The 140026-nt window shown below is 31.8% G+C and overlaps 1 protein-coding gene across 1 annotated transcript; it reads right to left on the reverse strand.

Annotated features, from left to right (window-relative positions):
* Window positions 1-25468: 25468 nt before the first annotated feature.
* On the reverse strand, window positions 25469-118683 carry LOC133333366 (uncharacterized). The gene is made up of 16 exons (XM_061541677.1): window positions 118603-118683; window positions 90258-90971; window positions 88856-90206; window positions 82548-82695; window positions 75444-75706; window positions 29171-29284; window positions 28961-29098; window positions 28744-28881; window positions 27727-27830; window positions 27527-27654; window positions 27334-27453; window positions 27112-27257; window positions 26869-27043; window positions 26398-26798; window positions 25653-25850; window positions 25469-25584 (listed from the first exon to the last, which is right to left on the reverse strand). Exons 1-16 carry the CDS (start codon window positions 118681-118683, stop codon window positions 25469-25471), a joined length of 4335 nt encoding a protein of 1444 aa, XP_061397661.1.
* Window positions 118684-140026: the final 21343 nt, after the last annotated feature.

A 140026-nucleotide genomic window follows, 5' to 3' on the forward strand; every position in this document is an offset into this window, starting at 1 on the left:
AATTGTGGAAATCAGAAAAAGGTTTAAAATTAGTATTAAACGTATGAAATTTAGATAATATAAATTGCGAAATATTTTTGAAAAGATGATAAAATTTTATTTCAAATTTGCGAAGAAAATCAAAATTATTATTCAATGAAGTATATGAAAGAGTTCAAGCGTTTGGATATTTCAGTAAACATTTGCGATCAAATTGTAGCGTTAATGAAAATACAGAGTGTCACAATCGAAATGAAATTGAAGTTTGGAAATATTACAAAATGAAAAATATAGTTCAAGGTATTTGAGTATGAATGCAATACGAAATTTTTAATATGTTTTTATAAAAGAAGAGAGATTAAATTGCGTTGACAATTGAGAGTGTCACAATTCAAATGAAGAAGTACACAAAAAATCGACGAATAATGAGTAATATGAATGGAAAGCGTAGGAAATATTACAAATTAAACCGATATATAAATTCATCGAATATGTGTAAAATCGTTTTGAGTATGAATGAGTGCAATAACCAATTTTTAATAGGGCCTTTTTTCGGGAATAGAGTATGTGGAAATACTAAAAAATAACGATTTACGAAGTATAATCTATTATATAGATGTGAGTTAAGAAATTGTCAATCAAATTTTCTGCGTCAATTAATTTTTGCAAATTAATATGAAAATTGAATGAGTGTAACAGAAAAGGTTATGTAGAGTACAAACGAATAAGTAATAGTAATAAAACGAAGAGTAATGTGAGTAAAAAAACGTTCAATAATGTAGAAATTACATTTCATGTAAAATATTCGAAAATAATTTTTCAACGACTGGTTCAAGAGATAAATAGTGTTTGGAAATATTTCAAATTGATATTCATGACATATTGCGCAAACTAAAAGCAAGAGATATATATCTTGAAATATTGCGAAGGTGGCTCAATAGATAACTATCGTTAATATGAAATATAATCAAAGCAAGAATAAATGCAAGCGTTGTACTGAAATTTAAAAGCGTATAATTTGGTAAAATCTTCAAAATTATTTAAAAATCAATAAATGGTGATTAAAAAGACAGTTTTCAAAAGCGTTAATTTTTTAACTTATACATACAAATAAGTGTTCGAATTGAGTATTCATATAAAGCGTAGTAACAAAGAACTTCGTAATTCAATTTATATAATATTTAAATTCTTCGAGCTTGTAGAACAAAAATGTATTCTAGAAAAAAACCTAAACAGTTTTTAATTGTATGGAATCCCATCGAAATTTGGTCACTATTGTTTAAAAATTGCCATTGTCAAAGAGCGTGTATTCTATAAAAGAAATGATTGTTGAAATAGCACACACAATGAATTTTATTTGAAAATCTTTGATCTTTGCGTATTTCGTTCCATCTGGCTACTCGTCATTTTCAAAAGTGCACTGAGCGTTGATTTTCTTCTGAAATAAAAGTAATACGCATCGATTTTTTTTAATTGATGAAGAAATGATTTACCAGAGTCATAAACACATATAATTTTTAAAGCGTAATAACAATGATCGTCGTAGTTTAATTCAGATAAAATTGAAATATCTTCGAGTTCATATAGAAAGGTTTATGCCATGAATTATGTCATTTATATCGAAATAGAATTTCCTTTTTATTGATGATTTGAAGAGCGTCGAAAATTGTTATTATGGTTTATTCAATGAAAAAACATGCAACACATTTTTCCGAAATTATACACATTAAAAAATATAATAGAAGCGCATCGAATTAGCATTGCCTATTTTTTGATTTTTCTAAAATTGATTATTACGTCGTCGTAATATTATTTGAAGCCTTATATGTTTTTCAAGAATCTTTATGATTATTTGAAAAAGAGTGTTAATACACAGCGTAATGCACAATGAGCGTCGTAATTCTATTCTGATAAAATTGAAAACATATATCGAGCTTATTTTTTTTAAAAGTGTTTGCTATTAAATGCCGTAATTGTATTTGATTTTATTGAGAAATTGAATATGGTCGAATATTTTGTGATTATGGTTTATAGAGTTAAATTTCATATCTACTAAAAATTAGCATTGCAATATCAATGTATAAAAAGCGTCGCAATATACTAAATATTTGTAAAAGTTATAAATGCTCGACTTTAATATCTCAAATTACAAAAAAAAAACTTTTGGTTAATGTTTAATAATGATTTCAATTAAATGTGAAATTCAGAAGGTTGTAACACTTTCAAAGAATTATTTTCACTGACCATGTTTTTCATTATGCGTTGTAAATTTCAAGAGTATAAATTCCTCATATTCTAAAAAATGTCAAAGTGTCGACCACTATTTAATATTTTAACAAAATTAAAGAAATTTTAGTCTTGATTCAAAGATATATATATTCCACTAAAACATATCGATTACAGTTGTGTCATATACATAATTCCAATGATTGTCGTCGTAATTCAATTGCCGAATATATTATTTGATTATATTTTTAACAAATTGAAGGGTCCAATTCTATAATATTATTTTCTATGTAATTTTTATGCTGTGAAGATGGTCGAATGCCGTAAAATTGTCATACAAGGTTATTATTTAAATTTATTGTGAAGTTTACAAAGTGTCACATTTCTTTGAGAATTGTAATGCGAAGAGATTGTTTTTGATCTATTAAGCATCTCACCTTTCCCCTATGAAATTCCCGCAATGCGTTTAATATAAAACGAATACAAGAGTATCAAATTTCGATATGTCATTGATTTTTTTCATGAAGCGTTGACGAATTTATCACATGCTGGTATATTTATATTATAAAACATCGATATCTAATGAGCGCCGCACATGATTATTTGAATTATAATACAAAATGTTTTAAAAAGAGTTATGCAAAGCGTTAATGTCAAAAATATTTAATAAGTGTCAAATAAAACCAAATTTCTAATAAAAAAAAAGGTTTCATGATTTCATGAAGAGTTGAAATAATAATGAACGTATTTTTTGAATTATTTATAATTTGATAAATAATTTTAATGCGTTGCGTAATTAAAAAATTAAAGACTTTATTTTTTGCCAAAAACGTTATATTAAGTATTCCTATATTTATTCGAATTGTTTTTCCGAAAATCGAATTTTAAAAAGCGTACAAAGTAATATAATCCGTTAATGATTTCTTGTTTACGACAATGCGTTTATTTTCCTATATTTAATAGACATCGAATATCTCCTGGTTTTATCCGAAAGAGTTGTAATTTATATACCCCCTTATGAGCGTCGAATTTCTCAATCTTTATTTAGGTGATTAAAAATATTTAGGCCCCATATCTACTGCGAAAATAAAATGGTTAAATATTTTTATAGAAAGTACAAAGAATACAGGCATTGCGTTTTTGAATTGAAAATATTTAAAGAAAAAAATCAACTTATGCGAATTAATATAAAAATTGAATGAGTACAAAAGCGAAGGTTATATAGAATAAAAACGAATAAGTGTATTTAAAGCGAAGAGTAATGAGAGTAATAATCTTAATATTGTAGAAATTACATTTCATAAAAAGAAATATTCGAAAATAATTTTCAACAACTGGGTTCAAGAGTGTTTGGAAATATTTCAAATCGATATTCATGAGATATTGCGCAAAATGATTTTATTCAAAAGAGTTGCAATTTATTTCTACTGCGTTGTTACATATCAATAAAAATAAAAAGGGTCGAATAATTTTACAAAAATACACTACATAAAAAATTGCGTTTCAATTCAAAATATAATATAAAGAATTATATTAAGTTCAATGCGATTTTTTGAATATAAGAATATAGTTTTATTGCGTTTATTTTTTTTAAATTAATGAGCGTCGAATATATCAGATTTTATTCAAAAGAATCACAATTTTTACTGCGAAAATGAAATGGTTAAATATTTTTAGAAATTACAAAAATACAGATATTGCGTTTTTGAATCCAAAATATAATAGAAAGAAGTCCTCAACGAATAATCAATATACATACTAAGCAAGACATCAAAACAACATTAAATTTAATAAAATATTTCAAAATAAAGAGAAAATAACTTAAATATACGATACATAAAAAGTTTTCTAAATTTAATTTCGAATATCTCAAGTTTTATTTAAAAGAGTTACAATTTCTAGGCCCTTGTCTAAAATGGTCAAATGTTTTTTACCATGTACAAAAAATACAGATATTGCTTTTTTGAATCCAAAATATAATCGAAGGAAACATCTAAAGTTCCTCAACGAATAATACACCAACCCAGATATCAATAAAACATAAAATTTAAACATTTTAAAACTACAGAATTATGCGACATATAAATAATGGATATTTAAATAAATTCAAACCCCCTAAACAAATTCCAAATGAATATATATTATAAAAATAATATTTTTTGCAAATCGCTAAACATATAATTAATATTACAAATCAAATATTAAAGAAAAATATAATCAACAAAAATATAAAACAAATTCTCTAAAATTTTACAAAATGCTATAACGCAATTTTCCAACCAAATATTATTTCGAATAATTTTTGATTTATACAACTAATTTTTCAGCAGCTATGTTTGTTTGCCAATAATGTTATTCTTTGCCATATTGAAAAAGATATTCTTCACAAAAAATAATAACTCGCCAATATACTTTATATGTACAATGCTTATGTTTTATATACCACACAATTGAAATATTTGATTTTCATAATTTACTAACTAAATATACAATGAATAAAACATACATATTGTCATACATACTGCGAAACTTCTGAATTACTTAACAAAATACTTAACTGCAAAACATTGACAAATTAGTTCTCTATAACAAAAATAACCAATATATTGTTGCCCGAATTTTTGTTTATTTATAAGCCATGTTCTGTTTACTGTTTTTTTTTCTTTTTTTGTGTTAAGTAGATTGTTTTTTCGTCTTCTTTTGTTAAAAATGTTTTTTTCTTTATTATATGGGTTTCTTTATACTGCATATTTTCTCAAAAAGGCTCGTAATAATATTGACATATAAATATATTCAATATATATTTTATTTTGTTAACTTTTCATATACATATACTCGTATTTGATCTAATAACAAAACTTCTGTTATATAATATATATGGTATATTTTGTTTATGAAATATTCAATATTTTCCTATACACAAATTTATATTAAACAAGTGAATGCATTTTTATAGATACTACTATTCGTACGTACGTATGTTGTGAAGCCACCGTCGTCGCTTGTTTATTTGATTTAATATTCTTTCCTCGTATTTTTTTTATTTTTTACACAATTTTAGGCAAACAACTAAAAATAATATATACTTTACTCTACCCATTAATATTAGTACATAGTGTCTACGTCTAATATTTTTTATTATATACAAAATAATGTAAAGTTTTATATATTTTGTACAAAAAACCAAACAATAATTCATATATTTTTCAATAAACCTTATATTTGGTAATACGGTCTAGATTTTGTTTCTTACAGTGTCTCCCTCCGATAATGATAACAATTTTACTTAATGCGTATTATTTAGCTTTCCATGATTTGATTAATTTTCAACATTATTTCAGCATTTGATGCTATATATAAATAAAATAAATACTTACTTATACTCTGTAAAATATCAACGCCAAATAAAAAACATTGATTTGTAGTCATCAAATTCTACTTGTATGAATACATATTTTAATATCTAAATTTCATAATGAATATACATATTTATTTCAATTAAATTCTAGATACCACATTGGACAAATGCGAGCTATCAATTTTGAATTCAACAAAATAATATCAACCAAAAGCAACAACATAATATCACCAAAACCACTTCAACATATTTGGTTAATTAATGCAACAATTAAAATTGAATTTTACTATAGGTAATCTTTTAGGGTTCTCCTCAATTTAGCACTTTAATATTTTACTCCAACAACAACATCTATAGAACCACATCTTCAATTATATTTTTTATAATAATTCGAATATCAACATCTAGAAATTCTTCAATGTTTCAGCTGCGACAAAATGCATCAATCTGCACTTTAAAATCTCCAAAAAAGCCTAAATGTCTCTTTACTCGATTTTAAGTATCATCTAAGCCTTTAGAGCTTACGCACAAAAAATCGTTATTTTTAATTGATTATATTCAAAACTGATATCAACACCCTTCACCATTCAGCCTTATTTAAAAACAACATTAGCAAAATGCCCCAAAAACAAAATATCATCGAAGAACAATGCAATTCAAGTTTCAACATTTAACGAACATTGAAATATATTAATTTCATCGCATTATGGCCTCTATCTATACATCGAAATATATAAAGAACAACATACTCAAGTAAACAACATCTACGTTCTTCAAAAAAAAAAAAAAAAAAAAACAAAATGCGTAGGAAACATCCTCTTTAAGAACAACACATACTATACAAACACATCCTCAATTTATGAACTACTACGTCCCATGATGTTCCAATCCCAAGAGATCAACACTACGCCCTTAATTTTTTCAACTTCTATGACTCTTAGCAACGCCGCCAACATTTCTTTGTCCACAGACAATTGCCAACAAGTTTTATTAAGTTAACTAACATACAACTTCTCTATGACATAAACAACATGTTACCAATTCGCCTTTCCTCTGAAAATCTTCAAGAACACCCCAACAAGTTCACACACTGCATTTCATCAACTACTATGTTCGTGAGCATCATCTATTATAAACTAAACTTACTCGACAACAACATTCCTGTCCTTGCCCAACCACTATCGCCAAAAAAATTTTATTATTTAACTGGAAATCGCTCACCGATGATGAACAACATTCTTTTATTTTGCGCCCAACATTCAATTCCACACCCTAACACTCATCTTCAAATGGTATTCTTCAACAATTTGGTTTTGATTTCACTTCCTGATTTTTCTATACATTAGCGCATCACTCACCACTTGACCAACAATCAAAGGAGTTAATAATATAATATTTCTTATAAAAAATGCTACCATGAAACGTCCACATATCCACAACGGAACGCATCGTCACCCATGACACTAACAAATATACATTTCTATATTTTTAGAATACGTAACTCTATTTGAATTTATAACAACAAAATCCTCATTCTATGGATACACCACAAATACTTGCAATAATTTCTCGTATCGTTTTCAACTCTCGTATCTAGTTTAAAACAAATGTCAAGCTTCCGTTGGCCTGAAATATCAAATCCTTGCCCAAATCCTAGAAGAGAACGTACTTCAATTTAATTTAACACCAGCAAAGCCCATCTATTTAAGCGACAACCAGCAATATTTTCTAAAATTACTCGATTTTCAACTCTCCATCTAGCCCTATATAGTTTAAAACAAATGCCAAGCTTCCGTTGGCCTGAAATATGAGATTCTTGCCCAAATCCTAGAAGAGAACGTACTTCAATTGAATTTAATGCCAGCAAAGCCATCTATTTAAGCGACAACCAGCAATATTTTCTACAATTACTCGATTTTCAACTCTCCATCTAGCCCTTAATTTTTTTGCTTCAATTGGCCTAAAATTTTAAACCATTGCAATCAATTAAAAATGAACGTACTTCATTTTGGCAATACTAATTATCACTGAGCCAAGAACGACTTGTATGGATCGCAACATATTAAAGTCGTTGGATAACTTGTTCAAGCTTCCGGCAATTCTTCAGAGCAATAATCTACCATGCAATTAATAAGCTACATAACAGTCAATTCTAAATTCTGGAGGTTTTCCCACAAAGAACAATTTAATTGCAACTATACCCCATCCTAAAATGTATGTGACACATATTTCTAATAAACTCTACATCAATTGAGTTTCAAAGCATTTTTACATAAACTCTTCATCAATTGAGTTTTTCTTCAAATGCCATAGATAAACTCTACATCCATTGAGTTTTAATAACGAATACTTCAAATCACTACCTGCAATAAATCCACATGCAAAATAACATCTATGCTACATCATAACTCTACAAAACTTCATAAAAGCTTGAGTTATAAACAAGGATTTAAATCAACCCACAAATTCGGTCTTGGAGTAAAAGTTATCCCTCATTAAATACAGATTATAATTACAGATTATATTTTGAAAATATTTCAAAAATCATTAATGGCCTCTTTTGACAATGGATTTTCAATGGAAACACGTTATTTTGATAATTTTGAAAAATGTGCTCAAACTAATTAAAAAATCAAAAGGATTTACTAAAGTCTTCAATGGCAACAAAAACGTTTTACCACCCATATTTCAAAACTACAACAATATTCAGCTTTAAAATGGTCTATATCATCACTTGAGAAAATGCAGATAAATTATTATTGCAAAATATATCATAAAACTGCAAAAAAGCTGTAGTAAATTAAAACAACAAACGAATCCATTACATTTTTCGCTTCCATCAAGCCCCAAGTGTATGTAATTTAGAAATTGGTTTACTCTCAATATTCGTCAATGGCATTTTACAATGATTTCCCCTTTTTGGGATATCAAATGATTAACACCCAGCAAAACAATGCATTGACATCCTTACCAACGACAACATTTACCTTCATTTATAAGAAACAATCTCCGATTTTATTTGTGTCCGACTTTACAATTTTTACTGAACAAACAACACCTTCGCGTCTAAAACATGCTGCTTTTATAAGAGTTACAACATTTTATGTTTTATCAACATGCTAAGAGTATTGCACCCTACTATATTATCTCTCAATGCGAGCAAAGAAAACAGATATCAACAAGACGTCGCTTTTTATTTTCAACAACTTATGTTTATCAACGTAATTACACCTTCATCTCAAAATATGTATTTTACAAATGTTAATATTTTTGTTTTACTGCGAATTTCTCGGCGAGCTTATGTGAGTGACCCCTTTACAATCCTTAGACCCCATGATAAGAAACTACACCAATATTCCACACCCATTACAAGTACTACAAAGAAACACAACGGCCTGCCTAACTAATATAAGCTGATTACATGCATTTTTTAAATATATATAAAAATTGTTTGATTTGTAAAAACAAGCAATGGCTACTATTTTAAAACCCATACATTTTTGAAGTATGTGAACCCAATAACGTTTCTTTCAAACAACATGGTATTACTCATTTACCAAATAAAAGATTAGAGCCCACATTTAGGAAACGCCTAAACAACTATGACACAACTCAATTTTTGTCTCTCACCTGGAAGTGAACACAAATTTCAAATATAAAATAAATTGTATACTATAATACGATTATATTATTAATACTTTTAGTTCCAAGATGGAATGTTATTTTCTTCAACATGGCCGATCCTCTAATAAACATCAAGGAAATCAAATACCGCAAATACTCCATTCACTTCAACGTTGATTAAAAAAATCCCCTCTACATCTGCAATCAACAATATTAACAATTATTGGATTATCGACATCGACACACTTCTCAAATTTTACAACAACACCCAAAAGCATAAATAAATGATGCCTTGCCCCCCTGCACCAGAGTGACACCACCCACTACCACCAAATAACATCAAAAGCAGTCATCATTTACTTTGCACCATGCAACGCAACACAGCAACAATTGTCGGCTCCCCTCAAAAATTGAATATTGACTTTAATTTCAACCAAAAACTTTCTTCTTTATGTTACACGAATGTAAAATTTCCTCCCATATAGATGTCCGCACTATATATACAACTGTAAACATCTCAAAACCATTATGTATAAATTTCGATAATTTGGAAAAATGGAAACCACCATATGTACAACATTTCAATTTGTTATTGATGTTATAAGCAAAAATGTTTGTATTTTCATTTCAAAATCTAAAAAACCAAACCCAAAATATTCGTTTTTAGAAAATGATAAATTACTCTATCACAACATTAATGGATTTTCTGCTTCATAAATATGTCGTTTCAAAAAAATAAGTGTTTTATATAAACAAACCTTCCAACACTCGATTTGTACTTCACAACTGTAAACTGCTTCAAAACAAGAAACTATTGAAATATTTCTACCAATATTGTAGTCAATTACAACATGAGGATGATACAAATTCTAAACATATATTGGTACTGTGCCAAAGAACAACATATATTATATATTAATTGATACTAAAACCTCGAATTCAACATTTCTAAACTTATATTTAACCACGATAATTCTCGTCTATTTTTGCCCTACCATCGATCAAGCAACAAACAGCTCATTAAATTTAACGCCACCACCAGTAACCAACGGGGGCCTTTCCTTTTCACATTCCTCCCCACAAGCAACACAACATATATCCACAATAATTATCACCAGAGAGCATCAAAATCACAACAGCATGATTACCACCACCACCATCACTACTACTACAACTACTGCCACCTATATTTAGCACCAAACGAAACATTCACCACAATTCAGCAATTGGATCCAAAAAATATCTAGGCTCCTCAACATTCGCAAAAATATAGATACCCCTCAAAACTACCAGAAAATATGAAAAACAACAATTTTGCTACAACAACTTTATGTCTACAACAAATACCCCTAGCAGCTCATTGTATTCTATACTACAACAACTTCTGTGTACTGACTGACCTCTTTTTGTTTCAAACATTTGTAAACCTTTTTAGAATCATCCTTCTTCACTTTTTTCGTCGTTGTAAATTGGGCGCAGATATTTTGTGTTTGTATATATTATGAAAGTATTGTTTTTATTATATATTTACATTTATTTTTTATATTAAATTGAAATCTAACCACAAATGTAACTTTGAATATTAAAAATATTTTGCTATTATGCCAATACTGTTTAGATGATTATTAACATATTTGTTATTTTAAAAATATTTTTCACATATAATTTAAATATTCTCCTCCCCCATATATACATATGAAATGTTAATCGATTTTTATTCACTTTTGTATTTGGAAAAGCTTCGTTTGTATTTTTCTTTCTTAAAAAAAATAATATTCTGAAAAAAATCTATGTTTCCTTTTTAATATAGTCTCGCATATTTGTATTGATGAAACACACACAAGTGGGGTGGTATAATAATTATAATAAAAATATTTGCAGTGGTTTGAACGATCTTAACAATTCATATTCAACAATTATTACTATTCAAAGCATGTATGTCAGCCAAATTGTTTTGTATTCTTTGTTGGTTACCTTGTATTTTAGTTTAATTGTGTTGATGACAAGTAAAATATATGATATATATGATTAAAATGTAAAAAACAAAACATTCTTGTTAAATTACAAAAAATGGCCTTTCACCATGTGTGCAAAGAAACAAAATATTTAACCTTCCACCACCACCATATATATATAGAGATAAGAAACGCAATATTAGCTGTATTTGAAATAACTCTTGGTGAGATTTTCTCACCTTCTTCTTTTGTATGTCTCTCAACTCTGGCTTGTTATGTGTAAATCTAGCGTTAATATTATATTAGGTCTTATTAGTTATTTTGTTCACCATATAACTCATTTGCTGCTGCTGCACTCCCTGAGATCTCTAAACAAATTATATATGTCGTTTTAAAGATTGTAATAATTATGTCCCCAAAAACAAAATATGAATAAATACGCTTTAATTTTTCACCAAACTAATATTGGTAACATCGAAACATCTATTAACCCAAGAGAAGAGATAAAAGGCCATATTATCCATCCTCGTCATATTCTTGTAAATTTTCTCTTGTACCACTGTAATCTCTGTAACAAATAAGTAAAATTTGTATTTCAAGTCAAGGGAAGATAATGTCCTTCAATGTATGAATGTATGATAATAGCGCTAATTCCAAATAAAATTGTGTAATTGAAATTTAATTATGAAAATAATTTTCTCTCACCCCCATACTTCTTCAAGTAATTGAAATTACGCCGCATCTATAGTTTGTATTGCTTTTTAGGCCCATTGAAAACATTCAACTATGACAATGTTTGGGATATTTAATATAAATGTTATTTAAAAAAATGTAATTCATGTCAACAACAATATATTAATCCTTGTTACCTCTTTTTTTCTGCTGCTACTGCTGCTGGCACAAGTTACTGAACTCTGTTATTGGGTTTTATTTAATTTCTTTGTGGGTTTCTTTATGATAAACATGATGTTGTATTACTATATTTTTTAATGCCAATGTTATTTTTTTTAATAGTGTTTTAAATTAGAATGAATTATGTACGGTGTGTGGTGTCCTCCTATTTTCATGTTTGAAAACATTTAAAAACAAAGCAAATCTTCAACAAAATGATGTTATGCCAATTTATTTACCATATTTTTTTTCTTAATGTAACTTGTGTTTTGTTAATTATTTGGTTAATTTTTTTGTTTATTTTTTATATAAGTTTTTAGTGTATGGTGGAGGCTTCACAAGAACTTTGTTAAAACCAAAAAAGGATTGTATATTAATATGCATATTTGCATTTGGTAAATATGTACTATTTAGTGGTGTGACCAACAAACATGCTCAATTGTATTCAAATATTTGTTAATGCAACCTCTTGAAATGCTGTGCGCCCTCAATATAATTGAAAAAAAAAAGTAAATCCGGCTTATTCTATGATATGGCTGTACTAATAAAAAACAAAATGCAAATTTACATTGTTTTCTCATTATATCCAAACATACAAATATTATTTGTAATAACAAAATTATATACATATATTAATGAATGTTTTATACAAATATTCTCTATAGAAAAATGTATACGAAATTGTTTATGTTGATATTCTGCAATATTATGTTCTTCTATTTGAGTTTTTACTTAATGAAAAACAACAAAAATACAATAATTATCCCCTATATATAAATATTTATATTTCACGATTTAAAATTAGGCAAAATAATATTACTTGCGGTCATTATTAGTTTATGGGTGATTGAGGTTAAGAAGGTTTCTATTCTCCTTATCTCTCTCACATAGAAATTAAAAATTGCAGTAATAACATTTTCCTATTTTTAAAATCAGGAGGATGGTCTATGATTTAAATTAAAAAGCATTTTGAGAATACAATAATTCATGCCTCCATATAACCCACAAACTGTTATTATCTGTAAAAGCATTTATTTATGTGTATCTCGCAATTTATGTTTTTCTTAAAAAAACGTTTTCTTTTAATAATATTTTGTAACTTCACAATTAACAAATAATTACATTTGTATTTCTTCCAAATTATATAAAATTATTGACACCCTTGCGATAATATAATGAATTATGAAAAACTCAATGTCATAACAATAAATCATTCGTGATAATTACATGACCCCACAATGACTCAAAAATGTCAATATTTTCTGACAGATTTCGTAATGTAAGGAGTATTTCCACATATCTTTAATGTAAACATATGGAACAAAAATAAAGTTATACTAATGTATACCATGATCCTTATTCACTCACTTGCCAATAAAATATGTTATTTTTACCCTAAGCGAAATCGATCAAATTATTAAAAGAACAATAATTATTTATAAACATGTATATTATTTTATTTCTATGTGTTTATCATCATTTACTTTGATATTGTAAAATCAATAACTGAACACACAAATTCCTGTCTAATGAGAAAATATCTTATGGAAAAAATTTTATGAATAAGAAAAAAACATTATATGGACCTTCTCCACCTTCCACACAATTTTGTAAATAGCAGTTTGTATTGAAGAAATCTATATTCGAAAAATCTCACAAATGTAGGAAACACAAATCCTAATACTCAACGAGTATAATTTACGTAAAGTAGAACCACCAAAAAAAAAAGTAGGCTTCTCTCATATCAAAACATTTATTTATGTCATAATATTTGTACTTAGCAACAATTGTGTGTTTGGTCTATATATTTTTTATATCGAATCAGTTTTTTCTCATTAAATATTTGTATAATTTAAATATTTATATCATTTTCTTCGTGTCTTTTATTTAAAACTTTTCAAATTTCTCGTCTACACTTTATCACAAACATAGCTGGCTATATCTTTGCAACAACAATATATTCGTTTTTAAAATTATTAATTTAAAACAACGAAATAAAATTAATTTTTTAAAATACGTACCTCTAAACTATAGACAACACATAAAATACGCACAAAATACTTATACAATTTTCAATATTTTTAAACCATTAAATGAACGAAATAAAATCTCTGATAACGAATTTTCAAGAAGGCCTTCTAAAATAATAAAAATTCAAATGCGCTCCGATAAGGGAGAATTAAATAAACCCCCAAATTGAAAAGTATAAAAAATTAATTTCGTATATTTCCAAAATAAATACAAGAAAGCCTTAATGTAATAAAAAGTCTTCAAATAAAAATTCACAAGGAAAAATTGTAAAAATAAATAAATCTACTGGACATAGGAATTTAATTTCGAATATAACAATGCCAATACTTACATAATTTATTTCAAAGAAATCTAAAAGATTTAAAATGAATAAATAAATCAAGCAATGTATTCACATAATTAATATATAATACAATCAAAATCTTCAGTACCCAGATGATTAAAAATATCACAAAATAAAATAAATAGGAAAAAATTGTTTAAAAATTCAGAATAATAAAATCACATTCAGTTATAATAAGCGTTATCTTAAAATAATATCCAAAAATGTCACAAAATAATATATTTCAATAAAATCATACCTAATTTTCAAACCAAACCCAAATCTTCTGAAAGTTATATAACACAACTGACATCTTCTTCAATACCCTGATAAATTAAATATATCGCAAAATAATTAATTTCAAAGAAATCTATAAGTAATTTTCAAATGAAATATAGAAATCAAACGAAAGTCTTCAAAAATATCCACAATAACATAATACATTTTTCAAATAAATCTATGAATAATTTCAAAATGCTATTAATGAAATTAAATTCAGCAGAGCATATGACAAAATAAATGAAAAACAACAATTAAATTGATAATACAAAATCAATCACATTACAACTTCTTAAAGAAAATCAATCTTTAAAATAATATGTACAAATAAAAATACAAATGCATTTCTAAAACAATATATTCTGGTTTTTTCAAATACAAAATTCTAAAAACGTAAAATATCTACAAGGGATTCCAGATATTTTATAAAAAGAAAATAATGTTTTCAAAAATAATATAATAATTTCAATGCATTTTCTCAGAAATGAAACAAATTTCAAGCAAAATTATTATAATAAACATCAAATCGTTTTATAAAACCTTTTTATTTATAAAATTAAATAATCGTTTAACAGAAAATCGTATATTTCAACAAAAATTGATTTTTACTGTCCGTCCAATAGGAAACACAAATTACAGAACATAACAACAACAAACGCAAACACAACTATAAACTAAATTAACATGACGTTGATACAAACAAAAACAACTATATTTTCAATGATTAATAATTTAAAACAAGCAATAAATTAAAAAAATAAATATTAACCAAATTAAAACAATTTATTTAAATATCCATTACAAACTAAGAACAAACAATCGTAATTTATTCGCTTCCACATCGCTTTCTGGAGAAATATATTTCTCTTCGCGCCGCCAATTTGACTAGTCAGATACGATTTTCTCCGCCATAATCCGGATTATGGTGTGTACGCAAAGTCCTTACGTCATGAGGACAGAGCCCTCTCGGTCGGTTGGGGCGGGTTAGTGAGTGGCGGGGTCGTTCGTTAAAAACATGTTTTATTTTTAATACTGGAAAAAAATACCAAGAAAAATCTTAAAAATTACGATGTACAATTACCTCTTTGAGGCTTTAATGCGTATATGTACAACATCAAGATGAAAAAAATCTTTCAAATCGCCGCTTCAAGGGTGTGGCTAAAAACCCACCCACCAAATATTTTTAAAAAGAGATTGAAAATTGTTTCAAACTAAAATGTTCAACTATCAACATACAATAAAGGAGACAGATGAGACTTCAGCACAGCAGACGAATTCCATGGAGAACTGAGGATAAATGAAGAATATATGGATGATGCTTAATGGATTCCAGCTATTCAACAAAAGGTGTATGGTAACTATTATCTCATGGTAAAAATATTGTATTATCTTTTACGTTTTTTAGTTATTCTAAATAAAAGGATGATATTTTAAATATTTCATTCTCTCTAATTAACATATTTCCTTTAATACTATTTTTTTATAAACTATCACATGCTTTAAATAGGGTTGTTTTTTTCAAAGCCCTTTATCGATCCTTGGATATTTGTAGGTATAATTTCATTTCAGATATTAACACATACTAAAAACCTGGTTGGAGTAAAGCTATGATAAGGATGTTACTATATTGCAAGCTCACAATAAAAATTGGAGATATATTTGGAAAAATTTGATTGAGGCGGCCAACCTGTCATGAAGCTGCCAAGTCAAATGGTCACAAATGAAACTTCCAGTATCGCAAACACTTGTTACATACATAATTATTATTAATTGAATATAACATAAGTGTAAATTAAAATTGAACCTATTACAATAATAAAGATATATAATTAAAAATTTTAAATTAAATCGTTTCAATAAGAAAGAAAATAAGAAAAGATTGGAATTAATATTACAATGTGCAAAGTTTTAATTAAATCGGTTAGGCCCTTCGAGATTTATCGTCCGCACCAGACAGGCAGCCAAACAGGCGGGTATTTGTAAATCGACTCGATACAATTTGGATTTGGGTTAACCGACAGAGCTGGAATAAGATTACTACCACATTGTAGAATTGAGTTGTTTTGGCAGTTAGAGAAATTCGTACTTATGTGTACTAAATTATTGGAAGTAGTTTTGGAAATTTATACTTATGGGTACTAAATGGTGCTAAATTTGATACAATTTGGATTTAGCTGATCCGGTAGAGCTGGAATCCTGAAATTTGCAATTAAAATTACTGTTGAAGTGTAGCATTGGGTTATAGGTGTAGTTTTGGAAATTTGCACTTATGGGTCCTAAATTTAATACAATTTGGATTTAGGTGAACCAAGAGAACTGGAATCCTAATCATTGTTGGGGTGTTGGATTGGGGTATATATAAATTTTTGGAAATCACTACAAATGTGTACTAAATGGCACTACATTTGGTATAATTTGGATTTAGAATGAACTGATAGAGCTGGAGTTGTTGAATTTGGAATTATGATTGGGATTTGTTGAAATTTATGGAAATTTATATAACAACTTTCGCCTTAGATTTTGGTGAACCTATATTTGAGATTTGGAGTTTTTTTTTTTTGAAGTAAGTACGATAAGTTATGCTAAATTTGGTATAAGGATAAATTTCTGTTTCCGTCAGAATTTGTGTATTTTGTTAATATATGGAGGTAGTTTTGGAAATACATACTATATGAGAACATATGTACTAAATGATACTAAAATGTTAATTATGGTCGGTATTAGGTAATAGACCTCATGTTGTGTAAAAAATGCATATGAATATCTCTTACACACTCTAATTGAGAAGCTGTAGAAGTTCCTCTGTCCCATATAAAGTGTGAGTAAATTGAAAACTTAAAACGCATTTTCTGCAAAATCGTTTTTTTAGTTATGCTTGTCTTGCAACAAATGAGTGATATGTTTTGCAGAGATGCGATAATCTGTTCAAAAGTTATACGCTTGAAACTTTTTTCGTATTGCTGGTATTCAAATGAAAGTAGTGTCATATAAAAGGTACAATCGAATAGTTTCTTATGAAATAAATAAAATTTCAAAGTTAGTTGAATATTAATCACCCCTATTCCGTATGTCGTCGTCGTTGTCGACGACGTTTCTCTTTCGACATCACTTCGCATCGACATCACTTCGACACTGATTTTTGGTATTCTGTAACACTCATGCGTCGATGCCGACTATTTATCGATAATATCAATAAAAACAAAAAACACATCTCTAAACATGTGGTCAGCTGTTTATTTTGTTGCATATTTTTGGGCAAAAATGTGTTTGTATCCTTCACCGCACTGTGGCACAGGGCATTATGTCATGTTAAATGTGTTTGCAACGACTAAAAAGAAACGAGATAGACCCATAGTTACTTTTTAGTATATATGTACATAGAATTATTTTTCAGTCGATTTATGCATGTCCCTCCATTCATGTATTATTTTAAACAAGTTACATGCCACCATTATGATCCGAACGGGATGAAATTTGGAAAAAATCCATCCAATTGTGATGAAATTTTATTTGCACATAGACGAGTCCTATTGACATTGGTCAAAATCGGTTCAGATTTATATATAGATCCCATATATTGTTCCTGTTCTTGCCCGGTCATGTTTTTTTTAATTTTTAAAAAAAATGTTCAAACGCTTCAGGCGTCAACAAAAACTATGACGAAGAGATCTTCGACATCGTCTTCGTCACACATTGTTACGGAATACCAAAAATGTTTCAATAGCTATCGATAAATGTCGACAACGACATAGGGAATACCAATTTGCAAAAGACGACTCTCTTCGACGTCGTTCCGTGTCGACGACGACATACGGATTGGGGTGAATATGACTTAGGAGTTTCAAGATTAGGTTTATAAAGTATGGTAGGTAACAGAAGGAGTGGACCGAAGGGCCCCTCTTCGAACTTGATTTCATTTCACATTTCATATGATTGTAATTAGATTAAAAACAAATTGAGCCAACATTTAGTATAATTGAACATGAAAGAACGGACAGACTTAAAAAATCGAAATTTGTAAAAAGATGTGATGATGAAATTTCTATCTACTACGTGTGAACGAGTTGTTCTTAATTGTATTGATTTATCCTGAACCTTCGTGTGGGGATCGCTATTAGTGTGTTGATATAAATATATCTATGGTTTTTTGAAAATTCACACCTATGATATAAATGATACTAGATTTAGTATAAAATTTATTCATTTTATATACTTACCTTAATATAACGGAGTAGAATAAAGTTTATACACAATTTGTTTTTTGTTTACATTACACAATTATGCAAATTTATTATTTTTTTATAATCATATTTACACAGGATTTAATTTAAAATAAAAAATTAATCTTAAAAAAAAACGACACACATTTAAAGAAATATTATGCACGGGAGTGATGATGACAATGATTATTCTATTAATAAAATGGGATTACTTATAAAAATGCTTTAGATGACAAAATATTTCTTGGCGATTACATACTTATAGAAATACACAATGAAGGAAGTTGAAATTGAATGTTGCGATATTCTTCCATCAGGTCTTATTTTCAAAATAGTGCGTACATATGGTCTGTTCCGGTACTTTTTTTAAAAGTAAAAGTAAATCGCTATCAAATTACAAAATACTTAGAAAAGTTCGGGAACGCAACTAGACTCACCTTTAAGTATACCGATCGTCATATATCGACTAGCTAGCTTTGTCGATCTAACCATGGGTGTCCGTCCGTCTATCTATACATACAATTTGTAAACACGATACAGACCACAGTTATGGACCAATCGTCACGAAATTGCATGTAGGATGGGTTCTGGCCAAAGAAGACCCCAATTGTTTTTGGTAATGATCCGTTAATATCTAAGGGATGAAATGAAACAAAAACTTAATTTGTATCTGTTTATCTGGTCGATGTAGAGGCCACAATTATGACCCGGACACCACGAAATTGTACATCAGAAAAGGAATTTGGCTAAAGAACATTTAGCGGGTCTAATGGACCCAGACTTTTGTGTGAAAAAATTCAAAATTTGTATTCTATTGCGTATATATGTACTCCTGAAGGACATAGACCCGAGAAGTTGATAATATATTCAAGATGAGTTGCTGACGTTTAAATTAATACCAATTATATCGTTTGTATGTACTCGGATGTTGGAGTTATAATACAATAATTACAGGTGTCTACATATTTGGATTTGGTTAGTATTCGCGTTACCACACTGGAAGGCAAAAATGTCGCGTGGATCGCTATTAAATTTTACATGAGGTTCAAGGACGACACCTAAAAATTTTGGTGATGATTATATGATATTTGAAAGATGGAATGTTTCCAATTTGCTTTAGAGGGCACTATTGTAAGCTGAACATTGCAAATTTTACATGTGGAAAGTATCTGGTCAACTATTTATTTAGGGTCAAGTGAACAAAGACTTTTACATCGTATGACGTAAATGTTTAAAAGGGGAAACATGATTCGAATAATATGCCGGGGTAAGAAAGAGGAACCGTTGACCTCTAATCGATCAAGAAGGGCGAAGTATCGCCCAGGTTCGAAATATAGATCTGCAGAAAATTAGAGTTCGGTGGTAGTTCTTTGAGGCATCTACCTTATAATATTCACCTTGTAGAGAACATACGCCTTTGATGAACTCGAGCTCGTGTATTGGAATCTGCACCCAGTGCAAAGGGAAATTTGTCAATTTGGATGATATTGTTCTTTTGGCAAATATACTTCCCTAAATTTCAGATCGCTTTATGGTTTTAGTTGAAGGCATTCGCGTCAGTCAAATGCTCTGCGAACATCTACACAAATTTCAACATTTCTCGTTGTATTTCTATATCATATGTATTCGACAGAATTTATTATGCGAGAATATGGAATGATAAAGAAAACGATGAAAATTGTAATAATATTTAATAATAGTAAAATCACTTAACCTTATTGTATAGCAAAACCTTTTTCTGTTCATGAACTTATCGACTATATTTTGTTTATGCCACAAAAAAAGAGATTTAAATATTCGTATTTGTTTTGCAATGTTCATTTTTTTGTTTTGTATTTTCATTAATAATAATTATGCATTCATAAGCGTTTTATTTGGGTTTTTTTATTTTTCTCATATATTAAGTATATATAATTTGTTTATCAATTTTTTCGTCTTTCTTTTTTATAGATATTAAATTTTCTTCTTTTTTTTTGGTTTGGGAAAATTTTTATTTAATGGAATTTGTGTTCAAGGATAGATTGGGTAGAAATGGAATTGGGGGAGAGAGGGGATGTTGACTGACTGCATTGATTGTTGATGGCAAGTAGAGTTTGTAGGGTGTGTGGGTGTGCTTTTGGTAGTGGTGTTAGTTTGTGTGTGTGTGTGTGTGACTGAGTGAGTTGTTTGGGTGCATGATGGAGTTTATATTTTAAACAATTTCTAGATCTATATCACCTCTTAATTGCCTTAAACATTCTAAAAACATTTAAATGATTTTGTTTATCTGTCTTTTTCATCGTCGTTTATGTCTTTGCTCTTTTGTTAAATTTATTTGAATTCAGTTTTGTTTTTGCTGTTGTTCTTGTTTTTTTTTCAGTAATGTTATGGCTTCTATGCTTCATGTCAATATTACCAATTGCTGGAGTTAAATACTTGCGATTTTTTTGTTTATAATTGAAAAATTTAGTTTTGTTGTTTTTGTTCTTGGGGTTTCTTTGTAATTTATTTATTTTCTATAGTTAAAAAATTGTTTAAATGATACCTTTTAGTTTATTTTATTTAGTGCTACTTAAATAAGAGTTGTTGTTTATTTTCGTTTTTTATATAGTCATTATTATTATAGTTTATATATATATATTTGTAAATACATTTATTTATAATTAGTTGAATTAAATATAGCTAGTCTAAAGTTATATTATGTCACTTTTCAAGTTACATATTTTTATGTTCGTTTGTTATATCAAAGTAGCTTAATTTTCTCATTATATGTATATGTACTTATTAATGCATTTTATGTATTGATGTGATTTATATTGTTGTTGTTGTTTTTATTTATGAAACCAATGAATGCAATGTCTTTTTTCACTATGCAAAATATTGTGTTTTATGTTTTGTTGTCTAAATTTAAATATGTTCATTTATATGTTGTCTTTTTGTACATTTAAATTTACAAAAAAAGGTTTTTTTTTTAATTTTAGGCGAGAACTTTTTTCTTTTCTTTTATAGCAAATTGAGATGAACATTTTTTGTTGAAAATTTCCTGTGCAATTGCGTCATTTCTTCTTCTTTCATTCCGCTCAATTCAAATAAAGTGCTTTATCTCTTATATACACACACATATTTATAACTTATATTTCGTAGTTTTTTAAAATTATGTTTTAAAAAAAATAAAACCAATTTATAAAAAATATATGATCTATATTTGTGAAATCAAATATTCAATATTTATATTTCGTTTATTTTTAATATTGAAACGTAGTTAATACACATAAACATATATTTTTAAGTTTTGTTTGTTTATTAGAAACTCAATTGTTGTTTATATAGTTAAAGTAACTTTAATGTTCTTATTTTGTTTTCGTTTTTTTACTACTTAGTATTGTCTCCTTATTGGTGAAACTATTTAGGTAAATGAGTATATCTAAAATAAAAAATCAATTAAAACAACATAATTGAATTTAAAGTCAAAATATTGTGTAAAGAATACAACATAATTCAAATTTTTAAATGTTCTTTAATTGAAAAATAATTACATTAATTACTAAAAACTATTTCCCCAAACTGTCAAAGACAGATTTCAAATTTCAAAACACTGTGTAATTATAGTTATTTCAAAAAATACAATTATTTAAAAATCAATATGACAGTCAATCGGAAGTTGGCATTCCTGTTGGCATTTTTCGAGTAAAAAGTTTACAAAGAGAACGCCATGACAAAATTCGTTCGGCGCTCACAACATGATATCCCACTCTATTTTGGGTATATAGGAGATTTGCATTTAGGAATCATACTTGAATTTGGTCGTATATGCAATATGTCTCTTCTATCGAACAGACTAGAGATACGTAGTCGAGAACAAAAAATTGACTTTTCCATTTTTTGCCTCTGACCAAAAAGTCGACTAGTCGAGAACAAAATTCGACTTTTCGATTTTTGCCTCTGACTAAAAAGTTGACTTTTTGATCTTTCGATTTAGTCAAACTTGGTCAAAATCGATTTTCAACTTTTACCGACTATTGCGAAATCAATTAAAAATTTGATTTTTATATGTGAAGTGATGTCAAAAAATAAAATAAAGTTCTGAAATGTTTAAAGGGCTTTTGTTTAATAAATCAAATCGATCTTGAAAAGTCGACTTTGCGATTTCTTCATCAGAAGTCGAATTCGATTAGTCGAAAGTCGATTTATTTATCCCTAAATTTTTTCGTTCTGCACGTGGACTGGACGAACATTACAGGAATCGGGAAAAATTATATATGGCATAAATTATGAATGAGATCGTAACAAATGGTCTGTTCCCGTACTGCAAGAATCTACTCGATTTTACTATTTTCTTTGATAGCATAAAGGAAAATTCGTTATCGTAGTAAAAAGCAGTAGATTCTTGCAGTACGGGAACAGACCAAATCTATACACTCTCCACTTTACACCAACGTTGGGTAAAATACTGTACGTATGCGTCTGATCAGATGGCATATATAAACAGAATAAAATATAATATGAACTGAGGCACCACTTTGTGAATCACGTGAAGATATATATGACAGATATATCCCTATTAGAATTTATAAAAGGGAGTCGTTTATACGGATTGCGTTTCGCCACATTCTGAAGAAATCTTCCTTTGCCCAGTTCTATTATCAGGGCAATAATATGATATCCCCCGAAAGTTTTTAAAGTATTGAAATCGTTCCTCAAGATCTGTTGAATTGTACAAACTTCCCAAAGTTAATATTTAAATCTCTATAAATTGAATGAAAAAAAAAACGATCGCCGGTCTACAAAAATAAATGGAACAATTTTATGTTTTGAAGATTTGTTATTCAGTATTGACCGATATTTCGTAGCCGTCACATTTATCCTTTGACAAGTTTAAACTACAACGTTAGAAGAAACATTTTTATTGGAATACCACACCATTCACCCCTTTTATAAACATTTGGGGAAACATAAAAATCAACTTGCAATAATAACGACATGTGAATTCACATAGATTTTGATTGGAAGAGGGAATTCAGTTTTCCCAAAATTGTTATAATAGAGATGATTGTATTTTTATACCTCAAACTCAAACAGAACAAATACCTTACTGAAGTTTCTTATTGAATATTTACTTTCAATTTGTGACAATGAAACTACACCGAAACTATTTGAAAATAATTTAGTAATTATACAATTAAAATAAAATTGAATAAAAATCATAAATAACAACAAAAATCAAAACACAACCCAAACCTGAATTTCTCTCATGTATTTCCGAAGACATTTAAAGCTTTAAGCTTCATACAAATCGTATAACGTTGCAATTTTTTGTTTTTTATTATTATTTTTTATTAATTTCTTAATTAGTTTTATAAGTGTGAAAAATATATATTAAAACATAAACATTTATAATAGGGAAATTATATAGGCTTAGCATATGTTCTGGTTGTTGTCTAGTTGTTGTTGTTGTATGTTTGTTTGTTTAGCAATTTGATTCAATTATTTTTTGTTTGTTAATTTTATAAAGCTTAGGATACATAATTTTTTATGAAAATGAAGGAAAAAAAAATAACATAAACTTGTTGTGTATTAAAATTACAAAATAAAAATATTATTATTCTTACATAAATCATGAAATAGTTAATGCTTAAAAATGAAATTGGTTGAACGCACAGCAAAAGTCTTTTGTTTTGTCGTATGAAGTTTTTATTTGTTTGCTATAGCGTTGCCATTGTTGTTGTTTATTGAATTGTTTACTAGGTATATATTTTTGTGCAAACCATTTTTTTGTTTGTTTTTTTTTTTTATTTTATGTTTAACGAAAAACCATATATTTATTTTTTATTTACACATTAAAAATAAGAAAGAGGCAAAAGAAAACGTGAAGCAATTTCAATTTTGTTTTCTTTACTTTTATTCTTTGTATTTACAATCACTTTACTTGTTTGCTGCATCAAGTGAGGGAAGAATAGAGCGGCAGAGTATACAACATTTAATATTTATATTTTAATCATTTTACTTATAAAGTTATTATATTTTTCAGTTTTAGTTTATGTGACATTTATATATATAAAAAACACAAAGTAGAAAATTTCAACTTAAATGCAAATATTGTTTAACATTTTCTTTTTAATTCCTATATTCTTGTTTTTATCATAATTATTATTAGCAAATTCTATGCATTATATACATTTTATAATTATGTGAAATTTTAGTTGGTTTTTATTAATTTGTTTTTTTTTGTTATGTTTAAAAATTCTTTTGAATGAAAAGAATAATACATAAAACAAAATACAGTTTTATGTATTGAGGTGCAGTTTATTTTAATTTTTAGTTTGTTCTTGAAAAATGTGTTTTTTTTTCTTAAGAAAAAATCTTTAATTTTGTAGATGCTGTTGTTGTTGTATTGTAACATGTGATATTTGCCTTAGGTTTGAATTCGAATCTAGTCTAACTATATATATAGACAATTTTGTTTTCTTCTTATATCAAATATTATTTTTCGTTTCAGTTGTTGTTGTTGTTGTGTTAATTCTTTAAGGAGTTTTAAAGCAATGTCTCTCGTTTTGTTATATTTTCAAACTGCATATTCTTCCTGGCATTCTTATTAGTTATGAAATCATCTGGTTATTGTGAATTGACTTAATAGTGCGGTTATTACAGCTGCCGACATTAAATGTAACCAACTGAAAATGTGTATGGAGGCTGATGTATTTCCCGTCTCACCACATTTACCTGTAAAACAAATGAATTGAATTATTATAAAAATTTTCCATTATCAACAATTTGTTATGCAAACTTACCAAACACCGATAAATTGGCTTCCAAATGATGTTCTGGTGGTTTCTGGGTCCCTCTATAACAGGCATCGCCCACTACCAGTTTGGCATTGGTGCCATCTGTTGGCCGGTAACTAATACAAACTCCATGTTTCGTTCCCTTGTGTCGAGCGATTATATAAACTGTACCATTTTCAGTCCACGAACCATGACATGAATATTCTGGAATTTGAATAAATAATAAATATAATAATAAACATAATAAATGAAACTCGGGATGATAAGGTCCAAAGTCCATACTGTCTAAATTGTCAGACCATATTGCGTAATTCAATACGTTATGAAAATTTTCATGTAAATTTTTATTGTGTGGGGTTTTCGGTGCACCCTCCAATAAAATCGGACAGGACTTAATCTCAACCGATTTGGATCAAACTTGATGCATGCCATTCTAGATTCAATTCACTACGCTATGCTACATTTCGTGGCAATCGGAAAATTATGGGTTTTTGGTACAGCATTTACATTAAATCAGACGAAGGTATATATTGCATTTTTATGTAATCTGTATTCAATTAAATTCGGTACGTTTTGCAAAATCTAGTCAGCCGAACAAACATAAGGTGTTTGATGCATAATTTACATAAAATCGGAAAACTTTTTTTCAATTTACTTTCTTGGTCTATGAGTTCGTTCCTGATCTTCTTTGATATTTTTAAACACTTTCTCATTTTTAGATTTGGTTTTTCATTTTCTTTTCATCACTCACCTTCATCGCCTTCATCATTACACAATGGTCGAACATCGATGACATTCGGTTCGGTACAACCTATCCACAGCTGACGTGTGGCCTTATAATTTGTTACGCATTCAGGAACATTACGTCTACTTCTTAATCTAGTATCACTATCGGGATCTTGGACAAAACCGACATTGGTGCTATTGCCCACAACCAAAATCTCCTGGGTGGTTACATCTTTGGGTGAGGCGGAAGCAGACGACGAACCCGGCAATGTCTCCTGACTACTATTCAATGTTGAAGAGATAGTCGGTTGGGTTGTGGTACTGGATGCATCACGACGGGAACGACCAGGTAGACCACGTGTATTTGAATGCCAGGCATTACGTTCGTTAGGATTTGAGTTGCGGAAACTTAAGGAGGCGTGTCGGCTGGAAGAAGGTAAAAAACAACATTGTAAGTATGGATATACATAGGAGAAAATTGAATGCCTTAACTAACCTTCTGTGCAAGAACCCCCGTTCGTTACTTTCATACTGATGATGATGATTGTGAATGCCATGTACTTTATTGTTGTGATTGCGTTTATGTCTGGTGGTCATATATGGTGGGCCAATGGCACCTCTTAAGGTGTACAGACCTTCCATGGGACAAATTTGAGGATCAGGATTTGAGGCTGGAATTGGAAAACAATTAATAATATTATACATATTGTATTATGATGTTTAGCAATATGTTACATACCCAATAGAGTTATATAGGGTGTCTTATTAATATCAAAATGATCCGGAGCACAGGCATCTTCCAAACGCGAGGCAGGTTTACCAGTTTGAATTTCAATAATGTGAGTATCACGACGATAGAACATCATACACATAAAACCAGATTGGCTGAAACAAAAAATAATTGTTTGTTCAATTCATATAAAATTCCATTAATGAGATAAAAAATTGTTCAAACACTTACCATCCGGTGGTGTAATGTACCACTGACATCATTTCCGTGGCCGTTTGTTTATTAATTTGTTCACACAATGCCCTTGTATCCATATAGCCGTTGGGTTTAATAATGTGTATGGAACCATCACTGGGAGGGAGAGAGACACACATAAATTTGTTATTAGTATAATTCTATTTACATGCTTCACTTCGGAACTTACTTTGTGTGGTAGTTATAGACCGCATTACCCATTAGAACATGCCAATGTCGTGGCCCTTTAAACCACGCTGGGAAATCACAACGTTCCGTGACAGGGGGTTTGCGTAGCGACATAATTCGTGAACCCACCTATGGTAAAAATAAATGTCGAAATATTATAACTGTGTAAATAATGTTAGATGTGGGGCTAATGACATTTACCTCTGCACTATCCAAACCATTACATGTTGCATCACCCGATTGAGCTAATTTATATTCGGCATCTTTAGATGTTGACATACTTGGTCCGCCAAAGTGACCCATATCTGTTGAAGGGTAAATGAAAAATGTTATTATAAATAATAATTGTTAAAAAAAACTAAATCCATATAGGAGAGCAGACTAAAACTTCTGTGACATGAGGAATAGAATGCATCAAGTCCCAAAATCATTGATATTGGGAATATGTACCTTTTCAAGTTAATATGGTTTTTATGACAAATATAACTGAGCGCCATCTATTGATGGGCATGATTCCAATCATGTAAATCAGTTTTCAAACCCAGCTTACAAATCGTATAACTTTTTTTGAATGGAATATCGTATGTCTACGAAATTGGTGTCATATTAAAGCGTAGAAAATAATTCGCATAACAAAAATATTAATTAAATTGAAGAAGATTTCGACCCTATATTTGAATGGAATATCGTATGTCTACGAAATTGGTGTCATATTAAAGCGTAGAAAATAATTCGCATAACAAAAATATTAATTAAATTGAAGAAGATTTCGACCCTATATTTCATATGAAAATATGTAAAAAATCAAAGTTATCTTGAACTCTTCATAACTTTTTAATGCGTGGCGATACATCAATGCTTCGAATGGAAAATAATAGATTAGAACATCGACTATCCTTTAATATTTTGGACTGTTTGACAAAGTTGTCATATTTCCGGAAAATTATAGTTTTCTGGGATTATTTGATTTTTTTAGCTCATAATATTTTCTTTGTAAATGGGCTAAAAAGGACGTATATTTGTAACCAGGACGTATATTTGTAAATCGACTAAACATTTTCGGAAACGGATTTAGTTCAATATAACATGGGGTTGCTTAAAACCAAATGAATATTTATATTTACGTACGATTCGATCATTCATATTATTACGATGGAACTTTGCTCTTGTATTTAACAATTCAGAATTCAAAATATCTAATTCGAAAATTATTCTTACCCATTAATGATGAAATTTTCTCATAGACAAAACACCTATAACGCTCTTCATTCGATATGGCATGGTGATGTGACACTAGACCCACTAAATAACGGGAATTGCCATCTTTCCATGTGGCCAGACAGGTTAGCTCTTCAACTGAAAATTTCGAAAGATAATATAAATGAAAAGCAATGGAAAAATAATTTCGAATCAATCGTTAAATCGTTCTACATACCTGTACTCTCTGTCCCCACAACATCTGGACAGGCCTGGAAACTTAATAGCAAACGGCTATCTTCGGTACAGCTTTCAATATTTGAAACGGGACTTTTGCATTCACCATTACCACGATTGTAGGTAAACACAAAGGGACCTAGACGACAATTCAAAATAAAATAGTAATGTTAATAAAAATAAAAAAATGATTTTTAATTAATTTCATTACCTTTTAGTGGACATTTAACGGGTTCAGCACTTTCCCTAAACAAGGAATACAGCAAAGCATCACCGGGTATTTGATCGCAGAGATTCTGTAACGTTTCACGACCTTTGCAAAAATCTGGGGGACATAAAGTTTTTAAAGCAAAGACACAAATACAAGAAATAGATTAATGCACAATATTTCTCAGTGGTATAGAACAAAGAACGAACATACAACATATAGAACGAACACAGAATAACTTAAAAATCTGATTATTACAATATAATTGAAAATGATAAATGTTTAAAATACATACATAATAAAAAAAGAATTGGATAAATAAAATATAAAATACTTATTTAAAAAATATTTACAATGTCAATATATTTGTGATAAAAAAAACACATTTTTTCATTTTAAGGATTTGGATCGTCTTTCTGTGTGGATTTTGGTTGTTGTTATTATTTTTGAATCACAAATATACTTGACATCAGTGTTATGAAAATAAATTGTTATTTCAATAAATTAAAACTTAATTAAAAAATATATAGTAATATATATAGAGAGAAAAAATACTTAAAATCAAACAACAATTTCTGTTTTATTTTCGTTTTTGTTTTTTGTCTCATCATCATTATTTTCTCATCATAAATTTAGCTATGGAAAAAATTCAACAGAATAAAACAAAATTCAATTCAACTTGCATTCATCTATGAATATTTTTTTTATTATTTTTTTGCTGATGATGATATACATATAGTAGTTTTTTTATTAATTAATTATGGTAAAATTTATGTTGAAGATGAAAAACATAAGACTCGCAGCAAGAGGTTTATTATTTTATTTATTTTGTTTTTTATTTTTATTATTTCAATGCGATAATGAATGTTTGAATAATAAACATGTATCTGTTTGGTAAATGACATAAATGAATAGTAAATAGTAGAGAGTACGTACTACATACACCAATACACATAAAAACAAACAAACAAATCAATATACATTAACACATACATACATATATATGTATTGAGGGAAAACCATGTTGTAAAAATTGTAAGGAAGAAATTATGATTATCATTATCACGATGTCGGTGACGAACGATGACGACGGCGACGACCACGACCACGACGATGATGATTTGCTGTGGTGTCGTTATGTCGTTCGCATTACAACAATGGTGTTTAAACAAAACAAATGTCTATAATAATTAGAGTAAACAGCGACAACTACTACAACAACACCAATAATAAAATGGAATAATAAAAATAATAAAACCAACATCAAGATTGACAACAATAACAAATAAACAATATATAAATGATTGCTGGGGCTGGGACTGAAGTTTCTGTTAAAAGCAAGAACAACAACCAGTCTAAGTATTGAACAACAACAACAGCAGCAACGCATATTTTCCCCAATGGAAATTATTGTGGCGGTTTAGTTTTCTGTTTTTTTTTTTAACTCTCAACTACAAAAAAAGAATGTAAAACAGAATTTCCTTCCACAATCAATTAACTAACGGACCATTACAGTGGGTGGTCAATAAAATAAACGTGGGGGTATCTTTTGTTTTGAGTTTCAAACTCAAACATTGATTTGAATAACAAAAAACATGTCCATTTTCTAAATAGGAAACAGGTTATTGTCATGATTGACCCAAATCCACAAGGGAAAACTTTTTATAAATTTCTAATTCCAATGGCATGACCAAAGGCTATTTTGGGGGCTTTTGGAAAATTGTCAAACTCACCCGGCCAGTGTATTAAAGCCAAAGATCACATTGATTGAGTCATTAATGATAACAATGTATTAAATTGTTGTTGTTGTTGTTGACTCATTAACATAAAACCGCCATTAAAACTCTCCGGTGGCCATGTTATTTAATTTTTTTTTTTTGAATATTTGAACTCGTCATATTGAATTTATGGCATTTCTTGATGTGAAACTAATAGCGACAAGCCAGTCAAATTTAATGACTTTATTTTTCGTTTGGAGGGGTGGGACAATTTTCATCAAGATGTTTACATTGGTGTCTATTAATGTCCCCTTTTTCTGGATCATCAACGTTTTGTACAACATTTGCATATTCGGTAGCCATGTTTTGATTTCACTTTTTAACATTTATTATCAAAATAACTAAATTTTTGAAAATGGTTAAGAATTATTTTTTTTTTATAATAAGCTACATGACCCAGCATGTCATTATGATAAAATTATCATTAAATATATAACATACTAAATTGGAAACGCTTCATTCGAAATTAGAAAATTTTGATATTAAAAAATATATCTTTCACATGGAAATCGAAATATTTATTTTAAATTTAAAAATATTTATGTTGAGTGTTTTTTCGACCTTTTGATAATTGCGAAATATTGGGAAATCTTTGAATAAATAAACTAATTTTAAAATATTTTAAATTGAATTTCGAAATATATTAAATAAAATTTAAAATATTTTCATTTTTTTTTTAATTTAGATTATACACCAAACGTTTTATTCGAAAAAAATCAAAATACGTACAAAAATATTTTTTATTTTATTTTATATCCACATTAGTCGAAGTTCATATATTTTTTAATTCAAATATAAAAATCGAAATATATTGATTTTTAATTATTAAAATTTCCTAACTTTGATACATAACATTTGAAATTGGTTATAAGAAAATGAGTAAATTTGAAATTATTTCAGGCAAGTATAAAATTGATTGAATCATTTCAACATATTATTTGATATTCCTATTTCCAATTATTGCATTCATAATTCGAAAATAGGGACTTTAGTTTTATTTAATATATTTGATTCGAAGTTGGTCTAATTAGATTTCAATTATTCCATTATTTTTTTTTTATTTCCTAACCACTGTTAGTTTACCTGTTTAGCTAAGCGAACAGGCGGACGGACGATTGGGGTGTTGCCACAATATCACAACCCAACTAATCCATCAACACCTCCAGCAACGCCACTGACGAGAAACCCCAAATGTCAATGGCTTTTTAATTCACACTTTTTTGTTGTTGTGTTCGCTGTTTACATTTGTTGTTGTTGCTGGTCTTGTTGCTTTTAGGGTCTATTTATTGGGATTTTCACAGAGAAATACTCGAAATCAATGACACACAGATTATTCCCTTTTTTCGTTTCGAAAATTAAACAAGGGCGGGGCGGTAATCATTCCCCAAAATCCGACCCGATTGAGTTCATGCGTCGTTGCCTCCAATTTGTTGAGGTGGCGCTGGGTGGTGTTCTCTGTTTTTGATGGGGTGCAACAACTGCCTTCAATTCTTTTGGTTTATTTTCTTTTATTTTTCGATTTACGGTTAAGTAAATAAATAAATTAAACAAATAAATAAACAAACAAAAGATATGAAATGAAACGGAATGAGCCGGACTAAAATAACAAATGGTTGCGACGGGTTGGGTGGTTGGTTGGAACAAACGACAAATTTGTTTGACCATTTTCTTCTAATCGTTTGATTCGATTCCCGCCGCTCTTGTTGTTGGAGTCAATGACTGGTGTTGTGCTTAGATGTTTTGGCTGTTTTTTCTCAATCATGGATTATTTATTTATTGTTTATCTAGACTTATTTGTTGTGTCAATATTGAAAAAATTTGAAAGAAAATTTTTTAAATTATTTAAAAATAAAAATAAATAAAATACTTTCTTTGTAGATGCTACTAAGAAATTACAATTACATTCAAGAGTTTTATAGTTTTTGTTTTTGAAATCAAAAGTAATATTTATTTTCGTAGAGCAAATAAAAAATAATTAAAAAAGTCAATAGTTTGCATATCATGTGGTCAAAATAAATGTTTCTGGAATTTGAGAAATGCATTTCTGGGTCAATAGTAGTAAAAAGGAAGGAGGGAAAAATGTTTGTTGTTATGGCTTCAGTTTTCATATTGAATATTTATATAAATTACAATATATGTTGGTTTTTTTGTTGGCATGTGTGTTGTTTTTTGTTTGTTAACAGTCATGTAAAATATCAAGGTAAGTAATCCAATCACTTTTATGGATATCAATATGTTATTGTATTTCTATTTTCCCATGCTCAATATGCAAAATAGAATAACAAATATTAAAAAAATAAATAAAATAAAAAACACTGAAATGTGAATCACGAATATTATTTGAGATTTTTGGAAACGTGGGCATTACGTTGTTAATGTATTATATGTGTTATTGCCAATGTTTGGAAACATGTGGTCTGAACATTGGAAATAATGAAAACTAAAATGTTTGTTCGAAAAGTCGTCTTCGATGATGTGGAAATGTTGAACCCAATCTACGAAAACTCAGATCTATCCGAAATTGTCATAACGAATGATTTACTTTAAATCGAAACTCAATAATTCCAAATGATCAAACATCGAATAAAATATCTAGGATCGGTCGAATGTTCAAAGAGTCTCAATACCAATATAATACCAACATTCTGCAATATAATCTGCCAGATTTGTTCTGCAGATGGAACACCAGTAGATCGAATAATGATGACCGATTCTCCTCAAATTAAATAATACAGGTCCAATTGATTTTTTTAAAATAAAAATCAAAACTGTACATTTTTATAGTCTGAGAACTTCATGAGATTTTAATGATAATTCATGACGTATAACAAGTCCGTCAGAAAATTTCAAGAGAAATTCAATGCAAACTGAATTTGTTGGCTGCGACGAAGTTCATCAATACCATTCTTGGGAGGAGAATGGAACAACAGTATATCGAATATTGAGTTTTTTCAATGAAGACAGCTTCTGGTAACAGATTCTGCTCAAATTAATAAAAATAGTTCCAATTAATTTTTTTAAAAATAAAATTCAAAACTGTAAATTTTTATAGTCTGGGAACTTCTGGAGATTTTAATGTTAATTCATGACTTTATTGTAAATGGTGCAGCGTTAAAAACATCTACAAGAAATTCCTATGGGATCTGGAAAATATGTTGGGTGATCATTATATTATCATAAACATTATTATTACAATTTTAAATAATTAATACATAAAAATTTTGTATAAAAAATATAACAATACCGTTTTTAATTTTTCTTTCTTAATATTTTTTTGCACTTTCAATTAATATTTTTTTCAAAATTTAATAACACACATTCAATATTTAATTTGTCTCAATTAACAACAAACACTTTCTTCCCTCATTTTTACTTTTTTTGTTATTAAAAAAGGAAAAAAAACAACAATAATAATACAAATATAAAATATTATTTTAATAAGAACTGCAAAACCAAAAGGATATTTTTTATATAATTTAATAAATTTCACACACAAAGGGTCCTCTCTCTTGTCTGAAGATTGTTCATTATTGTCTGCCGATAGTTATCATTTTTATTCGGTTCATTTTTTTCTTCTTCATTTTGTTGTTCATTAGTTTAAATGTAAAATACATAGTTCAAACATATAATTTTTTGTATGTATAGAATTTAGAAATATATATGTATAAAAGCAAAGATCATACATGGAGTTCATAGGTCACACAATGACAAAAAAAAGGCACACACACATACATGCACGCAGGCACGTACATAAAGAAAAATTGCATGTTGCAGTAGTAGTATGTCCTTTTTTTTGGTTTTATCCTTTAAATGAAAACGTTATAAAAATAATTTAATTACATAGAGAAAAGCACATAGGCAAAAAACAGACATGGGCGTACACAAATACACACACACAAAAGACAACAACATACACATAGACATAACATTTATATTAATTATAAAGAGAAGATGCCGAAAGACCGACAAACACAGACAGACAGTTAGGCAAGGCATACGATTCAAATACTACAGACTCACACACACAGACAGACACTCTTCTTTTAGATAAAGCCTTTTCATGTTGGCTGTTCTAATTTGTATCTGTGTGTGTGTGATGTCCTTGTTGTTGCTGTAGTAGTAAACACAAGAAATGAGGAAAATGATAAGAAAAAAATTACAAATAATAAACAATTGAAGTATTTCCTCTGTTTTTCCCATAGTTTTTTTTTTTGCTGATTCTGATTTCGATTCTCTGATGCTGTTGCTCCTCTGTTTAGGACCTACGAAAACAAAATGGGGGAACAACAAATGAACTAAATTAAGAGAAGAAAGCAAAACGAATGGGGGAAATCTCACAAAAACCAAAATAACAGCAGTAAAAAGGAAACAGCTTCGACTTCAAGGTATTCTGCTCATTTGTAAAATTGAAAATATTTCCGTTTTTTTCACTTCGTTTCATTTGCAGTTTAGTTTTGCTATGCGAAAATGAAAGGATTCTGCTGGAATCTGGCAGACAAAACGACAGACAAACAACTACTCTAAATGAAACTGTAAGACAGACAACAGGAGAGGCAAAGGCTTAATGGAGTACATAGGGGCAGGGCTGGGGCGGTAGACGAGGCAATACAAAGTATTGCTGCAGCCGCTACCATAAGTCTGGTCCGCACTCTAAATTAAGCAATGAAAGCTTTACAACATATAAATTGCAAATACCTATACTTTAATATACATACTTTCACACACATACATACAAACACACACACGGGCGCTTTGTAAATTTGTAAGCTGCTGCATAGCCCACAACCCATCTATCTTAAATACCTAACAAACGCACTCTTCCTTTATTAATTTGTGTGTGCGGACGTGTGTGTGTGAATGTGTGTGTGAGTGAATGTGTGTGTGAGTGAATGTGTGTGCCGAGTGGGAGAAAAGGGAGTGGAAATAGTGAATTTGAAAATAGTGTAGTCAAAGCTGTGGGTGTAGTAGTAGCAGTATTTGTGTCCATATACACAGAGAACATGGTACAGCAACAACGGGAGCAGTAATAATAATGGCAGCATTCGCTTGTGCCAATGGAGCACAAACGTTGTTCAAAGGCAAATACGAATACAAAAAACAAATACAAACACAAACAAATAGTGCTGAAATAGTCTAAAAATACAACTAAATGAAAAATGATGGAAAAATGAAGGCAAGAAAAACGAAGAAATAAATGAGAAAAAATTATTACAATGAAAACAAGGTTCCTTTTTTCCCAGCGCGTCCCGTCCTTCTCCAGCGCGCCTCCTTCGTCGTCTTGGCAAATTAATAGCAAACGCTTGAAAGTTATTTGCAAAGGGCACAGACATTATGATATGGCGGGAGGGACGGATGGAGGGGATGATGGGGGTCGTGTCGTTTGGTTGGGGAGTAGCTAGCTACCATTTCATAAGGTTAAAAGCAACAACGACAACACTAACACACACCTTGTTTGTGTTTCAAATGGTAGGTCGGTCGGTTGGAATGTTGTGGCAGCAATTGGTTTCTAGGGTTTCCCTAAGTTCCATTTAATATGGGACACACAAAACAAAAACAACAACAACGACAGTTAACAGAGATGAAGGCAGCATGATAGGGAATGCTTTTATTTTTGTATAAATCTAAATAAATGAGAAACATGTTACCGATATACGCTGATGTTGTTCACGAAATGCCAGCAATAACAACAACATCAACAACAAAAATAGTAATATATCAAACAAAAGGCAAAAAAAAGAAAAAAAAACAGTCCTAAAGGGAGAAAAACGTGGCTATGGGACCTGTGTCGAGACGACAATGATATTGCTGATGTACCGTTTACATCTATCTTACATTTTGTTCTATTAAAGATATATCATTGAATAGTTGTTGTTGTTGCTGTTATTCTTTTGTGATGGATTTGCCAGGGGAGGGGGTGGGATTTCATGTTTTCTATAAATAATTGTTAACTGTTGTTTTTCTTGTGTTAATACACTTTAATCGAAAAGGAGGTGGTAGGGGTGAGAGATGGAAAAACAACATTTCAATCTGTAATCGGAATATAAATAACAACAATAACACGAACAATAATCATCAATACTATATACCCTTTTACAGTGATGATCAATTAAATAGCTACAGTGTAATAAAAAGAGGTAATGGTATGCCCCAACTCGGTGGGGATGGGGTTTAAAACAAATTGCTATCGGAAAGTTTATAAAAATGAAATTTTATAAAAAAGCAGAGTTTTATTGAAATAAAATAAGTTTTCTTTTGATTTTTTTAGTCATATTGTTGAAAACATGACAAGGTCCCATAAAAAATATGTTATAGTTCAGACGGCAGTGTAAAGATATTTGAATTTTTCTCAATATTTACCCCTAAATTTAATTTAAATGTTAAGTATATTTTTTATTATATTCAGATTAAAAAGAACCTATTTTAAATAAATTTGATATATTTTTTATTCGGCACGGCACCAAACAAAGAAGGTCAAAGATATCGAACCGAAAATCAGCTCGATGTTGACTTTTACCCTAAAGGAAAGGTCAATTAATACAAGTAGAACAAATTTAGACTGGTTCTATTATATCGTTGCCACATGTTTTCTGGGAGTATTGAAAATGTATGCTTTTTTAATGATAAACATAATAATTTTTTCATTGGTATTTTTTTTTTCAAAATATATTAAAAATTAAAATTTTAATAATAGAAGGAGTTTTTAAAAAATGGATGAAATTTCATTATTTGATGGCGGGCATGATAACTCCTCACTGGAACATCGGCATCCGAAAATTCCAACGGTGTTAGAAAGAGTACATGACTGGCTCTCGTATGAACTAGGATTATTGACTTCGCTCTAAAAATAACAAAATGGCGGACCTTTGAAAAAATATTTTTTGAAAAAATGTTAAAAAATAAGGAAAATCTTCACCGATTGGCTTTATCCTAGTTCATACGATAGCTATACACTTACGGAGAAACGTGTAAACATTTGGAACCGAATATATAAAAAATTAAAAATGAGATTTCCACTTGAAATTTTGTTTTTTTTTAATTTTCTTAAGTATATAATTGATGGCAATTTTCTTGAAATGTTAATGTTTTCATTGTAATTTTGATTGAAAATATATTAAAAATTAAAAATTTTATCTTTTTTTAATTTTCTTAAATTAAAAAAATTTGAAAATATATTAAAAAATCAAATTTTAATAAAAAAAATCAATCTACAATTAATGAAATTTCTCTTGAAATGCTTAAAAATGTTTTTCCTTTAGCAGATTTTTTTTTTCAATATTAGTTTCGAATGTAAAATTTTTATAAAAAATATGATTTCTTTTATTTTATTCGCGTGTGTTGTTTTCTATTTGAAAAACATCTCTACCTTCATCCCACATTGCTGCCAGTGGCATTAATGTTTTATTTTATATATTTTTTTTTGCGTGCCAAACAAAAAGAACTGCTTGGCAGGCAGCAACCTGAAGCTGATGTAGCAGCAACAAAATCAAATGAAATGTAATACAACAACGGAGAATACACAAATATTTATTTTTTTGTTGTTTTTTATTTTACCCTTCTCTCTACTTGAAATGAAAGTTTTCTCAAGTAGAAAACACTATAGGACAACAATAATCACAGCAGCAGCAACAACAACAACAGCATCAAGAACAGAACGATTTTACCGGAAATAAATAAAAACCAGTTGGAAAAAAGGCATTAACATTAATATCCACAGGAAAAAAATTGAAAAGCGGAAAGGAATAAAAGGGAAAAACATCAGCAGCAACAGCAATAGCAACAACAACATCAACAACGATAACAAATAAGGAAAATGAAACACATTTAGATCGCATAACAACAAACACTCTTCTCAGAGGCGCTCTAAGTATAAATGAAGGGTGGGTGGGGCTGCATAATGGCTGTTTGAATGGATGTTGGATGGTTGGTTGGTTGGATGGATGGACATACTTTGGTTCATATTTTTTTTTTGTTTTCTTCATTAAAAAAAAAACTAAACAGCGAAACAAAATAGTTATAGATGATGAGATATACTAAAACATTCGGTTAGCAAACACACAGACAGACAGAAAGATTCTATATATGTATGTATATATATATGGAAAGGACACACACAAAACAAATAAGAACTACATACCTACAATAATAACAACAAGTAACAAATTAAAACAGAAATTGTTGTTTTGATTTGAGAGTAAAAAAAATCTGAAATAATTTACAAAATAATAAAAAAAAAAACTAAAAAATAAACAATAAATAAATAAAAAAATGTTACCAAACATACACACAAACATAAATATAACAAAAAGTTTTGGTTAATTATACATTTAATAGTTGTTTTCTTTTATTGGGTTAGATTAACAGAAAAAAAGTTTGACAAATAAACAAGTGAATAAGACACATAAATAATATTTCGATTTTGTTTATTAGTTTTGTTGTATTTTTTTTTGGTTTTAAGGTTTATACAATACTAGCGGTCACCGGGCAGCCCATCCCAACATTTCGTGTTTAAACATGTTTTTCGTGCGGCGTTTTAAGCAGAAAACCAAAACGTCACCGAAAGTGCGTTCTTGTTTTCTCGCCATAATATTTTTCATTAATTTTTTTTTCGGAATAGATTTAAAAACAAATTCTGGTTTCTTAACGGCCTTGGATTAGAGAGAAATGAAAAAAAATCTATTGTTGTTTCTTTTTTGGTTAAATATACATAAAAAACATTGTTGAGGTAAATTAAAAAAATATTACATATCGGGAATATTTTTCACAACGAACGAACGAAAAAAAATTACAATTTTGTAGTTACTTGTGTGGCATAACACATCATGTACCATATATATATATGTAAATAAATAAACAAAAAAGCTTTCATTTTTTGTACAAATATATAACATAGGGTTTGGAATTGTTTTTTTTTTTTTTTTGTTTATTTGGATTTGCAGTGTATTTGTCTTTTAATATTTTGTTTTTGTTCAACGGAAAAAAAATTGTAACAGCTATAAGTTTTTGTTTTTCTTATCCATATTTACAAAACTCAATTGAAAATCTTTAATGAAATTCGAAATAAAATTTATAGAAAAAAACGAGAAATTGTAGGACCATACACATAGTTATTTAGTTAAATATTTTACAGGTTGTTGAAACAATGTACAAAAATAAAACTAAAAATAGAAAAAACGGAAAAACATAAAACCAATGAATGAATGTATGAACAATACCAACCAAATAATACTAATAATAATAACAACAATAATAAAAAAAGAGAATTTGAAATGAGTAAATGTGTATTAAATATTCGTTTTATACAAATATATACAAAACATGATGACTATGAAGAGGAGTTTTTTTCTGTGTTGTTGTGTGTTCTATATACATAAGTATTTAGCAGATTAAAACAAATTTTCCATTTAATTTTTTTTTTTTGGTTGAAGATGAATGTATTTACAAAAAATGAAAAAAAGAAAAGAATACAAATTAACAATAGTTTACATTTTTGAAAAATAAATATTGAAAAATAACTAAAATTCTATGGAATCAGCTTAGACTTTGCTGTAAACCATTAACTAAAAAATGTCTTCTATAATCACTTACTAAAGTCACTAATATTATAAATATTATAGATGCGAATTGAAATATTAATGAGAGAATATTGTTTCAAATTTGTATGATTGCCCAAATTATGAATGTTTTAAAATGACAAATTTTATACTCATACAAGTCGCATGTTACATGTGGCGTATAAGTGTTATCACTTTTAGAAGTATGTATACGCCCATGTGAACACAAATATTCCCTGCAAAAGTCGTTGTTTTTGCAGATAATTTGTAGTAATTTTCAAAATTATTTTAAAATAATTCAAAATGAAAAATTGTTTATTAAAAATTATTATGACTTTCGATTTATTCCAGCGTGAATTATAAACAATCGAATGAATAGTTTTAAAACATCAAATTCAATGTATGAAAATATATTAAGAGACCTCACTTCCTAGGTCTTAAGAAAATAGTGTATTATTGAAAATAAGGTATTTTCAGTATGATGAAAATATATTATGAGAAATATATTTTTTGGCAGGTGGCTGTACTGATAGATTTCTCGTAAAGTATCGATCAAACAATTTCAATTGGAAGGTGGGAAGGGTGGCATTTCGCAGTAAAAAATATTTTGCTGTTTTTGTTTGTTTTTGTACGCGGCTAAAATTGTGAATGGTGTTATGGATTCGATGTGTAGCAGTCAATTATGTGCAATTTTGGTTTCGTAGATTTCGTTCGGAAATTTTTGATTTTAAAAATGCATATCGCAGATAGGCCGATTGTCAAAAATGTCGATAAAATCGGAGAAATGATCGAAGTTGACCGGCATGTTAGCAGTCGTAACATCGCCCAGAAGCTAAAAAGCGACCATTAAACTGTTTTAGACCATTTACAATCGACCAGAAACGTCCGGAATTGGCCAACAGGAGAGGTGACGTGTTCCACCAGGATAACTCTAACGCTGCATTGCAAAATTTCTTTAATATTAAAAAAAATGGTGATAGTGTTTTGCAAAGAAGAATTCTTCTTCAATGAGAGAACAAAATAGAACAAAACGATGCATATTTGCCCCAAATCGGATTCTGAAGCATGACCCTTAATTATTAAATAAAGTCCTATAGTTCATGTAAAAATAATGGATTTCTTTTTCCCCAACCTTATAAAATGATTCTGGTATTACTAGAGGAATGCTTTGTATAAATAATTTTTAATCATCACCCATTACAAAATGTATTATAAAGGCTTTAGTCTTTGATGTCGTTCATGTAAAAATAATGGATTTCTTTTTCCCCAACCTTATAAAATAGATTTTTAAAATTTAATTATAAAGGCTATTATTTGAGGAAGATTTTTAAAATTTAATTATAAAGAAGCTATTATTTGCTTAAAATTTCAAATTATTTTGCAATTAATCAGTTTTTTTTAATTAAAATTTATATCATTGCTAGGTTTTTTATTTAATTTCACATATAATTCCCTACACAACAATTAATTAAAATAATGGCCTCCATATACAGTTTTTTATTGGAAAAAAAACTTATTTTGAAAATATTATATATTGCTTCTTTTCAATATCAAGTGGATATAAGATTTCATTTTTTAATATGAAGAAAAAATTCATATAATTATACAAAAATATTAATTTTCACATTTAATTGAAACTGATCTCATACACAAATAAATATATGTATATACGTGTATGTACGTATTCACAAAATGTATATTTTATAGGAGACCTTCAGGAAATTGCCTGGCATAGCAAAAGGAAAATTGTTATAAATATGCACAAAACCTTTGTTTTTTTTTATTCATTTAATTAAGTTTTTATATTTTCCTTCCAATTAATCTAAAAAATGCATAATAAAATAATTTCGATACGCAAGTGTCGAATAAAACTGATTTAATCAATTTACAAACTAATAGTATTTTCAATTTAATGGTCGCCTACCAATCCTTGGGAATATGCTAAAGCAAAGTAATTTGTTTGTCAATTCCCTTTCCCTGGCTACAGAGACAAATTAAAATCGAAATAATTACACATTTACTCACTCATTTGATATTCAATTATGTTTGAATGGTGTTTGAACACAAACACACACTCACACAAAAACCAGAAATTGTTATGGTTTTCCATTATTTGTTGTTATTTTTTATGATTTGGGTTTTCTTTATATTTACATTTATGGCAATAAACCACAAAAGAGACCTACGGGGGAAACCCACATTTCATTATTATTTGAATATAGAAGACAGACAATAAAAAAAGAAAGGAACGGAATGAAAAGAAAACAAATCATAATATAAAAGAAAACATACCAGTCATTGCTCTAGAAAAAATATGAAACGTTAATAATCCATAAGGAATAATAATACAGATGATAATCAGAAGGATAATTACATAATTATGTGTAGCATTTATGTATTGTTTATATACAGAAGAAAAGAAAAAAAACAACACGAGATAGAGAACAATGATAAGAATGGGGGTTTTGTGGTAATGAAAGGCGCAAAAAACAAATGAAACAAATGTAAATGGTATGGAGTAAACAAACGAATGGATGAATGAGTGAGTGAACAAACGAACCAACAAATAAATGCAGGTAATGACAAATGACAATAATCAAAGGCTAAAATTAAAAAAAAAAAAAAAAAAAAAACTGGAAATCAACAACAGACAATACAAAATGAAAAAACATAAAAATTAAATACAAATACTACAAATCACAATTCAAAGATAGAGAGTGGACAAAAAACAATAGCAACTAAAAAAGGAATAATAATTATTTTTTATGAAAACTAATATAAAAAACCTTTGTACAAAAAACAATTGTATTAAAAAAATGTTTAACATTTGTTTTTTTTTTTTTTTCATAAATACCATCCATCTTCACAAAACATGTTTATATATAAATTAAATTTGTTTTATTTACAGAGTAGTTTTGGAATTTTGTTATAACGTAGGCAGCATTAGAAACAAATAACAAAAATATAACTACAAACATTTGTTATGTTATTTACACTATATGCTCTTGTGTGGTGGTTGGTTTGGAGGGCGGGATAGTAACACAAAAATTTGGTCCTTGGAATTCAAAAATTTATTCTTCTTCATCTAAATGTAGATAGCGTTTAACTAAATTTTGCTACATTTAGCATGTGGTGTTTATGTGTTGTGTTTTAAACTAAGGTGTTCCATGGTGTTGGTGTTCTTTGCTAAAAACAATTTTTCTCATTTCAAAATTATTTTGAGTATAGCTTTTCATATCAAAATAAATGTTAAAAAATACCGTAGTTATTTTTTCTAATATTAAAAATATGATATTTATTTGCCATATCCCCCACAGAAAAAAAAATGGAATATAATTTATATTATTATTATTTTTTTTTGTTCAAACTTTGTCAGTAAAAACAATTTTCGAAGAAAACCCAAAAAATAAAATTATATTTTTTTCATTTTTTTTTTTGGTTACGCACCACCATATGACACAATGATGCCACAAAATAACTTTAAATTACAATTTTCCACCGAGAACTTTGGCCATTCGTTGAATTTGTATAAATAAATGATTTAACCCACCCCCGTCCATGACGGAACTTTGCGCTCACTCACTCCTCCTGTGTAACGCCGAACGAAGAAAATATGCGAAAACAAAACCATAAAGAAAATATTAAAATCCAACGCAAAATTTTCATAAATTTTTTGGGAGTTAGAGAGTTATGTTTTTTTTCGTCTGAATATTTTTAGAGTTTGTCTCGGCTTTGCAACGATGATGATAACGACGAAAACAACAACAGCGACAATGATGCTGAAGATGATGATGACAACAGCTTTACCGGCCTGTACTTAAAAAAAAATATTAAGGAGATGGAAATCCCAGGAATATATATGGAGGAAAATATTACTGTATTCTAAATATATAAAAGAAATATGGTGAAATATTAGGGTGGATCTATTAAAAAAAAAGATATTTGTAGAGTGAAGACAAATGTCGAACCCTGACAAATTTGAATTTAAGCGAAACGCGACTCGAAAGAGACAAAAATTACTCAAAAAATAAACTTATTCAAATGACCATCGCCTTACAGGAAAAATTCAAAAAAATAAAAAATAAATTTAATTCGAAAAAAATTAAATTGAATTTACATTGTTGGTATTGGAAACAATATATATTTTAAATAAAATTTCTCTAAAATATCAACAATTTATATCAGGAACCAATGGTGAGATTTCTTTGCATTGACCCCTTTATGATATGCCTTTTTATAATTATTGACATTCGATGTGAATTAAATTTATGGAAAATTCAAAATTTGATTTTGAATCTTGAAAAATGTGTCTATATCAGATTAGATATATGACCTCCATTCAATATATTTTCAAATATTTGGTAATATTTGATTCCTATATTTCAAGTTATTTTTTAGGTCTGTGTTCCCCTCTCCTATTAAGTTTTCCAAACTAATTTTGTCCACCTATTAGACAGAAGTTCAGCAGATGCTCAGAATATCCATTTTCCTGCGGTATGACAGAGATATATGGTTTTTGACGAAATAATACATTCTATGTCCTGAATGTATTATTTCGTCAAACCCTAGATATTTACTTCTGACGACAAGCAGCTAATTTTGGTCATTTATTAACCTACAATGTCATCAATGCATTCGATAAATTGTTTTCCAATTTTAATTTTCTGTGATTCCAATATCACAGCTGATATTTTTAAACCTGGAGGCAAGATTAAACAAAAAAATTCACCCGGCCATTGACAAATTTCCCACCTTTGACATCTCCAACAGAAGCACTCTAATGTGTATGGCCTGCTTTAAGTGAAACAAGCTGTTGTTCCATTATCATTCCAGATGTATTGGTGTGTGTGTGTGTTTGTCCATGTGTCCAAAATCCGTATAACAACCACCATTTGTCTACTTGTGTTTATTCCCTCCTAGCTACATGCCCATTTCCACACATTCCAGGGATTTACAAATAAAACGACCGTTGCTATTCTTAACATGCTCCAACAAACGTCTCACCCTGCTTCTCCACACAAGCTAATACTATTTACTCTATAGCTCTTCGCTCTTGCCAAGCAAAACTGAAAATATCCCTTGGGGGGCTTTGGCTTCAGGAAGCAGGACATTAAAGGAAGTGGGTGGTGGTCGTCGTCAGATTATAGATGTACTAAATCCATTTGCAATACAGACTCCAATACAAGTCTAGTGTTTTTTCTGTTCCTCTATTTGCATTGAGTCAAGGCTAGGAATTTTTTATGAATTTCAGTTTTTTTTGTGGCTTTTCTTGTTTTGTCCTGGAGGGAAAGTTCATCATATTTTTTACTGTTGTCGCTCTATGCAGTTGAATTTAACACTATAAATATGCACGCAAACACACACAAATATCATCGATTTGTTTATTTGCAAAACGATGACACAATACATAGAAATGTACACAAACACTCACACACACAGCCATTGAGAAACACACATAAATAATATTATGAAAGTTTTAGCTTTAACCATTATTTATATTGCGGCTATTTTGTTGGTTTTGCTGTTGCTGTTGTTGTTGTTATCTGCATAGTTTCGAGGAGATCTTCGTTTTTTCTAGCAATGACGAGCGAACAAACAAACAAACAAACCACCCAAACAAATAAAATGAAATGGAAAAGAAAAAAACTGCTAGAGAATGTGTATAGAATTTGCTTTTTTTTGCCTTGTAAAAAGACAACTAAAAATTTCTCCCAGCAGCAGCAGCAGTAGCAAAGGAAGCAACATGAACAACAAAATTATGAATTTATTTTATTGTAATGATTGTTATTTTTATTTGGAGAAATGTAAATGTACATACGTTCATACATACGGCTATGTGTGTGTGTTTGTGTGAATATGTATAACATATATATGAATAAGAATTTTTGTAGAATTTTTCGTTTCGTATGCGTAAGCATGGATATATCTCGTTCCCCGTTGGTGGGTGTGAGTGTGTGTGGAAGTCACTAGGATATCTACATCCGGCTGTAGCTGTTTAGTTTAGTAGTTTATAGAATATATGCGTTCTCTGGCCGTATGTGTGTGTGTGTGCGTCTGCATGGATGTTTGAGTGGGAGTGTTTCAGTTGCCGTTCAAGTGTTTTTTCATTTTTATTTTTATTCTGGGATAACATCAACAAAACAACGAACGACACACCCATGGAAAGTTTCCCACCAGTGTTGCCATTGCTTTCACTTGATAAACAACTTTAATAACTATAATAACAATAGTTATGACATTTTTGAACCTCCATCTATGCCAACAATCAACCCCCTCACCTCCCCAACCCCCGGTTGGAAAATAGAAAAACCCAACCCCCATTTAACACTGTCACAACTTGTAAAGTTTTTAATCCCCATACCCCTGCCCCCGATTTTTTTGTGCCAACTAAGCAATAAACATAAGGCCTTGTAGCTGTTCGTTTGTCTGTCAGTCTGTCGGTCGGTCGGTGTGGTTGAATTTAATGTTTTTGATAAGTTTTGCTCGTTCGTTCGTAGGTTTTTGTTGTTGCTGTTGTTGCCATCTTCCAGTAGATTAAGGTCGCCCATAACACTTTAGTACTTCCCCTCCAAGGAACCTCAATTCAATAATAAAATAGAATATTCACAGGACTTTTATTTTTTCAATTTTTGTTTTTTTTTTTTTTGTCATATTTATTATGGGGACGATAAGAATGAAGTTTTGCGACAAACATGTTGTGGCCTTTGTTTTGCTGATGGCTGATATCATAATTAGGGTGACCATCACTGGGATGATATTGTGTTTATGATAATAGATAAACTTTTGTGTTTTTGTCCGTAACAGACTGGACTGAACTGGACGAATCAGTGTCCAAGCAGTGGCTGGAGTAGGCGAACAGATTAAGTGGTTAGCATGACTGTGGTTTTTATTTACAATTCCAAAAAATAAAAGAACGGGGAGGGTGGAGGATTTTCTAAACAGCCATTGGACAATATGTAGTTTAATCGCCTATTGTATATGGTTCTATAGTGGACACAAATCAATTATGCCATAAACTATGGCAAATTAGTTCCACAATTGTGCCGCACAAAAAATAAATCCCCCTCTTAACACGAAAAAAGGGAGCGTGTGACAAACAGTAGTGGGACATGTGGCACTCGTGCGATTGGTTTTTGTGATGTCGTCATAGTTTTATGAATGGAAGAAATATCGCCTTTGTCATTTAGCTAATTAAAATAGATGACAAAAAGTTTTACTCTTAAACTATAAGTTGGAGGACATCTTCTGGGGCAAAACTTCATAAAAGAATATAAAACAGAAAACTACTTTGTTTTGTGTCTACTCGCATACAACGTGGGATTAAAACGAAGTTCTTTAAAACTTTAAAGTTTGCACAAAACGTATAAATCTAAAGATAAATAGTTTTTTTGTTTTTGTTATTTTCTATTGACCTTCTCTAAAGGTATAATTGTTGGTGATTTAAAGGATATGACTTTGAGAGAGATTTTGTTAAGAGAAGGCCATCTATAACTGTATAAAAGATTCAGTATTTTGTGTTGGAGTTAAGATAAGAAAACAAAAGGTTAAAAATATTGAAAACTTTCAAAATATCCGTCTGGTTTTAAAAACGCACTTAAAATTTTTATGAATATTTTTAAAAACACAAGGATTTTTAAAAACACAAAGATTTAACAATTTGTTTGTAAAGTCCATCATTAAAGTACATCATTTACTTAAAACCAGACGAAAATATATAAAGTTCGTGCGAATCGAAAGATATATAAGGACTTTGGTACACCATTTACATAAAATCGGACAAAAACATATATGGGAGGTATATCTAAATCTGAATAGATTTTCAGGAAAATTAACACGAGTCTTTCTATGCTCAATTCAGAACGCTATGCCTAATTTCGTACAAATCGAATAATATAGAGCGACTGTGGTGCGCCATTTACATTAAATCGGACGAAAATATATATGGGAACTATATCTAAATCTGAACGTATTTTTCTCAATTTCAAGGACGAACCCTACGTCCTTGGGCGAAATAAATGAGCTGTGTCTAATTTCATCCAATTCAGATCAAAAATGTTTACAACTTAAAATGGACATACAGACGGGCGGACATACATAAATCGAAGAAAGTGATTCTATGCATATTCTCAAAAGAAACCATGTGTCTATCTCGTCTCCTTTTGCCTGTAAAAAACATATGCACAAAGACATAATACCCTCATCGCAGTGCTTCAAAAGACTTTTAAAAATCATCCTGGTAAGGCAACGAAGCCAAATCGATTACGAATCTAATTCAATGAAAGCTATTCACTTTTTTAATTGTCTTCGTAACTCAAAATAGACCCCCAGTATTGCTAAGTGGAACATATGAAGAAACAGGCTACCATTTCGGAGAAATTGGAAAAAACGATCCAAAGAAGACGAATAATTGTGCACATATACAATACATTTATTCCCAGGAATCAAGAAATTAAGGGTTCAAATCTCAAATTTTAGACATTTCTCTGTTGGAATGGAAAAAGGCGGGCTTAGCTCAAAAAAGGGGTATAAATCATTGATGCTCAAAACTTCAAAAATCATTCGTTATCCTAAATGGTTAAAATCTTACTCTCATTTGTTCTCTTCTCCTCAGTAATTTTTGGTGATTAATTTTCAGTTACGCTCACCTACATTTACTCTCAATTTAGTCATGGAAAAAAGTTAAACCATTTTTGATATGAAAATTTTACATTTTCACTATTAAACCTAAATTTTGTATGTATATAATAACCCTCGTATATTCCTTCCACGAACAAAAAATTTCCTATCGAAGAAAAATCTAAATTCATCAATATTAATTAAACAACCAATTCTCTATAAAAGAAATCTAAAGCCATTTGCTCTTGTTCTGATAGAAATTTCGTTGAAATCTTGATTGTCAGTCAGAATTTAATAATGGAACTATTATTAATTGTTTTTGAGTGGTTTTACTATAGAATACCGTATATGTCATTCCCATTACTTACGCTATAAACCACCACCGCCACCACTTGTTACTGCCCTCTTCGGCCCCCTGTCGCACTCACTCACACAAACACACACCTCTCATGTGGTGGTGTATTAAAAGTCGAAACAGGAAAAACCAATCGATAAACCATGATTGTTCATTTCATTAGCAGTCAAGTCATTCGTGCAAATTGGCAGGAATTGTTGCGGAGTATCCTTGATTAGCAGCGACTGGACAGACAGACAGAAATATGCAGCCCCTCACACCCTTCCCCCAACAGAAGCTAGAAATATTAGCATTGGGACAAAATACCGCAGGTGTAGAAAACGACAAAGCGCAAAAAACAAATTTGTTTGTTTGTAATACTAATAACGGTGTAATGGAGTGAGGCTGTGTGTAATGGCTGGTAATTAGGCAATAATTTAGCACTTAACATTGCCGAATGCTGGAATGAGAATTCTTTGTTTTCAGCCACCATTATTATGTCCTTCTCATTCCCTGAATTCTTTTTTTAATAAAGAAAAGTTTGCTGCAAAGCCTTGAACTAAATGTCACCTCGACGACATTTAGTTTAGTTAAAACCAACATTTCGTTAAAAAAAATGAAAGCCAGCCAGCCATCCAGCAAATCAGGTATGGGTTGTACCATTTCAAGCTCTCATGGCATAGCATACGGCTGAGATGTTGTAACCTTCTGTTCTAGCATCTAATTTAATTTAAGCCACCTTAACTATATTCTACATACCCTCATCCTTTTTTGACATTTCCTGCTCAAAATAACAATGGAGGCAACAGCATAAAAGCAAAAAACAAATTCCCTTAAAAACTGGATAGGGTAGTGGATGCTAGGTGGGTGGCACGGTTATATGGGTTCAGTACGTTTTTATTAGAGTGGTGTTTATTAAACAAATGTAGGTCGATGAGAGATGTTTTTAATTGGTTTTGAAAGTCACGTACGTAAAGAAGTTGCTGATGTGGTTTGCCATGTTCTATCTACCCCACCACACCCCGCCCTGCCACTATACATACTCGTATCCCAGGCAGGTATGGCAACCTCCCGCATACTGTGTGTGGTGATTGCAAAATAACAACGTTTTGAATGCCAATAAAATCAGAGGTTTTTCTAATTTTCAATATTACCTTTTTTCTTGTTGTTGTTGCCGTACGTTCTATGCACAAAATGTGTTTATGCATTTGTTAGTGTGTGTGTGTATTTCTTTTATGACCAAAGTGTGCTCCGGAATTTGAAAATAATAGCATCGAAACTAAATGACTAAAAACGGAACGGTGTACAAACGACCGAGATGCCATCATAATTATCAAAGCCCCCGCACCTAGGATCTTTAATTAAATTAACAGCAGCATTTTCAGTTTGAAAATTAGACCAATTAAAGTTAAACTTTTGATTGAGTGTGTGGGTGCGTGTGTGTGCGCAAGCGAGTGTGCTAAATGTCAGTAATTGAACTTTATTAGGCGTCAGCAGGTGTGATGGTGTCAAAGCGAATTAGAATTATGAATTATTGAGAAAAAGGGATTTAAATGGCATTTGGATAGGTATTTAGTGGTGGGAGGATATATTGTGTAAACACTGAGATTTGACTTGATCAATAGTTCACCATTAAATGCTTAAATTATTTGAATAGTGAAAGCGGAAGGATGGAAGGATTTTAATTTAGAATGTGAGATTTTTAAAAAGTGTGCCTCCTTTCCACAGTATTTGAACAACATTTTTTTTATAAATTTGTTAGGTAAATGGTAGAACTACATTTTGTAGCACTTAATAATATTCTTATGCTTCAAGATTTAAATATCTTTCTTCCACCTAGTTCGGTAGCAACTTTAGTACATTTTAGTACTTTTCGTACACTTTTAATGAATTTCTGGTTCATTCACCCTACACTACATTTCTTTTACTTCTAATGTCAGCCTTGCGGTACTGGAGTTTTAGCTGAAGATATTGTAATATGGCTTTTCAGGCTCGCTAACAATTTCCATCCTGAAATATTTTAATTATTTACATTTATTTCTAAGTAATGTAATTCTAATGATTCAGATTCAAATTCAGGATTAACATTTTGAGCATTTTTTTTTTATTTTTAGCACCCAATTTAAATAATCTGAAGATCCTAACCGTTTTTTAGACAAAATAATGTAAGATAGGGGTCCATATTTTGATATAGGCCGCATTCAACGCTACCACACCATGTTCAGTATGTTCAATGAAAAAATTATAAACATCAAGGACTTATTGTAAAAAGTGGCGCACGACGTAGGGTCTAAATGCAATAATATACTTATTTATGTTTTTATTCATGATTTTCACGGTTATGACCTACCAACCGAATAAAAAGATACCACACCCAAAAATTTTGGCCACAATTTATGACATTATTTAGGACAACACCAAGTCTTGTAATGTACGGAAGCATCGTTCCGCTACAATTCCACAATATCGGACTTCAAAAAAGTATTAAGACGGAAATATGTTTGAACCTCCATAATATGTACCAATACATCGACTGAGAGTTATTTGAAAAAGTGGCGCCCGACTAAGCACCCATCAGCCATAATAAACAAAAATATTTGTTTCCTATATAATCGTGGTTAGTTGTAGGCGTTATGACCGTTATGACTGTATTTTGGTATTAATGGTGACGATAAAATATTCCATTGCAGAAATGTTTCAATATAGCTTCGTGTCTTTAAATAGTGTCACATAAATGTTCTTTCAATTGGAGTATTTTGAAGATCGTAGGCAGAAAATTAGGTAGTTGGGGTTCTTTAAAGGTGAATGTGTCTTGAAAAATATTTTTAATGAATAACTTAACAGAGTTTGAGTTTGAAAAATACTATTCTCTGGAATTCAATAACTTCCATTAATTACTGTGTCCACCATTTCCTTCAAAGAAGTTTATATCAATGCTTTTTGGCTAATTTTCTTAAATATGGAAGTTCTTCTCACATCTCTTCTTACTTCAATTCCCTGAATTTTCAAGTCTTTTCTCACTTCAAGATGAAATTCCCTTATTAATGATTTCATTCTCTTCATCCAATAATTGACCCATTTTACGAACATCACCACCTCGATAAAAACCAAAATCGATAACACTCAAATACCTTGTTAGATCTTGACGCAAGTTTCCCGTTTCTTATTCCCGCTTTTAACCCCTTTTGCCTGGTGACAAACAATGATGCTTATCCAATTTGTGTCATCTGTTACGCCGTGTGTGCATCACAACAATATTTCCTTGTTGTTGTTATAGATTTTTGTTCTTGCCATTGTCTTGGTGTGTGTGGTTTGACTTGGATATGACAGGGTAGAGAGAGTTTTGTTCTATTGTTTGGCATATTTGCAACAATTAAAAAGACACATGTCCTGTACGTTCTCCATAAAAGGAAGAAAATGAAAACAACAACAACAGCGGCAGCAGCAGCAACGATGATATAAAAACTTAAGACTCCATCAAATTTAATTATTTGTCATAACTCGTGCATGTCATTAAAACAGGAAAAGCAACAACAACAACGATGAAGTCACTTCGAAACAATGAAAGCTGCTGGAGGAATACAATAGGACACACACATACACAGATAAAATGAAACGCTCTCACACGCACACACATAGTTCAGACATATATTGTGAATTAACCTAAATTCAATTTTTTATGACACTTTTGTGTTTCATTAGTTGTTATAGTTTTTGTTGTGAGTGGTGATGGTGGTGTTGGTTGGATATATAGCTAAAGATGGCAGCATCATCTTAGCCCGGAACAAAATAAATTACAAAACATATTTTAAGACAAAAAAATAACAACCAAAATTAGGATAGCTGAAAGCACTCTACTTGAGAGCATGATATAGGTGTTGGCGAAAAATAGTTTCTTAAAACTATCAGAATTTTTCTTTCCCTGTTGTCTGGGGGGAGGGAGATATTGCGCCCTCCTTTTCAGATATACAATGCGTGCAGCAATATCTTTATCAGATTATGCATAACCAGAATTTTGTATTTCACGAACCCAACATTGTCTCTGTGTGTGGATACACAAAATTCGTAGGATACAATGTATGTATGTATATGTGAGCGGCTGTGTGTGTGTACATCTTTTAACATATCTCCATGCACGAGCACACATGTGCCAGGATGTACGTGAGAGTGTATTTGAGTTCTTGTAATAAATGTGTGGGAGCGTGTATCTGTGTGAGTGTGTTTGTGTACACAATATAATTATAAACTATAATTTCTCGAACAAAGTTTGTTTTTATTGATGTTTATTTGTTTCTGCTACAGCTACAACAACAACTTACGAAAATGTTGTTGATGTTGTTCATCATCAGATGTTGGTTTACTTTGGGTGACGTGGCTCTGATATCAGCAGCAACAGTGGAAAAAAGGATGTGTAATAAAATGTGGTAAAAAATAATAGAATATTAAAATGTAACTATGTATGTGTGTAAGAGTGTTGAACTCCATTAGTCAGTGGATTAGAAGTTATATGTGTTACTGGTAAAGCTCTCATCATTACAAATTGACACTGTGGGTCACATCACTAAAATCGCTAAGATGTCTAGAAAGGAAATGTAAATTTCCTCAATTTGTTGCAGAAGGCTTTCTTTCGTACAAGTGGGAATTCCTCGTAAAGCTCAGAGGATCAAAGGGGAAAAATAATTTTTTCAATACACCTAACCATCATGCCAAACTTGTATGGCATTGAATATTATTTTCAATGAAAAAATTATTAACATCAAGGAGTTATTTCAAAAAGTGGCGCCCGACGTAGGGTCTAACAGCAATAATATACTAATTTATTTTTTGATATATGATTTTGAGGTTTATGACCTACCACACGAATAACAAGACACAGCATTCTATAATTTTGACCCCAATTTAGGACACTCTTTTGGACGCCACAAGACTTTGTTTTGGACTTCGAAAACATATTAAGATACATATAAAATAAGTTCGAAAATATTGTTGAACCCCCCATGTTATGCACTAATACATCTAATTAGAGTTATCTAAAAAAGTGGCGCCCGACTTAACATCCATTAGCCATAATAATCAAAAATATTTGTTTCCTATATAATTGTGGTTAATTATAGGCGCTATGACCTACCATATGAATAGGAAGACACAACACCCAATAATTTTAACCGGAATTAATTTTAATCAACATTGGGAAGATACCATGTCTTACTGTATTACTCTTCTTCTAAAGGTCGAAAATGTAAGACATTTAAGATTTAAAGCTGTTCAAGAATGCGGCTCTAAGGCCTTAATATAGGTGGTCGTATCCGATTCGTATTAGGACATAGAACGTGGCAAAAATACATAGAATGCCCCAAAATGATTTATATTAAATGAGCACACGATATGCTAACACCATTCGAAAAAATTTCTAACATTTAAAAGTGTGTATAATACAGTCGACAGTCACATCCATGTAGGGTCACTTATGTATTATTTTTACTGAGAAATGGACACGAATTAATCTTAAATTTTAATTACAATCGTTAAAATATCGACATGGACCATGGACCGATGTGTCGTGCATTAATATCCTAGGAATTGTATAAGAGAATTATGCTATATATTAATAGATTTCCGATTCTTATAGATCTCGATTTCATTCGTTCCCTTGTACCGTCGTTTTTAATTGAATTAGTTCGCTTCAAGGAATATGTCAAATAGGTCAAAATTTTAAACAAGTCGAAAAGCTTGAAAGACCTTTTTTGATTTTGACTTAACAACCGATTTTTTACTTCAACATATTGTATACCACACATATTTTTGTGGATACCTTAATTCATTGGATTGCCCTTAAAGGATCTCAAAAATAACTCCTTGTTTTTTGTTTTTGTTTCATTTCAGAACAACTCGCCAAAATCCCTCATCCCATTGTGGGTTCTAACCAGTGTTGCCAATTTAGCACTTTTAGTGCTAGATTTAGCACTTTTGAAACTCGTTTAGCACCAAAAAAATTGATCTAGCACCTAGCACCTTTTTCAGCATTTTTATTTTTTCTGGAATTAGTTGAAATTTTGGGTATTATTTCGATTTCACATTGACAAATTAGAATGTCCTTATGTTTCACGCTATGATTTTAATTTTCCAATGTTAAAAAAGTGGCAGTACATTAGTAAATAAGTATTAAAGTTCGGACGGTAAGAACTGTTTTTACCCTGAACCATGTGCATTAAATTTTTCTCAAAAAATGGTCGGGTACTCCATATGCTTACTATAGCATCGCCTGCTAGTAAGTTGTTTATTAGGTAAAATGAAAAACCAAATTAAGAGCAATGTAAAAATCATGAACATAAATCAGAGAGGAGAAAGGAGTTATTTATTCATCGGGAATCCCAAATGCCAAATTATACCGATTTCAGAGTACAGAAAATAGGTCGCGTCCCACTTTATAATGATGTTATGTCAAAACCTACACTTCGTCGGTAGTTCTAATTCTACCCTACGAGAACACAGACAATGCGTCTAAAACCTTCCACATAAAGAAGGTAGAGCAGTACTTTAATATGAGTACTATGTGCCTTGACAATTTTCTGCATATATGCCATTCTCCGAAACCCCATAAAAACCGATAAAAATCAAAAGTTTCAAATTATAATCAATTTGATGAAAAACTTACTCGCCGACCCCAAAATGCCGTTCTCCAGGACCTTCCTCGAAACATAGACCCACATCAATAATTATTGGTAGGGACATTTTTACCTAATGAGACATTTTTAAAAACCCCATTCTCGGTTTTAAAAAAATTAATTTTATATTTTGATTTAATTCGATTCTACACTAATTCCTATAAAATTTCAAATGAAAATCTCAACTACTCTTGAAGATATAGACGATTTATTGTTCTAGCATCAAGTGATGGCAAGAGGGCTTCTCAAACTTTAAACGCATTTTTTACCAAACAGCGTTTTTGCGAATGACGGGCACGATAACTCAAAAACTAATAATTCGATCGATTCAAAATTTTGGGACGTTTCTCTGTTAGTGTATAGCTATCGTATGAACTAGGATAAATGTAACGGGGTGGGGGGAGGTGTGGAATGTTCCCTTAAAGTAAATTCTTCTAATTTCTCTTATAACATTTTTAGCACTTTTATTTGGCACTTTTTAAAATTTTTTATCACTTTCTGGCACTTTTTTAAACAAAATCTAGCATTTTTTATCAACAAGGTTTTGGCAACACTGGTTCTAACTAGCAAGGGTAACATTAATAACGACAAACATGGATTGCCGGAATGTTGTTTTTCTTTCAACTTTAGTTTTAGTTTTTTTTTGCAGTTTGTACATGCTTTCCTTCATCTTCCTCTACTTTTTTCGCTACCATATTTCATTTTTTTTTGCTTTGCACTTTAACATCCTTTTCCGTTTCAACTCGATGCTCTGTGTTGATGCCGATGTCATGGTGGGTCGCTGTTGGTCTCGGTAAAATTTAGCGTCGATATTGCCGTTGTTGTTGTCGTCATCATCATCGTGATTGTTACACACACATACATCCATGTATGGGGAATTTTTCGCGTTCCTAAAGCAATCTGGATATGTAAAATTTATTTCAGTGGATGTGTGCGTATGTGTGTGTGTGTCTGTTTTTTTTCTGGTGTAAGATTGATGATATTAGTGCGTGCGTGTGTTTGTATAGAAAACAAAACACTTGCAAAGAGACGTATGCGTTGTACTCTTTGGCTAAAGTGGAGTTCTTTGTATGTGTCTGTGTGTAAAAATGAGAGAGCTTTCTGATGCGTTATTTGTGGCAGTGAAAAAAGAAAAAAAACAACAACAGTTCCCAATTCCTTTTTCCCGATTTTGTGTTTTGTTTTTGCTTATTGTAGACGACGATGAAGAAGAACAAAAAAATATCCAGGAGTTTTTACACAATCACATTTCGTTTCGTTTTTTTTTTGTAGTGTAGAGTATTTTGCCTCTTCTCCCCCTGCCTCCTCCGCAGCCCAACCAACCACTTCCACTTATGGTGTTTTATGTTAAAGTGCGCGCGCGCTTTACCACTTCAGTTGTTTTATACACTTGTTTCTGTGTTTGTGGAGGGGTGGTGGAGAGCGAGTTTTCAACATTTTACCATTCGTGTTTCGCTGATTTGTTTTTTGTTTTGTTGTTTTTGTTTCATAAACTGCAGACATCATAAAATACATAAAAATCATATTTTTGTTCACAAATTTGTTGTCGTTTTGTTTCATTTTTTTGTTTTGTTCTTTGCCAAAAAATATGACGAACATATTAAGCCGCATTTTGTTTTTGTTTTGTTGTTTTTATTTTTTGTGTCTTTGTAATGGAAAAAATCTTTAGCTTGCATTAAGTGAAAAAATGAACTACGTACTCAAGTTGTTATTTTTTGGGAAAGACAAAAAAAAATTGTTTTGCATTTTTTTTTAATACAAGAATTTGGGGGCAGGTTGAATGTATGTGATGTGTGTGCAAGTTTTTTTGCTTAGTTGTTGGTTTTCTTAAATAATTTGTTTGGTATCTTCATGTTTTTTCGATAGGAATTGAGAAAGAGAAAAAAGGAGGGAAGCAAATTTAACCCGTCTCAATTTGTTATATAAATTAAATAAACATAATTTGAAAATAAATCCACTTGATTTTTTTTTCAACAAAAATATCTCTGTTTGCTACATAGTTTTGTATAGCATTACTTGAATTCTTTTTGGGAAATATAAATAGAAATAGTAATAAAAAATTAATAAAGGAATTGAATAACTAAATCTTTAAAGAAACATAAATAAGTTAAACAAATACAAAAAATAAATAGTTATTTTTAAATAAATATTATAAAATATCCTAAAATGTTAATAACTTTAATTCATGGAGAATAGTTTATTTATTTTTTTTTAATAATTTTTTGAAATATTTCCTACCAGATTCTGGTTATTAACTAATGTCCTCCTTAAGGAGTTACACATAAATAAACAACATTATTGAAAATATTGAATTTACAAATTACGAATCTATATTCGAAATTCATAGTCTTTATTAGAATTATATCACCCATGATGCCCTGAAATATTAATATAAAATATTTCCTTCGTTATTACATATTACACATAATATTTCTTAATTTATAACCACACATTCATTACACCATCCTCCTACTCCAATATCTTCCATCCTATGTTGGTTTCCCGAAATAACCACCAAGAAAAATGTATTTTTATAATTTCAAAAATTTCCAAAATTGAAATTGAATTACAAGAAAATATCAAGTATCCTGGCCCATTAACCTTCATCTACTACATCTTCTTCCTCCTCAAGTTCGCCTTTTTCATATCATTCAAAAATGATTGACTGACAAAATAACACACTTTTACATTTGGCTAATTAAGGCTTGTGGCTTTCTGGGGAATTCTCTCTCCAATACCTCCAGGGAATTCAATTTAATTTTTTGTTTTTGTAACTTAACGCTGACACATATCTTGAAATGTCACGTTCCCAGGCGGAGCTGTCAAATGTGTGTGTTTGTTTTTTTTTCTTTCGCTGGGTTACAATAACAAATGTCAAGGGTGAAGAATATGACATATTTTTTTGCAATTTTTTAAAACTTCAAAATGTTGACATCCCTTAAAAATATTTTGTGTGAATCTTTTGTCTCTTTAGCTGCAGCATGACTTGTCAGCTCTTGAAGTCTTCCCGGAAGAAATTTCATAATTCTTTCACATTCATTATTAACAATATAGAATAACCCACATTCCATTTCATTTCTTAAACATTTCCACTTAATAGCTCAAATCCATTCATAATGTCAGAGAGTACCACCCCCAACCCCCACACACACACAAAGGCAAGAAAACAGCCTTCGTGGATTTCTGGAAATCGCTGCACACTTCAATGGTCAGCGGTGGTTTATGGGATCCTTAACATTATTTTTTTGCAATTGTTTATTTTGCTGTTGTTCATGTTCGTGTATACTTTACGTTTGTCATTCATTTTTGCATGTAGCTCAGTGGCCAGTAACCGGTAACAGCAGCAGCAGCAGATTCTGTTGCTCCTTTACGGTCCACATTATTTTCTTGCCTTGAATACATATTTTGCCCAAGCTCCAACATGTTTTATTCATTAGCGTGATTGTTTTTCTTTACTCTACAATGACAGTTATCCTTTCATTTATTCTGTCGCAGATAATGTTCTTTCTTGTTTGTGTCGTTTCGTTATGTTTTTTGTTTTGTTTTCTTGTGAGCATTATTCTTTAATTAATTATTACATTGTTTAACTTTTTGTCCCTTAACAAAAAATAACCCGCTCTCTCTCTTAGGCAAGTCCTTCAGATTGCCTGGTTAAAAAGAAAGAGATAAAGCGATATGGTAAGATAACAAGGAAAGCAAACTCTCCGTTTTTAGATAGCCATCCATCCTTTATGAGGACAAATTTTCTATGGAGCATAGAAATTAATGGGGGAAAAAAGGTTAGCCAGCTACAACAACAGCAACATCATCATCATAACGCCGATGCGGATGACGAGAATGTTGATGATGATGAGTATGATGGTCAATTAAAGTCGTTTACAGACTGCCCTACATTAGAGATATTAAAAAAAGCGAGTAAGCAGATAACTCATCAGCATAGGGATTTGCTTTGTTTGTGTTAAGAATTAATTAAGCGTAATAAAGCTTAGAAAAGTTGTTTTGTTTGTTATAGGAAAATGTAGATTCATGTGTAGTATGGGGACTAATAGTTTTTAGGATTTTTTTTAGAAAAAAAAAATCTCAGGAGATATGATAGGATATGAATTTGAAGTTGTTTATCAATGGCATTGCGATACAGTGTCTATTTTCTGATATGTACGTAGGAAATATAATTCATAATAGTTGTAATTTATTAGAACCTTGGTGCGTATTAGTGATTCACATAGTGTATACGTATACTGGCCGTGAATGCACAGATCACAGATCTAAAATCTGGAATATGAACAACTTTTAAATTATAGTCTGAGAAATGTAATTAAAGACATTTGAGGATTGATAGACCCTTGATCGTATAAGTTCAAATCTAAAGGCGACTCAAAATTAGTCCGATAAATGAAATATATTATATTATTTCATATCAGCTACATTTAAGCAGCTCATCGTGCGTATTAATTCCGATGTAATGTACACGCACTATATTTCTACTTTTTTGTTTTGAAAAATTTTGAGAAATATTCATAACTATGGGATTTTTGATGTATTTTACAAGAAAGGGCTTTTAATCAAGTATCCAAATTCCTGGGAATGAAATGAAATTTGCAATCGTATAATTAAACTCGATCTGAGTCTTGAGTCGAAGTTGCGATGTAAAATAATTATCAGAATGATGTTACGCACTCAATACATTCAGACTTTGTTGGTATTATATTGAAATTACGTTGAAAAAGTTGTATCGAATTTACACCAGCTATACTTTTCAGAACATTACAAAAATTATGTGAATTGGAATTTACATGTTCTAATTCGCAAAATGTTTATATAAGGAAGGAAAATGTTTGCTGATTTGTCTGTCACACTTTGTTGGCCATCGGTGTGTATAACTACGCAAAGTATACGCAACCTATAAGTGATGTACGTATTGTATTTTTTTAACTTAATTCCAATTCCAGAATTGACAATATCTATGATTTTTAATTAATTGTTAACTTTAGACTAAATACGCGAAAAAAACTACTGAAGGTATAATAAATATTATCAAGAAATGAATCAATCTTATTTCATTTACATTCTGAATGTAAAGAACCTATATCGACAACAGGAAATGTGATTTATAAAATTATGACTCTTTAACACATTCCATGACATAAATTCTTTTTGACCATTGAATAAATTATTATTCGAGACACGTATAAATATTATTAAAAGTGTGGCTATCATATAATTAATTACTGTACACTCGTGCGAATAACTATTGGCATCACGTATACGCATACGTATCAATAAAATATTTTTAAAGTTATATTAAATAACCTATGGAATCTATGGAAAATGATTTTATAAAACATATAAAAAAGTCCGAATTATTTTATGGAAATATTCCTAAAGATTTTGATCTACTTCCCATTTTTCAATGGAAAATGAGATCCTTTATCAATTCTTAATTGCTAAGATTCGATCATAGATTGATCAAGTTTTGTCCAAGACTTTTAAAAACCCATTAAGACACAATCTAAACAAAAAATCAGTTCATCACTTTAAATTTTACTTTGCATCGAAGTATTTAACTTCTACAGCAACGCCTTTGCGCCGTGGTTGCCTTCAAAAGGAATAAACAAAAACTCCTCAACACACAAAAGTCCATGGTGTGGTGATGTAGGGTATTAACGCAAAATATGGAGTTTTCTAAGTAGCATATGAAGCCATCAGGCAAGAAGCATCAGCGTTTACATCCTTTGCCATACAAAAGAAGCCGAATGTGTAACAACAACAACTTCATTTCCATTCACTACGGCAATGTGAAGAGGCCTTCACCTACTCTCCAGGTACATTTTTACTCCTCCACTATATATATATATCGTGCTTGCATTACTTCTCTTTTATTTTCTTCTATTTCTAAAGAACAACAACAACGACAAAAAACAACAAAATGTTACTTGTTGTCTTATACACGGTTAAAGTCCTTCATCTTCTGTTGGCTGGCTTGCTGCCTGATGATGATTTGTCTACGGTGTCCTTTATTATTTGTTGCTGCTGCTATGCCATGAATGACATAGCATATAGAAGTGGATTTGGGCACTGGCGCTAGAATAAAGAAGGAGAGAGCTTCGAAGAAGCTTCTGTTTTTCCTCTTCGTCATCATCATCGTATTCTATTCATAAACATTTGAATGGTGGATGGTAGATAGGGGCTAAGACAAACAAGTAAAGGGGTTATCCTGTCACTTGAAAACGTTGACATGTTCAAAAGAAATTAGGGGTAATTGACTTGTTTAAAATTATTTAGATTTTTTCTGTGTTGCACTCTTTCGATATAGTATCGCACATACACATTCATGGTTGTTCTGCTTTCTTACTTGTTGTTGTTGTTAATAATAAGTAATGTATAAAGAAGAATATAACAGCAGCAGCAGTAGTCGAAGTACAAGTAGAACAAAACAAAAAAACGTCCTAAAACAACAAAACAGAAAATCATGATAAGTATACCTATGACCTCAGCAAAGTAGCACAAAATGTCATTACACCAAGAATAAAAGCAGCAACAACAACAAGAACAACCAAACTGGGGAAGAGAAGAAAATTGGCTTGTGTTGTTTGTTGTTGTTGATGGTGTTCTGATATTACAAGGCAAAAATATTGGTGTATCTGTTCGTCCGTCTATCTATCTCACTGTCATTCTATGCAATAAAATGTACGATAAAAAAGCAAACAACAACAGCAAAGCTTATTGTCAAATATAACAGTTCGTGGAAATTGGAATTCGAAAAATCCCATTTTTAGGTATTTCAAAATTCCCCCTTTTCAGGATACAAATTATTTTATAATCCATGGGGTATTAAAAAGTAAATTATCATAGTAGATTATTGTATTAAATTGAATAGGGAACATCACACACCGAATTTGTATTTAAAAAATGTACGATGTGGAATTTATGGCATACATTTTGAATGTAGACTAATGGCTATCATCACACAAAATCCCAGGATCGCTACTTGGAAAATCAATAGCCATCGACATCCCTAATACCAATATTCGGTGGTGTGGAGGACAACAGGAAGTGGGGAAAACATCCAAAGAATGAATATCTACAATATTGTATAGCATATCGTATATAAATCTACTATTTGATATTACAAACACACACACACACACTCAAACACTTACAATCTACATGGCAAACGAAAACCCCAAGAAGTAAATGGCACATTACAACAAGTCTTGTGCCATTCTTGATGTTACTTTGCCACGAGGTTTTATGATGTTTCTTGTTTCTGGTTTTTTTCTTCTTTTTTCCCATCTACTTGGCTTGTTTTCAGAGCGAAAGGCATAAGGGTGAGCGGCAAGGGCGGCATGTTAGCCAACTTGCTTACCATTTTCTTTTTATTACCAAAGTGTTACAACATTGTGTAGTAACATTTTATTTGATAAAGGATATAATAAAAATGATTATATGCTTATCAAAAGGCATTTCCTTTCGTACCTCCCCCTCTGAACCCCAACAATACACACGCACACACAGACAACTACAGCAATGTTGAGCCAAGCATGAATAGAATAGGAGGGGTTTCGTTGCCATTCCTTTTCTTCATTCCTTTTTTGACGGGGACATTAATTTATTAATTAATATTGAGGAAGTCAGTCTCAGCATGAAGTCAAGTGAACGAAAAAAAAAAACGTCAACGTCCAAAATATTCTTCTTCGTCTCCTTTTCTCGAACGAACATTGTCGACTTTGTTGTATTAAATTTATGAAAATGTTGTTTTTGGGGTAGCTTTGGCGTAACTGAAATTTTAATTCTCCATACAAAAAAAATGGGGAATCACAGTATGATTAGTCTTAATCTTTAACCGCCAACAAGAAAATGCAGTTAACCCAAATACCATTTACTCGGTTTTCATGACGGCAGTTAAAAAAAGATTGAAGGGGCCCAGGGAGAAAAAACATAAATATTTTAAGATTTATGGCCCAACAGCAAGAAAAGAAAAAACTTTGCGTAATAATAATTGACATATTATCAGTACTAAATCATTTTAATGGAAGACAATATTGTTGCTGTAGTTGTTGTATCTTTTACAGAAAACATATTTTTGTGCAAACTTATTAGAAACTTTAATAATAATTTTCTTAAAAGGGGGGACAAGAAATAAATATTGACAGTTTTTTTGGTGATACTTAAAATGTCGAGGGATTTTTATTAATATGAAAATGTTTTCTTTTTTATAACCAATTTAATATACATTAAATATGGAACACGATATAAAGTTTATTTGGATTAGCTTCTTTATCCTCTAAGTTCTAGTTTATAGTTACGATTATGACAGTGAAAGTGAAAAATCTCTTCCTACGACGATATACATTTTTAAGAAATGCTCATAAATCATCAAAAAGTTGGAATATTGTATAACAGATTTTTTCAAAATTTTGGAACTACTAAAATATATTTAATAATTCATAATATAACTGGCAATGAAGATAGCCAGCAGTAAAATTGTTTTTATATTCTCAGACTTATGGCTAATAAAGGTATATACTTTGATACGGTGAAATGTGCCAACTCGAAATATTGGTTTGGACCAAATCCGTTTCAGAAAATTTGAAGTCGATTTAGAAATGTCCGTCCTTCTGTCCGGCCGGCTGTTGGCACGATAACTATCGAAGGGAGTAAACGATTTCATCCAAAATTTGCACATCTTAATATTCTTCCAAACTTATTTCATGTTCCAATCGTCAAAATTGCGCTAAAAATTAATTTTATAATATAATGTGAACGGACTATCCGATTTTAACCAAACTTTGTACAGCCTATTATCTTTACCATGCTTATATCAAGTCCGAAGATGGGACCCATTGGTCCACTCCTTCTAATACCTCCACCACAAATGTTCAACATTTTCAATATTTATGAATCCAATATCCGATTTGAACCAAACTTTACACAACCTATTATCTTTACCAAGTCTAGAACAAGTCTGAAGATGAGACCTATTTGTCCACTCCACTTTGTACCTCAACATTTCCAGTATTTGTAAATGCAATATCAGGCGAATTGAATGTCGGATTCGAGGTAATCTTTTAATAACCTATTATCTTTATCCAGCCTAGATCAAGTCCGAAAATGGGACCCAGTTGCCGCCTCCTTCATAAATGTTCCATATCTCCAAAATACACACAATCAATTTTCCCTTCAGAGTATGTGCAGATTACTCGGAAAATAATCGGAAAACAACGTTAGCTAATTCTGAAAGAAATCTTATGTCAGATCCCTCGGCAAAAATTGTTAGCCGGGAAGACACCCCGAGTTAAGGTATTCTGAATATTTTACATGCAATTTCATGCCCAACATTAATGGTTTTCATTCAGGTCCAACTTCTTGCCATAAAATGGATTTCAGCATTTCCTTCTTCCTAGACGCATGTTTCGACAGAAAAGCTGTATCTTGGCAATATATATAAGTGAATTTTTTGACATAGCCCATATTACAGTTCATTCCTTCAACACTTCCTGGTAGATTTACAATGGCATGACTCCGTAAAAATCTAGCGAACTTTCGTAGTTATAAAAAATCGACTTGGTCCAACTACCGATACATTTTTATAATTTTTTATGGCCCTGGTGGAGGGTTCCAAAAATCAGCTTAACGCAATTAACGAAGTTTCAACTTGCTATTTTTCCAAACCATATCGTATTTGTAATTTTTTTATCCAACATAGGGCTTTCATACCAAAAATAAATTCCCTAAACCAAAATATAACTGCCCAGTTTAATTTATGTTTATGACTATTTTACTATTTAACATATCTTAATTCCGAACAATTTCTAGGAAACCTCATTTTATTATTAATACAAATTGTTTTTCATTTTTTTCGTCTTCATTCTAATTCTACAAAGTGCTGTACAATTGTAATAATAAAAGTTCGGTAAAAAAAACTGTTACTACGATTTAAAACTACACGGTGGCAATATAAATTGGTGAGATTTAACTATTCATTGGAACTGAGTAACTAACAAAAAAGTTTAGCATTTACTAAGTGAGTGGAGTGATGAGTTCTAGGAAAGAATAAAAAACAACAACAACATTAAGTGCATAATGGGGGCTACCCCCACCACGTGGTACGAGTATGTGTGCACAAGTTCAAATATTTGTTTAAATACAAAAGGCAAAGGGTAAAAACGAGCGGGTTTAATGGGCACATTTTTTCTCTTCTTTTTTACTTCACCCAACTCCAATTTCAAAAAAAAAAAGGAAAAGAAACAGAAACAGAACTAGATGACATTTAAGGCAAGGGTCTATTGTGAGACTCCATTCCATTGTATTGAAAATGTCATCAAGTCAAGTTGTTTTAAATGAATTGAAAAAAAAGAAAACAGAACTTCAACTGGATTTAGTTTGGGCGGTCATCATTTAATTGAAACATTCATTGCCTCTCAAATTAGTCTCCGACGATGTTGATGCTGCTGCTACTGATGGTGATGGTGATGACTGCTGTGGCATGGTTTGACTTATTTTCAGATGTCTGTGACTCGAAATTTCCAACATAAATACTGGAAAACAGGGTTTAAAATGCAGCATCAAAAAATATTAGCATTAGTCTTACAGAGCTACTGCTAAAAAATATTGACATTATGACTAAATCAGCAAACGGCTAGCTTTTTTAGTTCGTAGCATCCGTGCTAAGCACGTATTGCACATGCGAGCTTTTTTTGTTATGACTAATCGGCAGTACGACTACATATTCATATTTCGCTGCCGACGAATAATCAGCCGAGGGTTGTTTTTATGTTTGTGTGTTGCCAACGCAGAATTAGAAAAACGGCATTTCATTTTGTGCGTTTTTATTTAATTTAAGCTTGTCAAATCGCAATTAAAACTGTCAATAATAGTACTAAAAACTAAATAATATATTAAATTAAACTCTTTAGCAAGTATTACTAATTGTCTTTGTTCGAAAAAATGAAATTATCATAATCGCCATTTTTAATTATCTCATTTAATTTATAAAATTTCAATGGGCAACACTGAACTCGAAAAATGCTCGGGTTTTGTTTGCTAAAAATCTTGCTAAGCAGCCACAGTCAAGGTGCTTAGTCTTCATTGTAAGCTTTGGTTGTTAGTCGCGTTGACAATTATGTTGTAGTTGTTCATTGCTATTTTGTAGCTGCTGACAAGATCAAGAAGCTTTAGTTTTGCTTGCTAAAATTATTCGTAATGTATTGCTATTTGTTGCAGTTGTGCTTGGCTGTGCTGCATAGTTTGAGGATGAATTTAGTTAGCAGTGCGCCAATTTTCTGTGTTTTTGCTATTTTGGCGTTAGCATTTTAAACCCTGCTGGAAAATAATTCCATTCCTTGATTTAGTTTTTTTGCTCGTTCTGTTTCTGTGCAACAACAAGAACATTAGTAAATACAACAACAACAACATTGCTTGGCATTAACTTCACATGTCGTCCAATTATCGTTTCTCATTTCGTGCTGAGAAAAATGAACGAATGAATGAATGCAGGCTTACTGACTGGCTGGCTGACAGGCTGCTGCAGATACCACTGCCATTTGCTAGTGCCACCATACTGATGCGACTGTCTACCGCTGCTGCTACTGCTGCAGCCGTTCCTGCTGTTTGTGTGATTCTGATTTTCTGTCTATATAAATATTTTTATTGGATTTTAAGTACGCATAGAATATTTCCTCCATCATGGAAATTAAAATATGTTTGAGGTTGGATTTTGTGTTGTGTGTGTGTTTGTTTGGTTCGATGTTGCTGTATGTGTTTCTGTGATATTTCGTTGTGTCTTCTCCACAGTTACAATCACAACAAACTGGTAGGTACGGAGTCTCTTCATATCTTTACGAAATACGTACAATATTTTTTTGTATATTTGCCAATTTATTCAGTTTTCATTTCGCTTCGTTTTTTTTGCTTTATTTTGTGATGTGTCTCATTTTCGATGCTGAGATTCTTTTGGATGGTTGCACAAGTAGATGGGTGCCCTAAATTTGAAACCGCTTCAGTCATTCGAGTCAAGTAGTATCTTAAGCTGGTACTCCAGCTTGTTTCTTTCAATACTGTCAGGCAAGGGCGGTGAGTCTGGCTGTTTTGGGTATGTGTGTGTGCCTGTGTTTGTGTTTGGCTCCTGTAATCTTCCTTGTTCCGTGTTTGGTTGTTTTTTTTTCTTGGAGGATAGTACATATCCTGAATCCCTCACAAACACACTCACACACATTTCAATGCAATGTTGTTAGTTTTGTTGAAGTATTCGCTTAGCTTTGGAACATGTGAACGAACGAACATTTAGCATATTCAATTATTTTTCCAGATTTCTTCTTCTTCGTTTTTTCATAATAATTTATTTACAAAACTTTAATTAGAATGGAGGCCATCCATCCAGAGAGAGTGAGTGAGAGAGAGAGGATTGAACTTACAAGGATTTGAGTTCGTCGTTGCCTTCTTCATCTTCTACCACATTAAACTTTTTGTTCCCGAGAATGATTGCCAATAAAAAAACACAAGAACGACAACAACTCAAAATATAAAAATCTTGTTATAATGAATTCAAATTGTTATTGAATTAAGACTCAAGCTATAGATATGTAGTTTTATTATAATAGCAACAACAATGACTATTAAAGTAAACTTGTCGATATAATTGAAGAAGTATTTCCTTTTTTCTATTTTATTTTTATTGGCTTATATTTAAATTTATAATAAAAAATGCAATGCCATTGTATTGTCATCAAAACATGTGGAGCTTTTCTTTTTCATTGATATTTAATTTAAAAAAAAATGGAACAAAACCCATTTTAAGAACGTATTCAGGTTATTAAAATTCAGATGGCAAAACTGGGCTAGGTAATTTAACTTGAAATCAAATGGGACTTTTGAATGGAGTTATACTGACAATATTATTGGTTAGAAGTTTTATTCGGCAAAAATGAAATGAGAAATGAGGCTATCACCTAAAATTGTTCGCAAACATGTTTTTCACGCTCCAGCCACTTTGCCTCATAAATGCGGATAATATCTACAAAAAATATAACGTGACCCTTATATAGGGCAATACCCAAAGATGGGTCGCTAATGAAAAATTTTGGTAGGAACACATACCACATGAGATATTAGAATCAATAATATCTTTTGAAAATATGTTTCTGAGACTCTCACAATATGGAAATTTGGGTGGCCTACCACAAATCGTGGATATGGGTGCCATTGTCAATACCAAACATCCTGGGAGAAATATCGATGATATTGGGTACATTTTTATATAAAGACATAATTAACACACTCATGAAACTTAACACATGAAACATCGTCCTGACTTAACAAACAACAAACAAGCAATATTGTCTCAGCTGCATCATCGGAAAAGCCTCCTCACCCTCAACTATTTTCTTGTTATAAAACAAATGCTCTTTTAGGGAAACGTTTGTTGGCTGTGTTATCTTTTGGGGTGATGATCTCAACTTTCCACCGAGATCTTGTGATTTAACACTTTTCGAAAAAATAAATCTAAGGCCAACAACCCAACTTCTATTCAAGACGTCAAATATAGAATTCGTTAGGCTATCGAAAAGATAGGGTTAGGGTTAGGAAAAATGTCATGAAAAGGATATAGTCCTAAAGGTGAGCTCGTGTTATTCTTTAAATATTTAAATAATATCTCTGTACAAATTTCATTTGTAGTCCATAACTAGTTCCTTGCCCACATGACTACTTTAACATAATTACAAATTGACATTAAATGCCATGCGATTTGTTTGCATTCTATCTAAAAAACACACATACATATACACAAACAAATTCATTTAATATTATTTTAAATATCGAAGAATTTTGTCGTACAAATTGTGGTTTTTTAATTAGAAAGTAAAATATTTTTCCTATGAATAATATTCTAATTGGATTATAAAAATAATTAAAAGATTCCTAGAATAGAAACTGAAAGTATTTTTCAATAAAATTAGATGTTAAGGGAATCCTATTTTAAAGCTATGATAGGGAAAAATATTGAAAAGACATTAAAATAATTGAAGGAATTTAAATTATTGTAGCATACTTTTTATTTCACTTAGGCATAATTTAATATCCGAATCCTTCAGAACCTTGGTTGCCTATCAAATATGTAACAAATTTGTACACCTAATTTATATTATATGGTCTATGTTTCAGTGGTCTATTAATTGTATCTGAAATGTTCCCATTATCTAAATGAAAAATCCTTTTATATCCCTCCCACATTACCATTACCTTAACTAACGAAAGGTTGTAATAATGACCCTAATTGGCAATTAATGCCAGCACGCCATTTAGTGTAATAACGGCTTTATGGTGTAATTTTGTAATTTTGAGCCCATTGTAAAATTCAATTTCAAATTATACAACGAAAACGTGACAAACGTAAATAAACGGACACATTTGTGCACAAATCTAAAAATTAATTATTTAAATTTATAAATAATTACACATGTATACTTATTTTCTTTCTCTCTATTTTCATTATAATGACAATAAATTTAATTTCATTTAACAATTTCGATTTAATCTCAAAATCATAAAAGCGACAAATGAGCAGCTTGCACCACTCACTCTAAGTCAACTAATTAGCCAACTAACTGCACCAACAGCAAAAAAAAAAGAGTTGACAATTTTATATTCAGTTTTTTTTTTTTTTGCATTTCAATTAATCTTTTGATTGTGATTTATTTGATGGAGATTATTCCCAACATTTTTACCCCTCTGGACAAATGGAATGCTAATTAACTTTTAATTAATTACTTTTTATTAGTTATAACCACAAATTAGATTTGCAATTTCAATTTATTCATGTTTGTGGGATCATCTTTTTAAGCAAATGAATAATGAAAAAAATACAACCTCTTTTTTCAAACTTCGTAATTCAAATTCAACACAAGGAGAGAACGGAAAATAAACAACTGAAAAACAAAAACAAATAACCCAAATGAAAATAAATGGACAATTTTTTTGTTTCGTTTCTTGTTTGTTACCAAAATCAAGAGATGGGGTTAAGAAGGGTGGGATTTTTTGTAAGGAGTTGGTATTAGGGTGTTGGTGGTGGTGGTTTTGGTAATAATGTGGGGGACCAGAGACAGGGTTAAACAGCACACACAAGGACACACACATATATATTGGTTGAAGTGAATTGAATCGAATTGAATGAGAATATGTTGTCGGTTTTGCACAAATCGAAATTAAACAACAACAACAACAAAAAAAGACTGTACGCAAAAAACCACACATTTTTTCCAGTTGTTGGTTATTTTTACTGCACAGCATATTTTGCTGTGAAAATTAAAAAACGAAAAAAAATGAAAACTGCCGGAAAAAAGATACGATAATATGTTGTTGAAAAATAATTTATTAAAAAAAAAAATATGTGGAGCGAAGGGATGGTTGCTGGTAGGAGGTCATAAATATATAAACATAAATCAGTTGGTTTTCATGGTTAAAGGTTCGGGGGGCAAAAAACGGAAACAACGCATGAAATGACAAAATTATGAAAAACACTGGGAGATAACTTTCAATTTTTAATTAAAAATTGGCTTTAGGCGTGCACAATGAAATTAACAATAACAAAAAACGATATATAATAATATACGAATCATAAATATTTCGTTTGGCGAGAATTTTTCACATTTTTTGTTTTTGTACACATGAACGCAAAAAATGAACGCTGGAAAGAGAGATAAACACAAGAAGACCGAAAACAAAACCAAATATGAATGAAAATAAAATAATAAAAAAACCAACGACGAACGAACGAATGACTGAATGTATGAAATATTTATATAGATATTATTTTGAACCAGTAAAGAACAAAAAAAAAATATACATAATTTACAATAAATAACACCGTGTATATGTGGGGGCCAGCAGCATAATTTATGGAGATGCCAATTGACAAACGGCGTAAGGTTTTCATATTTTTTATTTTTTACAGTGACATCGAGGAACAAACATTACCAGCTAGAAAAAATATATATATATTTTATTAAATCCGACGGCAGAGAGAGAGAGAGAGAGTGAACAAGTGTGTGTTGTAATAAATGTTATGAGTCTAATTTATGACATATTTCAAAGGTGTAAATTTACTGTTATAAATATTTTACATTGGTATCTTCTTATTCCCTTTTGGAGTTGCGGTGATAATTATGAATTTTAACAGTGGAATTCAAAATGTGTTGAACTAGAACTGGCAAACAATCATCAATATAAAATTTGTAAAGGGGAAATTGAAAAACATTTTTAATAAATGGTAAAGAGATATTATTTTGAATTTCTTGGTATTTTGACAGCTGCCACTTTTAAAGTCTTTATCATTGTAAAAATACAACATTGCTAAAAATGGAACAAATAAAAATAAAACATTAATTTTAATTTTTGTTGTATACCAAAATAATTTTTATTTGTATATACACATGTATATTTATAACAGCAGTTTTTGGAAAACAGCAGTTTTTGGAAAACAATGTAAATTCGTGAGGGCTATATATTGGATATCGAAAATTTTCAAAATATTTGGCATATTAATTATTTTAGTGACGACTGACGGATGATTTAATTTATTCTATTTTAAACGACACTTCTGTATTTTTTCTTGTTCGACATTAAAATTTAGCTTAAAATTTGGTACCTATTTGAAATTTTCGCACCGCCGTAAGTATAGTTAAATTGTACTTGACTTCAAATACGATTTGTAACAAGATAAGAACAAATCAGCTTTTAACGTTACTTGTCACGTCAACGTGTCAACACTGCTGAAGTTTGATGTATACTTTTAGGCGATAATACTATCGTTTCAGTTTTTGAAGAAATCAAATCGTTAGATTATCGATAGATTGTCAGCTCTTTGTTGATCACCTTAATCAGTTGATCGCAGATAACAACTGGTAGAACTTTTAAAGATATGTTTAATTTCACTCTGTTTTACTGAAATAATTTCAGATGAGATTAATGATTCAAATCCAAGAAAATTGCATATTGCATGCATTGAAATGAATCAAAAGATTTTTTCTCTAAAATAATCTTTTTTACCAGGGAAGAAATTATATGTAGTTATCTATCTCTGTTAAACATTTAAGTCAGCTGATCATATCAAACAGCTGATGAATCTGGTACTCAAGCAAACATATTTAAAATAGTGTATGTACACTATTGCATTGTTTTATTCGGCCTTATAAATCAAAATGACGTATATTCTAATTATGTTCCAAACATCACAACGGAGGAGGAAATTTTTACTCCAACATATTTAAAAAATGTCATCCTAACATTATATACATATATAACTTGAAATGCTGTTTTAAAATGTGAAACCTTGAAATATTTCAAAATTATTTATAATTCTGTATAACCAAGAGATGATAATAATTGTCGCTTCCAATAGAAGGAATAACGAAGGAAATGGGAAATATCATACATATATTTTTAGCTAGAAAATTATTTCTCAATGTCACTGAAAACCTTTTTCATGTTCAAAGGTCACGCACAGTCAAGTTACACCAATGAAAAGGTCAGTTTTCAGGATAAAGAGACACGAGGAAAGTTTGACATTTACCCCATTTGTTACCATTTTGTCCAAAAAAAACTAACCCTTCAAAATTTTACAACTTTCTGTATCGGACCTTTGCCTTAAAAATTGCTATTAATTGTAGTTGTTTTTGTCTTTTAAAGAAATCAGGTGCTTTTAGATGATTATTTACAGATGAGTTAGATTTGAACGTAACGTAACGCAATGTAAGACAAAACTCATACGCTTGCTTTACAAGCCTCACTAATTCGTCAACATTTCCTCTAATATTTCAGAGAATTGTAACAGAAAAACATTATTTTTTTATATTTGAAAATGAAAATTAAGTAAAAAATATTAGATTAGGAAAAGGTAAATTTGTTTGCTTTAAAATATTCGAAAAAAAAATACCAAAATTTAGAATTTGCAAAATATATATGTTGTTGTTTTTTTGGGGTTTTAAATATATTTATATTATATGGAAAAGAATTTACAAAATATTTATATAGATATATTTATATAAAGAATATATGTTGAGAAACAAACAAATTTTTTGTTATTTGTTAATTCGTTTTAGTTTTTTTGTTTTTTTTTTTAATAAATATTTACAGAAAAAACCAAAACAAAAAACGTTAATTATTTACAGTTAATCAACCAAAAAGGGTATACGAAATTAACAAATAAAATTGTAACTAAAAAAGAACAAAAACAAATAAAACTAAACTATACAGTTTGTTTTTTAATGTTTTTTTTGTTATTTTTTGTTTAAAAAAATGAAAATTTATACCTTTGTTTAAAGTCCTAAAAACGTGGTATAAGAAATTCTATGGTTTCTTTTTTGCTTAACTTGTTTGACAGAGAAAACAAAAATCATACAATTTAAATGACAAAAGTTGGGACGGGTTAATCTGCTATTCCGCTAATACGTTTCAGTTTTCTTTTTTGGTTTTTTGTTCAGGTATTTTCAAATTGTATTCTTTTTTTTTTTTTGTAAAAGCTTCAATTGAATTCAAACCCCTTGGGAAATAATAAAATCTCCGTAAGGTTTGTTTTCCTTGGCCAGAAGTTGGTTAGAATTTCATAGTTCAATTTCCAAACTCAAGGAAAGAGGACCCTTACATGCGAAATTATACAAAAAATAGGCATTTGTTGTATATTTTCGAATTGGTAATTGTTTCACAAAACCGTTTTATTGATTTTAAAGAGAGAAAGAGAAGAAAGCTATTTACAAAGATTGTGGATTAACCAAAGAAAAATCGAACGAAGGAACGAATAAAGAAAATTAATTTAAGAAAAACAATCTTAAATTAAAAACAAAACAAAATTAAACACCATGAATTAAATAAATTTACAAGTGTTTGTTGTTGTCAAATTTTATGTAAAGAAAATGAAATGAAAATTAAAATTATTTGACAATTAACAGCCTAATCAACGTGTCTTATGTATTTCATTTTGATGAGTATCTTTAATTAGAAAGAAGAAAAAAACGAAAACTTAACAGAAATTATTGTAATGAATAAAAAACAAACAGGATTCTAATCGAAAAACGAACTTAACCTAACCAAAGTCAAATAACTCAAAATAGACAAATAATTTCATTTTTTTGTTTTAAATGGAATTTTGGGTTATTTTTCTTTGGGTATTGATTTTTTTTTTAAATTTCTTTTGTACGTTAAATAAATAACTAATAAAAATAAAATAACGATAATAATTACAATAATCGAATAACAGTTACGTTTTTTGTATACTTTTTAAGTTTTTTTTTAGAATAATTTTAGTTTAGAAGGAATAGAAAAAACACAAAAAATGCTTACAATCATTCATATCATCATTGGATCGCATTATATATTGATCCGATGAGGATAGTCTTGAATGCCCGTTCAAATTGGGATGAGCTCCCCCCCTATGATCACCACCATTGCCCAAGCTGGGCTTTTGATTTAAAACGCTACGCATCGCCATGGCTGATGGATTTGTTTGATGCATATACATACTATCACCTTCGCACTCACTTTCTTTATACTGCAGAACATTTTTATGTTTCTCGTATATGACCAGGCACCGATGACATCCTTTCCTAGAATATTGTAATATATAGTCACAATTGTAGGGTTTTAAAAAAATGTGTTTCATTTCCGGGGGTGTTTTTTTTTTAAATATTTTTTACGAGATATGACACAAAAAAAATATATTTTTTTGGTTTAAAAATAATTTTTAAGGTAGTTGTTTAAGAAAAAAATATGTATTTTAAAAAGAAATGATAGATAAGAAAATAATATTTTTAGTTGTTATTTTTTTTTTAATAAAATAGAAAATATAACAGTTATTTGGGTTTTTGTTTTGTAATTTTAATGTTAGTTTTTTTTCTATCGCATTAGGTTTGGCGGGCGAAAGGGTTAGTAAAAATAGTCTTGAAATTTTTTTAAAAGGGCATTTCTATTGATTCGGATGAAAATGATGAGTTATATTTGTAACTAAGAGAAAAGGCATGGTATAGTAAAATATTTCATTATAATTTAATTTGTTTTAAAAAAATATTATTTATATTATCTTTATGACAAAATATCACCGATAATATTTTTCTATAAGGGAAAATATCACTGATGTTATTTTTTATATGGAAATATTACTGATGGTATATTTTTTATATGAAAAAATTTCACTAATGATATTTTTCTATATAAAATAGTTGTGATGTTTGTTTTTATACAAAAATATATCACTCATGACATTTTTCTCTCCTAAATAATATTACTCATGACATTTTTTCTACATGAAACAATATCACTTATGGTATTTATTCCATAAACAAATATATCACTCGTGATATTTTTTCTATATGAATAAACATTTTTCTGTATTGCAAAAATATCACCAGTGATATTTTTCTGTACTGCAAAACTATAACCAGCAATATACATCTGTATATAGAAAAATATCACCAGTGATATTTTTGCAATACAGAAAAATATTAATTCATATATAATTCATATTCATATAGAAAAAATTAAGACGAGTGATATATTTTTTATAGAGAAAATATCATGAGTGATACTGTTTCATATAGAAAAAATGTCATGAATAATATTGTTTCGTAGAGAAAAAAATGTCATGAATGATATAATTTTTATATATAAAAATATCACCACAGCTATTTTTAAATTGAAAAATACCATCACTGATATTTCCTTATAAAAAATAACATCAGTCATAGAAAAATTTTCCATTATAGAAAAATATCATCGGTGATATTTTGTCATAAAGATAATATTAATACATAGAAAAATATCGCTGGTGAAATTTTCAATATATAGAAAATTATCACTGGTGGTATTTTTACAATACAGAAAAATATCACTGATAATTTATTTTTTAATACAGACAGGTATTTTTATATATATGTACTTATTTTTATACCGAATAATGTTGTTGGTGATACTTTTTATACATCATAGAATATTGTAGATAGATTTCTCTATATGAACACATCACTAGTAATATTTCTTATAACGAATTAATGAAATATTTCCCATTGCAGTGTCACAATGCCTTTCTCTTTTACCCTTTATTGGCTAAATGAATGAAGTAGTTCTTGCGCCTAATATTAAATTTAAATAAAAGAAATATTTAATTAAATATTTAAAAGTAAAATTCGTTTAAAGCCATCAACTTAATAATAAAATACTTCCAACAAAACAAATATGTTTACTGTAATTCTAACAGTAAATAATACAAAATGTAATAAAAACTAAACAACATGAATATTGTTAAAGTATTAAAAAACAAAAATTAATGTGTTTTTTAGGTTCATATTCTGTTGTAATAATAACTTAGAATTTATTATTTAACTTTACAACAAATAAGAAACATTGAAAGAAATTCAATATGTATTAGAATAAATAGAGATAATCGTATATTTAATTGGATTTTTTTTAGATTTTTTTGTTTTTTTATTTTCAAACAGAAAAACACATTTCAGCTACAAATAATAATAAAAATTCATACTCATATTTGTTTGTTCTCAAAGTTTCGAAACCATAAAATAATAATAATAACAATAATTCTAAAGAACACGGTATTTTACGGGAGAAGAAGCTTAAAAAGTTTTCATAAAAAAGAGAGAGATTTAAAAATGTAGAAAAAGAGATAAAAGACGGGGGATCAACTCAAAAGTATATAAGCACATTCATTCTTGTTTTGTTTTGTTTTAAAGAAAATCAAACTAAAAAAATTTTTTAAATGAAAACTAAACATTTCCATAAGATAATGGGAGGTGATCAGAAAAATCATTGTTTTTGTTTTTAATACTAGAATTCATAAAATTGTATAATTTAATTTTTTTTCAATAAAAAGAAAATTTAAAGCTTTTATGTAAAAATGAAAAAATCAAAATGAATAAAGTGTACATACGTACACTTTATAGTATATATGTATAAGTAGTTTATGTTATTTGCTTAATTACCATCAAGTAATTCATCAAAATCATTGAAAGAATGAACACAAATATGAAAATAAAACGAAAAATGAAGGCTTGGAGTTTTCTCTTCTTTCTTTGGCCAAGCCAACTACTCTACTCTGTAAGCGAGTGGCCGACCAAGCCAAAAAATGAAAATATGTAAAGACGACCATGGTAAAAGTAATACAAAAACAAAGATGGAAAATTAAATATGTATTTCTTTTGAGGGGGGGTTCATTTTAGTGCTCGTCAGACTATGGGTAGGTTGGTTGGTTGATGTTGGGTACTTAATTTGTAGATAGGTAAGCACTTCGAAACACGCAAACGTTTCAAGAATCGCTTCATCGTCTTCTGCTTCTTCTTTTACATGTTTTGCAGGTTAATGTGAAAACGTTTCTGTTACGTTCATAATTTGCCGTTCTCGTTTCTTTTTTTTCGTTCTTTCGAAAAACGAAATTATTCGCAGTTTGCTGAATTAATTTTATACAAATATACTGAGACAAACAAACTTACATACATATGTACATATATATCACTCATATGACTTTGATAATAATCATCATCATCATGCTTGATGATGAAATGTTATTAAATGCAAATATAATGTATAAAAAATAAAATATCAAATACACACACCCTTGCCAAAGGATTCCACACACACACTCATACACATATTTCATTATGAATGAATGTGGTCATACACCTTCATCATTAAGATTACAAACTTCCATAGTTGTTTGTAGTGTTTTTAGTGTATGTGTGTGTCATGTTGTTGTTAGAAGGTATTAAAGAGTCATCATCATTAAAATTAAAACGAATTGAAATAAAGTAGATGAACACAAGAGAAAAAAAACGCTAAAATAAAACTCCATATAAGAGTCGTCGACTTGCATAAAGGAAATGAATTCTGGTGAACGAAAAAAAACATTTCTACTTCAAATTGTGTAGTTCCGATTAAGGTTGAACGACATGAAACCGAAATTAAATTTTTGTTTTTGTAATGCAACATACATTTAGCAGTAATGGAAAATAGGAAAATTGCATATACTATATTTAAATTGTAATAAACAATAAATATGAGCAAAAATTGAATTTAAGAAAACTATCACCAGTGACATATGTATAATAGAAGGTGTTCAAGGAATCACAGTCAAAATGATAGGGAGTCATTTTTTGACACTATGCAAGAAAAATAAAGTTTCATGTTACTTACATACAATTTGTTAAAAAAAAAGTACTGGGAAATTTTTATGAACAAAATTAATATTTTTTTTTAATTTTTTGTCCTAAATTGATGTTTATATATTCGGTACACATATTATATATATACATCGATTTTTGTTTTTTTGTTCAGTGACTTAAACTAAAATTGTATGGAGTATATTTCTGTCCTCCTTGTACAACGACATCTAGTGGGAAATAATGACACAAAATGTGAATAACATCAACAGATAATAATTCAGATCAACAGATAATAAGATTCATTGATAATAATTTTCTATAAAGAATATATCACTGGTTTTTTGCATGGAAAAAATATTGCCAGTAATTTTTCATAATCACCAAATATCACTCATATATTTGTATAATACTGGTGATATATTTCTTTCTATACAGAAATATTACTGGTAATAATGTTTCTTCAGCGAAAAATCACTATCGTGAATTAAATAAAAAATGTATATCAATGGTATTTTTATACGAAAATATATCACTGGTAGTATGGTTTTTACACAGAAAATATCACTGATGACATTTTTTCTATAAAGCAGTATTACTGAAAACCACTTGGAATAGAAAAATATTATTGGTGATAATTTTCTCAAGAAATTGCTAACTGGTGACAAATCTGTGATTCGAAAATATCACAGGTTTTAATTTTTTCATAGGAATTATTTATTATTGATGATAATTGTTATTGTTATAGAATAAAATATTACTGCAGGAAACCTATAATAAAATACCACTGGTGATATTTCTATATATTTATATAACATCACTCAAATAATAATCTAATTCTGCTGATAATTTTCACATATAAAATATCACTGTTAATAATTTGCCAAAATAATTTTGTATATAATTTTATCATTGAAAAACACCTCTTGCGATAATTTCCACAGTAAAAATATCACTGGCGATAAATTTTGCACACAGAAATACCACTTGTGATAATTTTCATATAATGAAAACTTTTCTTATTCTAAAATGTCACTCGTAATTATTTCCCTTTCGAAACAATAATAATTGTGGTAATGTTCTCCTACAAAATTTCCATTGCTTATTATTTTTCATATAATTATGTAATGTTATGACATTTTCATATTAATTTCTATTTCAATGTGATATGTTCATATGTGTGTACGTATGCAAATCCTTTGTGTGCGTGTATATGATATTCTAATGTTCAAAACAGAACGTAATTAAATAGTTTTTGTTTGGAAAAAAATAGTTGGTCATATTCGTGTATGTACACATGTATGCAACTATTTAGGGTTTATTATATTTTTCTTGTCATACAGATAAACCATAGCTGTTGTCCTTAGGCAATTTTGACGATGATATTTATAAACACTTTTTTGGTATTTATATTTTGGAGGGGCTGTATATTAGATTAGGGACATGATATAATTTATATTACCAAATTTTCAAGAAAAATATTGATTTTTTTTTATTCGAAGAGCCATTTTTGTCGTTACATCCTAAGGTAATGTAATTGTATGCAGTGTTTAGTTCATTTGTGTATTTTTTGTTTTCAAACATATTTAGTATCTGTGTATATTGCCGTCATCTATTGATGTTGATATTGCTCTGGTTGGATGATGACTTGGGAGGTGATATCCTCACACCAACCTACTGCTTCTCAACAGCAACAAAAACAAAATGGAGTGCATGTTAAACAATTCTACATCACATAGGTAAGAGGAAGAACCATCAAACATTGCCATAACAAATACAACAGCAACAACAACAAAAAACTGAAATGAGTTTCGTTCGTTACGTTTTTCTCAACTTCCTTTTCATTTTAGTTCTTGTTGTTGCTATTGTTATCGTCGTGGGTTCTGTTTCATGTTGGAGCAGTAGTACTGCTAGTAGTTCTTCCTCTGTGTCTTGTTTGTTCGGATGGAATAACACCCAAGAGAATTTCGTGTCCATTTCAATTCATTACACCTTGTATTGAAGTCGTCGTAGTAGTAGTGGTGATACTGGTAGTGATAGTGGCAGCTAGGAACTAGAGCCAAACCTCAAGCTCTATTTTTTAGTTGTTTGGCTATGTAACGTCATCATAGTTCGGGCAAGTAGCTGCCAGGCAGTAGTATTGAAGCGATTTTATAGCTTACCTCATTTTATGTCGTATCGTTTCGTTTTCAACAACAACGCCAACAAAAACTACCAACCAAGTCGTTTTTCTTTTCTTTGTTTCATTTCCTTTGCTTCATGATTTCGTTGAGCATCGAAGCATTGAAATGTTTTATGTTCGACTTTGAATGATTTTCAGTTTTTTTAGTTGGTCTCTCTTTATATTTTTTTTACCTTTTTTTTGGGTTTCTGCACGAATGACTCGTTGTATAATTTTTTTAAGATATCTACAGTTTTTTCTGTACTGTACTATTTTTTTCGTTGGCCAAAATTTTCATTATGAATTTTCATGAGTTGTATTTGTTGTTGGTCGTATTTGATTTGATGATGGTTTAAACGTAAAACATTTGAATAGCCTAGTTTAATATTTCATATTTGAGGGTTTTTGTTTAAATATATATTTTTTGCTTTGTAATAGTACAAACATACATACGATACATACAATACACATGGGCGGTTGGATGGATGGATAGGTTTGTTAGGTGGAGGATTTTGTTTTGTGGGAGACTCTTATCAAAAATATTAAAAAATTAAATATTTATAAAGCTAGTTGTAATGCTTATATAACATATTTGTGTATTGTAAATGTTTTTCATGTGAAAAAAAGACTTTTTCGGAAAAAAAAATTAGAACACCACAAATGGGTATAACAAACGAATGGTTCAACTTAATAATAAAAATAAATAAAATATGTTTCAAATATAAAAAAAGAATTACTAAAATAGAGCAGAGAAAGTTATTTTTTGAATATTTCTAATCATAAAAATTACTCATAACAACAATAATAATAAATTTTAATCATTTTCTTCCGAATTTGTTCAATCAAAAACAAAAAAATAATTAGTAAAAGTAATAGAGATGAAATATTGTTATATTGGAAACTATTGATTGGGTGAAGTGTTTTGTTTAGTAACGTTTTCAAATTCCATTGAGTTAGTTTTTGTTTTCTGGTTGGTTTATTGGAATTATTTCGGTGAATATGATTTCCATATAAATTTCATAAAGAAAAGTTCTTTATTATGGTTTGAATATGATAATATTGTGTTATTGTTTTGATATTTCAAAAATGTATATGAGAAAAAAGTAATTGGTAATCACTTACTCGTCAACTATTAAATATTTGTTACCATCCGAAGCTGCACATCGACCACGATAACTAAATTGGGAACCTTTAATGTGTATGGATTGTTGATAGCCCGATAGGAACCATGAGCCCTCCCAGCGGGCAGGAAATGTACAATTTGTGGGCACTGTAAGAAGGTAAAAGAAAAAAATTACAATTAAAATTAATAAAAGGTTATACAAATTGTTTAAAAAATCCACGCCTTAGGCCCTATGAAAAGGCTATACAAATCGTTTAAAAAATCCACGCCTTAGGCCCTATGAAAAGGCTATACAAATTGTTTTAAAAATCCACGCCTTAGGGCCTATGAAAAGGCTATACGAATTCTTTAAAAAATCCACGCCTTAGGCCCTATGAAAAGGCTATACAAATTGTTTAAAAAATCCACGCCTTATTCCCTACTAAGAGGCTATAAAAATTGTTTTAAAAATCCACGCCTTAGGCCCTACCAAGAGGCTATAAAATTATTTAAAAAATCCACGACATAGGCCCTACCATAAAATAACCATGTTTGCCCAATGGTGCCACCGAATCGCACGTTCGCAAATATAATTTTACTTAATTTTTATGGAGAATGGAAAATAAGTCATAATTTCCTCAAACAAATCCATGCCTATTTTATTTAATTTTGTACTTTGACATAAAAATATTTAGAATTTAAAATGAAAAAATCGAAGACATGTTTTTACCACTGACACATTTATTAAGGTATTACAAAAATATTTTGCAAAAAAAGAATTACCTCTACTGACACATTTAACAGAAAACATTTTAAGTTTTCACTTAAAAACTTCAAGATACATATTTCTCAATAATCTCAAACAGACACACACATACATACATCACAACACAAACCATATGCAAAAAAATACTGTTTCTTTCACGTGTTATCTTTTTTGAAACCAAAAAAATCCCGATGACAATCGCAGTGCCATAACTTTCAAAATGTCCTACCTGCCAGAGTATCAGAGTATTCGCATTTGTGAGTGTGAGTATTTTTGCCTCTCTCTCCAGCTAACAAACGTAAAGACAATTGTCCAAGGATAACGTCATCCAGCAGTATGATTTCTGGTTTATCGTTTAACCTCAGACCAGGATTTAAAAACACTGTGGTCAATGGCTATGTGGGTTTCAATAATGGACATTTATATAATGAAGAAGAAATGGAAAATGGCAAATGGAATGAACAACATTCATTCTCCACAGAGATTTGCAGCAAGATATGCCGTTGTTCGACTGTCTGTCGGTTGGTTGGTTGGTCTGTCTGTCTGTCTGTTTGCTCATATATTTACAATTTCCATTAAGAAGAGCTGATGCTGGCTGGTTGGCCATACAATAGTGGGAATGAAGCCAACAATGCTCATGTTCGGTTTTGTATCAAAAGTGAATAGGTGAATAAATGACTGAGTAAAATGAATGAGATGACTGACCGTCGAATGGTGCGAGGGGGGCGTCATTTGCCCGGCCAATCTCTGAAATGAAAGCAAATGCAGGGGGGTTGGGGATATTCGCACATGTCCTATTTAAATTGTCACCACTGTAAGTAATTAAGAATGAAAGTAATTTATGTTGCCCATATCTGTATGTGAATGTATGTATGCTGGGGGAGAGGGGCAAATGTGAATGAGAATATGTGCCGCCACCACCCCACTAAAGTAGCAACAGACCCTCGACTGGCAAACAAACAGCACATGGCCAGCTAGGCTTTTGACCGACTTTAATTTGTGGGCTTCTTTTGTTGTAGTTCTCATGGCCACATGCAAAGCAGGCACCCATTTTCAATAAGCCTGTCCTCCTTGTTTGCTTGCCATCAGTTGCCATTGTATGGCATTTATCCGTGTTGCTCCCTTACCGTTAATTATGTTAAGGGAAGTAGGTAGCCGAATGGGCAGAAAACGAAAACAACAAAAAACAAAATTTAAATAATGACATCACACTAAATTAAATAATTTATGACTATACGAACTGAAGACATGAACATGATCGGGGCATCCCGACATACCCCCGGCCATCAACTAACTACTAAGAGAATCCTTAAGAGCATACGTACATGCCCATACTGCTTTTGGTTGGTTGCTTGGTGATTTGCATTTGCTAGTGATTTGAGGAGAATTGTACACATGGAGGGTTATGCCCTTAACATCTGGACAAGCATTCAGGCAAACAACAATACATGGTTCCTTAATGAACCAATAACAGCAACTTATTAAAAGTTATTGTTTTCTCGCCACACACTCGAACACACAAACCGCCGAGGCGAACATTGCACACTTCAACACTTAAGATACTCGTACGTACAACATAGTTCGGTTGGCTGCTGCTGTTCGATGGCAGGAGGTACAACAAATGTCATCGCCACCATCATCATCGTCGTCGTCGTATCATTGAGACGTAACGTTGCGGAAAAATGGAAACATACGCTTGATGTTGATGTTGCCCTCATAATGTAATAAAAATCCAATAAAAAATCAACGACAACAACAACACAATCGACACTAATAGAAATTCATGCATACGTACATACCTACATACATTGTAGTGAATATGTCGATGACGATTGTTGGTTAGTTTGTTTGTTTCATTCATAGTTGATGATGTGTATGCTAATTCACATATGTGTGCGAGTGTGTGTTGGCACATTCGCACATAAGTGATTGCGTGTGTTGGAACATTTAATAGGTGGTGTTGGTCCTATTTACCCTAAGAACACAACACCAAACCAACCAACTAACCATCAGTCCGTCCATCCAAACAAACAGACGGACATACCACCTTTTTTTCTTTGCTCGTAAATATTCACACATATCTTTGAATCCTATCACACGGACAGTGGTTGCAAATGAAGGAAAAATATCGATAATTATGAGATTAACGAAGTTCAGAGGAAGAAGTATATATATTCCCAGGGGTGTTTTTTGTAGATAGTTTTGAATATTGATGCATATTCCAATGAAAATTCGGAATATGAAAATATTCAGTGACAATGGACAATAAAATTGTAAGTCAAGTATTGTCTCAGGGATGGCAGTCGTACTAACAGTTGCATAGGCTCTTGGGCGTCATCAAAATGTTTCAAAGATCCTAGTTCATACCGGAGTCATAGATGTGCCGTCTCTAATCCCGTTAACAAACCCTCATAACTTTACATTTTGTTAAAAGACCTCTTGGCATATAAGTGATTATAATTTGGCATGTCGGGTTCTTAATGGGTAAAATGTCCGCATATAAACATTTTAATATAGGTCCTTGTCATAAAGGCTCCGCTTAGCAATATTTTTATGAAGCTATCTTCATTTTCCAAACGATGTTGCTGTACGTTGATGACTCAACATATAAGACCCTATATTAAAGTTCAGCTCCATTTCAAATATTTTTATTGTCCTAGGCGAATTTTGCTACCAAAGAGGCTGCAATTTGATATGTCCTACTTTTATAGTCCTAAGCCAAGTTTTCAAGCGTTTTAGCTATGATTAGAAATTTCGGATTTTCAGATGATAAAGTTCGGCAGACGGACGTATACGCATAAATCGACATAGAATTATATTCTAATCAAGAATCTATATTCTTTAAGGGGTCTCCGGTGAATATTTCGAGGTGTTGCAAATGGAATGGCAAATTTAATATACACTCAACCTTATGGTGGATGGCATAAAACACTAACACTAAAATATTTGGTCTCCTTCCAAAAAGTTTTTCCTTTTCGAGCTCAAGAATAGGAAGTAATAAATATGTTCGATCGACATAATGCATAATTCTAAATAACACATATCCTATTTCAAATTCATCGGGGACTATTTCCAAAATCCCCATGGCAACCACAGTGCATTTTGACGACAACAACAAGAAAGAAAAATGAATACAAAAAAACGTTAATGGGCCTGTGTGATCGCGGCCACCCTCCACTTTTAATTAAAGCATAAATGAAAAAGCCTATTTTTTACAACACAAAATGTTACACACCAGCTAGAAAAAAAAACAAAAAATAATAATTGCCAAGCCCATCAACTGCAAAACGGAGGAAACCATAAGAAACAGAAAAAACGAACAGTGAACAAAACTGAAAAAAAACAACTAGAAACAAATAAAACAGAACTGATATTTAAATTTACTTTTTATTGCTTTTTTCGTCAACGTTTCCGGTCGTAATTTTTATTTTAGTGAATAACTAACTAAAGCGGAGCTAGCCAGCAAGCCACTAAACAACACCCTATGCAAGGAAGGAATTATGTTACAGTTTCTGTTCAGTTCTATACGTTTTTTTTTTCAAATACTTCACAACAATGTGACTCTTTGTTGTTGTTGCAGCAGAGAAAATTGAGGGTTTAAATTTTCCTGTGTTTAGAAATCAAATACTTGAAGGTCAATTGTATGTTTTCGTTCGTTTTCCTTGCAGGGGGGAGGGGCGTTACGTTTGCAGCTTTGGTGGTCAAGTTAGACATTCCCAAAGAATGGCGACACTAAATAAACAAACAAAAGAATTTAAATTAAATTAAAATGCCACAAATCTCAATAATAGCTGAATCAACAATTTTATTTTGTGTTTTTTTTTTTCTGTGTGTTTCCCAGATTATTCATTGTCCGTTTTGGTTTATTTGTTTTTGTCACCGCCTTAAAAAATATGCAGGCAGGCTGGCTGGCAGGCAGTCAGTCAACCGTTGTGATTTGGAGTACCCATTGTCTATTAAAATAACCGTAATTCCAGTAGGACAAGAAAACACAAAGACGAATTATGGTTGACCTTTCTCTTTTTTTCAGTTTGGGAAAGAGATTTTAGAATATTCAATGGATGTCTGTCTGTCCAATGTAAAATAAAAATAAGTGTCATTCATTTGAACGGTAGCAAGAATAAAAATAAAACTTAATTGTGATTTACTACAGGGACTTATTGTAAAACCAATAAATATTTAATGTCTCAAAATGCTGGTCCATTGTCCAAATTTTGTTATAGTCCATAATAAAATATAATATATATTTTAATTGTACAATTCATTCATTATGGAAAGGTATATTTATAGGGAAAAATTCTCGTTTTATTTTAAAAAGTCTTTTGCAATGGAAGAAATATGGGAAATAAAAGCCAAAGTATTTTCAAGTATTAAAAAATAGTCTATGAGGAATTATCTAAACACCGATATGACGGAGAACCACAATATATAAATTCTGGAGCATTGTATACGTTAATAAAATTACAACATTGTAATTTTTGGGTTACAAAATAGGATAACGAAAATCATTGTACTAGGGAAAGATCTGAGGCCATGATTTGGGATATTTGTGCAAAGAGTTTAACAAAGTAGTGATGAGAAATGTAATTTGTTGAAGAAGGGGTACAATTTTTCTAATATTTATGACCTGTTCCTTCGATGGATTATGTTGAATCCTCCATCACATCCTATTTATGTCCATAGCAGGGTTTCAGACAATGAGGTAAGAAAATTAGAATAGGAACCTTAACATAAGAAAAACAATTAGGCGGGACCTCTGTTTGTATTTACAAACATGGACCTGAATAGAATAGAACCTGGAAAGCCAAATTAGGATGCTAAATACCAAAAATTGAATTGTACATTTATATGGAGACTATGTCAAAACATTGCCATTCAGCCTCCAAAATTAGAGCCTTTTCGGTTGGAAAATGTCGCTCCCAAAATACCGAAAATTGAACGGGACTTTTATATGGACTTATAAATTTGTGTCAGGACCTATGATCTAGGAAGAGTTTTTTTTTACACTTTGAAAGACTGATATGCAGCCACTTGGGTGACTATGATCAACAAATGAAGGAAACAATGTAAAAAATGGACCTATACTGAAAATGTTTTTTTGTAGAGAAAATACGAATACAACCATTGAGAACCTCAATGCTAAATTTAAGGCCCATGAGTTGTACAAAGCTTCTAGGGTTATATGAGCGTTATGCCAAAACTTTAATCGATCTAAACAATTGGAATTCCAGCATTCTGAAATACAGGAAACATGTCCAATACTTGTTCTATACATTAAGAGAACACTTTATTCCAGTTTTCATTTGAGAATTTTTCCGTTAGAAAAATACAGCGAAATTATTCTCTGATATGATTCAGATAAGCATTCCAAACGATATTCTTCTTCAGGATCCAGGGCACAAGTACTTTACAACCCATTTTACTAAAATCCAATGCAATTGGCAATCTATGACTATTCCATTATAAATGAGTTAAATAATAAGTTATGTAACTCTTCCTAATAATCTCATATAATTTATGTAAATACTTATATTAACAATTTATAAGAATAAATCGACTTACCATCATTTCGACCCGCCCAACAATGAGCTGACGATGATAGAACAACAAATAACAGCCACATAAACAACCACTTTGAAACCGTAACCGTTTTGGTTAAGTTGGAACAGCCAAATAATGCAACTAACCACCACCTCCACCGCGAGCATGGCATCATCTCCGAACACAGTGACGACGATGATGTCGTGGCTAAGAATGATGATGAGTAGGAGGACGACGACGACGAAGTTGTCGATGATGACTCCATAGATGCCGATGATAAAGTTGATGATGTTGTAGTCGATAAATCTAAACTATGTTGCATGGATAATGCATTGCTGATGCTGTTGTTGCTACTGTCGGCATTTGAGTTAATAATGCAACAACTCTCCAAACTGGAGGCTGGAGATAAAAAAATGGCAGCTGCTGCTTTTATTGTTGCTGTTGCTGGTAATGTTGACGCCATTGCTGGGTTTTCGCTGCCAATAATAATATCACGTTTATTTTTATTAAAGCACCTACATTCCTTATTTAATATCGTTGTATACGAAGTTGCAGTTGAAATTGAAGCTGATGACGATGAGGGTGAGAAGGATGATGACATTGGCGATGAGGGAGCTGGTGGTGGCGTGGAGAATACATTGTCGTTGAGGGTATCAAATATTTCATTTCCTATGGCATTGCTGTTACAGGCTTCCAATGAATTTCTTAATATTAAATCATGATGACCATCTTCTTGGACATCGGTGTTGGGCTCCTGGCTCGCTGGGGAATGCCCGGCTGCTGGGCCATTGCTAAGCATATTATTTAAGCAATGACATCTTGACAACAGTGACGTGTTGGCCATTTGGTTATTATTACAACATTTTGCTGTATTATGATTATCAATAACAACAGCAGCCGGGTGTGTGGTGGTTTGTGAGCTAGGATCTGCATGGCCATGAAGACCACACGGCGATTTTCTTCGTTGTTCGTGTTGTTGTTGCTGTAACTGAAATTCTTCATGTTTCTTAAGTGGTTGTCCTACAGGAGCTAGACCTAATGTTGAATCATGTCCTTGTTGCAGTTGTTGTTGTTGTTGCTGCTGCTGTTGGTGTCTGCGACCACGTTCTCGTAAATATTTTGTACTACGGCTATTCGTATAGTTTACAAATGAGGTTGCTGTTTTTGTTGTATCCTGTTGGATTTGAAGAGAGGATTTCGTAGAAGGAACCATACCAGACATGTTAGACGTGAGCGTGGTGTTGCTGCGGCCGCTACTTATGGAGGTTGAAGCAGATAATGATGGGTTGTCGGCTGTTTTCTTGGGGTTTTCCTCCACCACTCTTGCAAGCAGGCACCCTTCTCCTTCGTGCTTCTGTTCTTTTTCTTCTGTCTGTTGTTGTTGTTCTTGTTTTTGGTGTCTTATTTTATTATTAGCACTAGCAAACATCGTTGTTGTGGTCTCTAAGGCAGGCATTTCATAATTTTGTTCATAACATTTTGCGTTATCCTTCGTCTTTTTCAGGTTCTCCAACGACGATTCCGGCCACTGCAACATTGCCATGTCTAAATCCTGACGTTCGTCTGCGCCAGTATTATGATGACAACAGCTGCTTCTTATGGAGCTACTATTACCACTACTAGTGCCACCGATGTCGTTGCTGTTACTGCTGCCGTGTCTGACGCCGCCTGTACTGGCATTGATGACGGTGCTATTACAATTTATGGCATTATTATAATGATTATTATTGTTGTTGGTGCCGCCTGGATGTAGCAGCGCTTGTGTGCCACTGCAGCTCATTGTCGTAACATTCCGGTTGCCATTACAAGTGGCAGTGCCAACACCACCACGTCTTGCCATGCTAGAGCGGCTGGCGGACAACGACGTCGTCGTTGTGGCACTAACACGGGCCACATGTGTCTTTTGTGAAATTTCCCCATCTTGTTCCCCATTCCATTCGAGGGGCAAGTGCGGCTGGTGCTGCTGCTGTGAAGATGTTGTTGTTGCTGTAGTTGTTCCAGGAACAACATTCTTGCACGGATGCAAAAAAGGCGCTAAATATATTAACGTCGCCCTCATTTGTGTTGCTGTCGCCATCATTGCCGCTGATGTTGCTACTTGGACGGCTGATGAAGATGTGTTGGCGTGCTTTGAATTCTAAAAGAAGGAAAAAAGAGACCAGGGAAAAACACATTAAATATAAGTGAGTTGAAATTTCAAAAAAAAAAAAAATAAGAAGACACAAAAAATGAAAAGAAGACAACGTCGAAAACGTACGAAATTAAAGGGAGCATCAAAAACAAAATTAACGTGGCGATGTCTTGTTTTAAAAAGCAGGAAAGATGTTCATATCGTTTCGTTTTTTGTCTTGTTTTTGGTAAGGGTTTCAAGAATAACATTTGTTGTTAATGTTTGTTTTAGATGTTCTTTTGCCTATAGTTTGGTGTTATTGTTGTTTTTGCCTTTATTTGCCAATTTCATTACAGGAACAGTGGCCGCCTCAAATAAAATTGTATTTAAATATGGCATATTGAAAAAAAAGTTCTGGAGGGAGGAAGGTGCGATTTAAAATGCTTTTTGGAATATTAAAATTGTCTATGTTATAGTGGGAACTTAAATTTTAAGTTTAAGTTAAGAAATAAAGTATTTTTGGGGACTATAAAATAAAATAGGATAAAATGAAGAAGATATTGTAATTAGATGTAATTTTTTATTACTTTTTTCACATTTTCGAAAATATTATGTGGGTGTATATTAGGAACACATAAATATATCGTTTATAGATATTTAAAATAAAACTTAAGAATCTTCAAAAATTCGAATTAGTCTAGGGATATCACATTTTTTCCATTGTTTCTAGATCTATTTTATGAGTTGAGTTATATTATGCCACCAGCCTACTACTGGGGGTATATATACATTTCTACGATAAATATGAGCCTCATCGGCATTTTGTTTTTAGGCTCCAAGTTTCTATGGGCGTTTCAGGTATTTTGGAGGTGTCTGTCTACCTTCCTGCTGATGCGCATGCTAATTCACAAAGGGAGTAACCGATTTCATTCAAACTTTGAACATCTTAATATTTCTCAATCAATTTCGAAGAATATCGGTCCACTCCTTCTTGGTCAATATTTTGAAAATTTGTAAAATTTGTATGACACTAAAAAATCTCTTAAAAGTTGCAAAAAATATTAATTTGAAGCAAAAATGCCCTTAAGTTCTACCGGTGGTGTCCATTAAAAATTTGGCAAAATGCCCAGCTAAATTTAGTCAGGAGGCTTTCATAACAAATGGATTCATACTGCAGATATTCTGCAAAGATGATTCGACCTCCAAAGAATCCTAAATAACAAAATTTAGTAACTTTGATGAGAATGAGGCTAAAACCTTCAAGATATCGAAAATGAGTTGGAACATTCATATAGAAGATATGTCAAAAAATCTGTCTATATTAAAATCTGCACAGACGTAATTCACCAATTCATTGCTTGAAAATAATTTATCCATCAATTTTTTAAATTGTGTTTTATTAGACCGCCACCTTTTTCATCAGATGGAAGTTGTGTTATGTTTCTATCCGTTAAAAAACGAATAGAAATTGCCTTAAACATTTTGCCTTAGTTCCTAAGGTAACACCCTGCCAGACATTTATTTCCTTAACAAAATACCATATCCCAAAATTATATTTTTGTTTTTGTAAATATGCTAAATTCCGCCTGATTAAATTTTATTGAACATACATTTTATAATGGCTTTGTATCTGAGATAGTTTTAACAAGACGGCATTTGCATAGCACCTTTAATATTAAAAAATGCAGCCCAACAATAAATTCAATTTTTCACAAGAGTTTCCATATGTAACGCCCTGATTTTCTTCAATTTCTACAAACTACACAAAAAACACCTTTGCAGACATAGATCACCTTAAGCACGTCCCTTTAATCCCTTCAAAATGAACCAACCCGTATACCCAAACACTTTGGGAATTATCATATCAAAATGGAAAAAGGGGACGCCCTAAAGCAGGGAAACAAACAGGGTAGATAATGTCAAACCAAATGATAGCGGGCTATTAATATTCTAAACTTAAGTGTTCCATTGGGACATTGTCTACCAACAACTATAATTGATGGCTGGCATAAAAAAACAACCAAGATATAAGATTATTCACGATTATTTCCCATCGAACACCACCCTTAAACAGAACTCCCGTGTAATCTTACACCTTTCCAAAATTGTATTTCATTAATTTTCAAATAAATATTAAGATTTAAAAAACCATAAAACTCGTGCCATTGAAAATAGTTATTGGAAAATTTGAATAATCGCCTTAGTGATAAACATTTTCGTTTCTGGCAAGCATAAACACGTTCTGGGGACTTTAAAATTTCTGAATAATAAAAAAAGTATTTAAAACGTTTTAAAATAACACTGTATCCCCACTTTTTATAAAAAAAGACTTCTAGATAAAAAACAAGCTGATGATGTGTGACAATTTCACGCCTTTCAATTGAAATTTTCCGTAACCGAATACGAATTGTTGTCTCCCCTCTATTTTTTCCACATTTGATGTTTGGTATTGGGGATCACATAAACTAAAAAACGAAAAGAAAAAAACTTAAAAGGCAAAAACTCACTTCGCCTGCCAGACACCACAATAGCAATAACAACAACAAAAAACTTGGTGGAAAAACGAACGCCAAAACAAAAGTGACACATGTGTAGATGTGGAATGGCAGTGCCGTTTGGTAAGTAAAAGCGAGCAATATAAATGCCTATAGATTTCAGCGCATTAAAATGCAGTAAAAAATAAATTTTGTCTTTCTTAAACATTTAAGACAGGCATAAATCAAAATCTCGACAAACAACAGCCAGCAGTCAGTCCGTCAGTTATGTCGGCACACACGTAGCACCACCAGCCAACGACACCAGAAAAAAAAATTAATAAAAAAACTAGGCGGCAAAAGTAACACAACCGTCTAAGAGTGTCCAATAAAATTTATTAACATTTCGAATTTCCCTGTTGCCCCCAATCCCCCACCCCTCCCTCCTTCTCTTCCCATACACATGTGATGTAACCTGAAATATAAAACTCTAGCCATGGAAAATTGCTTTACAAAATGGAACAGTTTGTCTATGGAAAAAATGATAAAAAATAATACATTCAGATTTGAGAAGAAATATCAAAAATTTATTAATTGGATTTTAATTTTTCCAGTTTAAATTTATGACAACTGGTCGGATGGTCGTTCGTTCCAACGCCTCTTTAAGTTTTTTGGGGTCATTTTAACACTTCATATTTCTTGGGCAGAGTTTTTTCTTTGTGGACTTTTGAAAATGAAACGACTCGTGTTATTTATGTGTGTGGTAGGATAATAAAAATTGAGATTTTTTCATTTAAATTTACCTGTAGTGTTTTGAATTTTAAGAGGTTGGAATAATAATTTCAGGCATGTGTTATTTAATAAAAACAAATTTTGAAATACTTAATTTTATATTTAGCTATGAAACTTCCCAGGGTCTTATTCAATGAATATAAAAATAAATTTTAATATATGTCCCTCAATAAAAAATAAAATCAAATAAAAATGCCCAAGTACAGATTACGGGTTATTTTATTATAAGTGAAAAATGCCTTAAATTCGGTCGGGCCGAACTTTGAATACCCTTCACCATAGATATACTCATAGTTACTTGAAATCAAAATATAGGGAACATAGCAAAAAGTATACCTATACCAACAATTGCAACAAGAGTTTGTTGTAATCGTAATGAACACCAAATACATATGTCAGTAATTTTTTTAATGAAGATTTTTCCTAAAATCTCAGAATCCTAGAAGGTTGACTGATATTGACAACGCGTGGTAGGATGGGACATTCGTATAAAATCGTCAAACGGAATTTTTCATGTCGGGGATGTAGGGTGGTGACTGCTGGTTCAATATGAAAATTTTCATTGCAAAAAAATGTTTTGTATGCGTCCCTGTAGGCTATATCTAAGACGGGGCCAATATTTATTACATCGTGTAGGAATTGCTGAACATTTGGATATATCATCATATGAAGTGCTATGTCTAATTGAGAACTGATGTAGCTCAATTTCGAGCCTAACATTTTTGCATCACAAAAAGCATGTTAAATATTAAAAATCCGCGTGTGAGGCCTAAATGCGGGTCGATATTTTTTATCTCGATATCCTCCGAAGGTTGTATGATTACAACAGATAGAATGATTACAAAATACAACGAATTCAATTGAGAATAGTGCTTAAAACCCCCCAAAACTTGGGGCTACCGTAATATGGGCCTTCCCGAAAGGGTGAATCTATTTCTATAATTTTCTGTGGAGAGATTTAGTGTATCATAAGAATCCAATGTACCAAATTTCAGCAGAAATACCGAAAATTCGGTGATACGTATATGGGGGCTACCCGAAATAGTGAATACATATTCATAATTTTTTAGTGAAGAGATTTAATATACAATAAGTACCCAATGTACCAAATTTCAGTGAATTCGTTTAAAAAATGCTCTCAAGAACTCCGAAGGGTTTTTGGGGTTCGTACCCAATAAGAATCCAATAAACCAATTTTCAGGGAGTTCGGTTAAAAAACGCGAACCCAAGAACTCATGTGCCTGAACGTGGACCGATATTGCCCATCTCCGAAATTGATCTGTCTGCAAAGAAAAGACAGATCTATGCAAAATTTTGCCGTTATTTCTCAATTTGTTTATATGCTAGAATGATTTCAACAGTCAGACGGACATTTATAGGGTTGGAAATGATTATTTCGAGTTACAGTTACAAACGAGTTATTTTGAGTTACAAACAGAAAAGGTTAAATCTTAATATACCATCCATACCATACGAAGAATTTGCACCGAGAGTGATTTTGAAAATATTATATTTTTGGTGTTAAAGTAACAATGAGGATATACTGAGTCGATGTAAACAAAATACAGATTATAATTATTATCCAACTGCGATATATAACTTAATCCGATTCCTTAACAAAGTCACACGATTGTGATGAAAAAGCCATAGGACTAACAATAAAATAATACTAAGACATCTTCTAGAAAATAATTTTGGACTAACACCTGAAAATTCAATCAATTCCTATTTTTTTCGAAGAATATTTTTTTATTAATATTCCTCCACCACATAATATACGTACACACATTATCCACTATTTTGTGTATTAAATAACAATAAAACTCCTATACCAAATATATTCTAAACAAATCTGAAGAGAAGGCAAATTATCTTCTGAGGCGCTAATAGATTAAACTAATTTCCAAACACCAAGAACACATAAAAATCATGATTGGAAAGAAATTAATTAACTACACGTGTGGTGTATATCTGTATTTTGGTTCGCATTCATCTCAGAAGTGATTTACCGGAAATTTCAACATTCTTTTTTTAAACAATCAACATCGATCAGAAAATAAAAATGGGGGAAAGCTGTGAAGAAAGAAAATAAAATAAATTACAAAGAAAATACTTTATCATAAAATAAAAAGACAGCAGGAACAGTACAAGAAGAACAACAGCAACACCAATAACGAATTAAATAGAAAACAGCAGCAGAAATAGGCAAATGTTGTAAAGAGGATGGTCATAGCTGTGATACAACAACCCATCCATCTGCATACACAATCTACAAGCTGGCAAATCTACAACTCAACGTGTGTCCGAACAACAACACATGGAACAGATATCTATCTGCTGTTGTTGTTGTTTGTGTGGAAAACTGTTAAGTAATATTTACGAAAAATGGGATCACATTTTCTTTAGTTTTTTGTTCTGTCTTTCTTTCATTTTGTTGCTTTTGGGCCTATATGTTGTCGATGTTGTCTGCTGTTGTTCTGAAATACGAGCGACCGACCGACCGACCGACCGACCGACCGACCGGCCATCGTCATAAGACAACAGAACAGCAAACATAAACGACCACCTGACAGGGTGAAAATTTATGTTTGCATGTTTATCTATAATTTATATTTATATGAGAAGAGAATAGAACAAACGATGTAAGCAAAACACTGAACAAAAAAAGTAGGAGAGGCGGCAGTAGCAACAGCTTTAACATCAACAGCAAACAAAACTGGACAAAAAACTATTCACCTTAACCAAAAAAAAAAAAATGAAAATAAGAAACTATGCAAAGGCTTGAACTGGATACCACAAAAACTACTAGCCATTGGCACAATGTGGAGAAACCCGTACAAGAAAAATAAAAACTAGAAGATGTATATAATGTGTTTGTTTTTTGGTTTTTAGTTGCATCCATAACTTATCCTAAAGGTATGACAATGTCCATTTTCAAGTGGTGTTCGCATGGAAATAGTTTCAAGAGTTCATTTTTTATGGATTTTGGGTTTTCGATGTGTGTGTGTGTGTGTGCGAGTGTTATTATTATATCTATTTTTGCCCAATTTTTTATTTGTTGTAAAACGCCACTTAAGTTTCCCTCGTCCTCATCCTCTAACAAAATATCTACCACTTTCACCCCCCTTTCACCCAAAAACAAAATGTAAACACCAACAACTAAACTCTCATGTGTAAATTGTTGATGATAAAACCAGGAGTCAATATAAATAAACTATAAACTAAAGCACACACAACTATACAGGATATCCACAAATAAATAAACATACCCATATGCAGGGTACACAACAAACACACCGGCACACCGTTTATTACTTAAGTTATTGAAGGATACGAAAGGGGGAGATGTAAGATATACATATGTGAGATATTTCCAAAATTTTTTCGTAGAGAACATGTCAGTGGATAAAAATCCAAAGTAGAATCTATAGGAAATAAATATTGGGAAATGATGTGAAAAATATTTTAAATGTTCAGCAAAATCTCGAGGCCCCAGAAATTAGATACTATTGAACAGTATAAAATTCTTCGTTCGATTTAGCCATGTTCGTCTGCCTGTTGATATTACGATATAAATCGCAATATCTTTAACATTTTGCATTGTTACTACTCCCACGATATTTGGTATTGCAAATGAAATGTATTGGCCCCCGTTTTGGTATAGCTCACATTTAACGATGCCATACCATTTTCAGTATTTCAAAGAGTGTTGGCGGCATTTGCTATCCAAAAGGGCTGACATAGTTCTATGCTGAAAATTAAAAATTTGGGTCTATGTTCTGACATAGGTCTCTTATAAATGTCCCGCGTTTTCGATATTTTGAAAGTCTAAGGCGCATTTTCTTGAGTTCTTGGAGATTGAAAAACGTATTTACAGAACAATTTTAATGTATGTTCATTTTTTGATATAGTCCCTTTATACAGGTCCCGCATTATTTTCGGTTTTTAAAGATTTTTGCCGCATTTTCCAATTAACGGAGCTGCAATGAGGCATTCCTGATTCATGGAGGTTGGCAACGGTCTTTACAGAAAATGTTCTATATCGATCCAAGTTTTGACAAAGCCTACATTACATATTCATCCCCATTATCTGTATTTAGAAGGTTGTCATTCTGGGATTTTGGATTTTGAACAAAATATTGCCAGAACATTTTCAATTCAAGTCAGTTTTTTAAATAGTCCCTATATACAGGTTCTGGACCATTTTCGCTATACTGTAGGTGTTAACTGCAATTGCCAACCAAATTGGCTATAACTTTGCAAGCCATGTTCTTGGATGGTGTCAAACGTATTTTCGATGAATATTCTATATGAATCAAGTTTTGATAAAGCTCCCAATTTCGACAGAATTTCAGTATTTTAAAGGATTTTCCCACAAAAGTATCTGTAATTTGAAATTCAGGGTTCTCGAAGGATGCAAAATATCTTTCCACCGGTTCTTCGATGTATTGTCACGTTTTGACTTAGCCCCCTGATTTTCGATATTTTGAAGGTTTAACCACAATTTTTCTACCAAAGATACTGAAATTCCAGATTATTCGTAAATCAACAACTCCTTCTCAAACAATTAAAAAAGGAAGAAATATTACGATTTTCAAAGATTGGAGGAAATCAGTTACTTCCTTCGAGAGTTATCGTGCTCACCAGCCGGACATTTGTAAATCAACTCCAAATTGTCTGAAACGGATTTGGTCCAAAGAAACATGGGGTCTAAAACCCAAATTTCTATTAGACATTGATGAGGGTATAAAAATGTTAAAAATAGGTAATTATTTTAAGTACCCTCATGCAATGATTCCGCTTTATTTTCGGTGCATTCAATTTTCGAGCCTGAACTGAACTATCTGAACTATGAAAACAATCGTGTCAATTAGATTGAATTTATAACATTCGGGCGCCATTTACATAAAATCGGTCGAAAATATATATGGATTCAGTTAGCCCTGCAAACTTTCGTGTCAATCAAACAGATAAAGCTCCTTTGTACCCCTTTTACATAAAATCGAACGAAATATATGTGGAAGCAATATCGAAATCTGATCCCAGAGATGGTGCATCAGAAACTACATTTCTTACATTTTATACACGTATGTGACGTTTTTGAGGTTTACAACTATTTGACAGTGGAAAACCTAAAAATTCGTCAAACGGACCATACCTATCTGACACCACTAAAGCAAAATTGACACACGTCTTTGCTTAACTTCGTCCTGCTTAACTTCGTGTCAATCGGACTGACATTGGGTCTTTGGTACACCATTTACACAAACCGGACTTTTTATGGACGGAAGCATTTGATACGATGGTGACCAAAACCTTAAAAATTTTTAATCGCCACCTTGGCGTACCAAAATCGACCCACAGTTTTAAACAGGAAGATTTTTTATCGTGATGATATGCTGTCAAAAATGTATTTACAATCAGCGGTAATGTAATACGAAGGAAAATTTTTGGTGAAATTTTTTGCTTCCTAAGATCTCAATTTAACTACAATACACCTGCATACCTCTAAGAAACTATGAGGGCGATCTTGTTTCCTTCTGAAAAAAAAAGAAACTAAAAATTGAACTTTTTTCTTTCTTTCCCTTCCCCAAATTTCATAAAATGGTGCGATTTAACATCATCATCAGTATCAATTTGAAAAAAAAGAGGATTACTAATTTATCTTAGGACCAGACACTACAAATCCATATTGAATAGTTTGTTCTTTCACATCAATAATACTGTTTATTTTAGTTGATACCCAACAAATCCCCTAGTTTTTTTTTTAGACGAACAATAATAATTTGCCAACAACACAACACACCCTCATCATTGCTATGAACAACCGACCAATGGGCATTGTAAAATTATTTAGGGAATTAACAAACAAAAACCAAATAAAAAACCGAACACAACTAAATTATCGACATTATTAAACCGCAAACTAATATACATATCCGATGGTAACATAATATACACTTTGAAAGTTTTCACACACACACGCAGACAAACAGACATAAAAAGGTCAATGAAGGACATGAACCCTTAAACGAATTGTCAAGAGACTGTGAAATGCCCACAAAATTAAAAAACAGACAGACACACACACACACAGTTACACAAATAACTAACTAACCGCAGTTGCTGAACTAATCTGCAAAAAAAACGGGAAAACTGAAAAAATAACCATAAAATCCCTAAAATACAAAACTGACCTTTTTTCCAATTCTGTGCATGTCAAACTATTAAAATTTAGAAAGAGAGATTATCTAAGCAATCTCCATGGAATTACCCATATACGAAGAGTATGCACAGACATGCAGGGGGGTACATTCCAGCCAAGCAGCCAGTCAGTCACTCAGACACATTGACTATATATTGTTGTTCGTTCAGTCGTTCGTTCGTTTGTTTGCATGTGTATGCTTAATAATATCCCAAAAAAGGACACGTAACCGAACAACAACAACAGTCTCGGGCAACAAGGATAACAAAATGCGAAACATAAACACATGTAAAAAATTGGTTAATGCCACACCAAATGTTTGAAGAGCGTGTGTGTATGTTTGTGTTAAATTTGTGCGTCCATATGTGTCCTTTAATGTTTGCGTTATGCTCCTGTCTGTCCGTGTGTGAGTGTGTTGTGTTTGCATGCCAATGTGTGGTGATGTGAGCGTGCGAGCGAGTGAATGAGTTTCATTTATTCACATCCATATAGATATGTTGAATATGCGGCTCTTGACTACAATAAAGCAGGCTATTCCTACTGCTGCTATTGCGGCTGATTATCCTGCTCTTTGCATGTGAGAACGAACCATAACTGGGGTCTGGTCTGTTTCTCTTGTGTTTTTAGTTAATATTTAAAGTGAGAGTAATGTTGTTGTTGCTGTATTTATGCTTGTCTACCAACGACCGAACGACCGGCCGACCGACCTTAATAGCAAAATGTTTGTATTTCATGTTTGCTGGCTGGGTGTCGTTGCTCCTCTGCTGGTGGTGGTGCTGCTGTGCTGTTGGTACTCTGAGAATAGCTCTGACATATTTTATTGTTATTACTCTGGTTCTTTTTTAAATGGATTCTTATTTTTCTTTCATTTCACTTCATATCTTGGCTTATTTTGCCTTTGCGTTTTTTTGTTTCTGGTTTTTTGTTCTCCCCTCTGCACCCCTCCCCTTTGCCACCTCCGTCTCTCTCTCATCCTCTGTTTATCTGTTTTGCAATTATGCTGTAACTTAAAATATTTCATAGCCTTAATTGAAGTGTTGTAGAGTTCATGTTGTTGCCGTTCGTTCGTTGCGGTTCCTGGCCATTTATTGTAGGCCATATTATTCTATGTTCCTGTGTGTGTGTGTGTGTATTTGTGTACCTGTACACTTAAGATATTAAAGATTAATGGCCACTAAACATCCTAAGGGCTCATTCGTTCATTTTTGTGTGATAGTCGTCTATCTTCTTGTGGCATGACCGGCCTATCTATCTATGGTTCGGCCAGTGAGCGGTGAATGATGACGCTCGTCGGTCGCATAACAAAATACAAGATTAATATCAATGAATATTATTGAATGATGAGAGCCAATAAAAAATACAACAAAACACTTTGTGTTAAAGTCCAACAAACACGCCACGGTAATTTTAAATAATTCGTCAGTTGTGGTAGTTACCAGCCGGCGTGGATGTTTTTTTACAATGGGATATAAAGAATTTATTGCAGTAAAGCTAAAACCTCCCGCCAATATTAAAATTATACCCTATGGTCGATTATGTGTAATGCTATAATTGCTAATTTTTTTAAGGATTTTTTTATGTGAAAGGCCAGTTGCAGAACGCAATGTTTCAAGAAGAGAAACAAAGGAAGCTGGTCAATGAACGAAAGCTAAGAAAGGATATTAGGACAGGCCCTTTAATGATAATTTAAGGAAATTTATGCAAATAGAATTCTTGAATTCATGTTTGGATAATGTCTTCAAAATCCCTTTTTATAAACCCTAATATTTGTTCAAATATAGTTTTTATGAAAAATCGGATAGATTTTTATAGCGTTTTGTTGTACTAAAAATCCGTTGTAAAAATTTTAGTTAACGTAGTCCAAAACCGCAAGTACAATTTGTTATTCTAATTGGCGTACTATTATGTTCATAATTTGCAGAAATTGTTCATATACAACTTCAGCAGTTGTATGTATGAGACGACATATCCTTTCTTCTAAAAGTTATGCCATTTTACCACACAATTTCAAAACTCTCTTACTCCTCAATCTCTAATTTCCTTCCCACTTCAATATATTGTGATAAAAATCTATTTGAAAAATAATGTTATTCCTTGTAGTAAAAACCCTGTACCACCACCTGTAATAAAAATAAAAATTTATAGTCTTTTGTGTGTAACTACTGTTGACAAATAACGCCTCTTATCTTGTGTGATGATTGTCGTCTATCAGACAATTGAGGAGAATATGTTGGGAACAGAAAATAATGACAGCTGGCATGTATGTATGGATGTGTGTCATAATAATCAAAAACAACAACAATAAGAATAAAAAAAATGACAAATTTAATTATATTGTCTCAGTTAAAGGAGCCAGCCCGCTAAAAACAATTTTTCTTTTGAGATACAAACGCACACATAGACATATATGTATTTTGTGTGCATACATATTGACAGATGTCAGTGTTGACAAGTAAAACTTTTGATTTGTCTAAGAGCTGTCATTATTGTTATAACGGTTGTTGTTGGTGTCGTTGTTGTTATTATTATTAAAAATAAATGGTGGTTGTGCGCCATATTTTCAATTGACATAATTATTAGAGTAGTAGAGTAAAGGCGAGAGAGAGGGAGATAGAGATAGAGAGAATCATTGACAACATTGAGATTCTAGAACACTGTTATTAACATATTCTAGTCTAATGTATTGGGGGGTTTTTTGTCCATGTAATTATAATGAAAATATTAATTACTTCATTTCAATATTGTTTTGTAAGTTTGGAAATTGAAAATACATACATTGCTACATATTTTACTCTCACCCGTTTCTGATGAGGGCATGTAATTGAAAACCTATTTCCTCACCCCTGAATTGGGTATGTAATAATCTTTTAATTGCAATGTGATAATGAAAATGGGTTGCTCTCTTTTGGGAGGGGGCGGGGAGATTTGCATTGTGTTTAAAGCACAAACATATTGGAAATTATCCACCCATTTAATTAGTTATTCGTGGTATTAAGGCAAATATTTCAGATTAGCTGTTATTCACAGAATCACACTTGATGATCACACAACAGGCAATTTTATAATAGAAGAAATATGAATTTTTTTAAGAGAGAAAAGGAAGTGAATATAATTCAATGGGTATAAATACAAATTTATTTTATGTGAAACATAATTAATAACATATCCCTCATCGCCTTAATTAATAATTGCATATGGAGGAAATAAGAACCATAATGAATACATATTCAATTCAGACCCAATATTGCTCAGTATTTCATTAACCCCGAACTACGAAACTATATTTTAATATTTTCAAAAAATAAAGTACAAGGAATCTGAACATGTTTCCATCTCGAATTTTTCTGAAATTCCTCACTTGACGCCACCCAGCAAAAAAATACAATTATTCCTCTGCACAATGTTTTAATATAAATTCCATTAAATCTTAAATAATAATAAAAAAAATCCACCTCAACAACCGCCACACATTTAATGCCAAACATTTAAAACCAAATAAATAAATAATTCACTAAAGTGGCACAATTTTTGTCACGCAGAGTTCAATCTGATTAAATTGTACAGAAAATTTGATTTAAACGTGACGATGACGGACGGTGGCTTTTGATGACCATTTACGATGCATCCGTTGTCGTGCATTCACCTGTGGACACCTGGACTGCAGGTGTGCAGCACACGGCGGCGACTGTAATGTTATTTAATATTGTTATTATTATTATTTTTTTTTTAAATTAATTGTACAGCCATAAATGACAACAACAAGAACAACAACGGTGGAGTACAGTGACAAGCCGTGGCCATATTTGTGAAACGCACTATTCAATTGCTCGTTTTAATTTGCCCATTCTTTATTGAAAATGCACCAGTGGTGACACAACGAAACACATACATAACCATACAATAATATACATTTATGGATTTGCGTTATACTTGACGATGACGATGATGATGATAGCCTCTGCCCTGAAAAGGTGTGAAATGTTATTGCGTTGTCACACACACACGTATCACTCCCCACCCAGCTCGTTTCGAACATTTCAATCGAATGTTGGTTGGGTTGGTTTGTTATCGCTTCGGTTTGATTGTTGGTTGGGCTGTTGGTTTTATTATTTAAATATACATATGAATTTATGAATAACTACTCAAAATGTACTATAAACATGAGCAGCAGCAGAAGCGACAACAACAATAACAGCAGCAGTAATACCAGTATTGGTCATTTTCTTTTCATGAATGCAAATTATAGTTATTAATACTAACCGAAGTAGATGAGGAGGAGGAAGAGGAAGAAGAAGAGGGATGCAAACCTCATGTCAGCCAAAGGCAAATTGAATTGAAAGCTATGACAAAAATTAAAGGTGTATGTTCGGTTTGGAACGAAGCCTTCACACCATGCATCAGAAAAAAATACTCATAGGTGGCTAAAGGGGAATGCAAGAGTGGCTTAAATACAATTTGAAAACTTCGATCGAATGTCATCTAAAATTTCGGATTTAAATTTGCACCAATTGAAGTTGTGTTAGTGTTCTGACTAAACACCCATTAAAAATAGAACTTAAACTCTCTAATGACATAACCAAAATTCAAACTGTTTTGCGAATTCGGTGATAAATCAAAGTTTTCGCTTCGATTTTGGATTTAACATCGTGAGTCTTAACAATACTTTTAACTTCATAGCAAACCAAGAGAGAGAGAGGTCTGCGACCTGAGTCTCACTCGCCCAACGTCTGTCACATCAGCTAATTGTTGGACTGTTACAACAACCACAATTCGATCCATTCCATTATGAGTCAGGAACCCAATTTGTATTGGCATTTAGTATTTTGAGTTTTCATTGGGTGTAAAATCTTCATACCAAAAACTATTAATATTGGCTTAAGTTTCGGGGTAGGCCCCATATTAACGGACCCCATTAATTCGGTTTTCAACCAAACCGCCTATATTTCAAATCTTATTAAGATGGCCTTAGTATTATGTCCACAATATATAAATAATCGATTTTATGCTTTGTTATTTCAATACTGCTAAGAAATTAAATATTTAATTTTTTCCTATGTTTGCTCCGTCATTTCGAAATCATGTTATTAGGTTTTTGTAATCAGTGACCATAGCTCTACAAAACGTGTTCAAAAATAATGTCATTAATTAAATTTAAAAACTTTTTGATCGCCATTTTCGGTCAACCCTATTGATTTTTATTTTTCTTGCAGAATCGTAATTAGCGTGAGCGAAATTTATTCGAATATTTATTCATTTCATAAACCCACTGATCTACTTATGGTCGAAAAATGGGATCTCTGGCTCATAGTGCGATTTATAGACCGATTTAAAAATATAACAAAATCTAAATCAAATTTAAACGAGTTTTTTAGGATCCAAATTCGGTCCTAATATATTAATTGAGGTGTTCTCTGATTAAAATACCTGATAAAAGTCTAATGTTTTTTTCTGATTTTTCGACAAAATTATCGACAAAATCGAAATTCTTGGAAAGAGATTCTGTAAAAGCTATTAAAGGTTTGGAATTCATATTAACATTAAACATTTCTCATTTTCTCTTTCCGAGATGTCGGAAAAATCGAAATTTTTCCGAATTTGGGTTATCTTTTTTATCTTCACATTTAAATTAATTTTTGATTCTTAAAATTTTGTTTCGCAGTGTTGCCAAAAATACTCGATATTGATAAAACAGCTTCCATAACTAAATCTAATTAGTTAATATTTTTCTTTAATTTTCAAACATAATTTATTATTATTTAATAATGATAAAGAAATAATTAAATACTAAAGAAATAAAAAGCAAGAAAAAGAACCAATCATTTTTCTACCAGACAAACTACACAAAGTAGTTAACAACGATGGAAAAGGTCAAAACAGAGTCTCTTTCAGTTTTTGGCAAGGGACGGACTTTTTAAAATCAACTTTTGGCAAATGGAATTGGCAATGCAACAAGCCATCAACAGCAAAATCATCATCATAACCGTTATTATCATAATCATCATCAAGGTAAAATGGCATTATTAGCTCTGCAATTCATAATCCCCGCTTTTTTGTTTGGAATGGGAGTGACATAATGACGTAAATGACCAGAATTTTCGCTTTGGTTTGGTTTGTTAAATAACTTTTTAATTTTATTAATAATAAAAGAGTAAAGAATATTTTATTAACAACGACGAAGTGTGTCATGGCGTCGCAGAGTGCGAATGTGTGTTTGCATTGTTAAATGCAGCCATTTAATAATCACCTTTTAATTCATTATTTTTATATTAATTTAACACATTTCGCGAACGGTCGAATGAGGAGCGAGTGAGCGAAAAAATGGGTGGGGGTATATAAAAATAAACAACCGCTCATTAAAAAATAACATTTTTATGCATGTTTCGTGTATTCATGAATTTTTTAATACATTTTTTTCCTGCGACCGAAATCAGTCGATGATGATGATGATGATATCAACACCAGCTAGGGCGACGTCAACAGCAAAATGCCAGGCAACTATGACGATGACAGAAGGAAAGTCGTTGCGACAGACAGACATGACCATAATAATATTATTATTATAGTTATGCATAGTCAAAGTTGTGGTTCGCCGTCATGGCCCATCATTCACATTTGTCTGTCATTTCCACACTTTAATCAGAATCCTGGGGAAGGTGGTAAATTTGTGTAAATGTTTTTTGTATGGTTGTGAGTCTATGTTTTTGTCCATATCTTTTGGAAGTCAGCGACAGTAGTTGTGGGCCACAACTATAAAATAATCAACAGCAAAGGAAAAATATGCCTCCAACAAAAAACACGTTTGGCCCCAAGTACTACACATTCATTCAATTAATATTTTACAACAATAAGTACTTTAGTGGTGTACCATAATAATGGTCATCATAATCGTCATTATGATGACGCCATCCGATAGACGATGGACAATGGGCCAATGATGATGTGTTGTCGCCGTCATTGTTGTTCGCTTTTATGGTTGTAAATGCAAAAAGTTAAAACTATCAACAGATAGATATTTTTTGTCTTTTAGTATGTAATGGAGGGGGTATATTAGGGCGGTCCTAGCTCTGTAACTCAGAGAAATATCAATTTGGGTTCCATGCATGTCTGTCTAATGTTGTTAACGACAATAAATTGCGACCATAAAGTAATATTTTATAAAATTGTGGGTCACGATTAACAAATGATATGAGGTCAAAATTTCATTTTTTTTTTTTTTTGTAAATATAATTTATATTTAAACATCTTTATAAAACATTGACATGTGTCAAAATATTAACATGAAATGACGGTCAATTAAACAGATGGAATATAAGTGAAAATAATTAGTAATTTCAAGATAATCATCAACAATTTCGTACTTATAACTCATAGTGCCAGGCGGTGTCAGAGCATCAATCGATGACTTGATATGTTCTCTGTCCAGAATTTTCGACTGTCTGTGACCATTCATAATCATTAATTGAGTTTTACGAACATATATGCTGTTGATAAATTGGGAAGATATTAGTCTCACCTTCAACCAAATTGGCTGTAATTTGGGTTCGCATTGTGTAGAATATATTTCCACCAAAAATGCTCAATTGCGGTCCACAATTTGAGGTAGCCCCCATATAAGGAAACAATTTTTGGTTTTTGGGGATTTTTAGCGCATTTTTTAACCAAATTAGTTGTCATATGTCGTAAACTCCCCATTATTCGGCATTTTGTTATTGCCTAGCAAAAAAACTTGAGTCGAAGTCTGAGGGCCATTGAGAGAAACATCGTAAAAAGGATAGAACAAGCTCAACAGCTCGACAGACATTGTCATATGGGTCTCAAAAAATCGGCTATATTTCAAATGTATATAAGATATGTCATAATACATAAAAGAAAGAAAATAAATATTTTATTTCTTCTCATGTTTGATCTGCACTTTTGGATTCATTTTATTTGATTTTCAAAATCAAAACAAATTTGATTAATTCAAGTTTAAAAAAATTGGCCGTCATTTTCGATCCACCCTTGCAGAATCATAATCAGCGTCCCCGAAACCCTTTTATATGATATTTATTTCAAATCGTTCCAACCTATCAAAAATAGATATATGTTTAATACCAAACACACTGGAAGCAATGTATATGCAAAAGTTCAAAGCTCTATCCTAAATAGTGTAATATCTCTCGTATATGTAACAGACTGAGAGATCTGAAAGTTCTCTTCGATTTAATAAAAATCATTCCCATTTCCTATTGGGATGTTCGCCAAAAAAGAATCAGATTTTTTACACAGCTATAAATTTCAATATGACCTTGATAAATTTAAAAAAAATAGATTTTAATTGCATTTTTTACAAGTTTATATTATATTTTTTTCGTCTTTATAAGGTCAGCGAAAACAAAAAAAATCGACACCGATAAGACAAACATATATTAGAATAATCTCACAAAATAAAACTGAAACATAATATTTCTATATGCAATAATATTTTTTCGGCAAAACCTGTTTTTCTCAATTCTGAAAATTCAGTATGTGTTGGGAATTAATGAGCAGCCAAAATAAAAAAAATAATACCCCAAAAACGGAAAATGTGAGAATTTCATAAGTCACGAAGTTATTTTTATTGCATTTTAATAGTATACAATATTTGAAATGTGTAGTAAAGTTTCCTTTTTCACACCTCTAGTTTTATTCTAAAGCGGAAATAATCGCCCAAAAAATGGTACATAAAAGAAACTATAGAATATGCCGGGTAATGTTTTATGGTAGACAAAAGACACCTGACTGATTGAAGATTTAAGTCTTGTAAAATTATACTAATATTTAAAAGTTTTATTATTGAAAACTTTTCTTCCAAAATCCTAAGTTTTTTGTTAACACCATCTATTAAGAAATTAAAAAACCCAACTCATTTGTTTTTAAATTTATTTCATGTATTTATTAATTATTGATTACATGCTTTTAACTTCCTCAATTTTTCCCTTAATATACAAAACTAAACATGTTTAAAATCACATCACATTTATTTTCCACAACAAATTGAATTGATTAGATAACACAGAAAAAAAATATTCCCACACACACACATACACAGCCATTTCATATTTTGTTTCCAATAGAAATTGTGTTCGATTCGATTTCCCTTAACCTCATTTGACCCCACGAGCAACGACAATAATCAGAATTCAAATTGTTTATTAATCAACAATATTGACAATAGAACAACAACAACAAAACATCGTGTACAGCACGTCTATTTCAAATAAATCATAAAATTATCAACAATGCATTCCAACAAAAACAACAACAAAATTGTACTTCAGTTAATCGCTTATTTTAGAAGTTCAAACCGGCAGCAGAACAACAACAACAAAGTAGAGGTAATAACAAACTATTAAGCCAGCACAAAATTACACTAAACTTTAACTTTGTTACATGTAATAACATGTAATGAATTATTAATTACCCCTTTGTAAATGGAACTAGCTAAGAACTAAAAGTAAATTAAAAGAGTCATAAACATCAATTAATTAATTAATAAATGAAAATGATTATTTGATGTTAATCAAGCATGAGGGAAGAACAATAATTTCGGGACTTTTTGAAATATTCTTTGCTGTTATATAAAATGCAACTCTGATGCCAGGCATTGGGCTTATGGAAGTGAGGTTATTTACTTATTTTTCTTTTTTATCAAAATGCATTTATCCCAGATCGTTGTACTTCCCTAATAACACATACCCAATACCTAACGACAATCAACTAGTAACATATCGCAATCTGACACTTCCTCCACTAAAACGTTTTTAAATCGCTCCGAAAAAGAAACGCAATATAATCATCAATTACAATAGATTTTTTACACAAATTACTTGTCATAATTATTCATGGCAACCCTTCATTTTATTTCAATAAAAAAGATTTCAATTAAATGATATTGAAACGAATGGTGGTACGAACTATTCAACTCGTGCCCAAGCTGAACTGCACACATTAGGGCAAATGAATTCAAGCGAAAAGAACCAACAAGAACCAAAGGGACACACATAACATAACCTCGCTTTAGAGTATGGCGACAACAGTCAAAAATTGTAATGGAAGTAACCAATGTTTTGTTGTTATTGCCGAACGAAAAAAAATTAGTCGAAGTCTGAGGGCCATTGAGAGAAACATCGAAAAAAGGGTTGAAAAACAAACTCAACAGCTCGACAGACATTGCCATATGGGTCTCAATGGCATAGCAAATCATAAATACTGTACACGAAGGGGTAAGGAAATGCCATTAAGAGCACAGTTTGTGTGAGAAAGTGCAGGATATTTTTTTTTTTTTTTTTTTGCTGGTGGACAAAAAAAAACTTTTTTTCCAACTACATCATAAAACTATAAAGTTTTGAACCCCCTGACAAGGACTTTAATTTTGATGATTTTTGTTGTAGCTGCCTCCTCTATTTCTCTCTCAACTTCTGTTTAAACAATTTTAGAGGGTGGAAAAGGTCGAGGTCATGTTTGAAGTAGTATAACAATTACAGCCACATATTTCGTGTGTTATTCGATACTGTTGTTGCTTCAGGTATGCAAATTGAAATTTATGATGTGAATTCAAAAAATTATTTTTTTCGGTGTCTACTTTAGCGAAATAGGTGTACAGCAGCGGCAGCTGAGCCACCAACATGACAGTGAATGTAATGTGGTCATAAATCTTAAGAGCTTACGGTGGCAGCTACTGAGGGAACAAAAAATATATATTAGCAGCATCAAAGCCTGGCCAAAGGAAATTTTTAAATTAATTACTATAATGAAGGACAGCTTCTTTCTGTGAAAAAAAATGTGCGACAAGGAATGGGACAAGAGGAGATCCAATAGATTAGAACATTTTACTATCCATGAAAATATTTCTCTTATATCCTGAGGTTCGTTAGTCACAAAATAGAATATGTAAAAAAAAACATCGATAACGTCTTGATACCGAAAAGTTATTCAATTAATTCTTCTTTGTGAAGATGGGAGCTGCTCAAAGGTGCGGTACCCACTGACTTTCTGATGGTCGTCCAATTCAAATGAAAAACATTCCCAAAGTACCGAATATTGGGGGTATAGTTATATAGGACCTATCCTAAGTCTATACTAATAATTTTTGGCAGAGGGATTACCTATCCAATGAGAATCCAAAATATAAAATTACAGTCCATTTATTTGAAAAATCTGCACATATGTGAACTACCATAATTAGTGGACAGATATTAAAATATCAAATTAGAGTCAAATTGGATTGAAACCTGTATTCGAAATCCCCAAAATATTTAATAAATGGGATACAGTTATATGGGCTTTTAAACGGGAACATGGTCTGACATTGATAATTTTTGGTAAGGTCATTTCAGAATGAAAATCCAAAAAAAGCAAACAAAAATAGAGAACTTTGGGAGGTAACGTTACATGGCTGCAGTCCCAAAAAGTGGACCAATACTAATATTTTGTTAGGTAACCATATAGAACCCAAAATAATAAATTAGGCCAATTCAGCTATATAATGTCTCAAAATCTCCATGTTTATATGATGGTTATACCAAAGCGATAGCATACATCCTAGAGGTAACAGCAATGTCTTCAAAATTTAAGAGCGCTATCTTAAATATTGATAGAACACTCAAACCGACGGACATCGATTTTATTCTGATCAAGAGTGTTATTTCCAATAGAAAACATTATATGATATAAAATAAAAGAGATTTTATATTCACACCCTCAAAGTACTACTACTTCCAATTTTCCCAACTTGTGTCGAGTAGAACCCATTTGGTCTATTATTTTCCATATAGATTTAGAATTTATTCCCTGGGGTGTAATATTTTTTGAATATTATTTTCAAATATGATTTTCGTTTTCTAAATACTTATAATTTATTAATATAACACTCCCCTCACCCTCCAACCAAAAACAACATCCACTATACACACAATAAATCAAATACCATGTTACTACAAGTCCTCATAAAATTGACATTCCAAAAGTAAAACAAACAAATATTTTGCCTCTTGTTGTTGTTGTCGTTGTTGTTTATTAATTTATTACCACAAATATGGCAATTAATTTCAATACAAATTTTTGTTGAGACTTAAAAGCTCTACAATAAAATATATTACCCCCCTGAGTGGTGGAAGACATAATCAATAAATTCCTATTTTTATAGACCTCTTTAAGTACTTAAAATAGCAACTCTACAAAATGCAATTCATCATACAAGTTCGAATACAACGGAAATAAACAAATGAGAAATAACACCTTTTAACAAAATTTCGATATTTTTTGTTCGAGTAATTATAACAGCAATTATATATCTATCCACTCATATTGCCCGACTGCCTGTCATCTTTCAGCAGATCACAAATGAACAATTTGTTATTTTTGTTGTTGTTTTGTTTTAATAAACCTGTAAAGATTGCCCTCGACGAAACCTGTTTTGACACTCTGCAACTCATTCTTCATACTCTTGTCATATATATGTACGTCTATTTATATATATGCTGTTCTTTTTTTTTTGTTATTTATGTATTTATTTTCGTATTTAAAACTTTTGCCGAATACAAAAGTAATTTTTGTTTTGATTAATTGCTTGTCATTTAGTCTACGAGAGTGTATATATGTAGCTAGAGATTTATTACATGTAATACTTATTTCCATAAAAAAAAAAAATATATATATATATATATATATTAATATATATATATATATATATATATATTAATAATCTTAAAAAAAATAATGCAAAAAGTATGGGAATGAATCATTTGTAAATATGTTAACAAAACAGCCAGAAGTTCGAATTTCTGGTTTGCAAATTTTAGTCTACCAAATTTGTCCAGTAAACAGTATTGAAAGGGAACATCATTTGTTCAGAAATTGATTTTTAACCGATTTGAAAAAAATCTAAAGATCATAGAAAAGACTTTCTATTTTCTTTAAAATATTTTCGGAAAATTTTCCAGAAACGGTTTTAAGTACGACAATATCCTATTATAATTGTCTAAGGAATTGCTATAGTTTTTAATTCGACATGCAAAACCCTTTGCACCCTAAACGATTCAGTAAACCAATTATTCTTACCCCTAATATTTAGAACTGTATATTTGGCTAACAGTCACCTTTAAACAAAGTGGGAAGGAGTCTGCAAAAGTGGGTCTGGTAGTAAATGACGAGAAGACCAAGCTGATGGTATCAATACGCAAGACGTCCAGTAGACTCGGACCAACTGTGGAACTTGAAAACTGCAGCTTCGAGGTAGTCAAAGATTTTACCGCCATAAATAATATTAATAACATCAGTTTTGAAATCTAGAAGAGAATATGTCTAAGTAAGTAATTTCAAAACAAGGCCACCTCTCGCCAGACTCGCACTCTACAAGACGCTGATACTACCCGTACTGTTGTATGAATCTGAAGCATGGGTACTTGCACAAGCAGATAAGGGAACTTAGAGTGTTTGAGAGAAAAATTCTGCGAAAGATCTATGGACCGATCTGCGTCGACGTTAATATCGCCATCGAATGAACCACGAGTTCTGATTTATTCTCGGACATCGACAAGTGGAAGACAACATCTGTGGTCTTTAAAATTGGGAAAACTGCGCACAAGACTGAGCTTTTTTTATGCTCGGCTTATGGAAAAAATGTTCTGTCACAAGCCAGCTAAGTAAGTGAGTATTTGGCAATTGAGAAAATATGTGACCAGTATATAATTTGAAAATTAAAGGAATAGATGTTCCTCTATGTTCCAGCCAAAGTTGAGCAGCCCAGCACACCAGCATTGATGCGTTCTCTTAACATAGTTTGATGTCAAAATTAATTTACTTTTTACACTTCCTGGGATGTTATTTATGTTTAAAAAATATTTAATTAATTTAATACAGCAGAATCATCCGTGTTCTATTTATTTATTTTTAAGAAAAAAATTTCAAACAATTGGTGCCAGTCCAAAAATAGTGGAAACATTTGTAATAGTTAAACATTTTTTCACTTAAAATATTCAAAATTATAAATTAAAAAATACAGATAATTAGCTCTATTACATCACGGAATTGGATATTACTTTTTTATATTTTATATGAAAAAATGTAATATTTAAAAAATGTTTTTTTTTATTTTTTACGATTATTTCCAAATAGTTCCCCCAAAATTACTTCTCATTTTGTATTCATCTTCCCTCACTAAACACTTTTCCTAATTATACCACAAACTACCTTCTCATTTTTTTCTTTAAAATATCTTTAAAAAAGTACTCTTCCCCCCTTTCCATTTCTTTCATTAATTTTTTATAATTTGTCCAGGTGAACCCGTTATCCTTAAATAGAGATTAATGTCGAATGCCATAATTTCTTTTTTTATATATTTTTTACGTCTCTCTACAATATAATTAAAATTATGGAGAAATTAAAAAAATTGCCTTTGGCAAAGATTTAGAAAAGTTTTGTTGTTGTTGCTGTTGTTGTAACATGAACCAGGCCATGGGTATAACCTACAAGTTTAATATTGTCATAGTCAAGTTTACACTACAAAATTAAACAGGACCCCGTGAAACCTCCCCCCACTCCACGCCACCCCCACCAAGTAGCAGAAGAACAAGAAAGAAGAAGAAGAAAAAACACAGTTTATGGAAACTTAAGTGGGGTTGTATGTGTGTGTGGGAGTGTTGGGGGGAGATTGTGTGGGTGTGTGTGTAAAAAAGGATTTTTAATAAAATGTATCCTTGAGCCATGAGTCAACAACATAAAAAAGTTCACGGCAGGCATATTTCTGGACCTGTGTGCTGGAAAGATGATGTTTATGATGATGATGATGACGAGGACGGCGATGATGTTGGTGGTAAAGGTGGTAACTGTGTTTGACTGCGTGTGTGTGTGAGGCGGGTGATTGTTGCAAAAAGGAAACTAAAGAAGAATGAAAAACAGAATAACAACAACTTTTATTCAAACGACCTCATTTTGTAAAACTGTCATCTACTCCGCAGCACTTTGTTTAAGCCACTGCCGCTGTGCTGTGTTGGTTTATTAAAAAATTTTTAATTTTGTTAGTCCAAGCGCCTAGAAAGTTAAACAGTTTCCAAAAATAGCCATTAAATATTTAAATAAAACCAACATTGAATTCAACTTTCAAACATTTTGGAAAAGTACAAAAAACGAGAGGAGACACGCAAACACTCACACGCACAAATACATACACATTTACACAAATTTTGAGTGTGTGCCATTCGAGGAACAAGGAACTTTTTCGAGACACAAAAAATGAAATAAAATCTTCGTCAAAGGAAAAAGAGATTCGTGTCCAAAAATAAGTAGCTATGTTCGTTTGTTGTTGTTGCTGTTCATTATCCTTTTTTTGGCAAGAATGTTGTGCTGCTCGTTTGTGTTTTTTTCTTCGTTTTTTTCATTTGTGAATGACTGGAAATTTTCCGTTTTGTGGAAATACAAAACGAAAATAATATGAGAGAGTAAATTACCTCTCTTTCTGGTACTCTCATAGAGATATAAAACCAGAGGGAGAGTCCTTAGTAATGTTGCCGTTTATGGGGTTTCCATATTTGAAAATGGTCGATTTTTATTTGGATATTAAAATTGATTTTGTTTTAATGTCAGCGAGATATGAAAAGAGTTTGCACCCTACGCCTCGTATATGTAAGGGCTCTGATTGGTATAACCAATCCCATATATTTGACAAGGTTTCTAACTGTGCGAGGATCTTATGATAGGCACCGTTGGTAATTGTGTGGAAAGCACGTTCAGGATATTTTCTGCTCCCCATGTTAGCTGGGCTTCTTTGACAGTAATAAAGTCTAAAATTCAATGTATGCTTTACAACACAGTGAGCTATTGGAAAAGATAAAACCCGCCTACGTCGATCAGGAACAATAGCTATTCCTGTTGAAGCTAACCAAAGGTTTTCCATTCGTCTTTGTACCGGACATTTAACAAACTTCATTACATCGCGTATTTCGCAAGGCTTATAAGGTGGTGTATTTGCTGGTTAGGTCCTTGATATGCATGAACATGATGCGGAATATCAGCGAAAAATCATCTTAACTGAAGAGGTAGTAATGTCAAGAAGCAAAAGTGTTGAATATAGACACTGACGATTGACGATTTAGTCAATGACGATTAAGTCATTTTTTGACAGTTCAGGTGAAATAATTTCGCTTATTACACGGCCTGTTTGTTGGGAAATGGTTTCAAAATCAAATCATTGCTCTTTCACGGAAAATATTGCAGCATCGAGATATATCTCGAAGAGGTGATCACAATTATCCACCGACTTATTTCTTTGGGGGCCACGTGAAAGGTAATCCCAAGGTCTCAGATATAGGAATTGTGATCATATCGAGAACATCGAGGAACAACGTAGCGAAAAAATATTAAAAGGATATAGTCCTATGGGTGTGCTGGTGGTGGTCATAGCAAAAGAACGATCCAAAATTTATCTAAAAAATATATATATATATATTTTTTTTTTTTGAAAATCAAAATAACACCTGTTTTTGGAAAGCTCCACTTATTTTTTGAGGTGTGTGTTACCCTATGCTTTCCAAATCCATATGGAATTACATGAATTATAAACCACATAATTCGCATTTTAAAAGAAAATATTTCGAAATACAGAATGATTTGAATTATAATTAAAATATTCGAATTAATATTAAAAAGATTGAAAATTCCTTCTTTAATGGAATTTGCCAAATTCCATTAAAGTATTGGAATTTCCCAATTAGAATTGAAACAATTTAAGTAACATGTGAAAAAGACCCTTCATACAGGCTTCGGTCATATTCACATTTAAATGGATTTTGAATTTTTTTGGAGCGTGTTCTGAACCCGACAATGGCTCTGTACAACGTTAAACCATGGATGAGGGTACATCGATTTTTCGTTTCCTTTTGGAAAGAGCATCAATCAGAACCAAGTTTATCCAATGGATTTTTCTGACCGTGTTCCGTACCCGACATTGCCAAATTACATACAAAATATAGGAATTTCTAAATTAGAATTGAACTAATTTAAATTATATGTGAAATAGGATATGGACTAATCCTTTATTTTATCCATAGACCCTACATACATGCTTTGGTCAGATTCAAATTTAAATAGATATTGAATTTTTTAGAACGTATTCTGAACCCGACAATGGCTCTGTGCAAAGTGAAACCATGGATGAAGCTACATTGGTTTTTCGTTTACTTTTTGAAAAAAAGCTTCAAAAATACATCAGGAGCAAGTTTGTCCTATGAATTTTTGTAGACCGTGTTCTGAACACGATATTGGCTTAGTACAAAGAAAAAAATGGAACCCTGAATGAAGGTACACAGTTTTTTTCTTTTAATTGTGGAAAAAACATCAAAAAGACAACAGGACCAAAATTATGCACAGAAAATAGGTACTTCCTGACCCTATTCGAATTTTTATAGAATATCCTCAGACTCGATAATTTTTTTAAATCTCTTTTAAATTACAAATTTCGTAGTTAGATGTAGATTTTTCCTTAACGATTGAAAATTTTTCTTTCACCTTGAATTGTATTTGCAATTCTTTTCTTTACAAATAAAACCTGTGTTACGGTCACTAATTTTCCCCCTTTCTTGGACTTGCAATTCAACAGCAACAACAACAAAAAAAGAAAAACATTTCAGTTTTGTATTAATCAAACATTCGAAACGGCAACACTCATCTGCCGTTTTGGCAAATAAAAATTTCAAACTCCACTCCCACCTTGCCGCATTCATTATCCTTTTTAAAACAAAAACAACAGCAACAAAAAAGAACACATAACCCACCCCACCAAGGACTACACTACTCTACATCGCTACTGCACCCCTGTTCGTCTGTCCGTCCGCCAGTCCGTCTATCCTAGTCAAGCTAAATTTATGCTCTTCGTCACACAACAGATGCCAGATAAGGAATAATTGTTTAAACATAATACTTGACGAACGATGAACATAACGATAATGCAAAGTACGAGGCCAGGCAAGGACACTTACGCACACGCATTTAGCCATTATGGCAGTGTGAGTACATGTGTGTGTGTTTGCGAGCATTCGATGGAGTGTAACTATGAATCAAATCAGAATTTCCTTCTTATTTTGGGTATTGGTCGCTCAAAATCGGCAACATTATTTGCAACACTTTACAACACTGGTTACAGACTACAAGGATAAGGTAGGTATATACTTACTCGTTGTTGTCGTTGTTGTTGATGATGTGGTTGAGAATCCATACTCAATGAAATCTGCTGCTTCTTCGTCTCCACAATCATTGGTAAATTTTGAAATTTTCAAAAAATTCTCCAAACGAGGAAGAAGAGCAAACAAATATCCAAGCACAAATTGTATAAATTACGAACATGGAAATCAGAATTTTTCAAGGATTCGAAACGAACACGGACAGTATTCTTTATTTTTTTCTTTTTTAATTTTTGGATTCACACGAATTAAACGCGTTACAAATCGTATCACGACTGAATTCTTTTGGAGGATATTTTTGTTTTTTTTTTTAATTTCGTCTCGTTTTCGGTTCTATGTTTGTTGGCCAACTAGTTCCCGATTTGGTTGGCTATGTGTTTTGGCCTTTTGCAGCAGTGCTAGTGTTGTAGTGGCCACCAGCCGACAAAAGGCAAGGTGTTTCCCTTTTGCAAATGATGGATGAATGTTGCTGCTGCTACTGCTATTGGGTGGTATGCTGCGCTGCTCCAAAGAGCCACTACGCATTCAGCCACTCTCTGGCAAAAGGTCCGGTTTGTGCTCCGGCAAAGTTTTGTGGCACACAGAGACGACACTTCCAGTTCGGCTCTTTCTCTCCGGCTCTCTGTGTGGTGTGTTTTCGTTTTGTCGTTGTCGGGATAGATGGATGGATGGAAGGTTGGTTGGTTGGTTGGATGGTTGCTATTATGAAGTACCACGAAGCCCGAAACCACAGGAATACTTGAAAGGCCGCGCGTTTGTTTTTGTTAGTGGTGCTGTTGTTGTTGTTATTGCTGCTGTTGCCACTGCTGCTCTCAATTCAACTTCAATCCAATTAAACCGTGACATGAGAATTGTTTCATTTGTATGAGTAGTAAAATGGGTTTAGATACAATTCAAAGATATCAACGATACAAATTTCCTCATCACAACTTGTTTTTCTTTATGCCACTAATTTTCATTTCATTTTTTACTATTTTCACAAAAAAACCATTAATTTAAAGCGGAACTTTTTTTAATTTATTTTGTTTTATTCAAAATTGCATTTCAAAATTTTCTCTTTTGTTGTTGTTGCTGTTGTTTCAAATTTCATTTGATTTGTTCTTCAATTAACCCGAGTTTGCGATGAGAAGAAGGAAGCCAGAATCCCGTCGTTCGTTTCGTTTACTTTTCGTTATGGTTGGCGTGCTGCTGTTTGTTGTTGTTGTCGTTGCCGTCATTGGCCATAGGGAGGGCAGCGCGCACCAGGGGTTTTTTAAGGGTACACAAAATTTTGCATTTATTTATTTTTTCACACTCGCTTACACACACACGCGATCAAACATACATACACTGTGCTTTGTACATACAACGACATTCATTACACGGCCGAAAAATTGGAAATTTCTTTAGCAAAAAATTACACAAAACTCAATTGAAAAAAAATTTTCTTTTCTGGTTTGGCAAATTCCAATTGCCAGGATAAAAGGCTGAAGTGCGAATGATGGTCGGGTTCTTTTAAAAAATTGAAAACTTTTCTTCTTTGTTCCTCGGACACAGCATTTTTTCTTGCTAACTTTTTGTTCTTAACGGCAGCCTATGTTTTTTCTATTTATTTTTTTAATTATTTCACTTTTGTTTTATTTTACACAACATTAAAGTATTTTTTCCTTTGCTTTATTTTTTTAGTTTGCATGAAAATTGTGTGTGTGTTTATTTTTCTTTTTTTGTTGAACTGATACGGTTTGATGAGTTGCTTGGCGTATTATTAGGTTGCCGCTGTCTAAGTTCAATGTTTCAATGTCTACTAGTATCTGAGTATCTGACGAGTGCAAGAAATTCAAATTTACCTCTGCCTCTGTCATGTTTGCCGCTCTCTTTACGTATTGGAAAGTTGGCCACACTCTCACTCTCCGCACATTTTATTGTTTTCTCTCTTGGCCGTTCGCTCTCTAGCTCTTTGATGTTGGAGTGGTAAGTTCAATAGATGGAAAATATTGTATCTCCAAGATACTTTTGTTGGTGTGCAACAAAGATAGACAACATGTTCTGAGAGTTCTGAGAGTGTAGTAATGAATTTGTTTTGTTCTATTCCAATGAGTCAAACTCTCGCTCTCTGACCAGCATTTGCTTCCAATGTGTTGTGTTTTTGTTTGTGGCTTCTTTTATTTCTCCTTTAATTTAACCATTCTCTCTGACTAGGGCTCTCTATCTCTTTATGACTCCCTCGATTCGAATTTACTTTGACTTCCATTATCGATTACACACTTCCAATCACAGTATTGGACAAATGTAATCGGCGAATTACAACATACAAAAATGTTAAAAGTTATGGAAGTATAGACTGAGTTAAGCTATTTGTTCAGGTGTTTGAATGTCATTTTTTTTTGGAAATAGAAACATTGTGATTTCAGGTTTTCTCTCAAAATATTATGAATTTTCCAGGACCTGCAAGAATGTACAAATAGTAAAAATTAGCACATTGTTGCAGTTCGGTAACAGACCAATTATTCAAGCCTAGATTGACATAGACGATGCAATTTCCTTTAATTTTTTCAAATTTAATTATTAAAATGTTTATTTTTTGGGCAGCTTATCTCTTAAAGAACTTCGAAACATTACTTAGCTTGCTTGTGACAGACCTTTTGTTCCATAAGCCGAGATTTTCAATTTGAAAGACCATGTTCCGAGATGTTTGATTATACTTGATCCTTCCATCGGATTCGTGGCCTTCCTCTTCTGCGCGAACCATCACTTGGGTCCCTTTTATATGCCTTTTGAGCTGGGGCATCGTCATCTGCAGCTCGATCCATCAGACTATGTCGATGTCCGGGAATAGATGGTATAGCACACGGTTCATTCAACGACAATATTCACCGTCGTCTTGTAGAGTGTGAGTTTGTTCTGGCGAGAGGTGGGGTTGCTTTTGAGTTTCTTACTTAGACAATAGTACCATCTGTTGGCCAACACTATTTTCATCCGGATTTCATGTTATTATCTTTGTTTATGACGGTACCGAGGTATATAAAACCTATCAATACCTCGAAGCTGTAGTTTTCAAGTTCCACAGATGGCCCGATTCTACTGGACTTCTCGCCATTTACTGCCAGTTCCACTTTGACAGGCTCCTTCTCAATTCGTTCAAAGGTGGCTGACATCGACATAGTGGGTCGAGCGGTAAAATGTTCGACCCACTATGTCGATGTCGTCGGCGTAGGCGAGTAACATATGATGTTTGGTGTACAAGTGTCATTTCTGTTCACATTTTCATCTCATATGACCTTTTCCAGCATGAATCCTCGTTCGGTATTGAAGAGCTTCGAGAGGTCCTTTCCGACTTTAACTGCTGACCTTGTGCCACTTAAAGATATCATGCATAGCCGTATTAATTTTGCGGAACTTCGAGCATTAAAAAACAAATTAATCACGTAACCATTCACAGTAACTAATTAAATAAAGTAAGATACAATGATGCCGCTGGACCATAAACCGCACAAAACACGTAAAAGCGACAGGACGAAGCGTATTTCGAAGAATACGATCTCCAAGGTGCTCGTCCTGATGTAATCTCTACGGTGACTTTGAAGCATCTGAATAAGCCATGAGTACAGTACCTAACCAAAGTCCTCAATTTTTCGTTAGACATCCTAATAGTCCCAGATGCCAGGAAAATGGTCAGCGTGGTCCCACTATAGGCCGTTCTCACTGTTGTCGCCGGGAGCTAACTCCCTATCATTCGAGTATGTTGCTGATATCAACATGTATTCCGAAAGCAAAAACTTTGTACGACATTTTCAGAATAGGGCGTTAAAGAGAACAGTTATGTTATTCTTGATCTATCAAAAGCATTAGATACTATTAGTCAGCAGGAATAAGTTTCTCAAGTCACTAGCCGACATTACTTGGGGATCTGATAAAGAAACATTGTTAAAAACTATGTAGGTCTCGTGTGGTCCACCAATCCTGCCAGAATGCGGCCCTGATGACTTCAACAAGGTGTGTCCTCGGGTCTCCAATAGACTACTTACATGAGGAAACGAAGATCCTTCCTGTGGGTCATCACAACAAGATGTTGTCCATGCATTATAGGTTTGGATATTATAAAGCAGGCATTCGAACCTCAACATACGGATTGGTATCCACTACCGTGGCTTGTCAGGAATGATTTCAATGATCTGGACAGATAGGTCCAGAGGTATAAAAACGTCCACTAGATCAACAGACCTATCAAGCAAGGATTGAATCGTATTCACACTGATGCAGTTGAGAAATCAATTCGGAGATACAACACCAAGACCGTTCCAACATAGAATGGGAAAACCTGGACTTAGTTTATATTTTAGGCTACGGTTGTATTAGGATACAGGTATTATTCTTCGCAGCACAAACTCGTTCCTCGTTCTTTAAAGATTCTTCATGACAACTCAAAAATGGATTAGTTTTACGAACATGCACTGCAAATGTTTCACCATTTTTGTAATGACTTAATATTTTCACTTCGAACCCTAGCAGTTTCTTCAATATCGCTCTTAGATACGACTATTGCCGCTTCATTTGAAATCTGTGAAAAATGCATTTCATTGGGCGCCATATTTGGCAAACAATATATTTTTTATTTATTTGTGTAATACATACACACACATTCACACATTCACAAATATACCTTCGAAAATCAAAAATTCTGTTAACCAAAAACATTTTCATAACTGTGGTTCCCGTGGGATTCCATGACAATTTACCCTTGAAAAATATATAAACATAAGTTGTCCCCCCCATAAAAATATGCATTTTGATTTAGTTTTTTGTTTTCTTTTTATCATCTTACGAATATAACTTGTCACTTTGATGTAAAGTGACAAATTAAATTGTCACGCCATTTATTTAATTATTTTCAACATTTTGAGGATATGCCAAGTTTTACCTCCAGCAAAAGAGATTACCAACGAATTATCAAAGTAGTTTGTTAAAACGCTTACGCGCCCTGTCCCCCGCACAAAACAGCACTACAGACCAAGCGACACGACAAACCGACAGACAGACAATTGTAGCTTATTTTTATCTGGAATGTTAAATCTGCTTCCATTTTCCAAAAAGCATTCAGCATTTGCTGTAGACGACGATGATGAAGATGATGCCGATGTTGATGCTGATGCTGAGGCTCGATGTTAATGCTGCTGATGCTGCTCTTATGGAAAACATTTTGCCAGAGCATTATTTATGCCCTCAGGAGCATGATGACAATCATCATGCATTTGATTACTGAAGTTTGCTGCTGTTGTTGTTGTTTTTGTTGGCCAACAACAACGACATCGACACAAAAAAAGAACTAGCAGAGATAGAGTGAGTATTGGGCAAGGAGATTCAATGGGTAGCCAAAGTGACATATACTACGTTTGTAAACCGGACCCCAATACGAATAATAGCAAATGGCCTTAAGCAAGTTGATGGTCGTCTTATGCACACAGCTAGTGCACACAAATGACGACGACGACAACAAAAACAACAATAACACAGCAACAACGAAGATGACTCCAGTCATGCATTGCTGGCTGGCTGCTTGGTCGGTTGGCCGGCTGGTTGTATAGCTAAAAGAAAAAGACTCCAACCATGAACGATTACCGATTTACATTGGAAAAACTGTTGTAGTCGTATTGTGCTGGGCATGTCAGACTCGAACTCGTACACAGAGAGTGAAGGACAGTTCAACTAAAAGGCAAGCAAGCAGCTGAAAGGTAGACAGACGAACGGACGGACATACAATGAAATGAATTTATGATTTAACAACCTGACCAGTCAACCAGCAACCAGCCCAGCCGGCCATGCTACTATCAATGCCAACCGACCAGTTGATGACATTTCAGAGAAGCACATTGGAGATCGAAAAGATTCTTTATTCTAGGCAATTTTTTTACTGTCATCTTTCCGCTGTTGTTGGTTGCATCAGCAGCCACATTCCATGTGGATCAAAGCTCCAACCTGACTTGGTTTCTCCCAATGGGTGAGCGTGTGTGTGTGTACGTTTAATAAAGGCCGTAAAACTCACAGGGGGAAAAGGTAAACAAAACTGAGGGCCGGTGAATTTGAGGCCAGTGTTGCCGTTAGTAAATAAATAATTCAAAATTAGGTGAAAAATTCACGATGATACAATGATAAAAAAAATCAGGAATACTTTTGACTACCAGAAGACAGAGGACCAATATTATGAGCCAAAATTTTTAACATCCAAACCTGAATACAAAGTCTGATATGGAACTAATACCACTATTTCTGAGAGAGTAAAACTCGGTTCGTTCTACAGCGAATTTCGCTGGCCAATTTATGAACCCTCGCTTCATCAGCGAGTAGAAACTTCAAAAAAAATGTCTGTAATAGTTTGATGCCACAATCACCGTTATAACCCTATTCTATTCGTCAAAATGACAAATGTGGATCATGTTCATGACTTGGCAGTTTCTGTCATTGAAATATCAGCAGTTACACTTCGCCATCGTAATGGGATTCAGGTGAAGACTGAATAAGGAAAACGAACATCAAATAAGTTTGGCACCCAAACAATATTCTCTAAATTACATCGGGCTAGATATACCATTTGTAGGATCCTCATGCTGTGAACCATTACAACATGCCCGACGAATATTACAGTGCTCTCAATTTGTGCCAAAAGGAATTTAGGTGGCTATAACACCCAAATCTCAATTGTGGCAAAACCTGCTCCAAGGATTGTGAATACGGTTCAATCCTTCTTGAAATGTCTGTTTATCTATGGGCTCTCTTTTGTATATCTGAAGCTCTCTCTCATGATTATGAATGTTCTTCCAGTCATGCCTATCCATAATGTGATGGTTCGAATGTCTTGTTTTGTAACACCCAGGCAGATATTACATCGACAAAATCTAGTTTTGTCAGAGCAATCAAGTGAATGAATTAGTTCTCGAGTGGTATGTCGGAGTGAGGTCGAATTTAGTCCAGAAATGTCCGAGTTTATTTCAGTCCAGACATCGAAAAGCTAAGAACACAGCAAGTAGCAGAAGCCTACTCCGCTCGACTTACTCACCTGCCTGGAGAAAGCACTCCTTGTCCTGATAATATAAAGCACAGTGGCAAAGAATTGCCCACTCCCTACAAACTGCATCAAAAGCAACACAAATCGAGATGTACAGGAGTTTAAGATGGAATGTAATCATATTTCCATACATACAGGTAGCGTGTTGCGGATCTGGAGGGAGCATTTTGCAAAGCTTCTGGTATCAACTCCTGGCCGTGAAGAAGATACCCCAGAACCAATAAGAGTTGACGGTAAAGAGCGTATAGGGGAGACTGGGGCACCTTCGGCATCGGGGCACCTTCGGCAATCGCGTTTTCGATATGAAGCTCTCACCGTACATCACTAGTTTCGATACATAGGCATCGAATATCGAAATAAATAACTGACACAAAGTTTGAAATTTCTAGCTAATAAACTTATTTAGATACATGGGTTTTTATATTTTTATAGATGTTTCTGTAATATTTCAATTCCATTTCGTAAGTATTTCGCGTAAAAACTTTTTAAATTTTTAAGGCAATATTATTAAAAAGTGGTTAACTACGATGTGTATTATTATGGAAATATTTAAAAATATAATGTTTTTACAAAACTGATCGAAAAAAATGAAAAAACTATAAAAAGTACATTCGGGGTACATTCGGCATTTTAAAGTGGGGCACATTGGCCATATACAGATTGTGCAATATTATTTCCTTAAAATGTTTTTGAGTTTGTCTTTAAAACTAATCATTTAATATGGTTCGAAATTTCATATATAAGATCAAACGTACTTGTATTGACGAAAATGCGATAGAAAACCCTTATTTCTGAACTTGAGATGTAAACGTCCGCCTGTGTCAATTCAAACATTGTGTGGCGTATTAAAATCACAAATTTCAACCAGACTGATAGCGATGACAATTACCCGGCTATGACTATGTTGCCGAATGTGCACAAAATTACAGAAACTTTTTTTACATCATTATTGGACCATACTGCTGCTGCTTCAGACCTGGCAAATCCACCATAGACCAGATTTTCACCCTGCGCCAAATCCTGGAAAAGAACCACGAAAAACACATCGACACATTCCACGTATTCGTCGGCTATAAAGCCACATTCAACAACACCATCTTCCAAAATCAATACTGCTATGCAGGATAACTAACTGGCAGAAGGTCAGCAGTTAAAGTCGGAAAGGACCCCTCGGATTCATTCGATGCCGAACGTGGGTTCGGACAAGATGTTAGCCTCTCGTTTGACTTTTTTACATCCTGCTGGAAAACGTCATACAAGAGGCAAAGGTGAAAAGAAATGATACTCTGTACACCAAATAACAGCCACCTTTGAACAAATTGAGAAGGACTCTGCTCAAGTGGATCTGTCAGTAAATTGCGAGAAGTCCAAGCTGATGGTATCAACGCCCAAGACGTCCAGTAAACTTGAACCAACTGTGGAACTTGAGAACTAAAGCTTCGAGGCAGTCAATGATTTTATATACCTTGGTACCGCCATAAATAAAACTAATGACATCTGTTTTGAAATTCGGAGATGCTACTATGATCTAAGTAAGCAGTTTAGAAACAAGGCCACCTCTCGCCAGACCAAACTCACAATCAACTAGACGCTGATACTATCCGTGCTGCTGTATGGATCTGAAACCTGCAAGCAGATGGGGCAGCTCATGGAGTGTTTGAGATAAAATTTCTCCGAAAGATCTACGAGCCGATCTGCGTCGACGGTGAATATAGGCGTCGAGTGAAGCACGACCTTTACCATCTATACACGGACATCGACATAGTCAGTCGTATCGAGCTGCAGCGACTACGGTGGCTAGACCATGTTGTACGAAGGGATGAGGATGTCCCAGCATATAAAATCGAGCCAATTAATGGTTCACGCAGAAGAGGAAGGCCACGAATTCGATGGAAAGATCAAGTTGAGGATGAAATATCAAAGCAAGGTCTTTCAAATTAAAAAAACTACGAACGAGACCGACGCTCCTGTAAATCTTTTTTAAGTTCGGCTTATGGAACAAATGTTCTATGTCGATCCAGCTATATAATGTCAATCTGGAATGAACTGCCCTTCAGCAATTCCAAAGGGTTAAGGCCACAAATTCTACGGAAAGATCGATTGGAGGATGACATATCAAAGCATGGTCTTTTAAAGTGGAAAACACCATAGCCCCCCTTTATGGTAAAATAATACGACCGATAACCCAGTTTCGAGGTAGTCGACAAAAAACTACATCACACAGTTGGTCTCGAATTTCTCTTAACCTACCTCCAAAACCTCAATTTGCTTCGCTAAAATATTCCTATATAAGTCCTAATTTACATTAAGAAAGTGTTTTTCATGTTTCGTAAAGTACAAAAGACTTCACAGTTTGGAATTACAAACGTTTAACATAACAAACACACCCGACATATTTTGGGGCAGATTCAATCTCATCACACAATGGCAACACTAATTGTTGGTTAGCCGGTTAGATGTTCTTTCATTTCGTGCACCATGGTAGCCGTTGGTCAGTCAACAAAAGCTCTCCAAAAAAAAAAAAAAACACACACACACACAAACGCATTTACAAACATTTCCAACAATGAAGCCACTGACCGATTCTAACAATTTCTGGTTAATTTCTCATATCTAGGTGTTTATTTGTGTGCATACGTCTATCTATCTGTATTTGTGTGTGTGTTTGTTCGATGGTATATTTGTTTGAAACAGTCATTAGAATCATAAAATTTGAAAATTACAGTTGGAATCCGTTGATGCTTTGTTTTTATTTGTTTTAATTCACGCAATTTCACTTTTTCACTTTGATTTCTCTTCACTCACTCACTGGATTCCTGGGAATGAAGCCCCCTTTTGGGTGAGAACTCGTCTATTCAAACCACAGAAATCCAATAACAACGACAAAATACAACAATACCACACAACAAAGGCCCACAATGGCGGCAATAAAAATAAAGAATGCCGCTAAAACCCAGTTCAAGGCAACAAAGTTTGTGTGAGCAGAGGCCGAGAGCATTGAAGGAAGGTGGGTGGGAGGACGGTGGGATTCTAGTAATTCGAGAACGAAATTCAAATGGACTTGTATGAGTCAAATGGACAACACCAACATTACGACTGGTTGTCGTTATCATCGTCATCATAATCAGAAACAGCATCGCCGCCATAACCATCATCAACACCACCATCATCATTGTGCTGATCATCATCGCCATCGTAATCGTCGTCGTCGTATTTGCAAACAGTTTTATTTTAATTGTGTATGGGTGTATGTGTGTGTGTGTCTCTATGAATTTGTGTTTGTTTAAGACAAATACCCCACCGCACAGCAGCCAGGCATTCAAGCAAAGACACAACAACAAACCGCAACACAGTATCCGAGAATATTCGGTTTCGTGTCGTTTTGTTTTCTGTTGTCCTTTTGTATTTTGTGTGAACATTTCCCCGCTTTGTGTGTTGTATTTGAGCTGTCGTGTGCCTTGAATCTCTTGCCGTGTGCTTGCTTAGGTCTATTTGTGTATGTGCGTGTATCTGTGTGAGCAAGTGCCTTTGTGACATCTTGTAATTTTTCTTTTATTTTGAAATTCATTCATTTCAATTTCAGACAATTTGACAGTCGGCCTTCTTAAATTTACACAGAGCATCATTTATAAATACAAACAAACAAATAGGAGGACGGCTAGGATGGCTCATAAGCACACATACACATACCCCACCCCTCCCACGCTACTCTTGCTGATTTTATTTTTGTTTTTTTTCACAAAGAAATTATAAATAAATCTGTCTGTGTGCCATTTGACCGCCCCTTATTAACTTTGGTCGTTTGTTCGTTCCTTCCCAGTTGTTGTTGTTGTTCTTTGGCATTTCATAGTTGGCTTGATTTGAGTTTTCTTTCTTTTTTTCTTGTTTTGCGACCACAGAACAGAGCGAAAGCAACAGAGCGAATGACAAGGAATAAATGTAATTCCTCCTGTGTGGGGCTGTGGCTACTCCCTGTATGTTTTTGCAAATTGAAGTCAAAAGTTGAGAGAGTCAGCAAATTTATTGTAGAATATTGATTTGATGTTACACTGCTGCATAATTGGATATGTGTGGTAAATGTTTTTTTAAATTTATATTGGGCGCCACTCGGAGAAGGATAATTTAAACGACAAAAACTAATAAGACAAACAACAAAAATAGATAATATACCTTGGGTAATATTTAATAATATAACCGATGGATTTTTGATTGAGGAACATTTACATCATCGTAACTCGAAATTAGTATTTTTGTCTGTATCGTCTCAAGAAGACACACTCCTGAAAATTGGCTTTGAAAAATACATATTTTTCGAAAAGGTTCCTTTGATGTGTCGCCCTTCAATAGCATTAGTGTGTTGTCCCGAATCTACGTCAACAAAATTTCGAAAATGTGTGTAACACTGCTCAGATAAAGTGTGGTAATGTATACATTTTTTGATATAGCCTCCATATAAGGGTCACACTTCGATTTCGGTATTAAGAAGGTTTTAGTTTCAAACCAAATGTGACACATCTTGTTCCTGGAGGGTGAAAATATAATATTTTCAAGACATATCCTTCTTTTCGGCTGTCCCTATTAAAATAAGGTAAACTGTAAAATTCATCCAAATCAATGTACATATTGAGTCAATGTCACCCTGTTGACATCACTTCTCATAAACCTACGGACCGACAGTCCAACCATCCATCCATACAACCGAACCAACCGCAAAAATAACAGCCCACAACTACCGGCTGGATGGCTACAGTAACAACGACAATAAACATTTCCAGCAAACAACAATGAATGTCAAGCAATGAATGAATTGTGTTTGCATTTTTTCTTTTCTTTTTTTTCATTTTTTGCTTTGTACTTTTGACAAAAACGCCAAAAGCATTAAATACGCTCTCATACGATGAGGCAATTTATGAGATACATATCTCATATCAGTGTCCCATTACCACACACACACTTTGTTTTTCTTTGCAGAAATGCCAGTCACTCCAGAAAAGAACATCAGCATCATAATGAAATCCAGACATTACCCATCATCGTCATCATCACACACTGGGTGTATGTGAAGACGAGGGAGAGCCTACCATACATTAGTGTTGGGTTTCCTTGAAGTCATTTCTTCGTCGTATCGCATTGTTGTTCATTATTTCAAAATGTCAAATTTCGAATAATTATAATTGGATGATAACTTATCGGATGAGACGACACCTTCTTTGTTGAGTCATAACACCCATGTCGATGATCGATGGAAATGTTACGAGTACAATGTAAATGTGTCAATATATGACCTATTTCAAAATGACCACAACAATACTGATGTGAAATGGGTTTGTGTGTGGAATAAAAAAAGGGGAGTCCTCTTGGGCAGAACCGAACCTGTTGTGTCTTTCGCCACAGGAATGTCAAATTAAATCCAAATTTGTCTACGACGTTTAAAATATTTCGATAGGACAAAATGAAAAAATTCGCTGTTGCAAACATAAATTTTCTCTGCGTACGTCCCACCCCTACAATACTATGTTATCATGGTATTATAGCTTTGTACAGCCCCAAGAGTTGTAATGCCGCGAAATATTGGTGCAAAACCCACCTTTAAGGGGACCCCGTTTTTGTCCGTTTCTTTATCGCTCAGGAAGATACAATTATGTTCAGGTCATACATTTTACATGAAGAAGGATATTTAGCCAAAGAATAAGCATGACAGTTTTAAAGAAGATTGGACTTTTGTGTGAAAAATGACAAAATTTGCATTCTGCGTATGGCAAGGAAATTGGAAGTGCATATATTCATTTTTTTACCTTGTTACAAATTTTATTGATGATTAATTGATTCTGAAATTCTGCTGGCAAGGAAATTGTGCATTTTTTTCGTGATGATTAATTGATACTTCGTGGCCGAATTTTTTTTTCAAGTTTCCTAGTTCCTATAGACGCCACAATTATAAACTGAACATCACAAATTTTCCTTGGGGAAGGTGATCTGGCCAACTTATCCATTGATTTGACCTGATAATGATATTTATTTTTGAGTAAAATAAAAAAATCTTATGGAGTATTTTTTTACTACTGGAAAACATTATTCGAAAAAGATGTCATAGAGCAGCTATTGACCTCTAATCGGTCAAGCAAGCGCAAATATCGCGAAATATTACCCAGCCTCGGTCTATAGATCCACAGAAACTTAGAGCTCAGTGATAGTTGTGTAGGGTATCATATAATTGCCCCCTACGACTATACTGCTCTGCTCATTAATTTTTTAAGGATAAAAAACCCAAGAATAAAAAACATAGTTTAGAATAAGGCAAGAGTTAGAATTCCAAAGAAATTCCTATGAATGTTTTTAGATTAGATATGAGAGGGAGAAAATTCAACTTCTTTAAAATAATTTAAATTTATTATAATAGTATACAGAAAACAAATTGAATTTTATATCCCACTTTAATGTTAACTAATGTATCATATCAATAAAATTCATAGTTATCAAATTCATCATGATCATCGTGCTTACTCATTATTATTTCCTCCTATCTACGCTGTGCCGGTCCGTCTGGCTAATTGCTGAAATCCGAAAGTTAGGCCATATTTTCTTTATTTGTTTATTTTCTTAACTTTTGCTAAAGTTGTTGGTTTTATGTATTTGTTATTTTACTCATACATACATACAGTCTCTTTGTTCTTTTGAGTCTGAGTAAGGTCTGTTTACTGTTGTTGTTCTTGTTGTTTTTGCGATTGTCATTACTATTGTTGCCACTGCTTTTGGTGTTGGTAATATGTAGTATAGTCATCTCCAGCACCATCACCACCTCCACCGTCACCCATCCACTCTGCCATCATCATCAAGTGCCCCTAAACTTGAGACACTTTTATTGCTGTTTGTTTACTCGGCGACTAGTCGCAACTAATCTTGGCGTAACTGTGCTTTTCGTCATTCCTTGCAAAAACAAAAATGAGATAAACATAAAATTCACAGAATTTGTGTGTTGACACTGTTTAGTGTGGTGTTCCCATTTTTTGGAGGTAATTCCACGAAGAATGGCGTTATGGTCGAAACAATGGATAAGTGAATGACACAAGTAAATCAAACTTAGTGGTGTTTCTCATTTTCACATTTTTCCAAAAACATTTGCATGGCATGTAAAAAAAGAAAATGTGCAACGTAATGAGTGGCAAAATACAAAAGTGATTAGCCTACATATTGTGATTGGTTATATATTTAATATTAGGATTGTATATAGGAATGACTTTAAATTTGATATGAAACAAATTGTGGATACTTAACATGCTGCGGAGTTAAACTATAATCCCCTTCCTTCATATTCTGATTCTAGTCTCTGACCCATGTTGTAGCATTAGTTATAGAAATAATATATCTGTTGATATAGATGAACCAGTATAATTCGGTCGAAACTCATTGGCTAACTAAATAAAGGCACATATACAATTCTATTGAAAATACAATAAATGAAACGGCAGTGGGTCCAATCAAACGAGTAATAAACCATTTAATAGTACAACTTCATTGGTTGTATTACAAATTTTAACGACTTTCATTTTTCTTGTTGTAATAAATATATGCACATACACAAAAATATCTAATTATATAAAAAAATACACATTTCATTAAATATTTTTAATACAACTTTATTATACTAATTTATGCACTACTGGAACCCTCCACTTCAATACCTACAAAATCAAATATCTTTGCATTAAATTCATCCATGGTATTTTTCCATACATTGTTATCTAAATCATGATTATGGGTTAGGTTACGCGTATAGAATTCAGCTTCATCCAAATCGGTTATAATGCGTGCCTTACAATTGCGGCTGCGTTGCTTCGCACACACCCAATACTTACGACCATTTTTTATTTTTGCACAAATATAAGAAAATCCACCACAGACCATTTTACGAGAACCGCGTTGGCCCTTAACGTATTGGATGGATCCGAAAAGTTCATTACTTGTGGGATAATTAACAACAATTAAATCTGCAAAAGAGAAACAAAATTAATGGCAACCAAACAAAAAATACAAATTCTTTAAGGTACTATTTTTTTAATATTAACAAAAATAATAAATAAAAATAAGCATATAGTTTATGTTTGCAATGTTTTTCATTTATTTGAAATAATTTAATGTGTTTATTTTCTCCTTTGTCAATCGTCATATTCATGTTTGGTACATGGAGTGTGATTATGTTCTTGATTTTTAATTACTAATTCGCCACTATTGGAACAGGTAATTAGACGCGCCTTACAACGCAATGCCCGATTCATGCCACACAGCCAATACGTTTTGGAGCCTTTAACATTATTGCGAAAGTAAGCAAATCCTGCAAGCATTAGTTTTGGCTTGCCTTTACTTCCTCGAGTTATTGTTATACCGGATTTTTGAGCCAACGATTCCAAATCTGTCAATATGAAAGAAATAGAATTTTAAACGATTAGTAAAATGTAGACAGCAGTTTTACGAAAATTAGGATTTACCAAAAAAATCAACACACAACTGTATTTTTTAATGTGATATAATTTATTTACATAATTTAACATAACTTTAATACAATTTAATTTTTTTATTTTCAATTTATTTGTTTTCACACAATGAACGCCACTTCATGTTTGTTTTCGAAATTGTTTATAAGACTCTTAAAATAAGTTTGAGTAATTTCCGGAGATTCCTGTAAATGTAGTTAATAATTTAAGACTACTACTGCACTATTAAAAAATAATCAAACTTATATTAAATAAGGGTAATTATATATATTTTTTAGATGTCAACGTAGTAAGATAACAATAATTAACAAACTGTAAATGAAAAATAAACATTTTCCCAAAACTAGAGTATATATACTGTAATATGTTTTATAAAACTTACTAGAAAACCAAGATGGTTTATCAGAACCTAAAATGGACTTAAACAAATTTCAAAATAAAACAACTCAAACATTCATATGACATTTTCTTACCACGTATTAACTCTTTCTGCTCAGTCCTCTTTTCCTTTTTCTAATTGCCGTGGCCAACATGGGCCTCTTCAAATTTAGGAAATTGTTACGATTTCTCATTTTTGCAATCAGTGACATTGGGGTGTACGACACAACATGTCCCTCACCATCTTTTTCCGCAAATGAATCCGGATATTTTTTTGCCGCCTGATAAGCTATGTCTCTATATATACGCATTGGTATTTGCGTTGTAGTTTGACGCAATTCATCGATAATAACATTACAAAAACTATTAATTAATTTGTTAAGTTTTTGTTTAGATGTGAGGACATTGATAATTTCCGGAGACATCTTGTGCCAAGGAATTTCAAAACCCTCAAGACATTTGTAGGGGAGAGGTTTTTTAGAACGTTTACAAGTCTTGGCTAATGGATCGCGGGGCTTCAATTCTGAGAGCAATGACTCATTGTCTGATACCTCGATTTTATCACATTCAAAGAAAATTTGTTTAAGTTTTGCTGTAAAAAAATAATTGAAAAAATTAATTAAAATAAATACACAGAACAAATATGTGATGTGATTTAAAAATAATATACTGAGATAAAACAAATTATTTTATTTAAATATTAGACATTTGTTTATTATATTATTAGTATAGCTTGTAGTAATGGCAATCTACTCTCTTGTTATTGTCTAAGGTAAACATATTGTAAAACCATTACAACAGGAATTTTGTGTTCTATTGTAAATTAATTTCATATGAACTTTAGTATATTATATTGATTGATGCTAATTATATATAAATTAATCCTAAATAACAAATAAAATAAAAAATTATATATTATATTTATTTTTTGTATTTACTCTCTTGCGCAAATGTATAACCGGCATATGATTATGACGAATATTACTGAATTTCAGAGCATCGATTTTATCATCTTTAGACATTATAATCCGGGCTTTGCAATTCTTCTTGTTAGTTTGTGCACATATCCAATATAATTTCTTGTGAGTTGTTTTGTTTTTGATATAAGCGAAGCCATTGACAACTAATTTCGGTTTACCTCTTTGTCCCGGCACAAAGAAAATATCACCTAAATTATAAACAAAGAAGATTATTAGATAAAATATAGCAAAAAGACAGAGAAATTTTGAAGGTTTAATATTTTTTCAACATTATTTTATACTCGTAAATATAAATATTCCTAATATAAATTTTTAAACCATGATATTATTATGGTTTAAACAAAATTGAATAGAAATATTTGTAAATGCGCTAAAAAATACACAAAAAGAAATGTTCAACACCATTCGTATCAATCCGGGATGTGACACGAGCTATTTTAACGGTCGCAACGCCAATTTGTACTTGTCTTCGGTAGGAATACGACATGCATTTTTAAATTTTGGCCAGTCTATAACTCATGAAGATCCTTTCTGATACGCCTGGTGTTTGGATTGACTTTCACCTTGACATCCATATAGCTGTATATATAGATTATGCAACAAAAAACTTATGACTTCATAAAAGTTTAATATTTTTGTTAGCCAACACCTCAAGTGCTCCTGGCGAACGTGAAACTCTGGATTGTCTGTCCGGCCGAATACGAATCTTGGTAGTGGTAATCATAATTATATGACATTTGACGGTCGAATATTATTTGGCGGATATTTTTATATTTCATTTTCTTATCCTATGATAAGGCCTGAGAAAGTCAATCGTTTGCTACGGACAATAATCTCGACATCAGTTGTCTCTATGGGATGGTGTCAACCCAGAGCCATTATGTAGAAACTCGAGTAAATGTTATTCGGTCGCCGGCTCAGAAATTCAGTAGTATCGATTGACAGTCGTCGTTCGTTTACTACACCACGATGATAATTTTGAGTTTACGGATTAAATTGGCAGTGACAATTCGATGATTAGTGAAGGGGTGCGTTCATAACTTATATTCAAATTTGTCTAGTTGATTTAGGAAATTCCTATATTGTAAAAGATTCATGCGAACAGAATTATAATGTTTTTATTAATAATTTCTTTCGAACCCATACAGAATGAGCTCTGATATATGTTTTTATATTTAATAAAATGCACACAAATTTTATAAAAAAAAATTATCAATTCATTTCTAACTTAAAAAAGAGAATATTTTATTACAGATTAACATAGGTATGTTTTAATATCAAATATATCTTAAGCGTCCAGATTTAATAAAAAAACTTTTACAAAAAAAACATAAATAATTCAAATATTTGTACTTAACACTATAATACACATTTTCTAATGATTGTCCAAAGCAAACAAATTTTGTTGAATGTTTTCACTTCTCCGTGATTTATTTCCAGCCAGTCTAGGTTCCATGTGTGTGTTCAGGATTGCGCAAAAAGAAATGTTCAACACCATTCGAACCAATGCGGGTTGTGGCACGAGCTTTACAACGAGCACTTTTATAACGGGCACAACGCCAATTTGTACTTGTCTTCAGTTGGCGATCTATGACAAAGGCATATCCATGTATAATGAGTTTGCGATTTTTCTTCTTTGTATTACTAAATAATGCAATATTTGGTTTTCCATCTATATGAAGAGTTTTTAAAAAAGAGAGTAAACAAAATTAGTGATTAGTAAAATATGGAAATGCAGAAATTGTATCTAAGTTTACAAAAGAACAAAATAAACACTTAGTATTACATTTTGAAGCTGGTATCAATTTTGTTTATTACATATTTTCTTTACATTATGACATTGGATGCATTTGATAAAGAAAGACTTTCCGCCTCTGAAACTTGATGCAATGTGGTCATTTGTGGCATTGAGAAATTTGTCACTGAAGGTAGTTTCATTGCATTACTACTCTCATTCTCATCGGAATTTTGTAGTAAAAATAATTTTTTGCTCTTTGATTTTCGCATATTTGGTTTTTCACCTTCCTCGGCGGAATTGTGATTGTGTAAACTTTTGTGTACAATACGACCGTTTTCGGTATGCAAACGTCCATGACATCGAAACCAGGTGGTATATTGGGTACAACGCCAGTAGACTTTATTTCGTATTTTCTTTTCTCTTACATAATAGAAACCACGGCATAACAATTGTATACGACCCTTTTGAGATGTAACATATTGTACTTCGTCCAATGAGGAATGATGTATGGATTTGTGATTATATAATATTTGATCTGAAGGGAAGAGACAGAATTGAAACATATTGAATTAGTTGGAGTTAAAATTCAAGAGAAATTAAAATTTAATTAAAAATGTATACATACATATTTTATAAAGTCATTATTTTTACTTTCAATATTACGTTACCTATTAATATTTCAATTTCATATGATATTATGTTGTCTTAAAGGAATCTATTTTTATTAAATTTATTTAATGTTTTCTTTGAAATCCTTTGAAAAGAACCTATTAAATATTTGTTTGAAGGAAATTTTCAGAAGAAATTTCAGAGGAAAATAAATAAATACAATTATATTCGATATAGTCCCCTCTTCTATACATACCCATGTTTATTTCAAAAACATCTTACAATTTGTGTCTAAAGATATACAAACCATTTTTTATAATAAAATATATATAATATAAATCTAAAAAATATCGAACAATTCCATAAGGCAAAGAGAAATCAATGTTAGATAAAACAAAAATACGTAGATACTCTAACCTGTTGGCAAAACGTTTTGAAACATACACATATATAATTTCATACGAGATATTCTTTAAAAGTATGATTCCTCCTTCCTCCTCCTTATTAATTTTTTTGGGCTATTTGCACACATCGCAAACAATATAGTATTTTAATATGTATTTAATAATTTGATGTTTATTAAATGTTAAATTTTATATTTCCAAAGCGTTTGTGGAAATAAATAACAGAATCAAATAAAATCTATTTAAAATTATTGATATTTTGTTTCGAAGAAAAAATATCCTATGCATACAACAAACCACGTGAAAAAAAATTTAAAAATCAATCGATCAGTAAATCATTTACTCCGGAAATTCCTCATCATCGTCAACTTCATCCTCGTCATCGTCTTCTACATTATGCTGCTGTGGTTGTTTCCTATCATGTTGTGATTTTCGTACGTCTTTCTTCTTGTTGTTGCACATCGAACTCGGATTTATAACTTTTATTAAGCCATCAAAATCGAATTTTTTAACTTTGGAAGCTGGCACGCTGCTTATTTGGTGTTTCGTTGAACCATATTTATTACGTTTCAGCTCTGCATGGACATGCTCCGCTTTATTGATAATAAACTTTGGTGGTGATTCCTTAAGCATGGTTATACGAGCTGGACATTTTATTTTCTTGGTAGCCATAGATGAACAGCGCCACAAAATCTTCTTTTTATTTTCACTCATTATCAGGAAACGCACTCCATTGGCCATGATGGCAGGACGGCCTCGCAGAGATTGGGTGAAAAATATTAAAACATCTTCAGGATTGGGCACAACGTCATTAGCCAGCACAACTATTTTGGAAGAAACACAAAAAAAAACACAATTTATGAATTAGTAAAATGAATTTGCGAATCATTATTTGCAAATCAAAATAAACAAGTTTAAAGGATTATACATTTTTCAAGTCTCATGGAACTATTTATTTAACAAAACAAATGCTGAAGATAAAATTAATATTTAATTTATTACACAATTGTTTATTCTGTTTTTTGATGTGAAATGGTGTGCATCATTGTCTTCTTTGTCGATTTCTTGGCCACTGTTTTCACATGACAGTGCTTGTGTATTTGGCGGAAATCGGTTAAATCAAACTTATTCATACATATCAGTACGGGGCAACGAACTCGCCGATAATACCAATGGCAGCGCCAAAAAAAGTTCGTACGATTCTCATTGTTGCGAAAATATTTAAGACCATCCAGCCACAACAACTGGCCACCACGTTTCGATACAGAAAACTGAATTTTCGGATGTTGACCTTTATATTGACCATGCGGCAGAGATATTTCCTTGGCACTCATAGTCCTTAGTAGACCTTGAAATGTAAATAGTTGAAAAAAAAGGGAGAAAGAAAAACAACTATTAGTAAAGAAATGTGGTGTACGAAATTGTGCATACGCCTTCGTTAAGAATTGCAATAAATATTATTAGAGTATTTTTTTATTTGCATTTGGTTTTATTCATAAAAATCACATAAAAATTCTTTTTTTTTTTCTTATGTACAGGAAATAGTAGTTGATGTTAAATCATTTTTTATACAATAAAAAATATATACATACATTTGTTTATAATATATATTACTTTTGAATTTGAGCGTGTTCTTTTGTATGTTGTTGTTTTAAAGTCTTTTTGCATTACACAATAGATTATTGTAGCAATGGCGCTTCATGTGGCATATTTTACTTCTCGTTGAACACAATTGTCTTTATGGAATATTTGGGAGAAGATGTTTCAATGGGAAAGC

This window comes from Musca vetustissima, unplaced genomic scaffold, assembly GCF_032173495.1.
Source record: "Musca vetustissima isolate MV318-11 ecotype Yass unplaced genomic scaffold, APGP_CSIRO_Mvet_v1 utg6724, whole genome shotgun sequence".
Classification (NCBI taxonomy): Eukaryota; Metazoa; Arthropoda; class Insecta; order Diptera; family Muscidae; genus Musca; species Musca vetustissima.

Coding starts and splice junctions, on each gene's coding strand:
- LOC133333366 (XM_061541677.1), bottom strand. CDS start 118,683: ATGATTGTGGAGACGAAGAAGCAGCAGATTTCATTGAGTATGGATTCT. Junction 29,285..75,443: donor CAATGATGATATGAATGATT/GTAAGCATTTTT, acceptor TATGTCCCCCAG/ATTTTTGCAAAGGTCGTGAA. Junction 29,099..29,170: donor CGTTAAATGTCCACTAAAAG/GTAATGAAATTA, acceptor ATTGTCGTCTAG/GTCCCTTTGTGTTTACCTAC.